The 143,224-nt window shown below is 45.2% G+C and overlaps 4 protein-coding genes, 1 long non-coding RNA gene and 1 other non-coding gene across 14 annotated transcripts; 3 read left to right on the top strand and 3 right to left on the bottom strand.

Annotated features, from left to right (window-relative positions):
• Positions 1 to 7,174: 7,174 nt before the first annotated feature.
• On the bottom strand, positions 7,175 to 39,875 carry LONRF2 (LON peptidase N-terminal domain and ring finger 2). The gene is made up of 12 exons (XM_072951323.1): positions 38,888 to 39,875; positions 31,488 to 31,606; positions 26,517 to 26,639; positions 25,006 to 25,164; positions 24,067 to 24,268; positions 22,962 to 23,061; positions 22,598 to 22,712; positions 19,424 to 19,545; positions 18,112 to 18,270; positions 14,335 to 14,497; positions 12,895 to 13,044; positions 7,175 to 10,337 (listed from the first exon to the last, which is right to left on the bottom strand). The coding sequence occupies exons 1-12, from the start codon at positions 39,561 to 39,563 to the stop codon at positions 10,143 to 10,145; spliced, it is 2,283 nt and encodes a 760-aa protein (XP_072807424.1). The 5' UTR covers positions 39,564 to 39,875; the 3' UTR covers positions 7,175 to 10,142.
• Positions 35,333 to 35,404, bottom strand: TRNAT-AGU (transfer RNA threonine (anticodon AGU)). The gene has a single exon. It is a non-coding gene; the product is annotated as a tRNA-Thr (tRNA).
• Positions 39,876 to 54,951: 15,076 nt separating the features above from the next.
• On the bottom strand, positions 54,952 to 76,749 carry CHST10 (carbohydrate sulfotransferase 10). 8 transcript variants are annotated; one of them, XM_072951316.1, is made up of 9 exons: positions 76,407 to 76,749; positions 74,823 to 74,926; positions 74,172 to 74,239; positions 67,075 to 67,187; positions 66,344 to 66,471; positions 62,503 to 62,594; positions 60,252 to 60,486; positions 58,142 to 58,247; positions 54,952 to 56,791 (listed from the first exon to the last, which is right to left on the bottom strand). In XM_072951316.1, exons 4-9 carry the CDS (start codon positions 67,119 to 67,121, stop codon positions 56,254 to 56,256), a joined length of 1,146 nt encoding a protein of 381 aa, XP_072807417.1. In that variant the 5' UTR covers positions 67,122 to 67,187; positions 74,172 to 74,239; positions 74,823 to 74,926; positions 76,407 to 76,749; the 3' UTR covers positions 54,952 to 56,253. The 8 variants fall into 8 exon arrangements, with proteins under 8 accessions (XP_072807417.1, XP_072807422.1, XP_072807418.1 ...); XM_072951321.1 differs by having other exon boundaries at positions 67,075 to 67,184; XM_072951317.1 differs by lacking the exon at positions 76,407 to 76,749 and adding an exon at positions 75,186 to 76,363.
• Positions 76,750 to 89,091: 12,342 nt separating this feature from the next.
• NMS (neuromedin S) lies at positions 89,092 to 99,477 on the top strand. Its single transcript, XM_006203939.3, has 9 exons — positions 89,092 to 89,167; positions 91,393 to 91,448; positions 91,761 to 91,799; positions 94,816 to 94,839; positions 94,938 to 94,991; positions 96,582 to 96,656; positions 97,670 to 97,705; positions 98,289 to 98,330; positions 99,439 to 99,477. Exons 1-9 carry the CDS (start codon positions 89,092 to 89,094, stop codon positions 99,475 to 99,477), a joined length of 441 nt encoding a protein of 146 aa, XP_006204001.1.
• A 470-nt stretch (positions 99,478 to 99,947) lies between these two features.
• LOC140689963 (uncharacterized) lies at positions 99,948 to 103,062 on the top strand. Of its 2 annotated transcripts, none has more exons than XR_012065104.1 (2): positions 99,948 to 100,039; positions 102,653 to 103,062. It is a non-coding gene; the product is annotated as an uncharacterized lncRNA (long non-coding RNA). The 2 variants fall into 2 exon arrangements; XR_012065105.1 differs by lacking the exon at positions 102,653 to 103,062 and adding an exon at positions 100,264 to 100,423.
• A 9,703-nt stretch (positions 103,063 to 112,765) lies between these two features.
• PDCL3 (phosducin like 3) lies at positions 112,766 to 121,180 on the top strand. Its single transcript, XM_015238849.3, has 6 exons — positions 112,766 to 112,910; positions 115,082 to 115,211; positions 116,706 to 116,796; positions 117,821 to 117,964; positions 118,698 to 118,906; positions 120,806 to 121,180. Exons 1-6 carry the CDS (start codon positions 112,905 to 112,907, stop codon positions 120,946 to 120,948), a joined length of 723 nt encoding a protein of 240 aa, XP_015094335.1. The 5' UTR covers positions 112,766 to 112,904; the 3' UTR covers positions 120,949 to 121,180.
• The last annotated feature ends 22,044 nt before the right edge of the window (positions 121,181 to 143,224 follow it).

The following is a 143,224-nucleotide window of genomic DNA, read 5'->3' as shown; positions in this document are numbered from 1 at the left end:
ATCCTCTGCCAGCATGAAGAGCAATATGTAAACAGAATTTTCTGACCTGCTAACAGGTTTTTATTTTCAGAATTCAGTGCAAAATTCTGTGTATTAGATGGGGGTGGGAGTGGGTAAGCAGTATGAGAGAGAAACCAGTTCAGACCATTCCAGTTAAAGGAGTACAGTGAATCATGAACGTCCCAATGGAATGTTTGAAAATGATCCCTGAAAGTAAGAGGTTACAGACAGGTCACTTTGCAAACTCCATTTTTGTTCTTAAGGGCCACAAATGCCAACTGAGCCTCACGACCTACGCAGACGTCCTTCACATATTCCGCTGTGATCTAGACCTTCCCTTAAAAAGCCATTCTGAAAAAATTTAGAAGGAGAAAGGGGGAAAAGGAATAGATTATGCTACAGTCGGCAGCTGTCTCAGGGAGAGGTTTCTGCTTAAGGCACCAGGCTCCTGCCCCTGCCCCCTCGTCCCTCTAATCAGCCAGAGACAGAAACTAAAAGCCTCACACTTCAAGGGGCTAAAGGCCTGAAACAGAAAAAATAAAAAAATAAATAAAAAATAAAAAAGAGAGAAAGAGAGAAAAAAAAGAAAAAAAATCCCCTGGATAAAGGGGAGAAAATAAAAGGTAACCAAATGGATCTATGTATGTGTGTACACGTATGTGTACAGAGATATATAATTTTAATACAGACATAACATAAAAATATAGTGATAATTTTTAAAAGGAAAACCTCACTAAAATGGAGCAGGGAGACCAGAAGGGCTGTGCTCATGCAGAACCACTCCAACGTCAATCACAGGAAGCATGTCAGTGACAGACCCCAACAGAGGGACGAACAACAGGAAGGAACCGTCGATTACAGGCCCCAAGGGGGAGGATGTTCACTGCATCTCGTGCGGGAAGCAGACTCCTGAGTAAACCTACTTTTGCTGGTCAAGCGACTCTTTTATTTTTAAAGTTACCAGGACACACACTTATATATGACTACACTAAAAAAGACAAAGGTCCACAACTTGACCCAACTAGACATCCAAAATTTATACACTAAAAGTTATAGAACAAATTATGTGATTAGTGGACATTTGGTCCTGTCAAAAAAGTCCATGCTCAGGAAACGTCCTTGGGTTCAAAGAACCTGTAACATTTCTACCCTTGTCTACAGAATTAATACATAAAAATTACTATCACATTTTATTGGTCCAATGACTGTGTTGTGGCTGTATTGCCAATAGTAACCCTTCTTGCCTCGGTAGCCTAGCTGGTAATGGACTGAATGATGGATGATCAAAGGATGAACAGCACCACGGAAGGCTGGCTCACCAAATTCCAAAAGCTGATGGTCATGCATCACCCTGTGGTTTGGAGATTTACTGAAGTTTAAAAGATAAACAGCAAAGCAATGAACAAGTCGCCACCCAGGTTCTTGGTGGTCACACTCGAATACAGCCACCAACTTCATAATGATACCGACAGAGTCAAACTCATATAACTGAAATTACTGACAGATACAACTAATATAAAGCCACATACATGAGAGCAGCCATTCCTCACAAAGACTCAAGAATAACCCCACTGAACTGAACGGCCAGGAAGAACAAGAACGAATGTGAAATCCGCAATTCACCATGAATCACAATAAAAGTAACAACCACAATTTTAACAAAGTCACATCTTTGTATTATTTAACAAACCATGGACCAACTGTCTCAACAGACATTCTGGACAGGACCAAATGTCTGGCAAGGGGTCTTGGTCATTACCACAAAAAGCCAGGACCTTGCAAGAAATAATGCTACAAGCTTAAGCACTCCAGGTAGCTTCAAGCCCTCTAACCAGACTTTCCAGGGCGACGGGACTTGCGAGGAGCTACAGAGACTTTTCCCAGTCCCTCCCCTCAATCGACCTGGAGAAACCACTCCCCAGGCTGGGAATGAATCTCTCTCTGTCCTTCCTGACACCAGAGCTACATCCTCAGTGCTCAGCCTCATCACCACCCACCAGCCCCTGCTTCAGAGTACTAAGAAGTTCTAATAGTGGGGGTTCCTGGCTCCAAAATCCCTTTTTGCTGAGGCCCCCTGAGACCTATCCGCCCCTTTCTCCTTAGCTCCATCCCTTTTATTCACTTATTGGGCCAAGATTTCTTACAAAAATATCATGCTGGAATTTCTCCCAAAAGGGAAAAAATTATTCTAGAATTTGACAGCAGCAACCAAAACTGCCAACTAGGTGAATCGAATGCCCCTTCAACATCTTTTTCTTGCTCCGTCTCCCATGGCACTAGAGCTAATTCCAAGGACACTAGTCACACATCCTTACTGGATCAGCCACCACCCTCCAGTAATGGGCAAAATCCTTACCTGATACTAGCAGAATCCACAGAGCCCTTCCCACTAAGGTCCAAATTCATCCCTCAGCACTTCCCCCCAGAATTAATCAGTTCCCTATAAATAAAGAGGCCCCACAAGGCATTAATCCATTAACACGAGACCACAAGGCCCAGGGCCTCACTACCCCCGACACCGGTCCCTGCAACACTCCTGTGTCACCTGTGAAGAAACCAAATGGCCACGGACGGAGGCTCACCCAGGACCTCTGAGCCACAAACAATACTGGCATCCCTTGTCACACTGCTGTCCCGTCCTCACACTTTATTGGCCTCCAGCCCTGCTGACAGCATTTTTTTTTCTGTGATTGATTTATGCAGTGATCTCTTTAGCATCCCAGGAGACACAGCCAGCCAGTATCTTTCTGCCTTAATTTGGGAAGGACAGCAACACCCCTGAACAATAATGCCCCACACTTTTGCTCAGAGCCCTCTGACTTCTCACAAACTTTAAAGGCCGATCTACGTGGCATCACGTTCCCTGAAAACTTCACTTTAATATGTGGACGACTTACTTCTCTGCTCCCCTTCACGAGCCTCCTCACAAGAAGATACAGTAGCTACTGGCTAAAACTCCTAGCCGAAAAGTAACGAAGTCACTAAGGAAACATGACAACTTGTTCACACTCAAGTTCGATATTTAGGACATTTAATCTCAGAACAGGGACTGCATGTACATCCAAACAGGCTTCATTGCACCCTGAACGTCCCAGAGCTCAAAACCAAACTCCACCTGCAAGGTTCTCCTGGACCGGCAGGCTACTGTCACACCTGGATCCCAAACTTTTCCCTTAAGGCCCAACCTTTACAGGCCTTGCTAAAAACTACGGAATCTAGACGTTCATAGTTCTTCTGGGAAGAGTCACATGACATGACTTTTCAAATCTTAAAGGCAAACGTAATAAAGATTAAATCCCCCCACCCTTGGACATCCCAAGGAAGCCACAATTATCTAACAAGATGGTAAAGTTTTATTAAGTACAACCCAAAATGACAACGGCCATTGTGGGGAACGTTCCAACTAGACAAGACTGTTCGCTTAAGAAATACACTAGAGAAGGGGGCCCTTGAGGGCAGACGGAGGGTCTCTGAGGATAGGAGAGGATTCCGGGGCTTACAGAAACGTGTGGGTGTGTATGTGTGTGAGCATGCTTGTGTAGAAGTTTTGCTTTTAAACAAACGAAGATACAAGACACAGTAGGACCAGGGGTGGAACCCAGGGGAGCAGGCTGGGGGAGGGGGCTGCTCCTTTCCCTCCCTTCCCCACCCCCGCCCCGCCCCCATGGCAGGGCTCCCAGCCCCCACCCCCTGTATATACTTTCTAAAACATTTTTTTTAGCTAATGAAATAGTGAAGTATAAGATTCCTTTTATTTTTCAAACCAACAGGACTGTATCTGATGCTCCCTCCGGTCCCTGGGGTAGGGGGCCAGGGACAGGCTGAATGTGCACGTGCATATGGAGTGTGGGCTTGCGTTTCCAAGGTGGGGTCCCAACCCCCCCACTCTGCCTGGGCTCCTGTGGGTCTGGCCAGCTCCCCCTCACCCCTGATGCGTCCCCCACGGAGCTACACTGGAAGGACATCCCTGGTTTTGGTTAGTTGGCTGAACCCAGTTCCTGGCAGGGCCAAGCCCCACTTCCATCGTTAGCGATTGTTTGCAGGATTTTTTTCTTTTACCATTCCTCTCTTCCTAGCCTCTCCCAGCTCCACGAGTGGTTTTGTTTTTTTGTGTTTTATTTGTGAACTCAAAGGATTCTGTTTCTTACCTCCCCGCCCCTAGCCCCCCAACACACACAGGGCGTCATTTCTTAGCAATTTCACATTTTTGTCTCTGGCCCTTGTCTTCTGTCTCCTCCCTAGTCTGACCAGCCCACTGCTCCCAGCAGCCTCTCTCTCTCTTTCTAGAGGCAGGGGGACTATGGGAGGTGGAGTAGGGGCCAGCTGGACCCTTGAATCTGACTTGGAGGCCTCCCCCCTTACCCAGGAGCCCTCGCCAGCCTGCAGGGAGGGGGTCCTTCCTGACATCTACTTGTTGCAGGGGTGGCGAGTATCACTCTGCTTTCCTGGCCCCGGCACCAAGCCCTCAGCTGGCCCGAGTGTGTGGGGGGAGTGGACACCCCCAGCTAAAGCACAGGCACCTTAGTCGCACCTCCCCTGCCCCTCATCCTGGCCTTGACACCCCACCCCAGCATTGATCCCAAAGCACAATATCCTGGTCACCTGCCAAGCCACCGGGCCAACCGAGGCCCAGGGGTGGGCTGGGGCACCAGCCAGACCCCAAAAGGAAGCAGGAGTCCCCAGGCGCCCCCCTCCTTCCAGGCCTTAGTGGGGCCAGCTCTCTGGGATTGGGGTCTTCTCCCTCCCCACCCCCTTGTCCTGGGCAGGCCCCTGCCCAGCCCCTCCCTGCCTTGTCGTCGGGTGGGGCTCGCCCCTATTCCTTCTCCAAGCTCCTGCAGCACTGGGTTGGGTGGCAGAGCTCTCTCATTTCAGGAACCCCAGGAGGTGCCCCTGGCTCCCGGGACTGTGTGTAGAGGGGTGGGGGCGGTGAGGGGTGGAGAGAGGAGCTGGGCAGGGGTGCAGGGGAGGAAACTCCTCACCAGGAGAGCCAAAGACAGGGCTGTGCCTTACCCCAGGGGCCACCCCTGCGCCCCTCCCACCCTGCCCTCCCTGCTCCTGGGCCGCCTGCTGCTGTTCCTTCCCCCTTCCCCGCCCTGCCCGACCCTGAGCTGCATGGACCCCCGCCCCGGGCAGCCAGGAAGGAGCATGACTGGAGGATCACTGACCAACGCAAAAACGACTGTGGGGGGGGGGAACCTCAGCCTCCCCCGGCCGCCCACTCACCCGCACCTCTTTCACGCAGGACAGATGGCCCGCCCTGTCCCCGTGGAGTGCCAACGCCCTCCCTGCGCTGGGCCGAGCCCCCCCCCCCAGGCCCTAAGTGAGAGAGCGCATTAACTACTGTAAGAAGAGGAGCCGCACTGGGAAACGTGAACCATGAGAATATCAGTGATGCTGATGAGGAGAACAAACTAAACGCCTTTGTAACAAAAAAAAAAAAAAATCAAAAGTTAAAAAAAAAATTGAAAAAAAAAAAAGAAATACACTAGAGAGCGAAGGTCCCCAAACTGGACCGAGAGAATGAGACGCCGATTTTCATCGGCAGCAGGAGCTTACAGAACACTTCAAGATTCCAAAAGAGCTTCATTAAAAGACTTGTTACAAAAGGATAAAGAAAAATTAAAGGCTAAGGACAAAAAAAGGTGCCTAAAATCAATGACAGGACAGACGTGACGAGGGCTGTGACTCTCACTGCCCCACCCCCGACCCCTTTTCACCTGAGCGCTCACATTTGCCTAACGTTCTAAGATGCCTTTCCACTCCAAAGAGACTCTCAGACAAATGGCACTTAACATATAACTACCCAAGGTTGCGGACGGAGCTTCTCAGGTGTCCTTCACCCCTTGGACAAAGACAGAACTAAGAGCGGTAAAAGAATTTTCTAAACCCGAGGAGGAATCCCCAAGGTTGTTTTTTTTGGAAGAACTTAGTCCTTTATCTGGGCCTGTGACCCTGGGCTGCCGGGTCTTCGACAGCTTGTACAAGTGTTGGCAGGACCTGGGGGAGCCCCAAACGGATGCAAGAAACAAATGGCAAAACCCCAAGGATGATATTCCACCAAAGGGCTCACTAAACAGGAACCGACCTTTCCCAAGCCATCCCTAGTCTTCCCTCCCTCACTGATTTCATCTATCGCACAGTCATGTGGACCAAGATGAATCTGTGGTAGACTCTGCAGCCCATTTGGAAGCTCTTCTTACGGTATCTGGGGCTCCATACAATACACGAGGCCAGTCAGCCTGCTCCAGCTGTCCTCTTTGTACATGGATTATCTCGCAAGATTCATGGATTGATAAGAAGGCAGATAACTGGCGAGGAGGCCACAGGCCTGACTACAGCTGAGCACTTTGAAAGGAGCAAGATGGCCAACAGAAACCCAGCGCACAACAGCTTTACAGATACAACAGCTCCAGGGCCAGAGACCCAAAGTAACACCCAGCCCTCCCTGAAGATTTTGGTAACTTCTTTACCAGCGGAGAAGTGAAAGTTAAGGGGAGGAGCTGTAAAGGTGAAAAGACCCTCTCCCAGGCGCCGGATGTCACGGCTCAGGATCAAGCATCAAGGCCTAGTGGAGAAGAGGCAAATTCGGCAACATCAGGGGTTCAATTTTCCCCAGGCGTGCGGCTGGCACAGCTAACTCTACCCACTCAGATCCAGCTTCCCTGGGAATTAGGTTTTGGTGAAACACACAACCAGAACAGGACCTTTTAGAAGAAATGGTGCTAAAGAGAGAGCTTCTTTCTGCAAGCTGCCACTGCTGTCCACACTAAAAGTGGGAGATGGGGACCTCCCCTGCCTACTCCTTAGACGTACTGGGAAAAATTAAACCTTGTGCTTTAAACAGAGAGAAATCATCCCCATTTCTCTTCCTCCTAATGAGCTACTATCTTCTTCCTATCTTTCACATTTAAAAATAAAAATTCTTTGAAAGACAGTATCTAAATTTTAAACAGTGATACTTACTAACATAATTTAAGTGGTGGGAGAAAACACAAAAAAAAGGAAAAAGAAGATACAGATGAATACTTTTAAAAGGCAACTTAGAAATCATAATGATATTATGTAACACAGCCAGGTCAGTCAATGGAGTATTCTGATGGCATCCACTGCCAATTTTTAAATAATTTTATGACAAAATGATAATATCATGGTTCATGGCAATTTTACCACTTGTAACTTTGTTCCTTGACGATCAAGAGTCCCGTGGTAAGACGATGAATGTTAACAGTTGAGATACAACTTATTAAACAGTCTTGGTGTTTTTTGGTTTGGGTGGGAGGGGCGGTTTAAGAGAAGAAAGGACATCTTTGCAGTTTTAAAAATGGGCTAACACTCTAAAACTCTGCACGTGAATTAGTTAAAAACATATTGTGGTTGCATGAATAAACCTTAAAGTTCTTAATTGTTTTAATTCGGAACTTTAAGAAATATTCTAGCTTTCAATTCGGAAGACAGGAACACCTAGAGGCTGAGGTGCCCTGAAAGAATCTCATGGGTCTTCAGAATGTTGACTGTCAGGATGTCAGCTGCATTTCAAAGACACAGGCAGGGATGGAATTATGAGTCAAGCCACTTAGAAGACTGAATGGAAAAGCACCTAACAGAGTGTACTGCACTTCATGTGCTGAACTTAAAGGAGAAAAATTACCCCCATACTGTTATTACTCTAAGTAGACTCCGGTTTTATTCTGATGTAACTAGAGCATTAGGTCAGAACATTTTCAGTAAAATTAATTTGGAATCCTCTGACTTTGAATGAAAGGTTACATTATTTTCTGAGGAATTCTTAGAAATGACATCTCTATCCCAGGCAAGACAGGGGGAGGGAACTGTTCTAGTTTGGCTAGATTTGTAGCAAACTAGAGTTTGGATTTCTTTCTTTTTTTAAGTTTATAAAAGTAAACCGCCTTCATAACATGACTTGAGATATTATGCCCTTGGTTCAAGCGCCAAGCTACTCCTGTTTTGCCCCACATGGAGGCGTGATGCTGGACACAGTCAATCCCCTTTGGTGTCAGAAGATAATAATAAAAACTTATGTTGCTCTAATCTGCAGCGTTCCTGCTGAACAGCCTTTTACATGAGAACACTCAGAAGGAGAAGGTGACTCAGAAAGCAGCGGGCAGAATCAAGAAGAGACACTTAATGGTCCTGGTTAAAGAACTATGCACATGATGACATTGAAGGAGTGAGGCAGAGAGAGCAACACCCTCCGATCGTTGTGGGGAAGCCCTAACCCTCTGAGCACAGGCATAATTTCAGGAAGGCTCCCAGAGAAATTCTGATCGCACTGTGGGTATCTGGACACCCCCATGTGGTAACAGCACTGATACGGTTTTAAGATAGAAAAAGATCTTGCAAAAGAGAAAGAGCACAGTCTGTGCACACCCGCTGCCACGAACCATTTCTAACAAAGGTCTCGGGCACACTGGATGCAGGCTGGCTCTCTTTTAGGTGATCAGGTTAGGATACAACGCCTAAAAATGGTGAATACTACCCTTAGTGCGTGAATTAACAAAGCGTTTTAGAAACCACACGGCCAAACTGCCTTTAGACCTTGTTCAAGATGAGATGTGAGATTCACCGTCTGTGAGGTGCTGGAAGCATCTGATTGGAAAATACTTTCACATTTTCTGTTTATGACTAAGTTAGACAAGAACATTGTTTGCTCACACCCATGACGGTACTGAGTTCAGCTGCTGAAAACTCCTACGATGAAAAACAAGTGCGATGATAAAGTCTTTCTAATTAAATGCTTGATGGGCTGAGAAACCACCAACATCTGGTATCATTAAATACAGCTCTTAAACCTCAAACATCACACACCTGGAATGAATGGAGCAAAACTCGAAGCTGTGATTCATTCTCTAGGCTGGTTCTCACCATCTCTTGGTTAAGAACATCCGTCTCACAGACCAAGCAGCCAACTAAATGCACCAGCTGGTTAGGTTAGGCCACCTTGAACGGCTTACTACCTCGGGTTCCAATGGTTTTCCCAATTAATACCACCAATATGCCCCACAGGGACCAGTGCACACACTGGTTTTTTAATAGATAACTCCCGGTCTGATCATCATAAAACTCCTTTTCAAAACAAAAACAAAGATAATCTTTAGGTTGAGGTTGGAGAAAAGCTGGTTAAACACTTACATCCCATCCCCGTCTCCTTCTCCCTGAATATTCTCCCAGTATGTTTTCCTGGCATAAACAGATAACCCACTTCAAGCAGCTTTTCAATGTCTTCATGTATCAGTGGCTGGACGGTGACCTCAAATTTACTGATGGGCCTAATTTCTAATGCGCGTCTGTGTAGAAAGACGACTATTTCCTAAATGCTTCACATCCACTGAATTAATGAGACAGGGTTACACTTTCAAGGGATCCTTTGCACTATTCTGGCTGCGTTCTTAACACCTCAACGCACATACAGGCTTAGCTCCCTTTGTCGATTCTTCACTGCGTGTGTGTAAATATATACCCTCCAGTTAACTAAACCGTCTTCAGAATTTTCTATATCCAAGATACACCTTCTTGTATTTGATATTCATTTGATTACAACATGCAATTTACATCTGAGCTACTGCAGGACACAAAACACAGCTCTGTCCGGTTCCATGCTACGCTCGGGGAAGGACTGACAACTTCACAGACAACGTCACAGTGACACACAAAACCCAAGCACGTTTTCGATTAGCCTATCCTCTGAGAAATATGCTTTCAGATAAAAATGTGACTTCCCTCTTACCGTCCACCCACCGAAGCATGCTGTCCCCATCCGGAGCCGCAAGACACTTTACTAGGAACGAGTCTTCTTCCGTGCAAAACCTAAAGCACTTGTCTCCCATCCAGGTTGTCCCCTGTTGTCAGTGAACTGCACACCAGAAGCATCTGTTTCAAAGGGATTTTCTTGGGTTGTCGGCCAACCACAGGCTCCCTTCAAACTTCAGGCTAACCTTGTACAGAGTCAGAGTCCAGCAGGCACAGGCTTTGACCTTTTGAGTAGGAGTCAGTGTCTGCTAAGTGTTCCATTCTGTGAGCCTAACCATGTGCATTTTACAGAGCAGGACGGATGGAGGCTACTCCTCCCTGCCTGGCACTCCTCATAAAAATGCAACGGCTTCCAGAAACCCTCACAGAGAAAGTCAGTTATTTCTCTCCCTGCTGGTAACCAGCTCCTGCCGACTATTCATCTTACGCGTGATGATGACTAATATTCGCCGAATGGCGAGCAGACGGTCCTTGAGCGAGACCATGCCCAGGATGGCCAGCTGAGCCTTCCGCTCCAGCGGCAGCACCGCCAGGATCCACCAGGACCAAGCAGGACCACTAGGATTGCTCTGCAAAAGAACGGAGAGGAAAGCACAGCGTGATCACCTAACACACAGGCCTGTTCCCCCAACAGCCTTTTGTTCCACCGACCGACACATGAGCAAGAATTAAATGCCACCTTTTATTTCAGGTCTGATTCATTCAGCCCTCAGAACTCAAAAGTTCACTCTCATGCCCCACATTTACAGGTAGGGAAATGCAGAAAAGGAAGAATTTGCAAAGAGAAGCATCTTTCAGAGGGAGACTCGATGAATTCGTCACTCCTGTCCTGTCCTCTCAAAGCTCTGGTTCAGAGTATATGACCAGCCAGAGGAGGGGACCGCGATTTTTACCTCTTTTCCAATGTTCTGTTACTTTTTTTTTTAAGTTTTAGGTATGGTATATAAAGCATAATATTTATAAAACCAAAGTAGTATGTATACAAGTTTGAGTGTTACAAGATAAATCTTTTCTTTTGTGGGGGGAGGTAATTAGGTTTATTCATTTATTCTTTGAGGAGGTACTGGGGATTGAACCCAGGACCTCATGCACGCTAAGCATGTGCTCTACCATTTGAGCTATACCCTCCCCACAAGATAAATCTTATAATAAAGTCAGTGTGACAAACTTACTTATATATGAAACATCTATGTATATGAGGCATTGCTAAACATATATAAGGAGTTATTATTATGTGTGTATACACATACACACACACACACACACAATTATGCTACCTGACAGTCTTTATCTCACATAACCAAATGCTTCTGGATTGAGCTCTAAGCCAAAGTTGTTCTCAATATGCCTGGCACTGGAACCAACACATCCAGGCCTCCTTGCTTCCTCTGTCTTGGCTTCTCCTCCATCCCCACTCCAAAAGTATGCAGAATCCAAACTGGGAACTAGGGAGGGTGGCTCTGGAGTCAGCTTAGGGTGCAGTGGATTCTACCGAAAGACTAGGACTGACACTGAAGACCATGCCCGGGGCAGCCCCGGTCCCTGTGAGGGAGGCACCGTGTTGGACAAAAGGGCCTTCTCTATAGTTCACAGCTCCCTTTCCCTCTTCCTCTTACAGACCAGGGAAAACTTGGCAGCATGCTGACTGGGAAGGGCCACTGCATAAAAACACCTCCCACGTGGGACCTAAATCCTCTGTGGTAGGCAGACAAATGGTCCCCCAAAGATGTTCAACCCCAATTCCCAAAACCTGTGACCATCGCAGCTCCCATGGCCAGAGGGACTTTGCAGACGTGACTGAGTGAGGGACCTTGAGATGGAGAGATTATACTGATTGATTTTTCCCCGTGGGCTCAATCTCATCACACAGGTCCTTCAAGAAGAGAGCTTATCCCAGCTGCGGGCAGAGGGAGACTGACTATGAAAGAACAGTCAGAGACACAACGCTGCTGGCCTGGAGGATGGAGTAAAGCCAGCAGCCTCCGAGCTAGAAAGGTGAGGCGGTGGACTGTCCCTCAGACCCCTCAGAAAGGAACCAAGTCTTGCCATCATCTTGACCTCAGCCTGGCGAGACCTGTCAGACTTGTGACCGCCAGAGCTGCACGATGATAAATGTCTGTTGTTTTAAGCCCCTCATTAGTGTGATGTGTTAGAATTGGAGATTTACTTGGGCTAATAAGCAAAAATTCCTAGAAAAAATGATTCATCTCTTAACACAAGTTAGTCTCATTGCCTTGCTTTCTGCATCTGGACCACGAGACAGAGGAGGAAGACGGGTTATAACAGAGTTGGGCGTTAGGAAGGACTCAGAGGCGATTTAAGGCGTAAAGCACTGTCCTGAGTTTGTAAAAGACAGAACTCAAGTAGGGGTAAAAGACAGAAGCCCTCAAGAGACAGAAAAAGAACATAAAAAAACAGATGGAAAAAATACAAAAGACATTTATTTCATCCTACCCTCAACCTGTGAGACCCGGCCCTGCTCCCCACTTTCTCCAAGACAGGTGAGCACGGACAGTAGGAGGAACTGGACACTCTCAGCCACAAGCCCAAACCATCCCTGCCTGGTCCCGTCACCCCAGTGCAGGGAGGGGAGTCACCTGCACTCAGCATCTTCACAGACCTGAAGCCCATGCCTCACTTAAGAATGAGCATCACGGAAAGCACTCCCAGGAGCGTGGAAAGAAGCCCACAGCGATGGGGCAGAGGGCAAGGAAAGCTTCTACTTCAATGAGTTAGAGGATTTTCTCTTCACTGATCCAACACCTGCTCTTCAGGCACAAGGCAATACTATGTGCCAAACACGGAGTGTTCCCACCATTGTAGCATAATCACTATCAAATCCTCCATGTTGGGGAGAGGGGAACAAAAGCTGACAACCGATCAGAATAAACTGATTTCTTATAGAAAAGAAATTACCTTTGTGTAGTATTCACTGGAATTAATTTTGCTCCCAAAGGCACAGGCTACCATGCTAGGTGCTTCTGTGGACTGTTCATCAGTGAACTGGTTCACACACGACCATAACAGAGCCAGCAGCATAGTAGGTACCGCCAAGTTTTCCCTCAGCACAATGAGTCTCCGCACAGGACAGCAGGAGATAACACAAAAGGAAAAAGGACAGTGTACCTGAGGCTCCAATTCCCTGTCTGGCATTAACCCAAAATGGCTTAGAATTTGTTCTTTCATGTGGTCCTGAAGCGAAGTAAACCAGGACACGGACTGCTGATAAATGGAGTCATGCAGCGTGGTGAGTTCTTCATACTCAGAGCCTTCCACCTGGTCAAGGAGGGAGACAGAGAGGACCTTCTCAACAGCTCATCGTTACACACGCGTTCATCACACGGGACCGCGGCCACACCCGCTCCGTGGGCTCCCGGCTTTCAGTACTTGGACAGCTCATTAGTGCTTTATGAACATGACACCCACTCAACCCACAGATCTGCACTCTTTTAACACGGTGGAGACCCACCTACCCTCTCTGTCCACCTGAGACACCCAGATTTTTCTCTTCATTTAAGTACATACACAGTGTGATTATGAATAATTTTCACTGGCCACATGCAATCCAGTATTTGAGATATACCATAATTCATTTCCCTCTCCTGGAAGGATTCCTCCACCCTCTTTCCAGTCAATTACAGCTCCTTCCCTGAAACCACTCTCCAACCTCCATCCCCTGGGACTCATTACGCCCGTCCCTGGAGGTACATAAATTAAGTCACGCAGCATGTGTTTTGTGCTGCTGGCTCAGGAGAGAATGTTTTGGCAATTCATCCAAGTTGTCCTGAGTGTCAGCAGTTCACTTCTTTTCATGGCCAGGTTGTCCCACTGTCTGAATCACTACAACCTGTTTAACCATTCACCTGCTGCTGGACATCTGGCCTGTTCCTGGTTTGGGGCCACTGATGAGTAAGACTGCTTTGAACGTATCTGAGAATCCTTCCAAAACATTTTGTTAATCTGCCAAAATAATACATGTTTTGATGTTTCTACTAGACATGTAAATGATTATTCAGGGGTAAGAGATCCAAACTGTTAATATTTAGCTTTAGGAGGTATTTATAAGCACTGCTGTTTTATATTACGTCTCATCCTGAGCCGATACCAATGTCCAGATCAGGAATGAATGACCACTTTCAAGTCAAACCCCGTTCACTGTATCTGTAACTAGCATTTTATTGGAAACAAACTGTGCCGATTCATTTGCACAGTCTGTGGCTCAGACAGAGCCGCAGAGCTGAGGGGCTATGACAGAGACCACATGACCTGGGAAGCTGAAGTGTCTACTGCCCTTTACGGACATCTGCCAAGCCCTGGGGACAGAACATCACAACAGTGACTCATAAACACATTCTGCAAAGTGCAGAAGTAATTTTTTTCAGAAAAGGATTTTTCCACCAGCTCTAATTCAGGTAAAAATCCAGCGAGATAATAAATAACTTACATGCTGAATTAAGGGGGAAATAAGCAATACTGTCAGTAACAATCGGACCAAGTGTTCCCATAATGCAGAGGGAGACAGGTGGCGGACCTCGACGGCACAGACACCGGTGAAATAAACCTCACCTTCTCATCCTCAAGATACTCAATGTCTGCTGTGTTGTAGCCATCTCTGTGACGGTGGCTTAAAACTCGGAACCGGCTAATCCCAACGGCATCCACGACCGAACTCCCGTCAGGAAACGTTCTGACATCCTTAATCTCCAGCATACAACCGTACTCCGAAATCCTGGCGGGACAGTCGGGAGAAATAACCGTGATTTCCTCAAAAAACTAAAAACAGACTTACCAAAGGATCCAGCAATCCCACTCCTGGGCATGTATCCAGAGGGAACTCAAATTTGAAAAGACACATGCATGCCAATGTTCATAGCAGCACTATTTACAATAGCCAAGACATGGAAACAATCTAAATGTCCATCGATAGATGACTGGATAAAGTTTTGGTACATTTATACAATGGAATACTACTCCGATAAAAGAGAATAAAATAATGCCATTTGCAGCACCATGGATGGAACTTGAGATCATCATTCTAAGTGAAGTAAGCCAAAAAGAGAAAGAAAAATACCATATGACATCACTCATATGTGGAATCTAAAAAATAAAAATTAGAAAAAAGAGGACACTAATGAACTCATCTACAAAACAAACAGATTCACAGACACAGTAAACAGTCTATGGTTACTGTGGGAAAAAGGGTGGGAAGTGCTAAATTTCACAGTTTGAGATTTGCAAATGTTAACCACTATACAAAAAAACAGATAAAAAACAAATTTCTTCTGTCTAACATAGGGACCCATATTCAATATCTTATAATAACCTCTAATGAAAATGAATATTTTCATTCATTTATTCATTGTATATACATGCAAAACAGGGACATTATGCTGTACACCAGAAACTGACACATTGTAACTGACTATACTGCAGAAACATGCAAAACATAAAATAAAATAAAATAAAATAAAATAAAATAAAATAAAATAAAATAAAATAAAAATGCAGGAAGGCCTTCCTTTTCCCCTAGATGAAAGCCTGGATCTTCAAGGAATAGAGAGCCAGACAAAACAAACAGCATCTCCATACTGGAGCAGCAGGGTTATTTTCTCCAAGAGACACCAGCAGCTGATTCCTCCTTAAACATGAAACCTACTGGTGTGGGACAGCGGAAGAGGAAGGGCCGGCAGGGAAAGGGCACGTTCAAACCAACAGGGGTGGGGAGAGATGGACCATAAATGTGGCTCCTCAGCCCCCCAGCCAGGGCACCATGCCCAAGAGCACAAAGCCTGCTGTCCCTGGACCACTCAGACTCTGCTCCCCACAAACCTTGCTTCCACCAATCCTAGCCGAGGCTGCCCACACAGTGTGCTGCTATGGAAAGTGGTCCACAGCCACTGTCTTCACTCCCTGTCTCCCCTTCCCACTGTTTCACTGACACCACCCCAAGTGCAGTCACAAATGACGCTGGCAGACCCTGCTGACCTGTCGCTGACCCAACACCATCTCCGGCTCCCTGTCGCCCTCCCTGACCCGTCCCCACCTTCACAGCGTGCTTCCTCCATGGGTCCCAGACACACTGGGGGCCCCAGGCTGGCACCCTGGACCACTTGTACCTTCACCCCGAAGCTCTCCCATGTGATCTCACCCGCAATCACGGCGTTAACTGACCCCCATATCTGGACATGCCAACTATGTGCCCAGTATCACAGAGAGCAAGTTACCACGTGTACTCAAGCAAGCCTCACAAAAACACAGAGGCTTGCAAAAATTAAACAGCTTACCTAAGGGCACAGTAAGCGTCAGATCTGAGATCTGAACCCAAGGCTCTGACTCTAAAGTGAACGAACAACCTCACCACACAGCTTCAAACTAATTAATGATGAGTGACAGCTCCCAAGTTACACGCCTGCGAGGAGCTGCAACACCTCTGCCTAGATGGCCGATAAAATGCGCTCTTCCTGCCTATCTAAGGGGACTCTCTTATCCACAGCGTGGCAGGGATGTCCCCTTCGAAGGAGGACTTGTTGGCCCAGGTCCCAGCAGACGGCCTGCAAAGGTCAGCTCCCCTGAGGTCTGTCTCAGCCGCAGAGCCTGTGCCTGGCGTGAGCATCTCGTCTGGTCTGCAGACAGGCACCTGTGAGCGGCTGCAAACTGCAGCTCCCAGGGGCTCTAGGCTCTGTTTGTCCACGAAGCCATCAGAAATTTGTCACACACAAAAAAAATCGGCTGAATCCTCCCTCACACCTTCTGTCTCCTCTGCTGGGCTCTTGTCTACTCTCTCCCTGCGGGACCAGTCTTTCCTCAGTTACCCTGAGCAACCTCTGCCTTGACGGGTTCAAGAAACTTACATTCGGTAGTTTATCTGCAGTAAACGTCTTAGAAGTGTAACATCCTAAACTTGTTTTTTCACTTGGCTTATGCTGATGGTGATGAATCGAATTTGAATATATTCAAATTCATTCATCTCTTCTTCTCTGCTAGTGTTCTTGGCATCTTGTGTAAGAAAAAAAAATCTTTCACGATTCCTAATTATAAAGATAGTCCCCAATATTGTCTCTTCAATTTTTTTGTATTTTGTTTCCACACTTCGCAACGGGAATGTGAGTGTACTGTTTTATGCACACAGTGGAAGGCAGAGAAGAAATTTTCTTTCCCATCTGGACGACCCACTGTGTGAGCACCTTTATTGCGTAGTTTTGCCTTTTCTCATAAAATTATAGGTAAGTTTGGAGTCCACAGTTCTTATCACTAGAGTCTGTTTCAACAGTGTTCTCACTTGGACGGGGAAGTTTACTGCAGAAATGCTCTCTCCTCTTGTTCAGCTGGTTTCTTTAAAACTATCACGGTCTTGGTCTCCTGCTTTCACACAGTGGTTCTAAAAGCAGCTTGAGCAATTCCATGAAAAGTCTTCTTGGGATGTTGACCAGAACTACTTTGGATTTATAGACCAATCGTGGTAAAGTGAGTCTCTCTCCACGACATGGAGTCTGTGCACCCACGAACATGGTATTTCTGTCCATTCCTGAATATCTTTCAATAAAGTTGTGCAATTTTCTCTATAAATGTTCTACATACGGCTTTAAGAAGACCTGTTTCTAGGTGTATAAGGTGGAAACTAATGGGCCCTAGGAGTCCACTGTCCCTTCTTCCTGGGCAGGTGGGTGGACTACATTTCCCCGCCTCCTTCACAGCAGGCGTGAGAAGGAGGGACTGACGTGGGCTCCTTTCCTCCAGAACCCCCTTAAGCACAGGGGGCCCTTCCACCAGCCAGACCTTGGATGCAGTGACCCCATCACGACCCCACAGTAACAACAAAGCCGTAGGGGATTAGGAAGCCAAGGGGTGGGAAGGACCCGAGGTCCCCAAGGCAGCCCTTAGAGGGGAGCTGCCTGTTGATCTGGAACATCTTCCCGAGACCAGAGATGTAAAACAAAGAGATAAAAACCAAGCACCGTGGGTTGTTGTAAGACTAACGTTCTTCTGGCCGTGTGGACAGAAAAGGTTTCACGGAGGCCCAAGGATCCCCTTAGAGCTTACAAGCTGGACCAGATCTGTCTGCACAACGATGAGCTGGAAGAGAACCACAGGCAGAGGGGGAAGCGTGAACTGCACTCAAAGAAGGGCAAACAACACGGCGGTGGACTAGCAGGGATGATGTTCGAGGGGCAGGATCAGGAGCTCAGGCTCTGTCACACCACGGACGGCCGTGAATTTATCCTCTGTCACATCACAGGAGCCACTAGAGAGATTCAACATCCTCTTAAACTCTTCTTCAAGAAAAGTGGCAAATTATGCATTTGATTAGGACGCCGTCTTTGAACGCTGATAACTCTTACTCACCCCGCGTGCTCAGCAGACAAGCACATGCCGAACCGCCTGGTGCCGGTTTCCATGCACCTTCTTATCATAAGCCGGTAGCGGGGCTCAAAGACGTGCAGGGGGCAGGGGACGGTGGGGAAGGCCATGGCGCACACGAAGATGGGGACGTCTCTGGTCAGACTGCAGGGGAGGAGAAATGTGAGCTCGGGAGCTGTCAGCACAGAAGGACGTGCTAGCTACTGAGAAGCAGCAGAGCTGGACAACCTCAATGCTCTCCTTTACCGTCTCGGGTGGGAAAAGGAAGAAGCCAAGGAACACAGCATGAGAAAGTTCTCAACTGACCAGCTTTCCGGCCAGGTCCTCTTACTTAATTTGATGAGAGAGAATACGCTTGTGACCACTGTAAAGGAATTCTGATGACCTTCAGGGCACAGTGCTAAGCGAAGTAAGTCAGACAGAGAAAGATAAACACCACGTGACCTCACTTACATACGACCTCACAGATACAGAGAACAGTCCGGGTCGTGGGAGGACGTGGCAGGTAAAATGGGTGAAGGGGGTCAAAGGGGACGGACTTCCAGTTATAAAATAAGCAAGTCCTGGGGATGTCACATACAGCACGGTGACTACAGTTAATAATTCTGTACTGCACATTTGAAAGTTGCTAACAGAGTTGATCTCAAAAGTTCTTATCACAGGAAAAACTATCTTGTAACTATGCCTGCAGACAGCAGTTAACTAGATTGATTGTGACCATTTCACAATATACACAAGGGTCAGCTCATGCTGGTGTACCCCTGAAACTAACAGAATGTCACAGGTCAGTTATCTCAGTAAAAATAAACACACAAGAAGAAATTCTGATGAAAGCCAAAAACTACACAGCAGTCAAAAGTCATGGGTTCTAGATAAAAAAAAGTGTGGAAGACTGATAAGGTCCCCACACTTCCAGGTGACTCCAACACAAAATTTTAACCATTTTAAAAGAGGAAAAAAAAATGTCAAGCCAATTTTGAGCAGTAACCCTGCCTTCCCTTGGTTTCTACATACCGTGCTTTTTCAATTCTGATCAATTTAATATTGTTTGTTTAGATGTAAAAAGTAATCACACAGTTTTGTCAAAACACACTTTTGAAATATTTCTTACAACCTTGTTCCATTAAATTTCCATAAACTCTCCTCTCTGCAATTAATATCTTTTTTCTTTTTTGAGGCTAATTTCTCTGCCCGGGGGGAGGGGGGTGCGGGGGTGGGAACTGAAGCTGTGAGGTTAGCAAGGATTTTCTTCTTTAACCTGAACTCAGGGCCAAGCACCTAGAGCAGGAGGACTTACTTCGACAGCTCCGTCATCTCCTCGTCATAGATTCTCTTCCTGTCAGACAGTTCATCTGACAAATACCGAACTATTAATTCTTCGGCCAGGATAGTTACATTAAAATTTCTGCTGGCCAACAACTGTAAGGAGAGAAAATGTTAAATACTAACATATGGTTATTAAATCTAAAACACAAAGAGCTCTCTTCCTAGACAAGTCAATAAGGAAGTAGGGGGTGGAGCCTCAGAAGACAGGGACTGATGGGGGGAGTGTGAGGAGGGCACACCCCAGGAGAGAGGCACACAGGAGGAGGAGGAGGCAGCTCCCGTGTGCTGGTGTCCACATGCCCCATGCAGTATCATAACCTCAGGGAGGGGAAGAGGAAGGGAGTAGGAGGTGATGGGGGAGAAGGAAGACACAAAACAGTCACCATGGAGGATGAAACGCTGAAGCTCCCAGGGAAGCAGAGTAAGACAGAGGAATGACGTTTTGTGTCTCAGGTTTAGGACTGTGAATTTAGAGTGAAACCAATCTCCCCAGCCTTGTGGGTTTTCTTTAGTTTTGCTGTTACTTATAGGGACACGCAAAAGGCAAAGAGCTGACTTTATTTGGATTGAGGAAGCGGGGTGAGGGGGCCAAGGAATTAAAGCTGGACGTGAAGGGGACGTAGGCGGAGACTGGATAAAAAGTGCGAGGGGCAGCGAGCAGAAGGGTCAGACGAGGCTGGAGCACTGTTACTCTGTGTCTGTGTGCGCCTGCTCACACACGCCACACTGATTTTATCTCACGCATATGAATTTGCAAGTAATAGCTCTTTTTCACCAATATCCTGGTGTACCTCAAGCGCCACCTGCGGCCGCTTCCCGTAAGTTAGGCCTTAAAACAGCACTATCCCATAGGTACTGTCTACACTGCAAGGTACTGTCTACATCGCACTAACAAAGAAGCCGGGTCTCAGAGGGTAAGGGCGCAGAACAGAGCCACCATGCCACAGCCGGGACCCCAGATCTGGTAGGTTTCTGGCAACTTGCTGCATCTCCAGGCTTGGGCTGGCTCAATGCATTTCTAACACCCTTAGGTCCAGGTGAGTCCCAGACATACTGCCAAGCTCCCCTTTAGTTGTGCAAACAAGCCACATGGATCGCTATATTGACTGAGACCGAGGAGTTCAACCTCCAGAAACCACTGCACTTGAGAACCTCAGTAGCAGACTAACTAGCAGAAGCAAGTATTGCGCAGTTCACAGTACGACCCCACGATGTTCATTACTAACGACACGGGTATTCCGTACGCCGTCAGTGTATGGCAGCCTCTCCTTGAAGAGTGAACACATTCAGCTTTGCTCTACTTGCCATCATGGTAACCAAGACTCCTGCAGACACATAGATAAGGGATGGCTGACGTTTATAACCGCACAGGTGAGGGAAGCTCGCACAGTGAGCTCTGCATTGAAGAAAGACCAAATTATGATTTTGGATTTTAGCTTATCATATTCTAATTTCTGGAACACTGGCGATCTTTGCGTCCCTTGCATGTAATTACTCATTCATTCAACAAAGACTTCCTGCACCTCTAGCAGGTGTTTGGGTTCCTAGACACGGAGTGCAAACAAGACAGATGTCATCTCTGTCCCTAAAGAGCTTATAATCCAGAGCCAACCTCCAGGCCCTACTTCACCGCACAGCCCCTTACTATGCAGCATTGAGCACGGAAGTGAAGGAGGGGTTTGTGTTACAAAGAGTGGTCACAAAGCCACGCATTTCACTCTCTGAGAACAGGCGAGCCATCTCCAGGCCCACTGGCCCAGACAAGCTTGGGTACCGCGAGCAGCAGGCCAGATGCCGTGTCCCTGTTACCAAGAAGAGACAGCAAACACCCCGGAGCAGAACTGCACAGGGTCCACCAGCGTGGACGCTATTGGACTCAGAAAGCCTCCACCGTGACGACACATGGTAATTGCATAGGGACTGACACGCATCATGAGAATTCCAGGTAACTCAGTCTCAGTATGACTGCAATTTAACAAAGCGAGTGTGTACACAGAAGATCTCAGAGAGGTTTTAATTACAGTCACTTATTTTAGCAAGTTGAATCAGTCAATTTAAAAGTTAAAATTATTGGAGGGGAGGGTATAGCAGTGGCAAAGCACATGCGCAGCACACATGAGGTCCGGGTTCAGTCCCCAGTACCTCCATTAAAAATCAATCAATCAATCAATCAGATTACCCCCCACCAACAAAATAGTTAATTTTTTTTAAGTTTTTAAAGTTACAATTATTTAAAAAGTCACTTAAGCATAATATCTCCTCTTAACTATGTCAAATTTTAAAAATGAACTCTACTGTACATTTGTTTTAAAAATATTTATCCTACTTAAGATGCATTAAATGAGCTTAATCTGTAGGAGGTCACTAAGGCAACAGTATCATTTTACGGATGGGAGTAGGGGGGGAGATCCTCTCCCTGCTGAAGCTAAGTAACTTGCTTTGTGGAAAGTCAGTGGCACCAACAGGGCCAGAGCCTGATACAGCTGATACAGATGCACTATTTGAGAAACTGATCAGAAAGCTGATGTGTTTTAAATGGTGTTTATTGTATTTATTACACCTAAGAGATGGATTTAGTGGTTTATATTTGGCTTAGACCCAGTTAAATAGCTTCCTGCTGGAAATTAAGTTTTACCAGTTTTGATTTCAGACAAAGTACACTTAGCAACTGATGGGGCACCACAGGGACGTCCTAACAGTCTGAAATGGCCGGGTCTTCAATCCCGTGCAGAACAAGCACCATAATATGACTCCACCTTGAGATGCGGTAAAGGGAATCCCTGGCTCACGTTAAGGGCACCACAATGTTATCTGCACCTTTTATGATTAACACACGGTGAGGACACAGCGATGGTATCTCCACTCTTTACAGTTAACACAGAGTAAGAGCTCTGAAAACATTAGCTATTTCCAGTGAAGCTCAACTGTAATTCATGCCTGAAAGTCTCCTTGAAGTTCGGCTGTTCCTACATCTAAACTTCCCCTGTGTATTTTTTAAGAAATCAGAGAGATGGAAAAAAAATCTCTGATTGCGGAAATCCAACCTCTTTAACAAATGGGGTAGAAGCTACGCCCACCCATGAAACGAGCATCTACAGAGGGGACACAAGCAGGGCTGCACTGTATTTTCCCAAGAAATACTCACTTCTGAGAGCTTTTCTTTGCACAAAGGACAGTGGGGGGCGTGGTCCAGGCAGCGCTCAAGGCATTTCAGGCAGAACGTGTGTCCACATGGTGTCGTGACAGGCTCAAAGAGCAACCTAGAAAATAATTGGGGTTTTCAGCCAGAAATGTCCACAAGAGACTTTCAAATAATCTATTTATTTTACAGTATGAATTTTAGAAATCACTTATGTCCATTTTCCACTTGTTCCTTCCTTAGCAAATTTTTAGATAATAAATTGTTATTGAGGTATACTGGAATTTCTCTGCTAATAAAAAGCCCATTACGTTTTGGATGTTAACACTCAGCTGAATCTTCCAGCTGCACGGATTCCTTGTCTTCCTACCTCATGCACAGGGCACACTCGAAGTCAGCCGCCTCTATGGGGAGCTCTGCGCTCTCCCCCATGTCAGAGCTCACGTTCCTCTGAGGGGAGGACTCTGCCTCTGAAACGATTTAAACGCTACGATCAACACTTGCACACCTGGATAACAGCACGTGATGACTGTTTTTCCTGTGGATAAAATGGGTTACAGCAAGGCAACAAATCACGCCGGGCAGGATTAACAGTACAATGGTTCCCCGGCATCTCTGGGGGACTGGTTCCAGGACCCCCATGGTTACCACAATCTCTGATGCCAGAGGCCCTGACATAAAACGCAGAGTATTTGCATATAACCTAAACACACACTCCCACATACAGGCACAGCTCAGTGATGTCGCAGGTTGGGTTCCAGACCACTGCAATGCAGCAAGCATTGCAATAAAGCAAGTCATGTGACTTTTTTGGTTTCTCAGTGCATATAAAAGTTATGCTCACACTATACTGCGGTCCATTAACTGCGTGACAGCACTGTGTCTAAAAGAACAATGTTGGTATGCCGATTAAAAATACTTTATTGCTAAAAAGTGCTAACCATCTTATTACACAGGTTTGCCACAAACCTTCAATTTACAAAAAAACACACAGGATCTGCAATAAAACCTAATACATGTAAATACTATGTAAATAATTGTAAACACGATGCAAATGATATGTAAATAGTTGTAAACATAATGTAAATGACATGTAAATAGTTGCTGGCAGGCAGCAAAATCAAGTTTTGCTTTTTTGGCACTTTCTAGAATTTTTTCCTTCTGAGTATTTTTGATCCGTGTTTGAATTCATGGATGCAGAACCCACAGACACTGAGGGCTGACTGAATATAGCCATAATTTACCTGCACATTAAGCATGAATAAGTTAAAGTTATACCTAAATTTTCTCGGCTATTTTTGACTACAAAGTCCTTGTAGGATTAACCATTTAAGCTGTCCTATAATCTTAAAGGTGATATATTCACTTTGTCATTAATTTTAAACTACCTGTATAATTTTAAAAAATAGATTGACTATTAGCCAACATTCTACCACTCCAGGGTCACACACTCCATGACAAAATTGCTTACTGACCTGTCCTGGGAACTTTTCCAGGGGCAGTCAGGTCATGTGAATCCTCCAAGTCATTCGGAAACTGTCTCTTTAAACCAGTGCTGGGCGCACCTGGAAGGATGCTTTCTAGCACTGCCTTATCCTCTTCGCAGTGCAGACCCAATACAAAATATAAAACTGAAGAACTGGTATTTCTAAACACATCAGATTTCTCAGATGGATTCTGGTTAAGTAGGAAAAAAGAATCCTGAATGTTAAAGAAATAATAGCATAAGAGAAAACATGTATGCAATATCCTTTCTTTTTTTTCACATTTTTATTGATTTATAATTATTTTACCATGTTGTGTCAAATTCCAGTGTACAGCACAATTTTTCAGTTATACATGAACATATATATATTTATTGTCACATTTTCTTCTCTGTGAGCTACCATAAGATCTTGTATGTATTTCCCTGTGCTATACAGTATAATCTTGTTTATCTGTTCTGCAATTTTGAAATTGCAATATCCTTTCTCAGAAATCTTGGGGGGAAAAGGCAGCTGATACTCTTCCTTCATAACTGGTTTTATCTATTAACGTCTACGATGAACTTTACACTTTTCATGGCAAAATACAGGGTAATTTCTTCCTGAGTCAGATCAACTGAACACCACTCTTCAGAGATTCAAGTTATCTCTCTGCTTTCTTTCCTCCAAGCCAAAGTAATTTCAAGTCTCCTGATGTCTGAGGTTGTTTGGAGATGTTCTAAAAGTTTCTTTCCATCCTCAATGATTTTCATTACTTCCACTAGCTTCCTTTAAAAGCTTCAATTCTTAGGTTGAGAAGCTAGACCTGGTCTTGAGATGTACTTCCAAGCTAACCTAACGCCACTGTCTGAATAACTTTTAAATGTTCAAAATTAAGGAATTACCTAAAGCTTAATTAAAATAATACTGACAAACATGTGCACTTCCTACCTGAGAACTCCCTGCATTACCACCTTCCTCCAGAGGAGACTGGGTGACATGGCTGTGACACGGAGCCTTTAACCTGGCGTTCAACATTCTGCTTTGGATGGAAGATGTTAAATTTTGAGGCACGTTTTCTGAAGCTGGGAAAAACACCTCACACATTACCTATAAAATTGCCAAGAAGAAAAATACATATGTCTTAAAACTCTTTTGAAAAACATACAGTATGCCTTCAAGATTCAGGGAGGAAACTCAGAGGCCAAATAGACCTAAGACACTGAACAATTCCCATATTCCAACTGCCAATGTTTTAAAATTCAAATGTTTCCCAAAACATATGATATGACTCTTATGAAATCTGCAGGGGTTACAAAGCAGGCAGGAATAGTTAAAATAGCCGACTCAAGATTCAATACTATTTTAACAAGTTCAAACAATGGCCAAAACCAGTGAGTGACAATTTAACAGAATTAACAAAGACCAGTAAACTGCACAAGGATAAAAATACCGCTAGAAAGTTCTCACTTAAAAAAAAAATATCTGTTTCAGCTAACTACAGTTCTAATAGAAGCCAGCAGTGTGATGGTATCAGGTTAAATATAAGTCAACTCCCTGGGAACACAAGGGAAGGTCAAGGTTCACCACCTGCAGCCACTGGATGTGGGCGCTGAGATTCGGGTATACTAGAAGGCACCTGGAGGAGGAAACCTTACAACCCTATTCCATGGGGAAAGGATGTCTGGTACAAAGAATGACTTAAAGCAAAGATAAAAGCTGTCCTCAAATATCTAAGGTGGTTTAAAAGGAAGAAGGAAGACCTACTTCATTTTTCTCTTGCTCCAAAGACTGAATCTAGACTGCAGAGTGGAAATTACAGGGTCAATATATGGTACAAGGTGGCAACGAAACAGTGTTAGAACACGGAAACACTGACGTATAAACAAGAACTCCTGGTCACGGGAAATGCTGAGGCTGTGTAACTATCATATAAGCTTTTTTTATAGGGTAGATTCCTACACCAAGTGTGACCCGATGACCTGTAGTAAGACTGGCTTAAATACCTGCACAAGAGAGCGGGTATTTCTGCAGCGTGTTGGGTGAAACTTGGCTGAAAATTTCAAGTCAACCTATGGAGCTGGATTGATACATTTTGCATATATCACAATGTCTTTTCCAGGGCTCGCACCCAAACGTCAATACTTGAATTACAAACTCTAGGTAGGATAAATTACTTTGCCTCCCCAGCCTCATACATCAACCTGGCCTCACTAATATATGTCATTATTTCAGCAGAACTGAGATATGTGGACACCGTCTCATAAAACACTCTGCATCATCCGTGGATGAAAGTTTATCGAATGCATGAACTCACCATTATCACTGTGTGTTTTAAATCACACTGCCATGAATATTCAGAATTACATTCCTGGTTTATTTTACCTGCAGGAGCTACTCAGCATGGACACAAAGGCTGTAAATAAGACTTCAAGAAAAAAGTCATTGAAAGGAAATCATACCTTTTGTGCTTCTTTCTTCACTGGGTTACTCTCTGGATTTAAAGCGAGGCAGTAGAGAAATTCCTTCAAAACTTCCTTACATCTTCCCAGCCCAGAAAGAGCCAGAGCTTTCACATGATGTCCCTGCATTCATCCAAAGACAAGACAGACATTCAAAAACAAAAAATAAAAGTCTAATTGTATACTTGTACACACACAGTCCTGAAAAAGTTCTTTAAAACTGTTTCATTTTCATGTCAAGTAGAATAAACACAGCCCAGAGAAGTTGGCTCCAGCTCTACCACCTTGGAAACTGGGCAAACCTGAATGTCCCGTAAGTGCAACCTACGATCAGAACACGAGAATCCATACCTGGAACGGGAGCCCAAAGCATTTCCAAGGGACATGCTAAGACAGAACCAGCTGTCTACCACCTTTAACTCCCTCAGCGATCACACATCACTACCATGGTCTTAGTCTTCAAGGAGCAAAGACTCTTGTGGGTGAAGATAAACTTGACCAGAAATAACCGTAACACAAAGTGTAATATACAGAGTCCCACACAGAAATGAACAAAATGAATGTGGATCATTATTTTCCAACAGCGCTCTGTTTTTGTTTCACGGATGCGATATTTTCTCAAATCATGGTCGAGACTGTGGTTTGTTTGTTTTACTAGTTCAACTCTTATGTTTCCACTGGGGTCAGTTGTTCTGATCGTTTATTTCGGTCTTTCTCTTCTGTGCTGCTGAATTTCTTTCCTAATGACTAATGACGTGGACCATTTTTTCACATCTTTGATACTCACATGCCTTCCGTGGCCACCTACGTTCAAACCTTTCCCATTATTTAACTGAACTGTTTGAACTGCTGAGTCAGTGAAGGTTCTTTATACACGCTAAATACAGATGTATGCCTTGCAAATATTTTTCTCCCATCCTGCGTTTGCCTTCTTGTTTTTATAGCAGTTATCTTTTGAAGAGCAGAAGTTTTTTTAAATTCTGGTGAAGATTTATTTACAAACATTTTCTTTTATGATTTCTGCTTTCGTCCTAGATAATAAATCTTTGCTTAATCCAAGGCAACAAAGACTTTTGTTTGTTTTGTATTGTTCTAGACGCTTTGTAACTGTAGATTATATATTTAAGCCTATGATCAATTTTGAATTAATTTTTATATATGATGTATGGAAAGGCTGAGGTCCACTTTGATTTTTTTTTTTTTTTTGCAAATGGATATCCTGAGTACAAACTGCTAAACAGACAACCCTTTCCCTATTGAATCACCTCAGCCCTACTGCAAAAAGCTAATTTGCTGCATTGTCTGGGCCTATTTCCAAACCGTCTTCTGTTACAGTCACCTTATGTCTAGTGTCACTCGTGTGATAGTGTCCAAGTCACTGTCACAGAGCTAAGCATGCACTCTATCACTGAGCTACTGCCTCCCCCCAGTCACTCTCTTTTAAGAGTCATTTTCTCTCTGGTCTCCCCCAGCTCTTCTGCAGTGCCTTCTGCGCCTGTCACAAACATGCACAATTTAGCTGTGAGTCAGGGATTTGGACAACCTGGGTTCTGAATTTATGTCTCATTCCAACAGTTTTTGTGCTGCTCGGTCCTCCTCTTTACGTTTCCAGATGCTTTACTGTCCTTGAACTCAGAACTCTGGTACCCTTAGCTGGGAATGCTGAGGGTGTCCCACCGTGGTTTTCCGCAGCTTCAGCTCTGGGGATGGACAAAACTCTTGGGACAAAAAAGCCAAAAAATCACAATTCTTACCCCTTTCATGTGGAGTTTTCCAAGACTGAACTCTCCCCCAGCTTCTGCCTGTTATGGATGTTTTACAGTGTCTATTTTTACTCCAGTTTTTATAACTGTCATCTCTTCAAGGTTCACATGACTGCTTCACTCCTTTGGAGGCAGAAGTAACCCCCGTCTCAAACTGTCATTTTAACTGAATCCCTTGGTAGGGAAAACAATAATGCATGCTCTCCAGTTGTTGCCTCTTAATCTTTCCTGTCCTACCTCTGTATTAAAACTGCTCCAAGGCACTGGTGACCACAAACGAGCAAATGTGAATGCCTATTTCAAGACCTTATCTGATCTTTTCTGTTTTTCAAATACCATGAATGTGCTGATGGTGACCAGCACCAACCACCTCCTAACCTTTGCTAACTGTCTGTCCGCTGCATCACTTGCCCTCCAGCTCTCTGGGGGAGCAGCCATCTCAAAGTACGTACCAAACTTTCTGGGCAAACAGCTCACCGGCTTTATCCTTCAGCTCCCAGAAAAGCTTCAGATGTACTTCAAGCAATCAGCGATTCATCTAGGGAGCTCTTTCAGTTTGGGGCAAACATTTAAAATTTTTACTAATTTCTTATTCTCCCTTTCAGAGTGGATCCAGCTTTCGTGTCTCCTGAAGATGACACAATTTGGAATGTCCTCTTCAAAGGGAAGAATAAAGTTCCTAACGTGAAGTGACTAGGGCCCTTTTCAGGCCCGGTGCAAGGAAGGGCCCTCCCCTCTCAAGGGTCAGCAGCTTCTAAATCTGCTCTGTCTGCTTGTCAACAGTTCTAAGGGGATAACATTGTCCTGTGTACACAAAGCACTTCGGCTGGAAGTTTCCCAAACAGGTACACATAACAGTAACCAATATTTGCATTTTTGACGGTGTATCAATAAATGTTTATTTACTGAATGAATAACATTTAAATAGTTGTAAGTCTTACAGGTTCCCTGATTGGGTAAGACCAACTTAATCACTTGCCAATTTATATTTCTGCATATGGGCAAATTGTCTGCTAGCACCGGCTTGTCTCTGTTTGCATCAAACGCTTGGAATCGATACCAGCATGACTGGCTTCTTGAAAGGGCAGTTCTGCCTGCATAAAACACCTGCCGTAGTTGCCCCACTGGAATCTTGAGGCGGTTCTACAAGTGCTTCCATCTCATCTCAACTACAGTCGGCCAACTTCATCCTCCCCTCAGTCCTTTCCAGTTACCTTCCAACAGCACTTCTTCCCTAACCCCTTAGTTGTAACAGTAACCTGGAAATAAATCCCCAAGCTTTACTATCTTACCGTATTCACTTCTAGTGATTGGTCTGCTCAAATCCCCTATTTCTTCTTGACTCAGTTTTGGTGGACTGTTACACTTCTAGAAACTTCGTTGATTTCTTCTAGGTTGTCTAATTTGTTGGCATATAATTGTTCATAATATTCTCTTATGGTTTTTTTGTATTTCTGCAGTATCAGTTGTAATTTCTCCTCTTTCATGTCTTATTTTCCTCTCTCTTTTCTTCTAGGTGTGCCCAGCCAGACAGTTTGTCGATTACTACCTTCAAGTGATTTATCAGGGTGCATTTCTGCTGAAGTTATTCTTCACTAGATATTTATCAAGAAATGAGATCCACAGATTTGCAATAAACCCTAAAGATATAACCAAAATTCCAAAGGCTAAAGATGCATTTTCTGCCTCCCTGACAGTTACAATTAGCCATATAAGTTTGTAGGAATTAAGTCAGCGATACACTGCTGGGATTTTAGCTCAAAGATCAATACAGTGGAGAAGAATCTAGCTTCAGAGGGCAACGTAGGTCTACGGTCAGTCAGAAATGCTAGACTTGTAATCGGCAACTATTCAGGCATGATGACTCCTGACAGAAATTACTTCAGAAGAAGAATAGCTCAAGGGATCGGAGAAAAGGCATCAGAAACACAACAGGAAATGTTTTTAGAGAAGCAAATAAGCAACAAACGTGGTCCAACAGACATCTGCTTCTCATTCTTAGGCTCATCCCCAAGTCCAGCTTGACACTCAGTCTAATGTGAAAACATTTTATTTTAAAGGATGGATGGTTAGATGGAAGGAAGGAAGGAAAGATGGATGGATGGATGGAAGTAAGGAAAGATGGATGGATGGAAGGAAGGAAAGATGGATGGATGGAAGGAAGGAAAGATGGACGGATGGAAGGAAGGAAAGATGGAAGGAAGGAAGGAAAGATGGACAGATGGACGGAAGGAAGGAAGGAAAGATGGATGGAAGGAAGGAAGGAAAGATGGAAGGAAGGAAGGAAAGATGGACAGATGGACAGAAGGAAGGAAGGAAAGATGGATGGATGGAAGGAAGGAAGGAAAGATGGATGGAAGGAAGGATAGATGGACGGATGGATGGAAGGAAGGAAGAAATAAAGGGAGGGCAGGCTACATCCATCTTGTCTATTAACCTTGGTTAATATCTCTTCAGTGTTTCTTAAACAAAGATGATTTAAAAGTAATATAGCAGGAGAAAAATATTTTTAATTATTAGATAATAGAGAATGCTATAGGTGTTACTCTCATCACAGCTTCTTTAAAACCTTAAAATCTCTTAAGGGGTTTAAAATTCCAAGATTCATGAAATGAGCTACAACTTCTATTCTCTGGCTTCCTACTCTTCATCAAGGACAACTTAACAGACCATTATTAGGTTAGCAAACCTTATTTGGGGTCACCAGAGAGAAAAATATTAGACCTTTCCAACCGAGACACAGAGACTAAAATTATTTCAAAATAAAATTACTCCAAAATACAAAGTATTTGTCCTTTTACTAACACCATTCATATGCATCGCGCATATTACAGCCTGCTAATCACGATTGTTATGTGATCTTCCTATTTAAACTATAATCTTAAACATTTCCTCTTCATTCACAAACCTATAAAATTCTATTACTTTGTTTATATATTTGTTCAGTGCATAAGGCATATTATTCAGCTAAGCATCTACAAACAGTCATCTAAATTAGTGTCTCTTTTCTAGATCCAGCTGGAAACTTGGTCATTTAAACTGAGCTGGTTTATTATGAAGTGAACTGCTACATTTAGACTACCTGTAACTGGAGGGAGGGACATGGACACTGTCTGTTGGTACCTAATCACAATGCTCTTACTTTAGCCTTAAGAAAATCCCCATAAATTTACATTTATTGTTTCCAAAGCCAATCAATGACAAATACCTTAGGCAGGAGAGGTTCATTCTGACAAACAGCACTGGCGTCCTGCAGAGCCTGCTCATAGTTCCTCACGGTTAAATATAACTCTGCTCGCAGCAGCAACAAAGAATTATCACCAGGTGCTGAAAGACATGAGGAATGGAAGTAAATAAAAATGACTGCATTTTTTAAAAAATGATCTTTAAGTCATTAAAAATATTAAATTAGAAAACAAACATGAAGGTAAAATAAATAACGCCTCCTCTAATCATATGTACAGCCCACTTATTTGATAGGTATGCTGTACATCGCTTCTCTCAGGAAGTCAGAAAGAGGATGAAGAAGACTTCAAAATGCACCAAGAAAAACAGACTGCTACACACACACTAGCCACAACATAATCTCCAATAATGAACTTGAGTAGACACTGAAGCATCTTAATGTTATAACTGTGTATTTAAAAAGAAAAGACTTAGAGTCATTTCTTTGAAAGTACACAGGGAAACTCATGCTTAAAAACAGGAAAGTAAAACATAATTTGTTTTCCATACAGCTGTGTAGATGCAGATTTATGAGCATAACTGTACCTACAGTATGTTCTCTTAAGTGGGAAAAGAAGAAAATAAAGAGCCTTCTTTTTCCCTAGGTTCCTGAAAACAGAAGCGATCTGGAGAATTACTCATACGCTACTGAGGACACAGAAACCAAGACTGACTCTCACTTCACACTGACAATAGTATGTGAAGTGAGTGACGAGGCAGGGTACCATGGAGACGTGACACAGTCAGAGCTCACGAGAGCAGGACCATCACAGCCATCTTTTCATACTGCTGGACATGGTTCACTCAACCCATATTCTTTGTAGGCTCTATGAAATAGGACTGAAATGTTTTGATCAATAAATATTCTGAGCATCTAAGATGTGTTCTCATCTCTCTGCTTAATACGTATCTTCAGCGTGCTCCAAATCCTCCATCCTGACTCTTTCTCGAAGTAAAGGCTTGGTACCTTCCAAACGCTACTCTGCATCTCCTCTTAGTTTACACAGGCAACTGAGCAAATGTGTCTAAAAGAACTCATGCAAAAAGATATTACATCAAGGCATGGTGAGCAGGCACTACTTATAAATGTGTTATTGCTACAAAGGTGTAATAGAGAGGTAGTATGACAGGAAAAAAGGGGGAGGAGGGGAAAGGAACAGCAAGAATGGCGAGCCAAACAAAAGAATGCTGAATTTTTAAAAAAGACACTGACTGGCTAGAGCAGAGATCAACAACTTTTTTTTTTTCTGTAAAAAAAACCCCCGAGATATTAAGTGTTTTAGGCTCCGCTGGGCAAGAAGTAAACTCAAGAATATCATGCAGGTACTTATGTTAACTAGAGGAAGCAAATTTTCACAACTTTTTCATTGGCAAAGTTATTCAATTTATAATAACTTAGTACTTTCTTGTAATATAGGTCTACTAATTAGAAAAGTGGAATTCTTTTGGAGAAGATAACATTTTCCTCAATTCAGGTTCAAAGTTAGTGCTCCCCATCATCAAAGTCAATTGATGCATTTTGAAATACAGAAATCTTCTTTGGAGATTTTTGGAAATCTCTAAAAAGAAAAAAAGTCACTGGAATTCTAGTTTGAGATTGGGAAACACACCCACTGAACTCTGTGTGAGAAAGGAGATTTCCCGTCTGGTTCTCACCCTGCTGAAGCTGATTCCCGAGAATCGTCTGAACCACCATATCACATGCAAACAATCAGCACTGACTCCTGCATCCGAGTATTTGTATGTGTTTCCTTCTACTCTGATATTGCAACAACAGTGGTGATGGTGGACATTCCCCTTTTATTCTTCAATTTTTAAAAAATGTGTGCAATGTTTTAACATGAAGTACGTTTGCTATAGTTTTCTAGGACAGAATATTTGTCAAGTTAGGTAGGTCACCTCTTTTTCCTAGTCTTCTGTGAGGGCATTGTAACAAGTGGGTGTTGAATTTTATAGAATACTCTCTCAGTTATCTGAGCAATTACTTGTAGAATATCTCCTCCCTGTTATGGTGAATCACATTGAAAGATGTAAAGATGTGTCTAATGTTGAATTATCCTTACATTCCTTGGATAAGCCTTCCTTCTTGACCTTTAATTCTTACTATACTGCTGGAGTCCAAAAAACTAAGAAATTTAATGAAGGTTTTGGCATCTATGTACATATGTAAGACTAACCTATAATTTTTTCTTGTGCAAGCTTTACCTGATTGTAGTATCAAGATCATACTAACCCTATAAAATGAGATGAAAATCTTCCCCAATTTTTTTTTACAATCTAAAATAAGACGGAAATTAATCTTCCTTGAAAGTCTGACTGAAAATAGAGTTACCATATGATCCAGCAACCCCACTCCTGGGCATATATACTGAGAAAACTAAAATTCGAAAGGATATATGCACTCCAGTATTCACAGCAGCACCATTTACAACAGCCAAGACATGGAAGCAACCTCAATGTTTAACCAGATGACTGGATAAAGAAGTTGTGGTATATTTATACAATGGAATACTACTTAGTCATGAAAAAGAATGAAATAATGCCATTTATAGCAATATGGATGGACCTAGAGATTATCATGCTATGTGAAGTCAGTCAAAGAAAGAAAGACAAATATCACATGACACTACTGATACGTGGAATCTAAAAAATATATATACACACACAAATGAACTTATTTACAAAATAGAAAAAGACTCACAGACATCGAAAACAAACTTACAATTACCAAAGGGAAAAGATGGGAGGGATAAATTAGGAGTTGGGGATTAGGAGGTACACACTACTGTATCTAAAATAGATAAACAACAAGGTCCTACTGTACGACACAGGTCTTGATCTATCCGTATATGTTAAATTAGTATTTCTGCCACAACCAAGTAATGCACAAGTAATACAACAATTTACCCCTTTATTTACACATCTTAGCTTTGTGCTCCTGCCACGTTTTATTTTTACATGTTGTAAATACCATAAACCATTAATACTGTAGTTTGCAATCATCAAAATTCTCTTACATTTCTTCATGTATTTATTCTGCCTAGTGGTCTTTATTCCTTCCTTCAGTTCCATGCTTAAACTCCCTCATATTTATTTATTTGGATTAAAGCATCTTGATTTTTCTCTTCATTTCTGACAGATATTTATTTCTGGGTAAAGAATTCCAGGTAGGTTTTCTTTCAGCACTTCCAAGATATTATTCCATTGTCTTCTAGTTTTAATAATTTTGTTGAAAAGTCTTATTTTGGTGCCTTTGGAGGAAATGTCAGCTATTAGTCTTTTTAGGGCTCCTCGGAAGTAAATACGTCCAGCCTTCTCTAACTGCCTTTAAATTTCTCTTTATCTTTGATTTTCAGTAACTGGAGTATAAAATACTTAGATACGTTCTGTTTGTTGTGTAAATGTATTTGTTTATCCTGTTGGGCTTACTGAGCTGCTTGGGTCAGTGAGTTAAGGTTTCTCATCAGATCTGGAGAATTTTCAGCCATCTTTTTTCAAATATTTCATTTGCCACTTCTCCTTCTCTCCTCTCCTGGGGCTCAAATTTCATCAACTCTGGAACTTGTGTCTGCTTCCCCTGTATCTCTTATGCACTGTTTTGTTTATTCTTTTCTTCCCCTCTGTGATTCAATTTAGGTATGTTCTACTGACCTATTCTTGACTGTTCTCATCCTGACTTCCGACATGTCCAGCCTGGTTTCCAAACCATCCAATTAATTCTCAACTTCCAATACTGCATTTTCCAGGTCTACACTACCCATTTGGCTCTTTTTTTTTTTTTTTGGTGGGGGGAGGTAATTAGGTTTATTTGTTTATTTATTTCTTTATTGGAGGTACTGGGGATTGAATCCAGGACCTCATGCATACTAGGCATGCACTCTACCACTGAGCTATATCCCCCCACCCCATTTGGTTCTTTTTAGTAGACAGTTATCTACTGAGTTATCTTTTCATACATGTATCTCTATTTTCTTTAACATACAATTATTTTGAATTCCACTCACAATTTAATGGCCAAAATTAGTCACATGGCTCCACCCAACCACAAGCAGGCCAGGAATGCAATCCTACCTTGTTTGGAGAGGATATAGAGAGAGAAATATTTGGGGAATAGCATTAATGCCTACCATATTTGGCTAGGGTCATATAATACATGTCATCCTAGATCTAAACACAAGCATCTCTGATTCCAAATACATGTGACCTTTTTACTATAACAGAACCTCTCTTTGGGGCTAATTTATTGTGAAGTTAAAATTTTTAATAGAATTTTTTTAATTCTCTTCATGGTAAAACAGATGTTTTTATTGATACACATTTTTCAATAAATTTTTAAACTAGGGAAACTTGGCTTTCTTTTCTAATCTTTGACCAGAAATCTTTTCTAATCTTTGAACAGAAAATGAATACTGGATAAAAGTTCTCTTAATGAATTGACTGCAATACTCCTTTTTAAACCTTTTAAATTGAGGTCTAATATGTGCATGGGAAAGTTACAAATCAGGAGTATGTAATACAATGAACTATCACAAAGTGAACACACCTGTGTACCCATCTTCCCGGTCAAAGTGAACATCACCACTACCACTGAGGTCCCTCTCATACTTACAGTAACAGTCCCCTTTTTCTTCCCCAAAGGTACCCACCACCCTTACCTGCTTCTAACACGCCATAGTAATTTTGCCTGTCTGGACTTACAGATAAATATAATCATATATTAAAAGTGCTTTTGAGTCTGGCTTCTTTCATTTAACATTATGTATGTGATTCACCCACACTAGCATATAACTGCAGCTGGCTTATTTTCTTTCTATGCAATATTCCATAAAGACACCATGATATATTTAATTCATTCATTCTGTTCTAATTGGACATGTGGGTTCCACTCCAGGGCTATCTCTAACAACGTATATACTCTCTTGTACACCGTTGTGCATTCTTTCAGTGCACACATGCACACATCTCTTTGCAACTGCTTGGCCAAAGGTATTTAACATTTTCAGATACTGCTAAACAATGTTCCAGTGGTATAATTTGCAGGCCCATCAGCAGCATACAAATAGCTCTCATTTTCTACAACTTCTCCAACAGTTGGTATTGTGAGCTTTCACATTTCCAACAATTGCTCTCTAAATTTAGTTCTAAATTGTTCTCCAACTTGTTTTGTCTAAAACAGTAGCTACTAGACACTGGTGGCTAGTGACAACAGGAGATGGGGCTAGTGCAACAAAGGAACTGAGTTGTTCATTTTTTAAAATTTTAACGAACAGAAATTTTAAACACCAATACTCTTCAGATAGTGGGAAACTTAAGTAATTTGCAACAACTTCGATATGAGAATCTACTTTTTCAATGCTGAATTTTATGAAATCTAAACACCGAGGAAGTATTTTTGAAGAAAATTTCGTGTTTGGATTGGGGTGGAAGTAAATGAAAAATACACAATGAATTTCTAAGATTTAGTTAAAAAGTACAATCTGGATTTTTTTTTTTACATTGAAGATATGCTGAAATAGTATTTTGGTTGCTTAGGGTTAAAAATATTTTAAATGAGTTTCACCTGCTTTCTTTTTACCTTTTTAAAATGAATTAAAAAAATTAAATTTACATATGTGGCTCAGACAATATTTCTACTCTATAGTACTGCTTTATACCATATATATGTAAATAAGATAACTGAAAACTCAAAAATACATAGTATGGATATGATGGTTTCAAAAATGGTACAATTATTTGTTACATAAAGCAATTTATCTGCTCTATTCCAGCAGAGAAGCTCCCAATTTGGATACAGGTGTGCCTTCCAAAAGAAAAAACCTTACCCCTAGTTTAGAGTAAAATGCATATTGACACAGCACACAAGAAGACTTTTAGTAATAAAAGATTAAACCAAGTCTTCTTGAGTAGTGATTTAAAACCATTTCACTTAGAATGATGATCTCTAGGTCCATCCATGTTGCTGCAAATAGCATTATTTTATTCTTCTTTATGGCTGAGTAGTATTCCATTGTATAAATACATCACAATTTCTTTATCCAGTCATTGTCAATGGACATTTAGGTTGCTTCCATGTCTTGGCTATTGTTAACAGTGCTGCTATGAACCCTGGGATGCATACATCTTTTCAAATTAGAGTTCACTCCAGATATATACCCAGAAGCGGGATCATATTGTAAGTCTATTTTTAGTTTTTTGAGGAATCTCCATACTGTTTTCCATAATGGCTGCACCAAACTACATTCCCACCAGCAGTGTAGGAGGGTTCCCTTTGATTGTCATTCTCAGTGAAGACAGAAAGAGAAAGAAAAATACCATATATCACTCACATATGCAATCTTTAAAAGGAAAAAAAGGACACTTTGAACTCATCTACAAAACACAGATTTGCAGACATAGTAAACAATCATGATTACCTCGGAAAGAGTGTGGATAGGGATACATTTGGGAGTTTGATATTTGCAAATGTTAGCCACTATATATAAAAACAGATTTAAAAAACAAGTTTCTTCTGTACAGCACAGGGAACTCTATTCAATATCTTGTAACAATCTTTAATGAAAAAGCATATGAAAACGAATATACGTATGTATATGCAGGACCTGGACATTGTGCTGTGCACCAGAAACTGACACACTGTAACTGACTGGACTTCGATTCAAAAAATGTTTTTTTAAAGTCTGTTTCAAAATCAGCTAACAGAATTCAGAAAGTAAATCACCCTCTACCCACACACAGTTCTCCACCGAAAACAACTGTTAACAGATCACATCCATTCGGAATCAAACACAATGACCGTGACAGAAGTTTGGGCTTCCTTTAAATTACATCCTCTTAACAGGAGGGCGAAGAGAGAGCCTGGTACTGGTCACAGACTTTAGTTTGAAAAAAAAAATAATAACCTTAAAAAATAAACCACACGGGCTAGTCGGTATATAACTACCTAAAAAACTAATGACACCAGAACAACATCAAATCGCCTTGAGAGAGGAAGGAGGTCAGAATCATACAAACAGCAGAGTGAAAGAGCATCCTTCCTGGGTTCACCAGCTGAAACCCGCCCCATGACAAGGCTCTCTGGTCTGCGCTGCTCCCCGAGGGTGTGAGCTCTCTACATTTCGCTGCAGGACGGGTGAAAACCCCTGGCCATCCTCCCACTCCTCTACAGCTGAGATGGGGTGAAAGACGGCCTTGGCCTTAAAGGGCGGCTCAGCAAGGCCGCAGAGGTCCTGGAAAAGATACCCCCCGGGTGCACCTGGCCTCAGCTCCCCGCCTCACAATCTTCAGGAAGCGAAAGATCCCCGGAGCCCGAACAAAGCCGTCCCGCCCCAGCCCTGCCGCTCAACAGGTGCGCAGGTAGGCGGCCCAGCGACCGCGCCTACTTACCCAGGTCCAGGGCCTGGTGGCACCGGAGCAGCGCGGCCTCCGGCTGTTGCTGGCGCTGCAGGCTCCGCGCCTGGCCGGCCAGCCTGCGCGCGCGGCACTCGGCCGGGAAGCACTTCTCCAGCAGGCCGCTCAGCACCACGTTGACCCGGCGCGCGGGCGGCCGCCCCGGCTCCGCGCAGCGCTTGCACACCGTGAGCCCGCACGGCAGCGTCACCGGCTTGTGCAGCAGCCGCTGGCAGCGCGGGCAGCCGAGCAAGTCGCGGGGCGCGGCGGGCGCCGAGGCCGACGGCCCCCGGCTCGGCGCCTCCTCGGGGGCGCGGCCCGCCTTCCCAGCCGGCGGCCGCCGCTCGTGCGGGCCCAGGGCGCGCGCCAGGCCGGCTGCCAGCTCCCCCAGCTCGTCGGGCCGCAGCGCCCCGAGCCGCGCGGCGCCACGGAACGCGCCCAGGGCCTCGGGGAGGCGGCCCGCGCGGGCCAGCGCGTCCCCCAGCCGCAGGCACAGGCCGCGGTCGGGCTGCGCCAGGCCGGCCAGCGCCGAGCGGAAGAGCTCGGCCGCCGTCTCGTACTCGCCCGCGCGGAAGGCCTCGTCGCCCTTCTCCGCCCGCTGGGCGAGCGGCTCCCCGCAGTCGCCGCCGCGACACGGGGGCGGGGGCGGCGGCGGGACCGGCTCGGGGCTCATGGCTGACGAGCCGCGGCGACTAGGCCCGGAGAGAAGAGCGGCGGAGGAAGGATGCTCGCCGCCTTCCCCGGGAGCCGCGCGCGTCTGAGGGTGGCGCGCTGCGAGCCGCGCGACCACCGCCCGGGGCGGGCGCCAGGTGGGGCCACGTCCCCCGCGTGGCGTGGGCGGCCGGGCCCCGCGGGGCCGCAACCCCAGCGGCCGAGCCCCCGCCGCGAGAAGCGCCCAACCCGCTCCACTGGAGAGAGTAGCCCGGCCGCGCGCGGGAACGTGGCGACCCCGCTCCCGCCTCGCCCCGGGCGGCCCCGCGCGCGTCTGCGTGCGCGCTCGTCTCCACGCGCCCTCCATTCGCGCGTTCTCCCCCCGCCTTGGGCCGCACCGCGTCCCCGCCCGCCGCAGCCGCCGCCGCGCCGGTTACAGGTGTCCCGGCCGGTCCCGCCGCCCGTTCCCCTCACCGCGCGGCCAGCCTGGCCCCAGAGGCCTCGCCGAGACCACTTGTGGCTGTGGTTAAAAAGAGAACCGATAAATAAGTACCGAGGGTGTAATATGCAACGTGGTGCCTCTGGTCACACCGCTGTATCACCCACGAGGAAGGTGTTCAGAGAGCAAATCCTGCGCGTTCTCATCTCAAACAGAAAATTGGCTTTTCCTTTCTTCTTTCCTTCCTTTTTATTGTATCTAGATGAAAAGATGGATGTTAGCTGAACCTACTGTAGGCATTTCACAATTAATGTAAATCAAACCATCATGCTGTACGCCTTAAACCTACAGAGTGATGTGTCTCAAGTATTTTTTAATTGAAGGTGCGGGGGCCCACTGACGGAAAGTTTGTTACCCAGCACATCACTGTATCCCTAGCTTTGATTTAGGTTATTGTCTTAAATGACCAGGAAGCTCTTCAGACCTCATCGTCAGCAAGCTTCTCTTAACAGAACTCTAAATTTTGGAGTTCTTTGGGGGCCTCTAATTTAGACAGAGCTCTAATTTTAACAGAGAATGTGCGGAAATACCAAACCAGGTACTGGGAAGGAAAAGAGGTTTGAGAAATGGGTAGTCCTAATGTGTCCTCCATTGGGAAGCAGAAATAGAATTTCTGAAACTGGCAGTGCTACAGAGAGAAGTTGCTGGAAGGAGGGAGTTAAAAGCTACATTGTTGTATAAGGAGGGACTCAGTGTTCCTTCTGCGCTCATTAACCGGTATTTAGAATTCCTCATTATTCAGAGCCTGCACTTCTTGCCCTAGTGTTCAATCATCTGTTTTATTCTATGTATCTGAAAGTAATAAAATGCATTACAGTATTCCAGACCCGTACTGTTTATTATTTCAAGTTGAAACGTCTTTATTCTAAATTTGTGAAGTTTTTATACATTTAAAACTGGCTAAAGAAAATATAAAATACATAACATCAAATCTGGCTTTGAAAAGAGGGAAATGCCTCATTAAGTGAGGTGAGAAAATTTTAGATGAGTTTGTAAAAGGGAAAAGGAGACAAAAGTCCCACAGTAAAGAAAAATGCAGAGCAAATCCCTTACGACCCCCTCCACCTGCCACCTCCACCTACCACCACCCACCCTTTCCATGAATGGTTTTCCTCCTTAGCTTTCTATTTTGACTGACAACAGTTGTAAAACTGGGTTTTGATCTGTTCTTCCTTACTGAATGGTTTGAAACTTTCTTTTTAATCACTCTGTTTTCACCTCCTCTCTTACATAGTAACAATTTGTTTGTATTTGAAAGAGGCTTATCTAACAAATATCCAACAGCCAGGAAGCTGAGTTGGGGTAGGGGGAGCTTCTGAGTAGTTGAAACTGCTGCAACAGACAACACTAAAGATTATGAAAACTTATGATCTCAGATCCTATTTGTTCCTATTTTAGACAAATTTCTAGCAAGAGAACAGAAAGGAGAAGCTTGTCTGAGCTATGCCTGCTGAGAGCAAGAATTGTTTAAAGCAAAATTATCAGTGTATTACGAGGTTTATAACCTGGGGAAACAAAATGTGTGACCAAAATAGCACAAAGTCCAGCAGAGGAGAAACAGGAAGGTCACTACCTAAGGATCTAACACCACATGTGAATGGTGTAATCACTTGAAGGAATATTCTAACAAGCTAAAGATATAAACTTCAAACCCTAAAGCAACCATCTGGATAACACAAATATTCATAGCTAAAAACCCAACAAAGGAGATAAATGAAATTATTTTACAAAAATAAAGTCTATTAATCCAAAAGAATGAAGAAAAGAGAAGGGTAACAAAAAACAGATGAAACAAATTGAAAACAAATAGGTGGCAGATTTAAACTCAACCATATCAAATACAAATATTGAACAAGTATAATTGATGTATGTATACACACACACACACACACATATATAGAACACTCCACCCAGCAATAGCAGAATGCACTTTTTTTAAACAACCATGAATATTCATAAAATAGACCATAACCTGAATAATAAAAAACACTTTGACAAATTTAAAATAAATGCAATCATACAGAGTGTGTTCTCTGATCATAATGGAATCAACCACAAATCAGTAACAGAAAGACAATCCCCAAATTCCTAAACATGTGGAAACCAAACAATACAATTCTAAATGATTTATAGGTCAAAGAAGAAATCGCAAAGAAAATTTCAAATACATACATAGAACTGAAAATGTAAAATACATACAGAGAGCTGGTTATAAATTAAAATACATATTAAAACATGTGGGATGCAATGAAAGCAAGGCTGAAAGGAAAGTACTAAATGCTTACCTTAGGAAAAAGTAAAGATTTCAAATCAGTTATCTAAGTTCTTATCTCAAGAAACTAGGGGAAATAAAATCACATTTGAGTGAATCCCCAATAGGATTAACAGCTGATTTCTCATAAGAGACCATGAAGACTAGAAAACAGTGGTATGATATGTTTAAAGTACTAAAAAATAGACTTTCAACTGAGAATTCTGTATCCAGGTCCTTCAAAAATCAGAGGAGAAACTGACATTCTTAGGTGCATAAAAACTAAGAGATTTTGTTGTTATCAAACCTGCCCTATAATACATAATAAAGTCCTTCAGAGTGAAATGAAAGGACACTAGACAATAACTCAGATCCACATGAATAAATAAAGAGCATTGGGAAAGGTAATATGTAGCTAAATATAAAAACAATGTAAGTGTATTATTTGGTTGTAACTTTTTTCTCCTATGTGAATTAAAAATAACTGCATAAAGCAAAAAAACTATAAATCTGTGTTGATGGGCACACAATGTACAGCCTTCAATTCATACAGTTAACCCTTGAACAGTGCAGGTTTGAACTGTAGGGGTCCACTTCTATGCAGATTTTTTCAGTAGTAAACAACAAAGTACTGCATAGCCAGTGGTTGGTTGAGTCTGTGGATGCAGAGGAATATGGGGGACCGACTACAAGTTATACATGGATTAACCCTCATGTTGTTTAAAGGCCAACTACATTACAAGAGTAGAAAGGCTGGGAGATCAGTGATGTAAGATGTCTTCTCAAGAAACTAGGAGAAAAACAAAAAACAGAGAGAAGTCAATGAAATAGAACGTATTCGTACAATACAGAAAAATCAACAAAGCCAAAACTTGTTTCTCTGTAAAGAATAATAAAATTGATAAACTCCTACAGCAAGATCAATCAAGAAAAAAATAAGAGAATCTAAATTACTATCAAGAGGAATAAAATTACTATCAGGGGCATCACTATAAGTTCCTAAGCCAAAGATAAGAATATAAGAGGATAGTATAGAGGGAGGGTAATAGCTCAGTGTGCTAAGCATGCACGAGGTCCTGGGTTCAGCCCCCAAGTACCTCCACTTAAAAAAAAAAAATACAAAGAATGAGAAAGAGGATACTATAAACAATTTTATGCCAATAAACTAAGCAGCTTAAATGAAATGGAAAAATTCTTTGAAAAAAAATACAACTTAACCAAAAATGACACAAGAGAAAACAGAAAAATATAAGATTCCTATTTCCATCACAGAAATTAAAACCACATATGAAAACCTCCCCAGGAAGAAAACCCCAAGCCCAGATGACTTTACCAAGCAATTCTTCCAAACACTTAAGGTATAAACAACCCAAATGTTATGCAACTTCTTTTAGAAAATATAACAGGAGAGGATGCCTTCAACTATTTATAAAGCCAGCAGGATCTCTACGCTGGAATCTGGCAAGACCTCACAAAAAAAGAAAAATTAAGTTCAATCTCTTTGATGAACATAATACAAAAAAAACCCTAATTAAAATATTAGCAAATCAAATCTAGTGAAGTGTATGTGTAGGTATGAGTCTGTGATTAAGGATTTATTTTATCCGATAATACACCAACACTAAATGGGATTTTATTCCAGGATTACAAGGCAGGTGCAAAATTCAAAACTCAGTCAGGAGTTTGTTCTGCTTTCAGCATGACAGCATGAGGGGTTTCAAGATCCTGCTTCCCAGCAAAACTAATGAAAATCATGGAAAACAACAACTATTTAATGTGTCTGGAAATGGCCTGATGGACAGGCAGCAAATAAAGAAACATTTTTTTTAACGTAATAAAACCCAGAAGGAACCGCAAGCGTCTGTGGTACTTGAATCAATGCCTTCACCCTCTCTTCCTCCCCTCAGCTTATTCAGATGGAAACTCCACCCCAGACTGGTACAGCAAAGACCTCAGAGCAGTTTCTTCCTCCCTCCCCCAGCTCCTAGTCAGAAGGCTCTCTTTCCCGGTGGGGCAGTGCATCAGATTTCTCATTCTGCCTGTAGCTACCTGTTGCTGAGGCCAAGTTCCAGGCTAGTGCAGTGGAGAGGTGGGGACCCCCTTATTCCTTCCAGCCCACATCAAGGGATGGAGTCTCTTCCCTGTGCAAAGCAATACGGAGAATACTGGGGCATCAATTGCCTTTGCTGTGGCTTGTGTGGCAGGGAGTCCATAATGAGAGAGGCAAGCTAAGGAGGCCTGGAACTGATGCACACAAATCCACAGAGAGCTCAGCTCCTAAAGCAAGGATATCACTTAGAGAGAATGCCATTGTCCCCACCTCCCAGCACCAAAACAGTGGTTCAGAGATTTTGCCTGAGGGGATAAGCAAGTTCTATATAGATACGTCCAGAAAAGAACTGAGTTCATTTGCAATAGAGAGTGGAGGTGTTTAAGTCTAACGGCTTTCTCAAAAATGGTGCAAGTTGTGTTGAAATGCAATTGGGAGGAGACTGATACATTCACTGGAGATAAAGGCTCCATTGCAGGCCAGCTATATGCCTGAAGGAAACAGGGAAAGAGAGAGCTGGAAGGAACTCTTTTGGGGTCATAACAAATCCTAAACACTGGCGTAGGAAACTATCCTTTCAAAGCAGACCAAAGTTGATTGGACTAGTCCGTAAAGCAATTTATGTCCCAGGCGCTATTGAAAATAACAGAGCAATGAACCAACAATTAGTGGAATTTAACAGCTGCATGTAGTCAAGGAAACAGACAGCAAAGGAGCCAGTCACCACTGTTATCCCTACAGGCACACCCGAGGCCGTGCTGTCTGAGGAACGTCAGAGGCTTCTCACTCGAAGTGGGCTTGGGGGGTAAACATGGACTTCACAAAAACAACCCAGCCAGTCATCAGACAACTAACCAAGCAAATAACAATAATAACCCCCCAGGGACAGGACTGACCAGTGCCCAGAGTTGTTATAATATGTGGTATAAAATGACCAGATTCCAACAAAATCTGGTGATACATTCAAAGAAACAGGACAGTATAACCCATATGTCAGAAAAAAACAAATAGGAGACAACAGGAATTGGCTATAAAAGTGACTAGATGATGGATTTAACAGACCAAGATTTCAGAGTAGCCATTATAAGCATGTTCAATGCCATAATTAAAGAAATAAAGTATGGTATAATGACAACACTACAGGAAGTATAGGATATCAAAGAAGAGAGAGAAAGTATACGTACTTAAAAAAATGGAAATCCTGGAGTTGAAAAGTACCATACATGAAATGAAACATTCACTACAGGGTGTAAACAGTAGATCTGAACCAGCAGGAGAAAGATTTCGTTATCTTGGAGATCACTCAATAGAGATTATACAATCCAAACGACAAAGAAAAGAAAGAATAAAGAAAAATGAAAAGCATCTCAGAGAACAATGGGACACCACTGAGCGTACACATGTAGCGGAAACACCAAAAGGAGATGACAAAGCAGAAGGAGCAGAAAAAATATTTGAAGAAATAAAGTCTGAGAACTTCCCCAATATGATGAAAACCATTAACCTAAATACCTGGCAAGCTCAATGAATTCCAAGTAGGATAAACTCAAAAATAGCCACAATAGACAAGGAGAAAATTAACCATCTCAACTTCATTCCACCACAGACCTCTGGTGCTTTTAGGTATGCACTGTACGTTCTGGCACTGAAATAGTGAGCCAACTTTCTCAGGTAGATAAAATAGATGGTTACAGCGTATTATTTAAACAAGAGTGATATGAGTAATACTATCACTGCTTGTCCTCAGTAACCCCGCTCTCTGCTGGGTTCACCTTGCTCCCTTGAGGTCTCCTTCTCACTCATATGGAGCATTAAGTGCCCTTGGTCCCTCCTGTGGAAGCAGTCCTTGCACATCCAACCCATCAAGATCCTCAGCTGAATGAGAAGCCCATCCTGAGGTTACTTCCTATACGAGGTTCAACTTCTCCAAAAATATGTTTGCTTAAATTTACATTTTTACCAATTAGTTTGACTTTGGAGAGAGTTCCTATCACTAGATTATGAGCTCTGTGGGTCATATATTGGGCACCCCAGAGTGGTTGTTATCTGATGGTAACAAGGACCAGGATGATGACTATGATCTACTCAGTGCATCCTTCTGTTCCTGACGGGGGCGCTGGGTCAAGCTATTTTGGGAAGTGACGGTGTTTATTTACCAAACTCAGAGTGAAAGATAAAGCCCAAGTATTCTACTTGTTATTAAATTCTATAGCTTTATTATTTACTAAAGCATCTAAGATCTTCTTGAATTTAAGAACATTTTTTAGTCTATATCACCTCCTGGACTCAAAGATTTGAGGACATACCATTAGCTTTTACAGCATAATACCCCAGCTGGGTAGCTGGTATTATTATTCCTACTGAAAAAAAACTAAGGAGCACACAGGGGTGAAGTAATTAATCATATGTCAAGAACCAAAATGAGAGATTTTGGATCTGGAAGCTACCAGATAGACTGATGCTAGCCTCTTATGGGCACTGAGTATGTTTGTTCCTTATTTTCACAATTATACTTAACACCACCGTTACGTTGAGAAAACATGTTGATACTCAAATGAGGAGGACTCCGTGAGCATTAAAGCTAAGCGATGGATGAGGAATTCCTACAGGCTGCTGATGTGAAAGCCGGTCACCGTGGGAACCATCACTGATGACTGTGCTTCCATACTAGTCCTTGGCAGACAGTTTTAAAAATCAGCAGACTGTACAGGATTCAGAGTACAAAAAATAAACGATGGAAAACATTCCACCCGCCTGTGACATAGACGCAGAGTGAGCAGGCGGTGTGAATTTCTGTAGAAAATGACCATCAGTCATTTTACAAGCTCAGAACTTGCTGCCAGCCGCGGAAACAAGCCATCATTAGTGTTAATGGAGTTATTGGCTGAGAGATAATGAGGCTGCTGATCGGACAAAAGCTATAGCTCTGTGGCCTCTCTTTCCCTTGGTACTCCCTGAACCTGAGTGTGTACAGCTTTGCAATGGAAATTCCTCTCAGCAAAGCCTTTCACAATGTCCTGGGAAATCTTCTTCACAAAGCAGTCCTCAAACATAGAACTTGGTTTCTTGTATCATCTAGCTTTTGTTTTCCATGGTCCAGAACCCTCTGGTGAAAAGACAAGCAAGTAGCCAAAAAAGAAATTCAACATAAAATGACCCGACTCATTCTGTGTTGTCTGTATTCACAGCTCTTTCTGGGCCTGGTACCCATTTCTCGGGCAACCTCAGGATACACCTTCCCTGCTCTTTGCTTGTGCAGTAAAGGACTGTCTCCACCAAAGCCTCCCCAGGTGACTGCATTCACATGTGGGTTCCCACCTACATTTTTAGCGCCATCTTCCGCTAATACTTGGAAGGCAGAATCAGCAGGATGCTGTGGCTTCCCTGCACAGGATGATGATCTCAGGCAATAGAGGTTCAAGGTTGTCAGCAAAGTGCATACATGATAATAGGGGAAGCCAAAAACAAATCAATGTACAGAGCACAAAGCTTTTAAGGAAGGAGAATCCTGGGGAGTCACCTGGAAGTAAAGCATATGTTTTTTTATCTGTTTGCCAAGAATGGAAGTTGTAGGCTTTCTGAAATCAACCTAAATTACACATAGATACAGATAAGTGGATATGAATATTGTTTAAAAAAAAAAAGGCCCACAATGGAGTCCCTTGTGTTAAGTCCACATCAGCAAACCAAGACTTAACCCCTAACCTAACTGCAGTTACACCCTCCCCCAGGAATGTCATCATCAGTCAGTCTGGAATTTCTGGTCAGCACCAGTGAGGGACTCCACCAAGTAGCATCCTTCTGTCCCCCATAGGTAGGTTACCCAAGCCTGAAATAACCCACTGCTTTCCTCCTTCTGCTATAAAAGCCTTCCATCCTGTACAGCTCCTCAGAGCCCCTCTCTACTTTCTAGATGGGATGTTGCCCCATTCACGAATCACTTAATAAAGCCAGTGAGATCTTTAAATTTTACTTGTTTAAAACGTTTGTTTTTTTAACAGTATGTGTGTACAGATAGACACACGTGCACGTACACAGGTCTCTGTCACTCCCAAAGCTTCTTCTGCATGTCTTGGGTTTACTATGTTTGCTGAATATTAAGCAGAAGAAACTTTCTACAGAAAGGATAATTAATTTACCTGCAAGTCAGAGCAGTTGTGGAACAGGAAAACTGCTCGTGAATGCTGCCGCCTGATATCAGTCAATGCTGATGAGCGTGCAGTTCTGGGTGGGAATGGGGAAGATTTCTTTTTCTGAAACTCCCACCAAAGCCCTGAGGAGTGTGTTCAGGCTGAGCCCTCAGTGATAGACAGTTGCCTTCTCCAGTAGAGAGTTAGCTGAATTTGCAAGTTCCAGCGAGAGTAACATTGGGTGACACCATACGAAGACCAAAGCAAGGGGTTCCAGTCTTTTACTAAGAATTACCTTCTGGAAGGGAAGACTTCCATTTGTTTTTCGAGTTTATGATTTAATAAAATACACAAAATTTCCATTTCTAAGGCTCAGAGATGTTTGGCAATCTCTCTGTAGGCTTTGATTTCCTATCCTCCACCTGCTCTTCGGCAGAGAAAATCTGACCATGTATGTCCTGGGCTGAATTTTCAGAACAGTAGTGTTTGGTACTACCCTCTTTATAGCTTCTAAGAACACCTTCAGGAGCTTCCCTGTCCACAAGGAAGGAACCTGGGTTTAGCGGGCGCTAGAGCGGGAGACAGCGCCCCCTGGAGGAAGATGGTGTAGTAGGAGAAACTGCTACCACGGGAGAGCTTGTGAGCAAGGGTGGCCCAAGGACCCCCTTGACTTGTGCACCTTTGACGTCCCCAACTGCAGATCGGGTATTCTCACTTCTGTCATCCTGTTCATCTTCTTATGCTTGGAAGTGAAGGTCAGAGGTCCTCCGTACTTCCCTCCTCAGAAACCACTTATGGTTTATCCAAAATTGTATGTGTTTTCATATTTGGCTATTTTTAAGATCAGTGAGAGAGACCATGGATGGGAATGCCGAAATTGTGAAACATCAGGAAGCAAATTAAAATTAATCACGAGGTTTCACGCAGATATTTTGGGGGAGAAGGAAACTGGCTTTCAATCCTTTCTTTCTTTCCAGAAAAAATCCCTGAGGTCCTAGGGTTTCCTAGCCCTCCTGGCCTGGACAGCTGACTATACCTTTCTACGGGTGGTCCCTGGCCCAGAAGTTCACAGGTTTCAATCATAATTCTCTAATATCTAACCAACTGAAGACTAGAGAATACATCACTGCTTTTTTATTACCATTCTTCCAGTTCCCAAACAGTTTCACAGTGTAATTGGCTGATGGCTGACTCTTTATATTCTCTATGTAACATGGAGGTTGGTTCTAGTTTGTTTTTTAACTTTTAGAAACTTCCCTGAAGTTGTAACATTGTTTTTTTTTCTTTTCATTAAAAAATATCTATGAGTCAGCAATTCGATGTTTGGGTATCTACCCAAAAAAAATGAAAACATGTAGGTACACAATATGCAAACATTTGTATCAGCATTATTTATAAGAGCTAAACACTAAAAAAATCCAAATATCCATGAAACAGTGAACAGATTAAAAAAAATGTGGTATTTCCATAGGCTGGAATATCACTCTGCAGTAAAAATGAACTGAACATTGATACATGTGACCATTTGGATGAACCCAAAAGATTACTCTGAGGGAGAGAAATCATACTCAAGAGTTGACGTGATGCAAGGGATTTTTAGGGCAATGAAATTATTCTGCATGACACTATAGTGGTGGCTAAATGTCATTATGCATTTGTCAAAACCCATAGAATGTACAACATCAAGAGTGAACCCTAATGTAAACTATGGATGTTGATTGATAATAATGTGTCCATGTTGGTTTATCGATCTTACTACACTGATGAGGGATGCTGAGGGTAGGGGAGTATATATGTGTGGGTGGGGAGGGCTATGTGTGAACTCTGTATTTTCTGCTCAATTCTGTTGTGAACCTGAAACTTCACTAAAAGAATAAAGTCTATTAAAAAAAAGAGTTGATGTGTTGTATGAGTCCATTTATATGAAATTTCTGGTAAAGGCAGAACTATAGAGACAGAAAGGAGACTGGTGTTTACCTGGGGTTGAAGGTGGGTACACGACTTGACCTCAGATGGGCATGTGGGGACTTTCTTAGGTGGCAGACGTGTTCTAGAACTAGATGATGTAACACAGACAGGGTAGTAGATGCACAACCACATACGTTTGCTAAAAATCAAGCTGTAGAATTAAAATGGGTAAAACTGATGGCTTGTAAATTACATCTCAATTGAGCTAAAAAGCAAAAACTCCCAAATTAAAAATAAAATCACCTCTGGCTCCAAGATGATTTTACCCTTAAAAAATTTTTTTATTTTGACAATTGAACTTCATGGTTATTGAGTTGGCTTATTGACTTCAGGGATTTCTTTTGGCCATGCAAGTTTAAATTGGTCATGCCAAACTTGGGAAGCAAAAGAACACCATTGTTCAGGGTACATCAGACAGGTTTCTGCCCCAAGGGGAGGGAGTGGCAAGAGTGTGGCCGGTGCTACAAAGCTCCCGAGAAGGCAGCAAGGTCTAGAGCGGAGGGTCAGGGCCCAGGAGAGGTGGCTAATGTTGATTCAGCATTTCCATCTGTCACCCAGGAACGGGGGCTAAGAGTAAATCTTCAGGCCTGCGGTTCTGAGAAATGCAGGGTCCCGAGCCCAGATCAGCGTCTGCACAACAAGAAGTCAGGGGCTGAGCCTCAGAGACATGTGAGGCTTGGTTGGAACAGCAAGAAAAGGGAAATTCTTGGCTTACGGTGACTTCGTACCCAACGTCACTGATCCCAGCCTGTTACTGAGGTTTGACTCTACTTATTCTTGCAGCGAGATGGGTCATAGTTATGAACTTAGAAAATGTAACCCCTGTATTGATACAGAACCACAGGGTCTGTGGACCAGATGCTTCAAACCTCTCTTGTATCGGGCATGTAGGAGGAAGGCAAAAGGAATACTCTTTCTCTTGGCGTCCAGATTGTCACAGTTTAGATCTTGAAAGCAATGGTTTTTAAGGGGTATCCTCACCAGCCACACAGCACCACCTGAGGCAGCCTTGAAAACCGGTTGGGACAGGAGATCCTACTTCCTTTCTTCTGCCCCGCTTATGCCCAGCTCTTCCAGTCCACCTCAGAAGTGTGTCTACCGCACTTCCTGAAGCCCCTGCAGGAGCTCATCCGGGCCTCTAGACCCTAAGGTGGAGCAGAGCCAACCCACCCAGCTCGAGAGGAGACGATCATGTCCTTATTTCCAAAGCAGTGTCACCTGGCAGCAGTTGAACCACCAGATGCTCACAGATGAGTTTTGCTATCATGTACAGGAGGCTCTAAAACAGATCTTACACTCAAGTTATTTGAAGAGATGAAAGAAAGTGCACATTCATATTCTTTGTGCAGAGGGCACTTTCCTAAGGAAAAAGGCAGCAAACAGCCCAGAAGAAGAAATTTAGAAACAGGAAGCTTTCTTGTGTGTGGAGACATTCCTCTTTTACCATTCCTGTCCTCAAGTTATGGGATGGGGAGGGCAGGATGTAGAAAAGCTGCTCATGAGTCTCTGGGGTGGGGTGGGGTGGGGTGGGGTAGAGGCAGCTGAGTTCATAACTTACTCCCCAGTGATGCTGGCGGCTATGGAGGAGGGAGGTCCAACATTGCTGCGGTGGTGCCAGGCGTGCAGTCCACGGGGAGCTGAGGGGGTCGGTGAGCGTCCTTGTAAAGAATGTCACACTCAGAATGACTGCACCGAGTCAAGCCAGCATTCTCTGAGCGTGTGTTCGGGCTCAGGAGCTTCAGTAATCAATGCAAACAGTTCCTCCCTTTGAGGGTCACAGGGTCTTAGGTGGGACTAGGGGAGTGAGGAGTGGGGGCAACGGAGAGCAGGAAATAGAGGAGACAGAGCCGTTTAAACAATTCTTTCCTGTAACAGATAACTGGCCTGGGGCTTCCTGGCAGGGTGAGCAGGAGCTAGGTTTATTTAACCCGATACTCGGTTGGCAATCTCAGCAGGCCCCCAAGGACCTGGAGGAGGATGAAGATCTAATTTATCCCCCTTGACTCACCTGTAATAATGTGGGTGACAAAGGGAAAACAAAGACCCCTGAGGAAAGTAAAGGGAATGAGGCAAAATGCTACTGTGCTTCGACCATTCCTCTCTATATTTTCCAAGGAGAGACGGGGCGGGGTGGGGGGACTGGATGGTTGAAATTGGCAAGCACAAATGAAAAGAAAGTCCAGAAGTTTGGGCCCTTGCAGTGTTACAAAAATTGAGAGTTTACAGATTCCAGACGATAGGAAATAAGACTGAAAAGGGCCTTGAGCAAAGGCCCATTAAGACTTAGCAGGTAAGTAAGCGACTCAGGCTTTGAGGACAACACAGATTACGGATGTGACGCTACTGTCCGAGCCTTGTTCTAGGCCGTTGCGAGGTAACTGCTGTTAAATTGACAGGGAGACTGGCTGGGAGGTGAAGAAGCAAAGATATCATTCCCGAATCCTTCCTGTGCACCTGCCACTTCTGTCCCCCCAACCCCTGGAACCCCACAACCCTGGTGCAGGGCTTGGCATGTCCAAGGGGCTTGGAAAATGTACAGTGAAATAGAATATACATTTTATAGCAATACAAGAAAAATTTAAATATAAAAAAACTTCTCTGCCCTTTAGCCTCCTCTCTCCCCACATTGTGCATCACGTACCTGCACTAGGCATCCACCAACCACCCCCCCTCACCAGCAGGAGCACCTGCTCCACCGTAAGGAGCAACATCCTTCTAGCATTAACAAGACAGCTCCTTAAAAGATAGCATTCCTTCTTGATCTTGTGAGGAGTCATGATGACCCACCGCTCTGTACCTGCAGATCTGATTGTGGAAACTGTCAACATTACATCCAGCCCTCTGTATCAAAAAGCCTCAAAACTTTCAAAACCATGCTTTGACTTCTAATGGGCAGAACAGTTCTCCGATCTTTCTGAGAGGCTGTTCCTGGTTATAATCTTCAATTTGGCTAGAAAAAAACTTTCCCTTTCTTAGATCGACTGGTAATTTTCCGTCGACAGTACCTTGTCGCAGTTTCATCAAATAGGTGGCAAGGCTGCCTTCCTTCCGTTCCCCCGCATCTTGATCATCTTCCCTTCCAGGACAGGTTTCTGCCGCTTCCCGCTGCTGAGATTCCAGCTGAACAGGCCGTGCTGGGGTTTACAGGTGGAGATGTGTGGGTGGGGAAAACATCCCCCAGGAACCCTCTGGGCCCCCGTCCCAGTCAGAGGCTCCTCCTCCCAGGACCCCTTGAGGTAGAGCTGCGGGGGCCCCCTGCGCATGGTGACCGGCCATCTCTGTGCACAGTCAGCCACAAAGAAAACCCAAGCCTCTGGGCATTTTGCTGTATGGGCTCCTATCATAAGACCAACAAAACTAAAATGCATGAGAAGAGAAATCCAGTAAGAGAAAAGTGACCTAAGACTCAAGCCTATTAAGTCAGCCTGACATTATTAAACTTCCAAAGTGAGGAGTCGCCCTTCCTGCCTTAAGACCACTTCTTGGAGGCAGAGTCGCTTCCCATGTTTCTTTCAAATCCAAGCTTGATGCTACTTCCGAGTTCTCACCTAGACCTTTCCCGCGGGGTCCCCCTGTCTGGGGGACGGACATCCCCTCCTTCCCTGCAGATGCCTCCTGGGAATGACCTCTGCCCCGCCCAGCGGAGACACTCCTAGCCACGCCCCCAATCCTGGCGCCCCGCCCAGGCGGTGGCACAGCCCAGACCCCACCCCACACTGGGGCCCCGCCCTGCGAGCCCTAAAGGTTCCCCCAACCCGCACAAGGAGCTGCGTGGGGCACGGGCTGATCCGGCTGCCCAGGTCAAGGGAGACAAGGACCAGCCGCTGGGTTCATCCAGGTGGCGTCTGTAACGCTCCCTCTGGGCAGCAGCGTAGGGAAAACCTGCCCCAAGTGACAGGGCAACAGGCACCTGTTCTTAGGGCCCTGGAGGCAGGAAGCGGGTTTTGGAGATGGAAGGAAGTTGGCCACCCCAGTGGAGGGGAGGGGCCCAGCTGGCAGGGTCAGGGGCCGCAGGGGGTTGGGGTGAGAGTGCCTGCTTCCAGCCGAGAAACGTCCAGACCTTCTGCTGGCCCTTTCTACTTGCTTTGCAAAATGTTAGGAAAATGCCTCAAATCTCATTTCCAGAGTCCTGAGGTGGAGGGCACCCAGGTGTCCAACCTTTTTTTTCTGAGAGAAAAGGATATTTTCAATTGGGACTAACTTTAAGGCCTTAAATTCACATCTATCATTCAGACTGTGAACACTTCCAATAGGAAAGAGGTAATCAATTAATTCATCCGGTGTGAAATGTGTTTAACAGGACTTTGCTCAAATTCCACAGGGAAATAACTGGTGCTACATCCCGTGCGGGTCAGCTGCGGACGAAAGGCCACCAGGCAGACATTCGTCAGCGTCACAGGCGGTCACACTGGAGCTTTGCTTCCCTTCCGCCATCCGGTCACCAACAGCCACCACATGGGCTTCAGGGACCATCGCGTCCACACAGCATCTCCCCCAGAACTGCAGCCCGTGTCGGGTTTGGCACATATTTTTTATTTTAATTTTCACATTTACAAACTCAGGAGGCCGACCTGAGAAAGGGAAGGAGACGGCTGCCTGGAGGAAAGCTGGGCCCACGGGCCCGGTGCAGGCCGGGCACTTGGGACTCTTCACAGGGAAACCGCCCCGTCTCTCAAAGGGCCTCGCTGTCAGACAGCATCTGAACTGTTGGCCCTGGCTTGCTCCTCGGCACCCAGAAGATGCATCACTGGGGCTGCCTCCGCCCAGGATTTTATTGCTGGTGAACTTAATTATGGAACTTACAGTCCAGGATGATGGCATCATCAGACATGGGTCCAGGGGTGCACATTTGGCTGAGATGAAAGGAAACTGAAATGTGTAAACTGCATGGATTTGGCGATGCTGGCATGTTGCCTGCACTTGCCTTAGGCCCCTGGGAAAGCCCTGGTCCTGGAGGAGGCGGGGGGAGAAACCCCTTGCCCATCCACACGGGACCATCAAAGACAAGAGGTGGACAGTCATCAGGATGGAGGCGCCCAGGCCCACTGCAGCCTGAGCTCCAGCTCCCCACTAGCCCTTCCTCTTCCACGTTCCCCTTAAGACCCCCGGAAAAGTTCCCTTTTTTAGGTGGGAAGAATCTACACCCCCTCACTTTCCAAAATATGTCTCTCGAGCTGAATGAGATGATCACGTGGCAGGCAGAGGCTTGGAAATCAGGACTAGCAGCACACTGGTGTGTATTCTGAAAAGACAGATCCCCTGAAAAGTGCCCTGGGGTCATCCCTGCATTTCTCAGGAACAGAACAGTCGTGGAAAGAATGATTTGCCTCTGTGATTACCGTGGAGCCAAGATGAAAGCCAGAGGTGTAATGTTGTGACTCAGATTTGATCCTGTACCAGCCCCCATGGTTTTTGCAGACCACCAGCTTCTCCATCTCTCCTGCGAGTGCGGGATGCCATTCCTGCAACCCGCTGGGGGCCCACAGGCCCGCCCCCGCCTCCAGGGAGCTGCGAGTGTGTCGGAGAGGGAGGAGTCTAGGCTTTGTGGGATTTTTTCCTCCTGTCTGTTAGACTGCAGATGTTTGACCTTTTTCCCTCTGGGGAGAGCAAATGCCTGACGGCACTGGTGCGGATAGGGGGCGAGGGCCCTCATCGTAACGGTCAGGGTCCAGCTTCACCAGTCGAGGAGCACACGGGTCCGTGGGAGCCATGGAGTCTTCAGAAGGCGTGTCATGGAGGAAGGGTCATTTCTGTGCCCAGATCTCCACCTGGTTAGCCTCTGGTCTAAGATATTTGAACTCACAGTCCTACATGTTAGTTCAGCAAAAATTCTGGCTTCTGATACCCAAAGAGCTTGAAGTCCCCCTCGAAACGTGCGTATAGGCGCCGGATGTCACGCTTGCTGACGCCCAAGAAGTAGCGCTCCACCTTGGTTCTGTTGTACACGGTGATGCCCGGGGGGATGGTGGGGTAGGACACCAGGTGGTCGATGCCAGCTTCTCTCAAGATGTATGGGGCATCATCCTCCAGGGTCTCATGGTGACCAATGACGCTGTACTTGATCTCGCAGGGTGCGCACAGCTCCACATACGTCACCCAGTGAATGATGTGGTCCCCGAACTGCAGGTCCAGCCACCTGTGGTTCGGGTCACCCAGGTAGCGCACAAAGTCTTCAAACTGGATGCCCCTGGTCTCTGTCCGGTTCCTCCTGTACTTCCTGATGATGCCAGGGGCAATCTCATGCCTGTACCAAGGCTCAAAGCGGGGGTTGTGAACAAACTTGTCCTTAAACGCAGAAATCAGTCTTTCAAAGGGATCTCTTACAATAAAAAATTTGAAGTATGTTTTCAAGCTAAGGAAGAAAATGAAGATAAAGAAGAAGTTAACCTGATGCTACTGGCGGTGGTGGTGGTGGTGGGTTGTGAGTGGGGAGAGAGAAGAGTAACAGCTGGAGCAGCAGCAGCCACCGGGAGCCCTGGGACCAGTGCATCCCATGTGGCTCTCGCTTCATCCACACTTGGGGGCAGATCCTGCCATCAGCCCATTTCCAGGTGAGGAACTGGAGCCTCGGAAACGTTAACTGTCTAAGACCACAGTACTCACTGCCCTCAGGGGCCACTGTGAGGACCCCTGTTTAACTCATGTGTTGTTTAATTTGAACAACTCAAAACTTTAGGAATGTTTAAACGTTTTGTTCTTGAGCAGGAAACTGAAAGGGCAGGAACCTTAATTGAGCCAGAGAAAGTTACTTTAAGGGTATGTCTTCAAAAACTCAATTCAAAATTGCCAGGAAGGAAAAATGGGGGTGGGGGTAGGAAGAAGGGGGGTGGGACTTCAGAATCCAGCTGAGGGGAAGGGGTCTCGGGAGCTTTCGGTGGTGGCAGTACCTGCATAGAGGGCCTGTAGTGACAGTGACAAAATGACGACACTGCTGCCATTCCGTGTCCTCATCCAGGCTGGGGACACTCTCAGAGCTGCACGGCTCAGCCCCTTACCCTCACAAAAGCCCCGAGCCTGGTGCTGGGGGGCGGGGGGGGGATGGGTTCGATCTGGCCTCTGACATCTGCGTTCCGAGGCAGTACTGGTTAGGAACGCCCAGCTCCAGAAGCCGCTGAGCAGCGGGGGTTGGGGGGGTCAAAGATCACTCGGTGACGTTTATTTGCTGCTTATGCATCTACTCCTTTGAAACCTCGTTCTATGGGGCCAATTCAGAGCCACCAAGAGAACTGTTCAGTCAGCTGCAGGATTCTTCCGAGGCCCGCCTCCATCCCTGCAGTGGCCGGAGAGGCCTTCTCTCTGCCTGTGCGGGGGTCCAGCCCCCACACCGCGCCTCAGGGCGGCTGCCGCAGGAGCAGGCATAACACCTCTGGAGAAAATGAAAAACGAAGTGGGGTTCCCTGCAATCCAAACCCCTTTCTTATGAAATAAAGGGCATATTCAGTAAGAAATCCAAAAAGCTTAACAAAACCAAAGCAGAACAGTAACACGACAATTATGAAATGTTCCTTTTCATGGACTGCAAGAAGGTCAGGGGTGGAGAAGACATTCTGAAACCCTCATAAAGAGAATTTAAATGCGCTGAACACTGGTTATGTGCCCAGCGGTCTCTCACCAGCACAAACCAGCAGCCCTCAGAGCAATTTGGGGAACAGCGCGAGGACAGAACTGAGCCTGGGGCCCCATCCAAACCCGCTGCTCCTACCGCTTCTGAATTTCCACATCGCTGAAGGAAGAGAGGCGCGGGAGGCCGTTCTTCTCGTGGTCGTGAACCACGTTTTCGGGGATCTCTTCGATGGAGGGGAAGGCTCCTGGGAAGCAAACAGGGAGAGGGAGTGTTGGCTGCCGTCGGGGCCCTGCCCTGTCTCTAAATCAGGCCTGTGCTCCCCACAAGCCATCCCCACTAGCCACGTTGTAGCCTTTGAACTTCACCTGCTTCTGCGGGTAGGTTGAGGGTGAAGCAAAGCTTTGGGCGATCCAGAAGCAACTAGAGGAAACAGACGAGTTAGGAGGAGGAAGGGGAGGAGCAAGGGGCACACGTCCAAGCACCTAAAATGGGTTCAATCTGCTGTGACAGGAGGATCACTGCCTGCCCACAGAAGTCCAAGACCAGCCATCCTTATTCTCCTGGGAAACGGGGAGAAAAGCCAGAGGAGCAGGACGTGGCACGCACACTGCCCATCGCTCCCAGCGCAGCATCCCCGGGCCTCAGGGGTTCCTAGGTAACCTCCCAGCACCCCAGCCCGGCAAGTGGAAAGGATGCTTGGTGCTGGAAAAGCCAGGCGAATGCTGAGGGAGTGACGTGACGTATCTGAAGCAGGACTCGGGGGGACAGGGAAGGTCTGAGGAGAAGGCAGGGTAGGACCAAGAGCCACAACACCATGTCCTGCTGCCAAATGGAACCTGGGGCCCATCCCAGGGTTAGGCGCTGGGCAGGTGTCTCACTCCTTTCTCTACTCAGACAAATGGAAATGTGGTGTCATCGTGCTGGGGGGGCCAGCAGGCCTCGGCAACCCTTCATGTCCATCTGTGTTAATTCTGCTGCCTTCAAGTCCTGCAGAGAAGGGTCTCTCGGGCTGTCTGAGCAGAGGCCACAGCCGTCCCAGAATATCTAAGCCTCGATCCAGAACCCCGTGCTAAGTACTGCGGGTGGAACACCAGCCCGGCGCACGTCTGCTCTCAAGGGGCCGACCAAAGAGCCAGCTCTGGCACCTGTCCCCCGGCAGGTGACAGCAGCCCCAGAATTGTCCTTTGCCAGTCACAGGGCCCTGTTTTCACCCTGCCCTTGTAAACAGGTTCTTCTTCCTTAAAGTCTGACGCTTCATACTGTGGTGGCCAGTGGGTAAGACTGTGGTACATTTGATCTGTAACCTCATTCTCTGATGTCAACAATCCAACATGAGGTCAGATTACTCACGCACATTAATAATGTACCAGAAGATGAGGCCAGTGTTTCTCTTTCCCTCCCCAAACACTGACAGCCAACTCTGACCACCAGCTCTGAGAGCAGCGGCAGGCCTGGGGGTCTGGGGACCCCTCGGGGCTCTGAGGTCTGCTTCCTGACCCGGGACCCACACTGCTGTCCACTGGAACTATGTTCCTTTCGAAGCTGAGTTTAACACACAGAGCCCTAATTATCTTGCGTCAGTTCAGCGTAATTGGAGTTTAAACAGACAAACATGGCGTCTGAAAAGATTCGTGAGTAATCAGAACCTGCAGTGTGTCAGGGTGCTTCTCAGTGATCTAATTTGTTTCCAAGTAAACATCAGACTTCCTGAAGCAAGTTGATTAAATCCTCTGAATACGGATGCTGGGTGTCAGACGGGGCCGACTTCTCTCTGCCCAAGAGGCTGCGGGCGGGAGGCCCCAGACACACTGGCTGGGCTGCCCTCCCTGGCACTGGGTATAGAGTGGGCCCTTCGCAGCACAGCAGGGCCACCAGGAGGGCAGCTGCCTGGTGGCTCAGTGAGTGTGGGGCCTTGACCTCCCAGGACAGAGCTAATCACTCAGGAGAATCAATGCAGTGACCAAAGAAAAGAAGAAAAGGGGTCCCCCTAGTGGGCAGTCTGAGAAGGGGAAGGCAGCGGGTCCTGATTGTAGGTGTGGCCTTTTGAAAACAGCAGGGTCTGGGTGAAGTCCCTCTAAAACCTAACGCACAACACGAACAGAACACCAGAGAGCTGTCTGTAAGTGACCAGCCTCCCCGGGCTCCCCTCTGCCGCCTTCCCCCACCTCCCCTGCCAAGGCCACGGTGAGACCCTCCGCATGGACCACGAGGGCCAGCCAGGATGGGCATCACCGGGCACTGCACGCACCGTTCAACACAATGAGGACTTTCTTCCACTGGGTGTTGCCCACTTTGGGAGTCTGGCAGAAGAGGATCTTGTGCTTGTCGCAGACGAATATTCGGTCCAGGACAAACTTGGAGACCGCGGTGTGTGAGAGGTTCCGCAGGGCCTCCTCCCCGCACACGTTCCTGATGAGCTCCAGGCGCTGCACGTAGACCAGGGGCTGGACAAGCCGGCTGCCTGACACCATCTTCCCGGTCGGCTGCAGGTCATGGAGGCAAAACAGACACAAGAGCTTTATCAGCAGACACGGGAGAGGACCCTGCCCTCACCTTGTGCTGGACGTTGTTAACTCGAGGAGGTAAGAGCCTGGGAGCTGCCCCTATGGACACAGCAGGACAGCGGGGGCCCAGGGTGCAGGCTGCTTGGATGTGCATCTGACACTCTGTCTCTTCATCCTCGGCTTGGACAAGCCGAGGTGATGGGGCTGTGCCTGTCAGTGTGCTGGGGGTGCTAAGGCCCAGGGTGTCCTGGAAACAGCGGGATACTCTTCATTAAGGGACTCAGTGAAGGCCACTTTCTGCCCCCTCGCTCTCCCGAGCATCTCCCTGAGTGGACGCATGAGGACTGCACCTGAGGACCTGCTGTCCACACCTACGGTGGCTGTTCTGAAGATAATCTAATATTAGATAACCTAGTGTTATCTCATGGTCTTTATACACTTTTGGGCAAATGTACGCAGAGTTTAACATCTAATGACTCTTGGTCTCAGAGAATCACATCTAATCACCATTCCCCATCTCCGTCACGTTGCAACTGAGCTGGAGGAGAACTGGGGCTGGGCAGGAAGAGACGAGGACTGAGCCAGGCCACCATGCCCCGTCCTGACACACGGGCCAGCTCCCCGAGCATCACATCTCCCATGTGCAAGACGAGAAAAAACACCTGCACCTCCGAGGGCTGCTAGTGAGAACCAGTAAGACTAACCCCCAGGGAAGTACTCTGTGCACTGTGAAGCACGTCAGGTGCAGTATTTCCCCCCACAGCGAGTCCTGCAAACCAGCAGTCTCTCAGGAAGACCCCCCGCATCCCCTAGTGACCGCTGGGCGACACGCTCTCCCTCACGGCTGTGGCACCCCGGGCGCTCCTGTCTCAAAGACTGCATTCCTCTTGCAAAACTCTTACACTGCCTTTGGTCATTCTTGATACGAGTAACTACACACTAACTTCCTTAACTCTTTCTACTAAAGCCAGCCTCCTGTTTTCTACAGTTTGGGGAATTGGGTTGGTTTGGTTTTTTATCTCTGTAGTCTGTTCCTGCTCGTCCCTTGCCCTGGAATGCTATGATCCAGGACCATCTCAGAGGTCCTGCAGACCTGCTCTCTGTCTGTCCTTCCGACATCCTGTGAGAAGTGAACTCTGACAGCACTTGACTCCGAGCAGTCTGCCCTCTGCTGGGTTCTGTCTGTTGTCCGCTCACTGCAGACCACGGGCAGGACTGTCCCTCCTCTGGGCTTAATTCTGTCTGACAACCACCTGTAGAACTTGCTCTACTCATTTCATCTCCTCGGGTTGGACTGCAACCTAAACCTTCCAGGCCCAGCACAGGGGTCAGCAAGGGGGGGGGTGTCTCAGGAGTGTGCCCTTCATCCTGGCTGGGGGATGGTGAGGAATTTATGTGCCAAGGGAGCCTGAGGGGACAGCCTTGGAAGCAGAGTGTCAAGGGAGGTGAGCTCCGGGTGACAATCAGCAGCGGGCTCTGCTGCTAATGCCCCAGTGACTTTGGACAATCAGCCTTTTCCCCTAAACTCAGATTTCTCATCCTCACCTCCTGAAGGTTGGATGAGCTGCCCTTCTAACTCTCAAGTCCCAGGATTCCCAGGATGCAGGGTTGGAGATCCTCTCCATCCCCGGTTTTCTCCCCACCCTGCCCAGCACCCCCAATCCCTTCCCCACGAGGCTCATTCTCAGCTCGACCAGCCTGACATCTGATGGCGCACCCACGGTGCACGAGGCACCGTGAGGCTTAGAAAACAGGTGGGACCCTGCCCCTCCCGTGAGACACTAAAAAGTGAGCAGAAACGGGCAGAAGTGACAACCACCGAGCAGAGGATGACGGTAACCAGGTGATGAGGGCCCGGGGAGAGGGCAGCCACTTCCCCGGGATGGGGACCCGCTGGGGCCGGGGGTGGGGGGCGGGCAGGCACACATGGGAAGGGGCAGCCCCGCTCCCCTGCGCGCGGGTCAGAGGTCAGCGCCGCTGCCTGGCTGTGCGCACCTTCAGCTCCTCTGGAAAGCGCTTCTCTCCCGGGGACCTCCCGGCGTCCGGCACGGCTGTCAGGAACAGGAACTCCTGCCTGGCGCTGTAGGCTGGGAGACAGAGAGGCTGAAACGTCTTCTCAGCAGCAGCAGACGCACGGAGCAGTGCCACAGCACAGAGGCCCAGGAAGGGACCCACACAAACGCACCCAGGGGACGGCTGCCCACGTGCAAAGCGCCAACAGTCCTTCCAGCAAGCGGCGCCCGAGCAGCCGACGGGGCGCCGCTCACAGATGGAAAGGGAGCCTCTCCCTCAACTCCACACTCCTTCCAAGAACAAGCTCCAAGTGGACCAGCTCTTACGTGTAAAACATAAAACTTGGGGGAAAAAAATAGGAGAAAACCTTTGGAAAAATCAATAAACTGAATCCCATCAAAACTGAAAACTTTTCTCTGCACAAGACCCCATGCAGAGGGTGGGAGATGAGTTACAGACTGAGACTGGGAGGAAGTGTCTGTAAGCCATGGAGCTGGCCAAGGACGGGTATCTAGAATATGTAAAGAGCTCTCAAATCTCAACAGTAAAAAATGCAAACAATCTGAGCAGAAAATGGGCGAAGCAGGAACAGACATTCCACCAAAGAAGGTCTATGGATGGCAAGTAAACACGTGAAAGGGTGCCCTGCCTTGTCGGCCATCAGGCCGATGCAAATTAAAACCACAGTCAGACAGCACTACCCACCCAACGTGGCAAAAACTAACAACAGTGCAAACTCCAAATGCTAGTGAGGATGCAGAGACACTAGTCACTCATACCTTGCTGGTGGGGATGTAAACCGGTACAGCAACTCCAGAAAACTCCAGAAGCAGCAGTTTCTTTAAACACTAAGCATTCAACTTCCATATGATCCAGGGTATGCATTCCTGGGCATTTATCCCAGAGAAATGAAAATTTATGTCCCAGAAACCTACACACGAATGCTCACAGCAGCTCTATGTCTAACAGCCCCAAACTGACACAACTGAGCTGTCCTTCAACAGATGAGTGGTGAACCAGTCAGAGGTACACCATACAATGGAATACTACTCAGCACTAAAAAGGAACAATGATACCCACAATAAATTGGATGACTCTCCAGGGAATTACTGAATTAATGGAAAAAAAAAAGCCAGTCCCCAAAGGTCACATACTGTATATAACATTCTTTTTTTTTCGGTGGGGGGGGTTAGGTTTGTGTGTTTATGTACGTATGCATGTATGTATGTATGTAACGGAGGTCCTGGGGATTGAACCCAGGACCTTGTGCATGCTAAGCACACACTCTGCCACTGAGCTACACCCTCCCCTCTGTATATAACATTCCTGACATGACAAAATTATGGAGAGGAGAATAGATTAGTGGTTGTCAAGCGGGGGAGGGAGCAGGGTGGGAGATGGGGAGAGGGAGGTGGGCAACTCCAGGGGCCCCGGTGATGGAGAGGCCCTGCATCCTGACCGTGTCCTTGTCAGCACCCCACTTGTGACTTCGCACTGTAGTTTTGCAACACATTACACTGGGGTAACAGAGTAAAGGGTACACAGAAATCTCTGTGTTCTTTCTTACAGCTGCAGTGATCTACATGTACAACGATCTCAAAATTAAAGGCTTAATTGGAAGAAAAGCCAAGTCAGCCGTCAAGCTAGCAACTGCACATTATTTTCAAACTTCGCAGGAAGTGAGATCAGACTGGAGGACCCTCACAAAATGCTAGACCAGAGTCATAATTTGTAACAAACAGATTTGGGGCAAAGCTCTGGGTAGAATTTGAAGATAATTTTCAGATCTCTACAATCAAAGAAACATTTACTTTCAAAATTTTGCAAAGCTTAAATACACAATTAGAAAGAAAAAGTAGTCATTGAATAAAAGCATAAAATCAGCATAACAAAGCAGAGGCAAAGGCATATTTCACTTTGTTAAAGAAATCAAAACCTATTCGTCTTGGGTCCTTACTACCAACACTCTGCACCCTCTGCTGCAGCCCACCCCCCGCCCCCAAAGCGTCTACACTTTTCCGAAAACATCCAGCATAAAATTTGCCACACCCATGAGAACGACACTTCATTCATCAGATGCCACCAAGAAGTGAGGTGCTCTTTAGAGGCTGTCCTGCCACATATTATGACTCAGAGGCATGTATCGTATTTACTGGAATGTAAAGTGTATTACATGTACCCCTAGCTTTTAAATAAAATAAACCACAAACAATTTAACCTCATGACCTGGCTTTTGAGTCCCCTCCCAGAAGGTGACAGTTAAGGGAATCAAGAATAAAACGTGTGGCCTCTCAGTGACACCACCTCACGTTCTCAGCAGCTGTTTCTCTGGCAATTTCTCAACCACGATCTCATATGTGCTCCTCACCTGGGTCCCCCTCCTAGGGTCCCGTCACCTGGTCTCTGGCTGGGACCCAGCAACGGGAGGTTTACAAAGTTCCCACTTGATTTTAAAGTGCCTTGGGGATGAGACCCACTGCTCTGACTCTTAACAAGGATCTCCTCTGTTGGTGACATTCACGGTGCTGAAGCACCTGGAGGACCAAACAGCCAGGCTGAGAGCATCGTCTCAAATTCTAGCAGCCTTCCAAGCTGGGCCTGTGCTGTCCTGACAGAGGCCCTGGTCCTCAGTGTGACCGCGATTATCCCTGATGCTCTGTGATGCTCCTGGCCACCCAGATGCCTGCAGGTGTAATTCCACCTTCCCGAGGCTGTGAAGCCTCTCAGGTTCTCCCGAGGGCTCTGGCAAGACGAGATGTCGGGGCCCTGAGCAGTAAGGGCCTGTTAACTGTTACTGAGTGGAAACCGGGAGCTGAGAACCTCCCTGGGGGCCAATCTCAGCGCCTCCCTCTTCTGCCTGCAGACTTGCCCTCCAACCTCATTACTCCTCCACAGAGAGGATGGAAGCAGGGGTGGAGGGGGTTACTGGGCAGCCTCGGTGCAGCCGGGGACCCACCTGGAGCTCTGCAGGGCAAGCAGGGCACACAGACAGTGCAGGTGTGCAGCACCCAGGATAGGTCCGGAAACCCTGGTGTAAGCCTTCTCACTCCCCTGCCCCACAGGCCCCACTGCAGGTGGAGACGCAAAGCCGCTGCAGAATAAAGATGCTGGGTGCTCCCTCTCTACCAGGCAGGCATCCCCGGGCCATCCAGGGCTGCTCTCCAGTCCTTTCGACACCCTCCTGGCACCCTCCTCACTCTGCCACTGAAGAGGTGGCCCCAGGGCCCCTCACAGGTGACTCACAGGGCCTCATGCAGGCTCGGAGCCATCAGAGCAGGGAGCACGTCCATTTCATAAACAAAATACTAAGGCCCCAGGAAGCAAAGGATAAGTGCATGAAGCAGGCACGGCTCTTCTGAGGCTGGGCTGGGTGCTCATTCTACGTCCTCATCTGAATGCCACGTCAGGTCATGGGGAGTTAAGGCATCCTTGAGGACATTTAGACCACCTTCATTCCTGGGCGCTGAAGGTGACCTTCAAACACACGTGGCGGCCAGCAGGCAGCAACAGTAAACACACATCTCACAACAACACAAAGCAGGGCTGGTCCCCAAGCCCAGAGCCTGCGAGGAGGACACCAAAGAAGCCCCCAAGGAAAGCGTGTTCCGCTGGCGCCCAGGGAAGGTGATGGGGGACCCCTCCACCCTGTCCACCTTCCCTCTCAAACCTCTGCAGCACCAAGGATTTGGACACCCTGGCCTGCGGGTCCCTCCTGGCATGAGTCCTTTGATCCTGTGCCAAAGTTCATCTGAGACAGACTAGGAACCACCGTGCAGCGAGGTCTGAATTCACCAAAATCCACTCCAGGAGGAGGCACACCTACCGTCGGGGTCTTTAAAGGTCAGTGTGATGAACTTGCTGGCCACCATGAACATGAAAATCACCCAAAAGCATGCGGCCAACAGAAGCCACTGGTGGTGCATGTTGTCAAATATCAGCCATTCAGCGATTCTTCCTGGAAAACACAAGCAATACGGCCCGGCTGCTTACAAATAAATCAATGAAACAAAAAGTAATAAAAAAAAAACAGGCAATTTCAGTTAATAGCATCAATACAAACACTGTTTAAATTTGCTATCAATACAATGAGTGTTTTGACTTAGTATTTCATTTAATGTTACATTTTAAATTAGCAACAACCTGCCAGTTTGATAATTAAATCCGATTTAAAACACCTTAATGGAAAGGAGGAGGAAGCAGGGACTTAGGGCAGCCTTGGCACAGCAGGGGACAGACCCATTTCTATTTGGTTTTGGGTCACGTGACAAGATTTTGCTTTTGCAGGTTGGCCTGTTGACTCCTTTCTGACTCAGGCTAGTGTGTCCCCAGTACCCAGCACCTGCCAGGGCCTGGAAGCCGGGGCAGGAAGGGGCTGGGTACAGGCTGGGCCTTGGCTGCAGGTAATTCTCAGAGGGCAGAGGCCGTCTGGAGGCCATTACAAGCAGGCTGTGTTTAAAATTCTGACTTGTTGATAAGACCTATCCATACTTACAGAGATGCAGAGACTCTGAAATGGTAGAACCCTCCCCACCCTGAGCTTCTGTCTAAGTGCACTTGCCTGCCGGGGCCTGCGCAGAACCCTGGGGGTGGGCGTTTCTCATGCTCTCACAGCCCAGGGGGGACGAAGGGCACCTGGGTCCTCAGGGGGTCACAGAAGTCGCACTCTGCTGCAGGGGACACAGAAGAATCAAGAAGTTGCACTCAATTCTAGGCAAGAGAGATAAAAAGTATTTCATGTCACCTTTAACACAGTGGCTTCCTGAAGCCAAACCACGCCATTTGAAAAGACCATGCTGGGCTGGGCTGGTTTCCACCAGTGGATGGGTGGGTGGGGAGTCCACCACCCCCGGGCAGCAGGGAGAGAGCTGGTTTGCTCCACAGGTGCAGACGGCAGGTGACTTCAGAGAGTGCACGCTGGGGGGACGGAGCTTAGTGGGGGCCCAGGGAGTCAACACTCCCCCTGTCTCAACAGTGTTTATTTGCTGGGATCTCACTGCAACCCGAATTCCCTCCAGCAAGGGGTTTTCCGGCCTCCACTTAAATACACCCTGCTATGGGGAGCTCACCCGTTGGGCATCCAGCACCTGGACTTTCCTTGGCAGGTCCCCACACAGCAGGAAGAACCCCAGTGTTCCTCCTGGGGTCCCTGCCAGATTAGACAAATAAAACCCCAGGATGCCTTGTCAAGGTTGAGTTTCAGATAAACAATTAATGACTTTATAGTAATTTATATTTTAAAAAGCTTTTTGTTGTTTCTCTGAATTTTGGATTTAACTGGGTGTCCTGCATTTTATCTGGCAACACTACCCAACAAGGGGACCACTGCCTCCTCTCTAAGTGCCTGAAACAGCCGGCCTGTCCCCGAGTCTCCTCTCCTCCTCTGCCACTCCTCCTTGGGGCAGTGCGGTACAGAGCAGAGCCCTGGACCGTGTCACTACTCACTAGCTCCGTCACTTCCCTTCTCTGAGCTCTGGCTTCCCATCTCTGAGACAAGGCCCTCCTCCTCCAGGATGGTCACGAGGCTTAAACCAGAGGACGCACCAAAAGGACCCACTTGGCCTGCAGCAGACCCTCCATAAACATAAATTGGCCAGTGCCTCGGCACCCTTTGTGACTTTTCTATTTTATTTACACATACCCAGAAATGAGTGCGACAGTGTGGTCTGCCCCAGGAAGAGAGGAAAGGCTAGACTCTCATCCAGGAGACCTGAGCTACTGAGCTCTCCCTTCTAGAGACAAGTGAGGCACAAACGGTGACCACAGGGCACAGGGCCCCTCGGTGCTGAGTCCACTGAACTGGTCCCTCTGAGACAGTGACACTCGGGGGGGGGGCCCTCTCCACCAGTCACAGTGGTGCCCCACTGAGGAAGCCCGGCGTTAGGCCTTTTCTAACAGAGGGGCAGAGGGGCCAGTGTGGGCTGGGGGGCGAGTAAAGAGAGAGGAGACAAGCACCCAGGGGGCTGCACAGAGGCACCTGTGTCTTGCACTAACTCTCAGGCAGACTGAGGCCGAGGAAAGGGCCCGGGTGCTGAGCGGCCCGAGGCTTGCAAGTCTCACTTTGCCACGGGAAGTGCTGTGGACAAGCGAGCACAGACAAGGGGAGCCCACCGCCCCACCACCCTCAGGTCCTGGATCTGCTCAGACCCGCGCCTCCCCAACATCACGCGGGAGGTTTTAGGGTTTAAGGATCTACTTTGCCAGTGGGAACCAGTCTTCTGAAGGGATCATTTGAGTCCACACACGAGCTAGCTCACCTCCAGATAAAAGTAGGAAGATACTGAATAAATGGCCTCACGTGAAAACGAGGCTCCCAGCATCTGTCCTCTGGGGGGGCCCGGTGGCCGAGAGGCAGGCCTTCTACCTCCCAGCCAACTGAAAACTGAGTCTCCAAGCCACGCCTGCCTTCCTAATCCTGGGTTTTCATCTTAAGTCACTGGACAGCTCTCTGGGCCCCAATGGTCTCGTCTGTGAGGACAGACGAGCCACCAGCACGCTGGGAGGCCCCCGTGAGACAGAATGTGCCAAACCACGTCTTCCACAACTTAGAATATAGGATCCAACAACTCCTTCCAGATGGCAACTTTATTTCAGAAAGTTCTGCTTCTAAAGAGACTTCTGCTAAACTCCTACTGAACTAAAATATCCAGAGAGCCCGTTTCCCGTCCAAGCCCGGCTGCTGTGTCGGATTGGGAGAAGGGAGGTCTGCAAGGCCCCCACCTTCAGCTCACCCTCTCCACGGCCCGCCTGGACTGGGCAGGGACGGCACCCAGGACACGTGGGGGCTGGCTGGGCTGCAGATTTGGATAAACCCTAACCCCTGTCAAAACCTCTTGGGAAGAAGAGGATATGGCCAGAGGCCCTCGCCAGTGTCAGGAGGATGGCCACCCAGACCAGAATGGGCCCTGCCAATGGCCCAGTGCCCTGCTACAGTCCCCACGCAGGTTACATAACCTGAGGGCGGTCACAGTGGAAGGCCGGTACTCAGGTGGGGCGCTCTCCCAGCTACTGGGCCCCCATAAACGCCAGGCAGGCAGGGCCTGCTTCCCTCCCCACGCACATGACAGGCAGGTTCTGTGACCCCACCCTGCTGGCCACCCCAAGTCGCCCTCCAACACCCCACCTAGCCTCACCTCCCGCCCTGCACCCATCACGGCCCAAATCTCCTGCTTTCCCTGGAAGTATGTGGGCTCGGGTGGTGCTGGTGCGCCCCAGGCTAGACCAGCAAGGCCACCTTCGTCATTTGCTGAACGACTGTGTCAACTGAGAAGCTTATCAGGAAGACCCAGGAGAGCAGCGAGGTACCTGAGAAAACGCCTCAGCCCCAGGGTCCAAACTCTTTAGAGGACCCCTTTAATCTCAAAATATTTCTCCAGTTTTTAGTTTTTAAAAAGGATTTACTACTATATTTAAATATCAAGCAGAGAGAATAACACGACAAACACACGTTACAGACACACGGCTCTGAGCATCTGAGCTTTTAAAGGGAGTAAGTGCTACAGACGGGCTGGCGCCTGCCCACCCCACCCCTCCCCCGCGGACCCCCTCCACCGGGTGACGCCTCCCCCACATCAAGCACGGCTCCTGAGAGGGTCTGGGGAGGTGGGTGTCCCTGCCCAGGTGAAGGCCGGACAGACTGGGGAGGGGCCGCGGGGAAACCGCACCACTTACTCCGCTTTTTGGGGGGTGGGGCCCACCCTGGTGAGAGGTGCACTGTTGTTAAGCACTTAACTTTTTTTTCTTATGTTCTATAATAAGAAAATTCACAAATTACACACAGACTCAAGTGAAAAAGCCATGGAAGTAAAAGCTGGTTAAAAATGTAACCAAACCAGGACTTGTTCTCCAAGTCACGTGCTAACCAGAACCAGTGAGACTGGGCCCTCTCCAAACACCCCGCCCCTCAGGGCCAGTATCTCACACTTACAACACCGCGCGCGCGCGCACATACACACACGTGTCGTGTGCTGGTGGAGATGGCAGGCTAACAAGAGATCCACCCACATCAAGGACTCTATCCAAGATGCAGATGAGGCAGCGGACATGGTGAGAGGACAGGACCAGGGCCAGGACAGCACAGTCACGTCTGGGGGTGAAGGGGTGGAGCTCTGGGCACCCAGGCAGCAGAAGAGCATGGCCAGAGGCCCAGGCGCAGGCAGGAGCAAGCCTGGACCCCTGAGCCACCGACAGAAGGCCGTGAGGCCCCCCGCCCCAGCAGAGGTGGTCACACAAGGCTGGGCCCCAGAGCCATCACCACACAACCAGGAAGCCACTGAAAAGAGTTTTCCATGAGAAGAGGGGTGGGGGTGGGGGTGCGGTGAGCCGATCGAAGCCGTGAAACTACTACTCTGGCAGCAAAGTCAGAGATGTCCAGCACCCCCGTCCCGTCCGCTTGGCCATGTCCTGGTCTCAAAAAGGTCATCTCCACAGGGAATAGGCACTATTCTGATCGGGCACAAGCAGAAGGACTAAATACTCAACAACACATCACCCTCAAGGCCTCTGAAAACCTGAGAATGAACCAGGAAGAGCCACAGCATCTGACAGGTTGGGCTTCTACGGATCCCGAAGAGCGGGGTGTCCAGGTGGCCAAGGCCTGTGCTCTGCAATCACATGCATCTGCCCGTGGTGTCTGACCGTATGTCGAGGGCAGCGCTCCGCAACCTGGCTGCGTCCGGGAACCACACAGGGAGCTTTCAACAACTACAGCAACGCCCTGGGCCCAAGGACACCTGAGTCAACACAACACGACCCGTGGAGAAGGGTCTGGGCGAACCTGTGAGGATGGGTCTGGGCGTGTTTGAACAGCTCGGCTCAGGATTCCAAGAGTGGCCAGGGTGAGAGCTGCTGTCCGGCCCCCAGCCCTCCTTACTGCCCACATGATGCCCTGGAGGTCTGGTGAAAATGCAGCTTCTAAGCACTTTAACATGACAGCTGTTCTCCCACCAGGGTAAGAAGGAAAACTGGCAGCAAGGCTTATCTGTCAACTAGTCTACGGGTGACCTGGGTTTCCTGTGCTCTGAATACATAGATTAAAGAGGTTTAACTGGAATAAAGACCTCCGTCACTGGTCCCACTTACTCTCTTTTCCAGCCCCTCCCATCCAAAGGTAACTAGATCTTGTAAAATTAGGATTTGGGCTGACCTTGGAAAATCAGGATAATTTGCCCTATTTTTTTTTTTAAACAAAAAGAAAGTCATTCCAAATTCCCAGAGCCCCAGCTCCTCCCAGCCTGCCCACCGTCTGCACTGTTTCCTTGAATACACAAATTCTCCATGGGTTTGCCTCGGGTCCAAGGGCAATGCCCTGGCTCAGTTTCTGTCTGCATAGTCTGAGGCCTGACACCAACAGTCCTCCCTTCTTGGCTCTGTGAGGGCCACTGCTCTCCCTCCAGCCAGGTGACAAATGGCCTTTTAAAAGCCTGACATTTTCTGTAATTAGCTCTCCTTTGTCCAAGGAGCCAAGACAACTCCCCAAGTGCCTCTTGCAGCTAATGGGGGCGAACCCAAAAGTGTATCAGGTGCTGGCAGGGAGCACAGGAGTGTGCAGAGCATTCCCACTTCTGGTCAGTAGGTGGGATCTGCTCGTGTCAAGATGCCCAGCCCTGAAACCAAGCCAGGAGGCCGGCGCTTTGAAAACCCACAGGCAGCACAGTTGAAGAACTGAAGAGCTTATGTAGGGGCAGGGGCAGGGAAGCAGGGAGATCGTTAAACACACAAGAAATCCTAACCTGTGACCCTGTCTCTAAACTAAATGGAGCATAGCACGTATTTTACACGTTGGTAACGACCGACAATAACTTTCGTGCTGTTACCACCTCTGGGTGCAAATTCTCTGTCACTTGCATTTTCAAAAAGATGCTTTTTGAACTCATCCATTTGGCTTGGCTGCCAGTGGCTTTCCCCCCCGTGTTTGAGTTGTCATCCAAAAGCATTGTCCTTCTGAATTTGTGCTGAAGTTTGACTCCCACCTGCCTAGTTCTAGTCCTACTTTTACTGTGCACATCCACTCATCCTGTGGTAAATAAGCCCATTTAACCCTGTTTAAGACAGAGTTAAACAAATTTTAAAAAGCAATTGGTCTAGACATGGTCTAGGGTGCACACAACACAGATAAATCTCAAAACCGTGGTGCAAAGGGAATACAATAAAAAGAGACTAAGATATATGACAGTGCCATTCATGTAAATTAAAAACACAGGCACAGAAACCAAAAATACACATTCTACAAAAGCACAGAGAAAGGAAAGGATGACTTTTCCAGGGATTTCGTGCGGGAGCAGGAAGAGGAATGAGATTGAAGACAGGGCATTGGAAAGGACTCTGCAAGTGAATAAAACAAGACAGGGGTCCTGCAGATGTCAGTGATGGTAGCCAGGACTAATGTCCATCCAACAACTTGAATGTGAAGGAGATAGAGGGACAAGAAACTAGACAGAGACGTGAGATGAGATTAAAAAAACCAAAGACCAAAACCCAGCTTCTTCCCAAATGTCATGCACACATTCAGCAGTGTTTACTAAGGGCTTACTCTGAGCCAGGAGCTGCTCCCGGACCTGGGGACACAGCAACACCCTCCTCCCACCATGGTGCTTGATTTTGATAGAGGCAGACAGGCCATAAACAAACACACGATGCTAACTGACACAGATAATAATGAAGAAGGGTGAATGGAGGAAGGGGGACCTCTCGGAGGAGACAATGTTGAGAACAAGCTCAATGGATAGAACTCAGCCACCCAGCAAAGAGCTGGGTCCGGGGCCCAGAATCCCAGAAGCAGCAAGGAGGCCGGTGCCCCAGGTGCGGAGTGAGCAGGAGGGCAAGGGGATGGCCTGGATGAAGGGCCCTGACAAAGGCCCTTTACTGACATGGAAACTCCTGGGTCCTCACCCCCATCACACACGTAACCAGTGTTGTAACACATTTACTCAAAACGTACCCAGATACTAAAGGAAGCTTCAGGAAAAAAATATGGCCATGCACCAGGACCTGGGAACCCTGGGAGGACTAACCTGGAAAAGGGAAACTGGCCTGCAGAGGGCTGGAGCACTGAGGACCCTCTACAACCAGCGCTTTCACACCTTCCCATTCTGAACTGCACTGTGTTACCTAATCAACAAAGGTATTAAACCACAACTAAGAAAATAAAATACTGGGCATGAATTTATGATATATATAAAGTCCTACAACAATCACTGTGAATTTTAAATTCAAAGGAAGGGTTTCTCCCCATCCAAGTTCAGAAATTCCCTTTGTCTCCTTGGCCATTGTCATTACAATGTACTGTGTACAAGGGCTCCTCAGTTACCAGCGTGAAAACGCACTCCTCACCCTGGGCAGCTGGAGAGGGACGGCAAGGTGAAGACAGAGGCTCACAAGTGATAATAACCAAGGGCAAACACCCCTGCAGGGGTCCTGGCAGGTCAGGTACTGCTCTGGGCAGGTACTGAAGTCACCTAATCCCCTGCCTGAAGGGGAGCTCCTACTGTTATTATGGCTAAGAAAACATTTCCAAGAGTATGTGTATTATGGCTAAGGAAACATTTCCAAGAATATGAATAAGCTTCCTAAAATCTCCATAGGTACAAGACAGGAGGCAGTGAGAACGCTGGGGACACAGATCTCAGATAACGCTCACCATCTCCTCCCCGTACCTTCTGAGGCCTGATCCACATTTCCTTGCAGTAGCTGCTTCGTCCGAGGTTCTTGGCTCCTCCTGTCACTGTTTGGGACAATTGAAAATCAACAACAACAAATAAGTAAAGAGACCCACAGACACAGAAAACAAATTCATGGTTACCGAAGGGCAAAAAGGGGAAGGAATAAATTAGGAGTTTGGGACTGACAGATACACACTACTATAAAAAAAATAGATAAACGACTAGGTCCTACTGTATAACACAGGGAACTACCTTCCTATGTAAGCTCTAAGAACCTACAATGAAAAAGAACCCAAAAATGAATATACATACATGTATAGCTGAATCACTATGCTGTACACCAGAAACAAAACACTGTAAATCAACTTTCTTCAATTAAAAAAAAATAAACACCATTAAAGGTTATAAGATCTATTTACTGACTACAACTTGCTTTATACTCAGGAAACAGTTAACCACTTTGATTATTTAAGTATGTTTTGCACAACAGGTCTCTTATACAGGGGGTCATCTTTAGATGGCTTGGTAAATGAATAAATATTCTAAATGTACCAAAAAAGCTAACTGTTTAAAAGATTCTTTCCTGCAACTTGGTATGAAAAATGACTTCTTTTTTCTAGACAAAATAATCAAATCCTATTATACCTGTTTTATATGTTTGATTTGGGTAAAGGATTCCTGTATGAGATGATCAAATCTTTCAACACAAGATGTTCGCTGGGTTTTGTATTTCTTCAAGCCGTAACACCCTGGCAAAATTTTAACCAAATTATCATGAATGAATAACTGGAAACAAGCCAAACTCATGGAATTAGAGAGATTACAGATTTAATAGAGATAGCTGGTAAACTAAACATTCAGTTCATTTAAAACACAATACAGCCCAAACTGCCTGGGAGGCAGAGAGCACAGTCTAGTTATGTTTCTCTTTACTCTTATGAATTCAATATTAAAATTAAAAGCCATTTCATGTCACGAAGATGAAAAGATGAAGCTTTATGTACTCACATGCAGATTCCTCCAGACTTGTATCAGGAGAAAACGCTCTCTTGGCTTCTGTGATTTCGAAGGTCCTGCACTCACCTCTCTCCCCCATCTCTAATCTACTGCATAAGCTCAAGCATTTGAAAAATGATCTGACTATAACTGCAAACTGCTCCAGATATTAACTAATTCTTCCCTCTCCTTGTCCAGTTTTGCAAGAACTCCAGTTTTCATTCCAGGGAAGGAAAGAATTTTTCTCTCAAGTATTTCTTCGAGATTCTATTCTTAAGGTCAAGAGCAAGGATGGAAAGACCTTTCTTTCCATCTTGAAATTTCCGTTTTGACCCAAGATTGACTAAGCCCTAGTTATAATTGGGGGAAAGGGAGAAAACTGTTTCTTTCTTTGTGTCTGCTCTTTTCAGCCCAGTCAATGAAAAGAGTAAGGCCGGAGCTAAACAGGGCTGCCTGGTTTTTAAGAATGTCTGAGACATTTCTCACTCTGGCTGTTGAAAATGACCAACAGCCAGCTCTTCATGGCCCAAAGCCCTAGACTTTGGGTGTTTCAGACAAAAAAGCCCTTATGACAGTACTCCTGCTCAGCTAACCAGAACCTGGCTGCGCAGCTTTCTGCTCGGTGCCCGGCCCTTTCCTGCTTCGAGTGGACTCGGGAAAAAACAACGCAGCTTTTGGAAGACCTGCTTCGTCTTCCCAGCCAGAAGTGCAGAAATTTATGCTTCAACCTCCAATTTCTGACAGGCCTCTCTTGTCAAAATCAGAGCTGAGGGCACCCTGGAGTCTACCTGGCAGGAAACTCGCATTTCCAACCATCCCTTCCCCTCCCACCCGCCAAAGACGGGCTTAACTGTGCCCTTAGGAAGGGCTGCACTTGGTATTTCGTCCCTGCCCTCTCTCTCTCTTTGCACGCTCCGTGCACCGGAGTGGAACATTTTCTTCTTTCCGCCCCCAATTACTAATGCAAACACTCAGCCAAAGATGAAGGGAATCAACTACGGATCACAGCATCCCCAGCAAGGACACCGCTTCGTTGCATAATTAACGTGATGAAGGCTCTACCCTTGAACCCTCCCGAACTAGGGAGGTCCCCCAGTCGCCAAAGAGCACTGGGGTGTTGCTGGCATAGACAAGCCGGTTCCCCTCGTTTCCCCGTCCACCCGGGGTGGGGTCGGGGTCGGGGTCCGGGAGTCTGGCAAGCCCACCCACCCAACTGCCCGTCCCCGAGCTCACCCTGCGTGGAGCCGAAGCTCGCCGGGGTCCTCGGGCCCTTCTGCGCCCGGGGACGAAGCTCGGCGCGGGCCTCGCGGGCCTCGCGGGCCTGGGGGCGAGGCGCGCGGGGTCCCGGAGTCCGGGGAGCGCGGGAGGCCTGCCCGCCTGCCCGCCTGCCCGCCCGGAGGCCTCGGCGCCGCCACCGGCGGCCTCCGCGCCGCGGCCCGCGCGCCCGGCCGGGGATGTGGCGGCGGCGGCGGCGGCGGCGGAAGAAGGAAGGCGGGCGCGCGAGGCTCTCTCGTGGGGGAGAGGCCTCCGCCGCCGCCCCACGCGGCCCCCGCCGCCCGTCCGTGCGCGCCGCCTGCCCAGCTGTGCGCGCCCCCGCCGCGCGCGCCCCCGCCGCCCCCTCCTTTCCCCGCCCCGCCCCCGCGCCGCCGGGACCGAGGGGAGGCGCAGGGAGATGCGGCCAAGGGACCTCTGGCGGCCTATCCCCACCTAGTCCTTGCGCCTCTCCCCACCCCGAAAAAATCCCAACCGAGATTATGTCCCAGGAAATGACAGGGAGACGTGCGGCCAAACCTAGTCCCGCCAGGTCTCCACCCAGAAAACAGGTTGAGTGTGTGACAATGAAGGGGAAATCCCACGCTTGAGAACATTTTTTAAAAAATCCAAACTTGGAAAAAGGCCAAATTGCTTGAGCGTAGGGTACCTCCCAGCATTTCTTAAATTAGCTTACCTTGTGAAAGAGGGCCTTCCTTCGCCGGGGCCTTTTACAGAAACCGCTCCCCCTCCCCACTCCTTGGCTGACAGACTGGGGGATGTAACTTCGTTGTCAAGGGATAGTGGGTTAATAAAGGATAGAAGTCGGGGCAGTTCATAGCCCTGTAGAGTTGTAACTTTTAACCTGCAGAAGTGGATAAGGTTTAGGAGTTTAGAACCTGGTGGAGAGGCCAATCCCAATGGTGTTAGGGGTTTTATTGCCCTAGAAAACGTGAACTACATTTTGTTCTGACCTCACCTACACGTTTATTAACTACTTAACTATTTATCTATTTGGCAAACAGGTTCATATACATGTGTGTGTACATATAACATTTTTTGTCAGCTTTCAAGGAAATTTTTTTTTTCTATACAGCTGGTTCCCTCCTGGATGACTTAAATGCAATATTGATTGGGCTCAGCATTTCAGAATTTCACTTTTAACGTGATTACTAACCACCATGACTTAAAGATAGAACGGCAGTTTACTCGGTCTTTTGGTCGCACATTCAGACATTTATTAAGCCCTTTCTTGGGGCACTATGATTGACAAGAGACATTTGCTTTTTCTTTGAAGACTGAGTGGACACACATACATGGAGTAAATTTGGGGCTTAGATGTGACCTTGAATAATCTGCAGGGTTTAAAGGTCCAAGCTCTGGGAATTAGACTTTGTGGGTTCAAGTTTTTATTCCACCACGTATAGCTTGTAACCCTGTCAAGTGCTTTTATCTCTCTGTGCTCCAGTTTCCTCATCTCTAAAATGTGGATATTATACAGTATTTACCCCAGAGTTTGATACTAAAGAGTAATGGAGGCAATGCTTTAAAGTACCTAGCACTGTTCTCCCCCAGCAGGAAACATTACAATTGTGAATGAAAAATGTTGCTTGCCATATCAGTAAACAAGGATGTTACAGCCATAAAGTCACTACAAGCCACTTAAGATGGAGACAAACAGGCTGCCCACTGCCCAGCCCTCAGCCCCTGCAGCCACCCTCAACAGCACACTCAGAGGGCACTCAAGATAGGAAAAAACAGGCCACTGGCCCTAGAGAGCTAAGGTGCACATCAAAGGAGTGATTTCAGTGAGCCCAGGCTCTTGCATCTTCCCATATATAGAAAAGCGCTAAATTCCTTAACTTGAGATGTCTGTTGTTTTTTTTTTTAATAACAGTAATCTTTTGATGTTTTTGTTGCCAAAACGCCCATGTATCCCAGCTCCTCCCCTTACCTCTTCAGAGCAGTCGCTTAGAGCTGTCTGAGGGGATGTCTCTGGGCTTGAAGCCCTCAGGAACTCCACCAAATAAAACATAATTCTCAACTTTTAGGTTGTGCATTTTTTTCAGTCAACACAATAAACATAAACTACTTTAATTTTTATTATAATTTATTGTTTACTGCATTCCTAAGATGCTGTTCAAATATTAAAAGACACAGTTCTTTCTAGAGGATCCTGCTTTGGCAACTAAGGTAATTGAATAGTTTCACTGGGGTTTTTTCAAATCATTCTAGTTCTCCTTTTTGTTTCTATAAATGAACTTAAGGAAGTATTAGTGTTCAGTCTTTACAACAACAGCGTAATCTCTAACGTAGCAGTTCTCCAAGTGTCATCTGTGGGCCTTGACCATCACCAAGATCCTTTCAGGGGAGTCTGTGATGTCAAAAGTGTTTCCATGATAATCTGAGGACATTAGTTGTCTTCTCTATTTAGATATTTGCTCTGACGGTGCAAAAGTAATGAAAGCTGATGGCATGAATCCAGGCAGTGGCACAAAATTGAACTGCATTCATCAATCATCACCACCAACCACCATGCACGTGCAGTAAAAACAAACACACAAACAAAAAGTGCCACTGAAGGTTGAAGCAGCCGTACCCTTTGGAATGAGATGGGAAGTGCCCAGAAACCCTCTGGTTGGTGGATATGGAGTATGGGGCTGCCTGGAGCCAAAGCTCTGGGGCCATGGTTTGCAATGGAGAATATCAAGCTGCATTTTTTCATGGAATGCCATTTTTTCCTTAAAGGAAGAACTGACAGACAAACTGCTGTTACACAGTCTTGAGGAGTTGGCAGACATTTTCTCCAAAATGAATTAAGGGAGCCCTTTGCTTCAAAGAAACTGAGAGTATTTGTGGCCAATGATAAAATTCAGGCTTTCAAGTGAAAATTCAAACTTTTGGAAAACCTGTATCTTCTACTATGAGTCTGACAGCATCCCAATATTGAAAGATTTTTCTAATGAAATCAGTGGTAATGCTAACAGCCATTATGATTACTTTTTGGATTGTTTATTGACAGACTGATTGATTGTGGCCCGACAAGAAACATGTATTTGACACAGTTCTTGACACAAAGATCCTAAATCTGCTGGAATGTCCTGCTTGACAGGAGTGTCTTTTGTTGAATGAGGCAACTCTGGGTGGGCCCCTAGGTAGCTTCAGATGGGGACTGAGTCACTACAAAGACCAAACCTTGATTAAAAGCATGAAACTTTCAGCCTTACCTCCCCCAACCTCTGGGGAGAGGAAGGGCGCTGGAAACTGAGTTAATAGTCAATCATGCCTGTGTGATGGAACCCCCAAGTGAACAAGCACGTTGAGGTGCTGGGAGGGTGGTGCATCTGGAGGGGGGGCATGGAGGCTCTAGACACACCACACCCATACCTCGCCCTGTGCATCTCTTCCATGTGGCTGTTCCCCAGCTGTATCCTCTGTGATAAATCAGTCATAGCAAGTAAACTGTCTCCTGAGTTCTGTGAGCTGTTCTAGCAAAACTGAGGACAGGGCGGTTGTGGGAACCCCTGACTTGTAGCCAATCAGCTGGAAGAGTGGGTAATCTGAGGGCCCAATATTTGTAACTGGCATCTGAAGTGGGAGCAGCCTCCTCAAACCTGTGGATTCTGACGGTAACTCCAGGTGGTGTCAGAATAGAATTGTAGGATGTTCAGTTGGTGTCTGGAGACTCAGAGATTTGGTTGTTGGAAAACACCCCAGACCGATGAATTTTAACGTCACAGAGTAAGAAGAAATATTGATAAGGTTTTGGATCCTATGTTGTACTAAACTTTAAGAAATGCTGAATTTGGGTGTAGTAAGAAAGAAGAATATCAAAAATTATCTGGAAAGATTATTGAAATACTTCTTCCTTCTCCACTTACTTGCACAAAGAAGGACTTTCTTTGTTTTCTTTGACAAAAATAACATTGCAACAGATTGAATGCAGAAAAAGTACATGAATCCAGCTGTCTTCTATTAAGCAAGACATAAAAGAGATTTGCAGAAAGGTAAACAATGCTAAATTTTTGTTTTGGAAAACATAGCTATTTTTCCTTAAAATATACATGGTAACATATAATGGGAATATTGTTACTTTCAAATGAATTAATAAATGTTTTAAATTTCTTAGTTTCTGTTATGAATATTGTTGGTATAGACATAATTCAGATTAACAAAAGTTCTTTGCATTCATTGATCATTTTAAAGAGTATAAATGGATCCTCAGACCAAAATGTTTGAGAACTGCTGTTCTTAAAGAAACCCACATTCTTAAACGTAAAAGTGAAAAGTCACGAAATCAATTTAGTCCTTCATGAGCCATCATTTAAAAGAATAGAAGAGAATTGAAATAGCAGAGTGCTTCTTTCCTATTAAAAGTAAGAACTGTCTCATGAAACTTTTACTTTACACCTACACACTCACACATCTGTGTGCACTGGCTCATAATATAAAATGGATTTCCTATTGTTTTGGTCAAAACAATTTTAAAAACACTAATCTAGACATTATTACAAGAAGGACTAATATGCATTTTTTTTCACATTTAAAACTCTTCTCAAACCGATATGTATTTTCCATTACAAGAAAATTTTAGGTCAAAGAAAAAATCCTTGCCCAATCCAATAGCAGGTGAGAGGGGTCCCAAAGTAAGAATTGAAGGCTATCCTTAGGTACCTCCAAAACTGAGCCTCTGGGGCTCCCTTCTAAGACGGGGCTTGACACTTGTGACAAGATGAAAGAAAGAGAAATCCAGACCCAGGTGAGGGAGAGAACAGAGCCAGGAAACAGCAGCAAGCAAGATGCCCTGTTTTGAACAGACACAAAAACCACAGAAAGAGGGCGAATCATGGAGTTAGGAAGGCGCTTCTGAATCCTTTTCTCATTCCTAAAGTTCAGAAAAACTAGTTCCCAATAAAAAGGAGGCATAGGAAAGGATCAAGGTCAAACCCCATACAAAATTATTACAGGAAAAGGAGTATAAAGAGCAATGACATTATTGCAGACAATGAAAGCACGCCATTAAAGATGCACCCACGCAGTAGGTGCATTCCATTATTTGAAAATGAGCCGAAGGCATTAAGACAACGATACAAGAAATAAAAGAAGAACACATCAGAATTAGATAAGCTGGGAAAGAAGGTGACAGAGTTTGGGAAAGAATTAAAAATAAAAATGTCATTTCAGAAATGAAGAGTAAATAAACACAAGTGCAAATAAACAATAAACAGAAAGATAAATCGAAAGTGAAAAAGAAGGGAACTCACACTGGACTGAGTTCAGTGCACTGCAGTTCACCACACTGAAGCTTACACTTTCTCACCTTTGGCCATTTGGTGCCTCCTCCAGCTGACTCCTGCATTCTTTAGATGTGACATTGGCAGTCTTGAAGGCTTCCTTCTATACTGTAAGATGTTCCTTACGTATTTCTCATCATACATATTTCTTGTCCCAGATCTAGAATTCTTTCTCTAAGTAGCTCTGGTTTCTTTTAGTATGGAAGATCACTATTTGGGGTCTAGAGAGGTTCATTGCCATTGGGTTGTTCATTGCCTTTTGGTCATTTCGGCTAAGATAAGAAAAAAATATGTAACATCTAAGAATACTTAAAATATATATGTATATATAGTTCATAAGTTCGCATGGATACCTCAGATTCTAATTTGAGACAAGAACTTTTACTTAATCTTGTATCTGCTGTATCTGAATTTCTTATCTTTCATACTGAGAATCCTGGTTGTCACCTTGAGCTAGGAACTCGAATTTGGGTGAGACAACTCTGAAGAAACAGAGATGTGAGTACCTAAAAAGTCAGGATAGTACTAAATTAAGAGGAGTGAGGAGATTGCAGTTAGGATGGTGCACAGACGGGGTTTCTGGGATGGCTGTCAAAATTCTACTTTTTGACTTGCATGGTGTTTACTTAATAATAATTTATTAAGCTAACATTTGTGTGGTTTTTCTATGTCTGTTTTTCTTTTAGAATAAAAAATTAAAAAAAACAATGCAGCGAATCTAGATATTTTGTTGCGAAAAATGCAAGATACTGAACAGTGTTTATCTGTCTAAAAAACAATGGATTGTGAACATCTCTTGTTTATGTAGAAAATACACCACACACACATATTACAAAACAGTGTATGACTAGCATAGTCCCATTTGTTATTAAACTACAGGAAGATTTAAAAATAATTGAACTTTCGAACTTCTATCACTCAGAGACTAGGTTATCCATGGACATGAGATAGCAGTGAGAATTTCTAAAGATCTTTTGTTTGTACTTTAATTTAGGGAATTGGTTACAAGTGTTGCAAGGAATAGAATGGCTGAAAATTAAAAACATAAACTATACCAAGGGTTGACAAGGACGTGGAACAACTGGAATTCTTAAAATTTATGTAGTTTAAATACATGTAGCATATCTCACCAAAACTGTAAATAGATCATCTTGGGAGGACAGTGGGATTGTAAAATGGTAAAAGGTGACATTACCTGGAGATTAGCACCTGTGGCTCTCGTTGTGGCAGAAACTGGGGAGTGTGAAGTCATGTACTGGTGCTGCAGCCCCAAAGCAGGAAAAAAATGGCCCTCCCTTCCTCTTTCAAACTCCTCCCCACCTCCTCTCCTAAGGACAGAAACTAGCTGGAATCCAGCAGGGAGGAAAGTTTATTCTGCAGGCTTAGCTCTCCACGATCAGAGAGGAATAAGGAAATGTGCTTATACAGCTGAAGGCCAATGAGCAAGTAGCTGGCGCATGGTTTGAAATACTACTCTTGACAAAGGAAAATCTAAAATAGATAAAAGCCTGGTCTGACTTTCGTGGATCTTGTCTGTTAGGACATCCTGGTTCTCCCGAGGTTGTGTGGCTCTCCCATCCCCTGCCACTACTAAATAGACCAGTTTAAAAGCAGATGAAAAGGTCAAGAGAGAACAGGATACAGACACAGAAGGTGGGAGGAAGAGAAAGTGTCTTCAGGTGAGCCAGAACAGTGTGAGCAGATGGGGGAGGCTGGCCTTTTCTGCCTCCAAACAGCATTTTGGAAATTTGACAGGCAGCCTCTAAAATAAACCTATACCTATCTTCTATGAAACCTTGCTTTATCGGTAGATGCCATCAAACAGTAATTCTCATACTTGCATCTCAATTTACTGTAGACTCATAGCATTCTGGAAGGACACTGGGTGCCACTGAAGAACTCAGAAACTTTGAACACAGAAATTTATAATCGATTTTGAAATTCCATTTTTATATCCTACAGATTAAAGTTCAGTTCCTTGAAAGCCTGCTGAGTTTCATTGTAATAACAATTTATGAAGCAGAACCTGATTTAACGTGGGAAGGAGGAGAAATGTTTCATGTAATTCCCTTGCATTTTCTTCAAGAGGTGGGGGATCTCCATACGGTGAGTTCATTTAGTTAAAAAAAATTATATCTCACTAAATTAGCTTGGCACTGACAAATCCACTGGTCACAACCTTTACAATAATGCTTGGCCAATAAAGCACTTTGGAAAAGTAAATGTAATGAAATGAAGAGAGTTGATCTTTCACATATGTAAATCCAGATCTTTAAATATATTAACCCATATACTAATAAAAGTGGGTGGCATTTATTAAATTTTTTAAGCTTAGTTTTTACTCAATAGAAGTAACTCATAGAGTTAATGCAAAAATGCAGAAATAAAGATAGTTTAAAAAGGCTTTTATGAGCCCCTCACAATCCCATTTCTCTAGAATCATTGTTATTTGCAAGTGTGTGTAGAATCCCACCTTTTTTCTTTGCACTTATCTAAGTAAGTACTTTTGGAACTACATGCACAATTTTGAATAAACTTGAACTGAAGTTGAGATTGGTAGATTTCAAAATTGGCCATACAGCTTTTCAGCGCCTCTCATGACAGATGGAGTTAATTTCCCCACCCCTTGAATCTGGCTAGCCATGTGACTTGCTGTGACCAATAATGCAGAAGTCATGTTGTATCAGTTTCAAATCCAGGGCCAAGAGGTCTAGTAGCTTTTATTTTCAATGTCTTAGAGCTCTGAAACCAGCCTGGACTAGTCACCCAGAGAATGAGAGACTACAGGGAAAAATTTCCCAGACACTTCACTCTGTTTACTAGATGAATGCAAATACCTAAATGAGCTCACCTAATGAACTGAGCCCAGCCCAAACCATAACAACTGCCCAGTTAAGCCCAGCCCAAATTACTGTTCTACAAAATTTTGAACTAGATAGATGGTTTTGTTTTAAGCAACTGAGTGGTTTGCTATGTATGAACAGAAGCAAACTGACATTGAACCGTACAGTATGTACTCTTACAACTTGTTTTCTCTCCTCATTATGCTAATAAAGAGTAACTTATCAGTACATATAAACCTCATTCTATTTAATAGTTGCATAAATGTCCATATTATGGATATTCTGCAGTTTATGTAATATTTCCTCTATGATGGACATTTAGGTTGTCTGCTTTCTTTCCTTCTGCTTCCCTCCTTCCCTGTCTCCCTCTCTTTTTTTCTCTCTCTTTTTTGTATCTCTATAGTTACTGAGATATTTACTGACTCTGCCTTTTCCCTGCTAATATTGGTTAAGGTATCTTTTCATGTGGATATTTTAAAAACATAATCAGATTCATCTATCTTTTCCTTAGTGGTGTCCTTATGTTGAGTTTTGCTCGAGAGCAATTTCTAATCAATTATTTACTCTATTTTTTTCAAATACAGCATTTTATATAACTGTATGTGTGTGTTAGGTTTAATTCAATAATCCTCTGGGATTTGTTTCAATTTATAGTGTGAAATAGGGTATTCTTTTCCAGATGGAGAGCCAACTGCCCTAAGCACCATTTATTCAATAGTTCATCGTTTTTGCACTAATTTGAAATACCACCTTTTCTCTATAATAAACCTATCTGCTCCAAGACTCTATTCCTTTCCATTGATACATTTGCCTGTTAGTGGATCAATAACATGATGACTACTACAATTTAACAATTACTATTGCTGTACAGTACATTTTGACATTGACAAAGTGTCATTCTTTTTTTTTTAGAAATTTCTTGAATATTCTTTTTTTTTTACATTTTTATTGATTCATAATCATTTTACAGTGTTGTGTCAAATTCCAGTGTTCAGTACAATTTTTCAGTCATACATGGACATATACACACTCATTGTCACATTTTTTTCTCTGTGATTTATCATAACATTTTGTGTATATTTCCCTGTGCTATACAGTGTAATCTTGTTTATCTGTTCTACAATTTTGAAATCCCAGTCTATCCCTTCCCACCCTCTACCCCGCCACCCCCCCACCGGTAACCACAAGTCTGTATTCTCTGTCCATGAGTCTATTTCTGTCCTGTATTTATGCTTTGTTTTTGTTTCTTTGTTTGTTTTTGTTTTTTAGATTCCACATATGAGCGATCTCATATGGTATTTTTCTTTCTCTTTCTGGCTTACTTCACTTAGAATGACATTCTCTAGGAGCATCCATGTTGCTGCAAATGGCATTATGTTGTCGGTTTTTATGGCTGAGTAGTATTCCATTGTATAAATATACCACATCTTCTTTATCCAGTCACCTGTTGATGGACATTTAGGTTGTTTCCATGTTTTGGCTATTGTAAATAGTGCTGCTATGAACATTGGGGTGCAGGTGTCATCCTGAAGTAGATTTCCTTCTGGGTACAAGCCCAGGAGTGGGATTCCTGGGTCATATGGTAAGTCTATTCCTAGTCTTTTGAGGAATTGCCACACTGTTTTCCATAGTGGCTGCACCAAACTGCATTCCCACCAGCAGTGTAGGAGGGTTCCCCTTTCTCCACAGCCTCTCCAGCATTTGTCATTTTTGGATTTTTGAATGACGGCCATTCTGACTGATGTGAGGTGATACCTCATTGTAGTTTTGATTTGCAGAAATTTCTTGAATATTCTTGAATATTTTCTCCTCCAAATTAATTTCAGAATCAGTCTTAAAATTTTATGAAAAGTCATTTTGGAATTTTAATAAGGATTACATTGACTTTGTAGATTAATTTGCCATCAGTTGAAACTTTAATAACATTGACTGTTGTCAAAGATCATGATACAAATTTTCATTTATTCACGTATTCATTTATGTCCTTTAGTAAAGTTTTGTATTTTTGTTTCTTAGTATATTGCACATTTATTCTTTACTTTAGCCTTCAGTATTTCATAGTGTTTTAAGCTGTTTACATTTTCTAATAAACGTCTTCCAATTTATCTTTGCTTATGTCTAAGAAAATTATTCCTGAAAATAGTTTTCTTTAAATCTGACAATTTAGGTGAACTCTTACTCATTCTGATAATTTGCCAGTTGATTCCTTTGGACTCCTTTGGGTAGATAATCATATCATTTTAAACCATGAGAGTTTCTACCTTTGCCGTTCATTTCATTATTTTATTTTTATTTTTTTGTGTTGAATTGGCTAAATAATCCCTGTGTTTGTGTTAGTCTGCTTGGGCTGCCATAACAAAACTCCACAGAATGAGTGGCTTGAAAAAGAGAAATTAATTTTCTCCCAGTTTGGAGACTGGAAGTCTGAGATCAAGGCTCCAGTAAGCTTGTTTCTGGTGAGACCTCTCCCCTCAGCCTGCAGACAGTGCCTTTTTGCTGTGTCTTCCCCTGGCCTTCCCTCTGTGTATGCCTAGAGAGAGAGAGAGTGCTCGTGTCTCTTCCTCTTCTTATAAAGACACCAGTCCTATTGCATTAGGGCCCCATCTTTATGCCTCATTTAACCTTAAGGACCTCCTTAAAAGCTCTGTCTCCAAATACAGTCACACTGGGGTCAGAACTTCAACACATGAATTGGCGGGGTGTGGGCAGGGGCATAATTCAGTCCATATCAATGATGTTGAATAGTGTCAATGCAGATTTTTTTCTTGTTTTGTCTTTTTCCCTATTTCTGAATTATCATTAAAAACAATATTTTAATTTTTATCCTGAACATATGAAAAGTAATGTGTGCAAAATATGCAAAGGAAACAAAATTAATTTGATACAAATCAGTTATCCTATAGGTTTATTTGAAAAATGCATGTTTGTGTACAGAGCACCTAGTTCACTGGTAGACACAGACCAGATGTTCAAAAAGCACTTGTTGATTGACACTGTGTAGAACTGCCACAGATCTTTGCTTTCACATGTGTGTTTTGTGTCTAAAATGTCCATAAGTCGTTGCATTTAATACCACATAGGTAGATTTCAAAAATATTCAAACAGAAATCACTCAATTGTTCATTCATTCAGTAGACTTGCCATTAGGCATTGGGTGGATTTTAACACAAAAGATTTTAACACATCTCCAACTGGTGTTTAAAGACCTTGGTTATTCTTCTTGAACCAAAGTGGTAAAAACTGTAATAAACAGAAATCTTTATTTCTTGCTGGCTCAAGGAAATAGACAAAATACAATGACTAGAAAGTAGTTTATAATTCTTACTCTGTTATGAATTAGACTTTTTTTGGCAAAATACTGTATTTTAAATCATAAATAAACAGTCCATTCTGAGCAACTTCCACCCAAAGTTATTTTCCTAATCCTTAAAAAAGCAAAAAGTAAAGATATGCATGATGAAAAAACCTAAAGATGTTTTGTATGTGCCATACGTTACCCTTTTTGCAAGGGAGCAGATTTCATTCTTTTTCCTGCTTTCTATCTCATATCCAACCTTCAAGGAGGCTCTTTTCAGGGGAAAAAAAATGACATATCAGCTAAAATTCTACACTGTTACCGACATGACCCTTGGGTCCAAATCCCTGCTCTGTATCCTTGATGGCAAGTTCCTTAATTTCTGCCCACTTCAATTTCCCCATTCATAAAATTAGGATTATAATACATTCCTTGTGGGTGTTCTGTGAGATTACATGAAATAATCTGTGTGAAATCCTAAACAGGAGCTCAATAGATGGAGTCATTTTGTTGTTGTTGTTGTTGTTATTTATTATTATTATTATTAAACACTGCCATTTAATTTGATTTAATTAAATCAGATTGGATTGAAGACTGATTTAATTTGAAATATTTAACTTGTTCCTAGAAATGAATCTGGAGAAACCTTAAGAACTCTAACTTCCCGTCATAATTTTTTTTTAAAAAAAGCAACTCTAATTGAACTTTTGAGGTTCTTGCAGTATTATGTCCAGGACCCCAAATTTTGTTCTCAGATGCACCAAAGACTACAAAGCATCCTTTGCTAATGGTGGAAAATAAACAGCTTCTTATAAAACAAGGCTTCATCATCCAAGAGTTTATAGATTTATGTCCAGTGCTTTGATTAAAAAAGAGAAAAAGCCTTTTCTGAGTCAGAAATGTTTCTCAAACCACTACAGAATAACAATTATGACTCTCCACTTTTTATTTTTATTGCTGGGTTGAAAAAGATGACTCTACAATGCCTACACCAGGAGGATATTATTCTACAAATAAGGGCCCAGCGTGACATTTATGAGAAAGCTGAGTCCTCCTGTGCAAAGCTGATTGGTGCTCAGCCAATGGGCTCCAGGGTGTTGAGAATAAAGTCAGCTTCTCCACTGGGTCAGACGCAGGGCCGAGGGTTGCCCCCGCCTGCAGAACTTCGGGAAATGCTCAGTTCCTGTCCTAGCAGAACACATCTGTGGCCAGCAGGGAGAAACCAGACTTTGAAGATGAAACGTCTTCTTGCCCATTTCCCAACCATCTTGGCCATCTATTGTTTCTGCATGCTACAGATTCCCTCCTCAGGTAAGGGGACCCCTTCTTCAGGTCCCAGCTGGCCTGAGCTCTAAGGAAGACTGCAACAGACTTTGATCCTTCAGGGTGGTTCTAGAGGGAGTCTATCTTGTTCCCCTCACCTATCCTCATTTCAACCCTCTCGAAATGGCTTCCATTTGCTTCTAACCTTCAGAGAGGTTGGACAGAGCTGGATGCTGCCGCCTGTTAACAAAGGGGGCTACTTTCTCCTCTAAACAGCTCCTGGTGCAGGACTGTCCCCAGGACGTGCTGCTGAAATTGTGAAGGATATGAGCTAGGGGACGACTCCAACGTCTTAGCTATTTTGTGCTTTCAAAAATTCTGAAGAGAGGAGAAAACAGAGAGGGTAAAGTTGAATTTACAGTCCCAAAGACTGAGGATTGAGGGACGGTTGGAAGTGGGTGGCGCAGGAGCGCGCACAGAAGGGCATCTTCTCATAGCCTTTCCTGCGGGCCCTGGGAGGCAGGGTCCCAGGGATCGCTGCTAAAGCCCCGAGACTTCCTGGGCTTGGGTGCTGTCCGAGGTGCTGACCGGACGCAGTGTCGCTTCATTAATTTCGGAGAACCAGTGTGTTTGTAAGGAACCATGGGGTGGGGTATGGGGTCTGCAGTAGGAATTCGTTACGCATCTCTAGGTAATTCACCATATTATGCAGGATGTGCTGGAAGCTCTGATTGGAAACACAAACTATTTCAAAATTTTACATTTTTTCATTAGAATTTTTATTTAAGGGAGTGGAAAAATCTTTGAAAATATATTCAAACAGAAAACATATTTCAAATAGCATGTTTGTTTTGCTGTGTAGTAAAATCACAAAACCTAGGCATTGCAAGGAACCGTGGAAGTCATCTAGATTAACTTCTTGAGATAGCAAGGATCGTCTCTATGATTTCCCTATTTAATTACTTACAGAGACAAGCAACTCACTACCAACCTAAGTCAGCCAGTAGCTGCCTTTCCAGGTTTCCAATAGAATCTTGTTTGCATTACACTTTTGGAAGTTTCTTACTACCTTTTATTTATCTGTCTACATATTTATATCCACCTCCCTCTTTTTTCCTATTTAATTTTATGTTCCCGAGGATAAGATCCCTCTGATCTTTATCACTGTATTGTTAACACAGAGCCTCTTAATAAATCCTTACAGGATTGGTTTGAATTACTTTGCATTTTTGAATAGCTCCAATCATCAAAAACTTTTTTTTACACTAAACTGAATTCTGATCACATGTAATTTCTAACCATTAGCTCTAGACGTGCTCTTTGGGGATATACAGAATACTATATCTATATATATTTGTATATATTTATATATCTGTATATATTTGGGGATATACAGATAATAATATCTTTTATGACAGTTCTCAAAATAGTTGAAGGCAGTTAACACACACTTTCTAATTTTTCTCTTTGCCAAAGAAAACTACATTCAGTTCCTTTAATTCATCACATATCTTATCATTTCAAGTAGGGCTATTACCTTTCAAGGTTGGGACACTAATATTTGAATATAGCACAAGATTGCCTTAGCTTATGAGCCTGCAGTGAGCAATGTATCACTCAGTATTTAAATATATATAGATATTTCCTGTCCCAGATTTTTAAAATCTAAATTCAGGATCTTATATTTCTCTTACTTAATTTTATCTTGTTAGTTTTGACCTATCCGGTTGATTGTTTCAATTGCAGTATTAGCTATTCCTCCAAGTGTTGTATCACATGCAGTAAGATGAAGACTTTATTTAGATCAGATAAAAGTCGACTGGTACAAGATTCAGCTGCATGCTGGAAGCAACTTTCCCCATAACCCTACTCCTAAAGAGTCTGATAAAACCGAGAGATAGGTATCTATATTTCTTAAAAGTTCCAAAAAGTGATTCTGAGGCACATTCTTATTGACACCATTTCCTGATATCCTGTCCTTATACATTCCATCAAAATACAAATAAATTGTCACTTAAGTTTTTTCTCCCCTCTTTCCTGGCTTGCTAACTCTTGTGCTGCTAGCTTTTGGTAAATTTTTAAAAATGCAATTTTAAATTAGTTTTGGTACAAATCTCAGGTTTGCTAGTGGTAGGCAGATGTGTTTTCTTTGTCGATCCTTTTCGCAATTTCGTATTAATAGAATTGCTGTATTTTTTTGGTGGTAAAGATTTAAAAGTTAAGGCTACAACCTCTTTTCTCCTAATCGAGATTTTTATGATTTTTCACAATAGGATTTCCTCGACATTTAGCTGATCCTCCAGGTGGCTTGGATGTTGTGCAGCTTGAGGTACACCATTGTTCAATATATAATGTGAGATTTTTTATTTTAATCTCAGCCTTGAAAATATCATGTGGATAATGTTCACTTAAACTATTTTAAGATCAGATTCTTGGCTGCAGCAGGAACTCACTGTTGTCATTTTCATGGCCTCATTTAAGGCATCCTGGGGCTTGTGTTGAAATTCACTGCCGCTATATGAGAAGATAATGCAAGGTTCATAAATGGGACAATTTTAGAATTTTATGTGTGTGGTAATAAAATTCTATTGATTAAGGAATTTGTACTTATCTTTGATTCATTTTCCTCATTTTTTTTTAGCGGCTGGCATATTGGGCAACTCTTTCTAGACAACCCAAGGTAAAAATAAATAATATACATATGATAATTCTTTTATTTATAACTGTGAATGTGTTTACACCATAATTGATATCTGTAATAAGCACTCTCTTTTGCTGCCTATAGGAGAATTCTGTGTGTATGTGTAAGTGTGTGTGTAAGAATATAGTTTTAGGAGATAAAAGGTGAATACCTTAAATATAAACGACCATAAAATATTGTTAGTTCATCTGCATGCTTACAATTATCATAATCACATATACATATCATATACCTAATGACATAAACACATACAGTTATATTAATTATGTATAATATGATATATCAAGACATACATTATAAATTGATATGCTATGTTCTCCAAAACAATAGATCTCATGTAAAGGAACTAACAGTAACTACAGTAACCACAACAAAAATATTTCAATGAATGCAAAGTAAATGTTGATTCAGTGGAAAGTGCAGGAGGCTGGTATCAGGGTAGTCCATGATTCTTAGCAGAGATTTCTTTTCACCTTGAGATGGTATGCTTTCTATTTCACTATTCTCTACATGCATAAGACCTTATGTCTTTGCAAACACTTCTCCTTAGCCAAAAATGCCTCTGACTCCTTCTAAGGCTGTAGTTAACAACCCAGACTCAAAAACCAAAGTACCTGGCTTCAATAACCCAGATCTACTTAACCTTGGCAAGTTTCTTAATTGCTCTGTGTCTCAGTTTCCCCATCTGTAATATGGGAATAATCGTCATACTAGCCTCATAATGTTATTGTGAGGATTGATTATTTCAGTAGTTGTGAGGTGTTATATCCACAGTGTCCAGAGCATCACAAAGGACATCACTTAAATGCCAACTGTTACCATTGTCTCTTTTTGTAACAAATTTTCATTCTTCGAGATTCAAACATCAGTTTCTCTCCTAAACCTCATAAATAGATCATGCCTATTGATTCTTATTTTCAGTTTACCATTATGCATATCTTTGAAGACAATTGTAATTTCTCATCTTTAGAACTAATCTTTACAGTCTTAGCACTGAGGGCAAAAATTTAAGATGAGACCTCAGAGGTCTCCATCTCCTTGCCTCCTGGCTTCATGTTGAAGGGACTGCCCTGCCCACCATGTGCAGGCTGTGAGGGTGTCTGCATGAGCAGAGAAAGTGGAAGTGTGGCTGTCACATGTGCTACCTGCAGTATGGGGTTGCGTGGTTCCCTAGTGCAAAGGACCTCTTGGAATGAATTTCCTTCCACCTTCTGTATTTTCCCAAAGTGGATCCTGTTCATTGTTTTCAATTGCAGTAAAGCAAGGGATGCTCATTGAACAAAGCTACCCATATTTTACAGTTATTAATAGACTGTGGCTCTTCCTGGTCTTGTCACTGCCTTGAAATGTCATCTTTGGCTTGTCCCTGTCTTCCCTGGGGCTTTGGTTCCCTCTGCCATCCAGTGTCTGGATGAGTTACCTGGGCTCTAATCCACCTCCAGTTCTGGTCTCCAGGTCTATGTCTGCAGGGGACTTTTATTTTGAGACAATTCAGAAAACAGTTTTACCCTACAAATAATGACACCTGCAAACACTCTTCATGTTTTGTGTTTCTGGTCACCACGTGGAATCAGGAGTCTAGATGAGAAAAGAGGCAACAGATTCTTGTGAACACAGCCCTACTATTCATTCATTCAAAAAGGTATTTACTGAGAGCACGTCATGTCTCCAGTTCTGAGGATAGAGTTGTGATCAAAACAGACAAAACTACCTGCTTTTATGGAACTTACATTCTAGTTGGGGAAATAAACAGTATACAAGATAGATAAATAAAAATTTTAAATATTTGTCTCTTAAAAAACAAGGAAGGTGCATATGAAATCTTGAGAGTGATGTTCAGCACCTGGAAAAGCATCTTCAAATTTCTTGGTTTTTTTTTTTCTGGTTTGAAAAGTAACGGTATAAAGTTGGTGAACATGGTAAAAAAAATATATATAGATAGATAGATAGATATTGTTTGCCCAGTAGTGTCCAGAACACACACACACACAGACACACACACACATACGGAAGCTGACAAAGAGACCGGGAGCTGTAAAAATAGTAAATATTTTCTGATGATTTAGAAATAGTGATAATTAGGAAATAGAGAGTCAATTTCCACTGAGCGTCTGCTATGAGTAATTTTGGTTAATTATTGTGTGTGTCTCTGTGTGTGCCTTATGCACGTCTGTACGTGCACGTGCATAACAGAGAGAGAAAGAGAGAATACGTAATTATTGGTTACCGCCAAAATTCTCCACGAAGTTTGTAGGAAGACATACTCACAGCAACAAAAATTAGAAGAGTTACTAACAGCTTTCATTTGTCTTGATTGAAGTTTGGGCTGATTCAAGAATGTTTAAATGTGAATGAAATGAGATCAATCGTAACCAGATCAGCCTATTTGTAAGATCACACACAGCACATCCTTGAGTAGGTTTGAGTAGGTTTGAGCACCCAAAAGCTGCTGTCACGGCTTTTTCCCAGCTATCCTCCGTGCAGACAGGGCAGGGTGGTGTTCTAACAAGGATTTGGACATTAAAAGCTTGGCTTTCTGCAAGAAAAACGAAGATTCATGTAGAAAGCATTTGGGGGGAAAATTTGACAAATAGGAACCAACCCTGAAAAAGCTAAATTCTAGGTGACACCCGGCAGCTAGTTAAACATTGCAGTCATTATTTTATTCCACCTCTGAGTCAGAAGGCTCTCTGGGACTTGATTAGGGTATAGTTTCAATTCGTCATAGAGTATGTTATTCCCTTGAAGATTGAAAAGGTAAAATAAGATTAACTTTTAAAATAATGACATTGCTGGCAAGTTTCTTCTTTTTAAGATCCTGCATTAATTGTAGTCTTATTAAGTTTCTATAACAGATTTCTTTTTAGATTGCCAATTTACCTCATAATATTCGGGTAAATCAGTAAGGTCCCTCGTGTAACTTCTACTGGAAACCTCATCAGTCTCCTGCCCCAGTAAAATTCCCTGTGATTCAGCCTCACAATTCTCTTTCCAGGATGATCAAGACATCTGCAAAAGGGTGAGTCCCGCCCAGTCCCGCCACAAACACATGCTCCTTTCACCTTTACAGTGAGTGACACTTAATCCTAAAATCAACCTTCTTTTTCTCTTACTTAGTTTCTATTTCACTACTCCAGAAACCAGGAGCCGACACATCCAGTTAAAACTGGGGTCAGTATTTTATTCTAATCATCTTTCTGTAAAAGTCATTCTCCTCTGTGTGCCTTTGTCCTTTCTCAGTTCATATCTGCAGAGAGGTAGAAATACTCTTCTGGACACTGTGTAATAGCTTCCTACATGCTTTTTCCTGGGACTGCAAGGATTCTCTCTCTCCTTCTCCATGGAAGGGGTTGGGGGAGGCTGACAGACCTGAAAAGCTAGAGAATAAATTACCAAAAAGGAAAAATTTAGCAAGAAATAACTTTTTTTTATTATGCACTTAGATGTACAAGAAGAGCCTGGTAAACACTGAGCTCTATTTTTCATTGTTCCATATTCTGTTTTTTAAAATTTTGAAAGATTTGTGAAGTGTAAGTATCCACACCCCTGTAGTGATGCATGGATGTGTGTTTTGTGTCTTGGTGAGTGTATGCTCTGGGAATAAAAAGCATCACCCTTAAGTTTCTTATTACAAATTTGAGTTACCCTCAGGAACAGGTGGTTTAAGTGATTTCTGCAGGGTATGATTTGGAGACTTTTGGGAAGGTCATAGAAAATAATTTTTTAATTCAAGTTACCTAGTCACAGCAATTAAAATTCTACTATTATAAAGTCACTTATTTATCTAATCAAGGCTTTCCAAGTCTTCAGGAAGATCCTTAAAAAATCAGAACCAGACTCACAGACATAGAAAACAAACTTATGTTTACGGGGGGTGGGGGATAAATTGGGAGTTCGAGATTCGCAGGTACTAACTACTATATATAAAATAGATAAACAACAAGTTTCTACTGTATAGTGCAGGGAACTATACTCAATACCTTGTAGTAACCTATAATGAAAAAGGATGTAAAACAAGTATTTGTATGACTGAAACACTCTGCTGTACACCAGAAATTGATGCAACATTGTAAACTGACTATACTTAAAAAAAAAAAAAAGCAAATACAAGCAAAAATACTGGTTTTTCCCTATGAGGCCAAGAATAGTACTGGGTTAGTGATGGGGATCTGGTAAGGATGGCGATATCATCAAGGAGGGCTCTGGGCCCTGCAAATGAGAAAGGGCAAAAATGGAAAGGAAAAGATAAACTCTGGGTCCGTGACACGAATTAACTTTTACTCTGAGCCTCTCAGGGAGGCTTCACAGGACAGATAAGACAGGGGATGGAAGTCTGAGTGTTTGCGGGCAGTCAGAGGAGATGTACAGGGAAATAAATGCATCAGGGAGGGGGTCATGGATGCTGCCCTTCCCCAATCCCTTAGATTGGGAGAGCACACCTGGGGGGCCAGAGAGGATCTTCACGAGATGCTTCTTTGGGATGATGCATGCAACACTAGGAGGACGGAATGCTTGGGGTTAATGCAGATACGAGGCTGACTTACCCTAAGGGAATAGTCTTAAGGGATGTGTTGGAATGAAACCTGCTAGCAAGGCAAGTGGTTCTTTATTGAAATCATAAAATTTCAAGCTTGGGCTGGGAAATGGGACTTTCCTCTGAAAATTACACCCATTTGTAAGGGAGGGAGCAGACAGGAAAGCGCATAGCCTGGGCCCCGGCACAGCGCTGTGCAGCCTGACTCTCATGCCTCTTTGCTGCAGTTTCGTCCTGTGCACCCTCTAATGCGTCTGGCTGCGAAGCTCACGAACCGCAGGATGAAAAGATTTCGCCAGCGCGTATGTGCGTTTTCCTTCCACCATATTTTTCTGCCACTGAAAGTGCACATCACCGTGGTAAATGCGTGTCGCTGCCTTGGGGCTCACTTGCACTTTCTCCCTGCACAAGTGTCTTAACCTCCCCAGCCTCAGTCTCTCCACGGCAGCCCCTCATGTTGGCTGCGTGATGTCTTCCGTGATGTTCTCTCCTCGTCTGCGCCCTTCATCCATTTCCGGTTTCGTGTTCGTGTTGTTTTTTTCATTTTCCTCGTGTCTTCTGCTTCCTCCTCGTGACATAGACACTTGGCTTGGTCCTTTACTCTGCTTCCCATTGTCCCATCTGCCCGTTCATTCCTATCTCAGAGCTTTTTTTCTTTAAAATAAAAGATTTTTTTTAAATTAAAAAAAGTTAAGTTTAGAATGACTAGTTGCATTAATAGCTAAACTTGTTCAAAACGTTTATCAAGGTTTTCTTGCATGGTAGCAAAACAAAGAAAAATTTTTGGACCCTGTGAGCCCTAGCAGGGTGACCAACTCATCTGAGTTTGCCCAGGACATTCCTGGTTTCAGCTCTGAAAACACCAAGACCCCAGAGAACTGCTCACTTCCTGAGAAATTGGTTGGTGGTCCGAAGTACAGGCATCAGGTTGTCTGCTCTGATGTTGACCGCAGGCTTCCAGGTTGAACCTGCCTCCATTGTCAGGCCAGACCCACAGGGAAAGAGGAGCCAAAGAAGCTGAAATGGCTTATCCTTGAAAATTTGCTAAGCTAGGGGTCAAATTCAAGTCAAGGCTGTTGGGAATAGCAAGCAAATTTAACATCGTCCTGGACCCAGAGGGTAACTCCAACAAGAAAACGAGCTTCCTTCTGGAACAGGAAATTGTATTTGACTCAATGATTAGCTGCTTCCTTGAAGGGCTTTTTTGCACCTGACTTCTGGCTACCTTGGAAAGCAAGCAGGGTCACAGTATAACCCCTGCAAGCCTCGGGGATGTGGTTCCTGTTAAATTAACCTGTACTTCACTCCTTTGCAGGATTCGGGGGCTGCTGCAGCAGATTTTACCAAGAAGGTATGCAAACTCATTAGACAACCCCACTGCCCAAGAAAGATCTAGAAGCAGGTCAGGGAAGTGCTGCAGCCCGGCCACCCTGCAGCCCCTTTAGAACATTTCTGGAAAGAACTAGCCTCACAGTAGCTCCCGGAAAATCTCTGAGGCTGAGCATTTGATTTCAGGTTTCCCTGGGCTTGCCCTGAGGCAGAAAGCGATCATGGGGCGATGCCTGTGGGTGTTACTATTTCGTCTCCTTTGTTGCGGACGAGTCACCTGGGGTATCTTGTTTTCTGGCTCAGGGGCCCACAGGCCAGTTGAACGAGCTTGGGGGGAGGCGCTGCAGGTGGCGTGAACCCCACAGACCAGTGCTTCTCCAAGCTTCTGTGCACCACAGACACCTGGGAGCCTTGTTAAAATTCAGATGGCTGGGCCCCAACTCCAGAGATTCAGTAGGGGCCTGAGAATTTGCATTTCTAACAAGTTCTCAGGTGTTGATGTTTTGGGTCTGGGAACCCCACTATGAAAACCACTGTCGTAGACATCTTTGAAAGACCTCTGGCACAGCGTGGTTTCATAATGGCTTTGTGTTTTTGTGTTGCAGGATCACACTGCCACGTTGGGAAGACCGTTTTTCCTTTTCAGGGTATAGTATGTTTCCTCTTCTCTGTTTTTAACCCGATTCCCTCCTGCCATCCCCATCATGGAGTCACTGCAGGATGAGCACATCCAGGGCCCCACGGTGAATTGGTGAATAATTGTGGGAACTTTGTCACCCATTATTTAGGGAGTGACTCGATGCTTGGAAAGGAAAGGGTCCAGCAGGTCACAGGCTGAGGGCACCAGAGCTCTGGGAGGAGCTCAGGAGCAGGAGGCAGGAGTCCTGCTGAGGGACAGACACAGGGGCCAGCCAGAGTCAGTCTGTGTTCCTAAGCCTGAAGGTCCAGAACACCCGGCCCAAAATACCCTGTAAAGAGGAATCTAAACATCATTTTTCCCCAGGAGACTCGGAGCTTCTTGCAGAGATCACACAGTCACAGGCTGTCTCTTGGTTCCTGGTGTACCTCTCACCAGCTGTGTTTCACTCCCTAGAACTTCTGTGTTTGCCTCAGAAAAATGTGTGAATCAGACTAGACGTGTGGCCCTCAAACTGCATTCTGTGGGTCACTGGTGCTAAGAGATGCTCTCAAAGTTCAAATACGATGGGAAACACTGCACCTGACACTCTCAGAGGCTGACAGTGCACATCACCATGTCCTGCAGGAAACAACAACCTGTTTAACTTGGCTCAATCATGCCTTTCCCAAACCTGCTGGACCCCAGAAATGCTCCCCACCCCCCACAAAGCCCCATGTACACCTTTTAAATCTGCGTGACCTGAGAGTGGTTGTTCTCTAGAGAGTACGTGGAGAAACTGCGGGTCTCCATGACATCTTTAGGGTGGGAAGTCCTGTGTAAGTGGTCCGAGGATCATCCCATCACATAAACGGAGGCTAAGGGGTGGAGTGGTGGGGTGGGGGACAGTACCAGGGCCGTAGGAGCAGCAGGGGTCCTGGAGAACTGTCCCAAAGGGCCCACAGTCTAGTAGAGCCTGGGGCTTCCCAGGTGAGCCTCCAAGGAGGCTGCTCACATCCCAGTTAGGAGAACAGGGCCTCAGGGCCCAGTAGAGGAAGGATCTGAAACCAAGAAACAGGTTCCAGGCAGTTTTGTCTCAGTTTCTGTAAACTGCTCCATCTTTTTTTTTTTTTTCCCAGCCAAGGAATGGAAGAAACCTTGACATTAACATCTGGTAGGACAGGCGAAGGTCAGCCTCACTGCGGCAAGTCTCCTCCAAGAGAATGTTATGTGTCTGATGTGGGGGAGTGAGAAGGGTGACAGTTTCAAGAAATGGGGACCATGTGGAACCCCTGGGGACCTCTGCCCCTCCCTTTCCTGCCCTCAGCACCACCAAGAACCCCCACCCACAGCCTGGCATTGCCCCAAACAATCAGCCTTCCCTTTCGCGCTGGCTCCTTTTCAGGTGTGCTGTCCCCAGCAGCAGCTGTGAGGGGACAAAGGCTCCACAGCTTGTGTGACTTCTCACCTGGCTCTTTTGAGGAGGAAACTCCACACTGGCATGCTTGGGGCGAGGGGTTCTCTGTAGTAGAAACACTTCCCAGTACAGCCAGGCAAGGCCCCTCCCTCCATTCAATGATGCTCTGACCCAGAGGTTAAATCTGGGGAGATTGTTGGCCTTCTGGCCATTGGCGGTGGATGTCCCTGCTCATGGGCAGCTCTGGGACTCCTGTCACTCATGGTGATGTAGTCCCAAGGACATGAGGCCGCTGTCCCCAACCAGGGCCCTGGCAGATCAAGGTACGTGAGAAACTGTCTACAGAAGCACAGCCGCTCAGGCCAAGCCAGGGAAGATATTCCCTGGGACCACAGGTCTCACACTGACTGGATGGCCTGGCCTGATACGGCAACAACAAATCTTATAAGTACTGACTATGGGCGTTTATGACATGTCAAATTGAGGTACAATTTAAAATACATTATATAATAACATGCCCCTGTACATTTTTCCTTTTTGTCTGCAGAATTCAGTGGCAAAGGGCGTCTGGATCAGATGAGGCGATCGATCAATTATTTTGAACAAATGTCAAATTTTTTTCCGTGAACAATATTTAAAGAGAATTCTCCTGCTCTCTATTTACTAGACTATTCCATTGTGTGAAAAATAAAGTGGCATTGACACAATGTTTTCATTTCTTGCTGGAAAGTCTTGGGGGAGGAATTGAGTATATTTATAAAGTAATGGGACATATATTTTTAAAATGTGCCGGTTTTGGTATCGTTTTAGCATGTCCCCGCTGTCTTGTTAGTACCGAGTGAAGACAGCAGCGGCTCAGGATAGACTGGCTGGCTTCAGATCCTGACTCTGCTTTTTAGCTGGGGTTCTTAGGTTGGTCATTTCCGTGGTAGAGTGAGGCTGGTAATAATAGCACCCTCACGTCCAAGTCCTGAGGCTTGGTCCACGTGAGGGGTTTAGCACGGTGGTACCCAGTGAGCACTCACTGAGTGTTGGCTCTAATTACACTTCAAAGATGAGTTTTGTTCCACAAGTGGTACCAAAGGGACCTGCCCTAATGAGAGCTGCTTCTATATTGTTGACCTGGGGCTCGAAGTTACATAACATCTCCAGGCTCCCCAAGAAACACTGAGGCTCAGGCCTTTACCTCCTCAGGTGCCTCCTCTGTAAGTGGCATTTGAAGGGTGTGGGATGCACGGAGGAGCCCCGATGATACATGCAATTAACCTAAACCGCACTGAACCTTCTTCCTTTGAAAGCTCTCCAGCTTCTCATCAAATTTGAGAGCCTTCCTTTTAAAATGTCATTTAGACATCACAGCCCTAGGATTAGGTTTTTATTTTCACCTTTAGAAGCCTTTGTAGTAAGTCTCAAGCCTATTTTCTCAAATAGAGTATTTTAAGATCCCTTCGTAGACCCTGCCCGCGAGATGAGATGGTCATGTGGCGTTTGGGCGCGCACAGGTGCAGTCAGAGGGCTGGAGGTGCTGGCCAGGCAGGCGGCAGGCGGCAGGCAGTGGGGACAGGGCGGTCTTGACCTGCAGGTGCGTCCCTGGTCCAGGAGCTCAGGTAGCGCTGACTCCGCCTCAGGCCTCTGTGAGTGGCAGGCAGAGCTCAGCGTTAGTGTGAAGGGCTGCCAATACCAGGCTTCAGAAACAATCTCAAGATTTGGGGGTGACCAAGGAGGATGGCTATTTCCACCCCAAACCGTGCCCCCAGAATACTCTTTGCTAAATAGTGCCTATATCTCATAAGTACTTTATCAGAATTCGTTGTTTATCTTCTTTGTTGTTACTACAGCGTGAACCAAGGGTCTCCTACCTCAGGGACAGTCTGACACCTAACCTACTATGAGCAAAGTGGCCCTGACTGGGCTCTGAAATCTCTCTCTCCTGCATCAAATTAGTGATTAGTATTTGTGACTTGATAGATTTCTCCTCTCTGAATTTTAAAAATAACAACGGCCAAGAGCTCTGTCACTGATGGCTAGATGTCTCCCCACCCTCTCTGTTAAGTGAGTGGATGGGGAGAGATTTGGGGCTATCGGGAGGGAGGAGTTTTATGGGCCAGGCCATTCCCCTTATTAGAACTCAGTTATATGACCATACCTGATTGGAAAGGAGGCTGGAAAATGACCTAGCTATGTGGACTGGAAGAAGCAGGTTTGGTGAGCCTCTGCTGTAACAGAAGTATTATCTCCGGAACATGAGAAAACTGACACTCATAGAAATTAAATACTTGCTTAAAGTCTTTCACTAAGTGGCAGAGTCAGAATTCAAACCCAGGTTTACACGGCTGCCCACCCTCGCAGGCTCTCTCCCGGGGACACAGGATTAGAACCTTGGCCAGGGTCAAGAGTGAGATGGGAAGAGGGTACAAGGTTGAGTTGTACACGAAGTTACAAAGCTACAAATCCTGCCACTTCAGGCCTTGCCTCGTTAGGTTGCGGTGAGCAGAGTGAAGCGGGAGCTCACCATGGCCAAGGAATGCGGGGCCATATATGATTTGGGGCCAAGCAGGGATCTGGATGAATTGGGGGAGGCTAAGCAGGGACCCAATCCCACCTTTATTGGAGTTTCAGATTCTTTTCCAATTCACCATGCTTAGACTCTCTGGCTTTCTCAGTCTTTATGAATGTATATATCTTGTGTATCACTATATCAGAAAGAAAAACATTTCCCTGGCCCAAACAAACCCCATTCAGAGAGTTAGAAAAATTCCACTTCTGGAAAAATTTGTTTTTCACTCAATTCTATGATCTCTTTGCTGACTCCTGGTATTTCAGTTTCATATTAAAACCATCAATTTGTTTTGAGAGATTAAGTCACAATCAATAGAAACCCCGAAGGAGAGGCAGTAGGACCTATTTAATTTATATCCTCAGTCTTTGTCTTCCAGACATTGGTGAAATGGAACTTAAAGAATTGGTGTAATAAAGCAGAGCGCCGGGGAAGAGGCCTTCACTGCATGGCAGCTGCCAGGATGCCAGGGTGCTGGGCAGCCGAGTGGTGGACCACCTGAAACTGGAGGTTGAGGAAAAGAGGTGGGATCCTGTGGACTGGACTGCCCAGAAGAGGAAAGAGGGAGGGCCTCAAGGGGAGGGACCCAGGGCCTGCAGGAAGGGCGGATATGTGGGGCCACCCCGGACAGCGGAAGTGAAGACCCACACCTGCTGAAGAGACACTGGGTGAGAAGACAAGGTAAGCGGTGGAGACTCCATTCCTGAACATTCCTGTGAATATTCTCTGAAAGGATAAGAAGGAGTGACTGGAACATGAAACAAAGAGCTGCTTTGAGATCCTTCTGGCTCATGAGTGTGCGAGTGACTTATTTAAGGATGGGCTGGTCCGCTTCCTCCTCCCTGGGGCTCAGGATTCTGTGGGGCTACACTTCTCTAATCCAGGTCAGTGAGCAGGTTTTCATCAGGGACTCTGTTGACCACACAAATTTCCCCTGACATTCCCCTCTGGTATCCCCTCTGGTATCCTGTACTCTACCCTGTATCTCCATACTCTTATCATTCCCAATTTGATGTCTGTCTTCTCTCGCAGACATTAAAGCACTGTCAGGACATGAGGGCTCGAGGCAGGATCCCAACCGTCCTGGTCAATGCTACGCATACGGTTCTTAACACATGCCCAACACAGAGTAGGTACTCAATTAATTCTGTAAATTGAATTTCTGGGAGGCCCACTGACTTGTGAAGATGCTTATGGAGAGACTGAGATCTAACGCAGTTGAGATCCTGCCCAGGTCGTCCAGAACATTCCATGGGGTTCAGAGCCTTCTCTGGCCTCTGCCTGCTTCTCCCTCCTCCAACACCACCCCTCCCTCTGGGCTCTGTGGACCTTTGCATCGGGATAAAGATCCCTCTTTATCCACAGTCTCTCCCTGAATGCTGAACCTCCAACTGCTTTCTCTTCCCTGAGGACCAGGGAAAGGGTAGGGGTAGGGGCTGCTCAGTGCCCAGCACACCGGCCATCCCCCTCCACTTCACTCCAGTAAGTGTCCCGGCTGACTGTCCTCCATCCTTCCCCAAAATGCCACAATTCTTGGTGGCTCGTTTCTTCTGGCTAAGCCATCCTGCCCCGCCTCAATCCTGTCATCCACAGACCTCCCTGCTGCCACTCCCCCATGCCCCCGCTTCCCTCACATCCCTCGACGGATGGGGCAGTTTGTTCATGGTCCTCCCCTCCACCTCTTGTCCTGTCCTCCAGATCAGCCTCAAAGAGTTCTTGACCTTCACATCAACATCCATTGTCGCCCCACCTCAGAGCAAGCTTCCTGAAGATGGGGTGGGGGCAATGGGGGTACTCAATACCATGTAATAGCCTATAATGAGGAGGAATATGGAAAATACATATATATAGACACACACACATATAAGTGTGTGTGTGTGGGATTGAATCACTATGCTGTACGCTAGAAATCGACAAAATGTTATAAACCGACTATATTTCAAAAAAAAAAGACCCTATGTCCAAATACAGCCACATTCCGAAGCACTAAGGTTTAGGACTCGAACATATGAATTGAATATCTTCCTTTATTCAGCGCAGGGGTGAGGAGGGCCCCTGGGGAAGGGGGGAAGGTGGCCTACTTCTGGAATATCACCTCTTCCTCTTTAACAACACCTCACTCCTTGGGCACTGGGTCCGGGAATGACACTGGAGGAGAGGCGGTAAACATCCTTCTGCCTAAGGACCAGCAGCTGGTGTCCTCTGCTGCTCCTCCTGCCAGGATTTCCTGGTCTGGGGCTCTTCAGGAAAGGGTACCCGCATGAGCAACTCAGACGTCTGTCCTGAGCAGCCTTCCTGCACAGCTACCTGCGAGCTGGTCTCTCCACCTCAGCAGAAGCCTCAGTGTCTCTTAAGTGCCAAGACCCCTCAGCAGACACCTAGCCCTCTTTGAGTGTATCAGGCATGGGGATTTGAGCCTGGCTATTTCTAGACTCCCGGAGAACTTGTGTTTCCTTGGCAACCAACTGATGGCTAGGCAGTCTGCTCCAATTCCTGCTCAGGGGGCACAGGGGCAAACTTGCTCATCTACTGTGTCAGCAGACATCTAACTAGTCAATAAAATGCAGAGGCAGGTAGCCCACATCTTAGACAGTCCAGGGGAGGTGTATGATCCCAACTGACCAGCTGTTCAGAACCACAGGGGTTTAGTTCCCTCTGGCCTCTGTCTGGGCTTCAAGCACCAGTTGCTAGACAGCAGGAAAAGTCCCACTCTCTTCCCACCAAAACGCTCACTGCCAGGGAGAAGTCAGGGTCCAGCATTGCTTGTTCATCCCGTAAGGACTATGATCCTGGGGAGTCTAGAGAAGCCGATTAATAAGAGATCAATGCCAGGGATGAGGAGCTGAATATGGGAAAATCCGAACCACATTTGAAGACCGGCTACAGTAGCAATTTTTGAATCTCCCCCTTCTCTCCCTGCATCCTTCCATGACTCATCTTGATATCTGAAGTCACTCATTTCCCAGGGCTCCGTAATGGACTTGTAAGTACTAGTGAGGCTTCAAAAGTCATGAGACACGACAAAGGAGGCTGTGTTCACTATTATAAAATGGGCTCTAGTTTCAAAAAAGACAAAAAAGAAAGAAAGAAAGAAAGAAAGAAAGAAAGAAAGAAAGAAAGAAAGAAAGAAAGAAAGAAAGAAAGAAAGAAAGGAAGGAAGAAAGAAAGGAAGAAAGAAAGGAAGGAAGAAAGGAAGAAAGAAAGAAAGAAAGAAAACAGACAAGCTCTGTCTCTTTTCTGATGTAAATTTGAGCCAATAACAAATTTCACGGAGAACTTCGGTGATAGAACAACATGGTAGGAACAGCCCTGGACTTGGTTTCAGAAGACTTTGACGTTGTGTTCCTCCCAACCCTCCATCTTCTGTCCTCCAGTGGGAGACGTTGAGCAGTAACCCAATAAAAGGAACGTATCTGCTGTTTCACCTGGTTGCTGTGATTAGACATCATGTTATATTTATTATGTGTTTGAAAAAGCTTTAAAAGCCACGTTCCATACAAAATTAAAAAATGGCGGCACATCCTGTAACAGACAGTGGTAGTGGTGATGATCGACGCATTGACAGCAAGCAGGATATTATCATCTCCTGAGGTTTCAGAGGCCAAGTCCGGGTGGCCTTTGATGTACAACTCCCTCTCAGCGGCCTCCTCTAGAGGGACACATGGTTAACAGCCAACATTACCCCAGTTTGAATAACCAGCACCAAAAGTCACGGCTTGTTAGGGCAAGATGTCCTTATACTCTTGGTCCTGCATGATCTTTCTGTTCTGAAAGGAATGCAAAATTCAAGCAAGAGAACTTCCTGTTTATTATCTCATAGGATGTGCCTAACAAGTAACCACTTAGGTTAAATCCAAACACATTTGTAAGGATAATCCATTCTCAAAGGTAGTGATGCTGACCTATAATATCTTACACACTCTAAGCTGAGACAGGGGCTGTGTGTCACTGATGGCCAAGAGTGTGATCACCCCCAAATCAGAACTCCTAGGTCCAGACCTTCGGTTTTTCCACCAGTTTGTCGAGAATGTGCTCTGGAAGGAGGTAGGGAGGACACCGTCCTGGTGATGGACATGAAGGAACACATCCCATGATCTCCTCATTGCTGTGCACAGCCAGCTGGATGGGACTGGACTTGATCTTGGCCATTGTCACTGTGCTCTTGGTTTGCAGAGCCGTCTTTCCATCCAACTCCAGCACCAGGACCAAGGGGCAGGGTAGTTTGGCGGCCACATAGCCAGGCACCTCCATGTTCACTCTGGGTATCCTGCCCCCTTCCAGGTAGCTGTGGATGCGGCCGTGGGGGTATACTGCTCTGCTTGGGAGGGTCTGCTCCTCTTGGCTTCTGGCTCTTTCTAGACACAAGGGGACATGACTCGTAGAAAAATGACTAGAGGTAAGGAGTCGATGAGGTCAGGCAAGAGTCCTTCAAAAACATTCGAGCCACCTGAGGACACAATGATAAACAGTCTCGTCATCAGGGAACCCAAGGAGTCCAGCCCAGAGAGGTCCCATCACGTGATGCTGCAGGTGACAGATGGAGGTGTGCAAATGTATCCACTGGACCTGAACCAGGTCCCCACAAGACACAGGTGGAGGTGGTTCTTGTGCCCCACAGCCTTCCCCTGCACGTCCTCAGTCACGGGCTTCACTGCTTCTCCCTGAGCTGAGTGATTCAGGTCGCAGCCAACTGCAGGGCTTTCAGAAGTACCTGCACTGCCAGCAGTTTGTGGCAAACCAGGTCTCCTGCTCAGCTGATTATATTCCTCCGTCTGTCGAGGGACATAGAGCAAATGTTGGTAGCCCTCCCCAGCAAACAGGCACTTCCGAATTCCCTCCCATCTGCTGCCCCTACCAACGGAGCAAAGGCAAGAGAGGCTCCTGGGGCCATCGAGAGTCTCTGTCGCCTCTTAGATGCTACTGGACACAGCATTTTGCATTCATCACTTCCCCTCCATCAGAATCTCAACAGACTTCAGGATCTCTGGTCCCCTTACTCCAGGGTAAGTGACAAGCATGCAGCATTATTAGAAGACACCAAGCAGACTTTAGTCTCTTTGGTCAGGAGTCTTTTCACATTCATGGGAGCTGAGGGGCTTCAGAGCATAGAGCAGGTGCCCACTGATGAGCCCACCCTGTCAGCTGCGGGGACAGGGCATTGGGGGTTGGCAGGTGGGATGGGTGTACCTGCAGGGAGAAGCGAGGACATGGGTTTTATCAAACACTATTCTAAAGGAAGTGCAGCAGAAGGTGCCAGAGCAGCAGTATTTGGCCACTTTGATTCCAGTTCTTGGCAAAATCCAGTCACCACTCATAGCTTTGGGAGTTGACTTAGCTAGGGGGTTCTCAAGTATGTTGTCCTGATGCTTCTAGAAGAAATCTGGGCGAGCATGAGAGGATGTTATAGGGAAGGCAACCTCCAGGCACTGAGTTCACAGAGCAGAGACCTTTCTTGCGCTTGGGGGTCCCTGATGCGCCACCACTAACATCCCTCCTACTGGCATCTTTAACTTGTCATGAGCCACTTCTCACTGTCAGAATGGTACTTGTTCATGACATGAAACTTACACAGTGCAGAAACGTAAACAGAAGTCTCCTGTTTCCTACCACCCAAAGAAAACTGTTAATATTTTCATGCATTGCTTCAAAATCTTTTCACTATTTTTAATTTTCAGACTAATGTTTGTGCCAACAATAAGCATATCTGTTACCAGAACTAAAGAACCCATAGACTTGTCTCCCAGCGGAAAACATCTTAATCAGGACACAGTTTCATCACCCGGAGACTCCTGCTTGAATTGACTGAGTGAAAAGCAATTTGTGTTCACTGAAACCCAGTAGGGCTGCTCCAGGCAAAGATTTTCATTTCTAAACCCTAGGCACATTGCCTTCCTTCTTATATCCTCTAGGATGCCGCAGGAAGTTAAGATGACATACCTGGGTATGAGTTAGCATCCTCTTGACATATACATACGCCACATTCAATCAGCATCTCATGTGGATGATGCCAGGGTCCTGGGACTTTGGCCATAAATGGCACTTAGGTAAGATAATGGGGAGGAATCCTTCCCAGACCATAACCAGTGATGGCAACACCACAAAAGGGTGTAGGAGCCTTCCTAACAAGATGAAGAATGTTAACAAGGTTTGAATCCAAATTCAATCATTTTTTCAAAGATCAAAAAGGCTGTGCACCAGGGCCCTTGGCTTCAGTCAGTTGCTAACTGTGTAGCTGGATTAAGTTACTTAAACTCTAGGAATCCCAGTTTTTCATTTGGAAAACTGGAGCTAATAATATCTGTCCTACTGGGTTGCTTTAAAGATCAAATAAGAAATGAAGTAAAAATGTCTGCCGTATAGTAACCACTCAAATGCTAGTTTTGTTTTTTCTAAGTATCATCACATAGCCAGGCTGAGCCCTGGAAAAGACAGCCGTACATGTAGAGAGATTTTAGCAGGCAAATAAGTGACCGTCCCCAGTCACCTCCCCACCACTGATTAACACATGGAATGGCTTGGCCAGAAATTTGTTCTAGTGACTTCAGTCATGGTTCTGCCTTCAAATCAGAGCTGTATTTAAATCTGTGCTTCTGAAATGTGCTCAGACATCAAAACCATGTTCAATACCCTTAACTGGCAGGTAATAAAATATGAGGTCAAAATATTCAGTAAGGATGTGGGCAAATTTGAAAGCATGATGAAATCAATTTTATTATGTCAAGGATGTGTATGTGTTGTGGAGAATTTCTAACTCAAACCTACAAATTAAGAAAGAAAAAATAGTTGCAGGGCAGGGTAGAGGTTAAGCACATGGGCTGTGGAGCCAGACTGGTGGGGTTTAAATCCCAGCTGGGCTACTTGCTAGCTGTGCGACCTTCAGCAAGCTACTGAATAGCTCTGAGCCTCAGTTTTCTTGTCTGTAGAATGGGCTAATGGAGCCTTTATAGATTATTGTAAGGAATAAATAAATCAGGGCATGGAAAGCACGCACAGTGCCTTGAACTCAGTAAGCATCAGCTGTTGTTATCAAAGGCTGATGCTTCTGGGGAAGCGGTGATTGATCTGTTTCCAATTTAGAGAAAGTTCTTTGAGATCTTTTCCTGAATTTAGGTTTGAAGGGAGTGAAAGTTAGGACCCGGGGCATACGATGTCTCTGAAGCAGTGGTTCTCACCCTGGTGTCCATCAGAAACCCCTGGGAGGAGGGCTTGTTAAAGTGCAGTTTCTGATTCTGTGGGCCTGGGGCGGAGCCTGAGAATCTGCATGTCTAACGAATTCCCAGATGGCTCCGATGCTGCTGGTCAGGACCAGGCTCATTTCCTCACAGGATGGGGGGTAGACGGGTGGGAGCTGCGTGGACTTTGCTGGGAAGGAATCTTAAGTCCCGAGACAAACCCAACCCGCAAAGAAAGATCTAGAAGGGAATGACACAGAAGTGCTTGGGGCCTGGCCCTGCAGCCCCTCTAGACCACTTCTGGAAAGAACTGGTCTCTTCTGGAAAGGACTAGTCTCTCCACATGACCTTGAACAATCTCCTCAGAGGCTGAACATTCAATTTTGGGTTTCCCTGAGAGCCGCAGGGAGCTGCCTCTCGCTGTTACTATTTCGCAAGTGAGCTGCCTGGGGCCAGCTGCTGCTGGAGAACTTGCTTTCTTTGGCTCAGGGACCCACCAGGCCAGTTGTACAAATCTGGGGAGACGTACAGCAAATAGCACAAACCCCACAGACCAGAGCTTCTCCAAGTTGACCACACACCACAAACACCTGGGGACTGTGTCGGAATTCAGATCACTGAGCACTCCCAGGACTTTGAATTCAGCAAGTCTGGTGTGGGACCCAAGAACGTGCATTTCCAGCGAGCTCTCAAGGGCTGCTGCTGCTGCTAGTTTTGAGAAGCACTGCTCCCGGTAAGGAAAGGACACCTGGGACAACTTGTTGGGGGCGGTGGTGGCAGCAAACTCCTTTCACCGCCCTGCTGAGGGCCTGCCCGGGCAGCAGCACCACCTTAGACAGGCATGGCCTTTCCGGGCTTACAAAGTGCTTAACTTATCACGGACGTTTTACCATGAAGCAGCTGGAACCCAGTAAGTAGTGCAAGTCTCTGACTTGTGGCCCAGCCTCCTTTCCGTCCCACAGCACATCCAGGTATGAATAAGCACGTGTTCAGTCAATCACACCAAAACAGGAGCACTTTTTTTGTTTTTATTTTGCATGACACTAATATATGTTCCTTTGTACTGGGTTCCTCTGTTGCTGATCTACCTGAGAGAAGGCTTGGATTCCAGAAACAGGTTCCCACACCCTCTGCTGTGAGTCTTTCCAAACAGTATGATTAGGGCAGAGAGTCCTGTTTTACTAGAAAAGGTTGGTACTCTGAGACAGGGGCTCTCAACCCAGGAGCTGGCAGTGAGGTCAGAGAATTGGTTCAGCAGCGGGGCAGGGGAGCCAAGCAAAGGGCGGGCTTCATGAAGGAGGAAGTGAGCAACCGAGTCCAGTCAGCCAAGGGCAGAGGATGAAGCGCACAGGGAATGAGCTATTGGATTTCCCCGATGTGGGGGTCCAGGGAGACCTCCACAAGAGCCTATTGAACGGGTGAACCAAAGCCTGACTGAAGTGGGCTGAAGAGGGTGGGGCGGGTGTGGGTGGAGACATTGAGCACAGTCCTCTGGAAGCTGTGCTGGAAAGCAGCTGTGGAGAATGCCTGTGGTTGGAAGGGAATGTGGGGTCATGGAAAGGTTTTTTGCCTTTGACACTGGAAATATTTCAGCACGTTGTGTGTTGAGGAGAATGACCCAGCTAAAGCTGGGAATGAGGAAAGGATTTTAACAGCACCCACTCTAGTCAGTGGAGAATGCAAAGCTTAGCATTGGGTCAAACACACTTCAGACTTACGATTTCTGCGGTGAGACCAGGGAAAATTCATTTAGTTTGCTGCAGGATAAGTAAATAAACAAATGTTTTAAGAGACCTATAACTCTGTGGGAAGGAGTTAATCTTAGGAATCCTTGTAAATAATTAAATCAAAGCTCCTTGCCTTCAAGGAATCCTTTGATTCATTTTATATCGATGGTTGTGTACATTAGCAATACCTGAGGCTCTTTAAGAAAATATCAATTCCAGCTCCCATCTCCCGAGATTAAATTTGGGGATGGAGCCCCAAGGTAGCTGCAGTTTTTGAAGGCTCCCAGGTGGTTCTAATGCATAGTCAAAGTTGGGAGTCCTTCACATATCTTAGAGATGTGTAGGTCTGTATTATCTGTGTCTGCTTGGTTGCCAGAAGGTGGCAACCTAGCTCAGGTGTCCAGGGAGGAAGACTGCTTTCTTTTCTTTTCTATTGGCGTATAGTCTGTCACAATGTGTCGATTTCTGTGCACAGCATAATGTCCCAGCCATGCATATAGGTAATATATTGATTTTCATATTCTTTTCCATTAAATATTATTACAAGATATTGAATATAGTTCCCTGGGTTACACAGAAGAAATTTGTTTATCTATTTTTATATATAGTGATCAACAGTTGCAAATCTCAAACTACCAAATTTATCCCTTTTCACCCCTTTCCCCCCCTAACCAAGATTGTTTACTATGTCTGCGAGTCTGTTTCTGTTTTGTAGATGAGTTCATTAGTGTCCTCTTGTCTTTTTTCTTTTTCTTTTTTATTCCACATATGAGTGATATCATATGGTATATTTCTTTCTTTCTGGCTTATTTAGAATATCTCCAGGTTCATCTATGTTGCTGCAAATGGCATTATTTTATTCTTTATCATCTCTTAGTAGTATTCCATTATATAAATATACCACAGCTTCTTTATCCAGTCACCTGTCTATGGACATTTAGGTTCCATGCCTTGGCTACTGTTTTTCCAGACTGACCGAGACTGCTTTCTTAACTCAAATTCAGAGTGCTGCGTAGGCAGAAGACTGGGGCCCAGCACTTGTATTTATATTTTACAATTCAGATTGCTGATTTCTACTCAGTACCTCCTGTGTACACTTTTGCAAGTATGGATCCCTGAGGCTGAACCAGGTGAAAAGTACTTTTCCCCTTGCTTCTGTCTGTTGTGATCACTGCTATAACCGCAGAGCTTAGAATAGTACCTGATACGTAATAGGCTCTCAATAAACGTAAGTCTTAGGAATGAACTGCCTTATACGACACTGAAAGGGTAAGTGAATTCCAGGTAACCCTGTATCATTTTTTATGGTAACACTGGATCACTGAAACGCATTTCTATTTCTGACTTCTTGGGCAGAAACCTCTTGGACAAGATCAGGTCTGCGGCTGGAAGCGACTCGCCACGAGCTACCTCCTCCACCCGCGCCCCGGCTCGGAAGCCGAACACCTACCCTAATAAGGTAGCGCCGGGGCTTGGCTGAGCGGCACACGAACGCAGCATGGGCGTGCCCCACTTCGCGCACGCGCACAGTTTCGGCGCCGGTTTCCAGAGAAGCGGGCGCAGACTCAGAGAACGCACCGCCCCCTGGCTCCGCCCAGCTCGCTTCTTGGGGGCGGGGTCAAGGCCGGGCCGGGGAAGAGGTGGGGCGGCGGCTGCGCGCGTGCGCGGAAGACAGCTGAGGGACGCGGGCACTGGGGCCGGCCCTGCTTGAGGGAGCTAAGAGAAAAAGAAAATGCAGGTGAGCGAGTTCAGGGCGGTGTAGGGGGCGCGACGCCTGGAGGCGGCGGCCGCTTGTCTGCGCCGCTGGGTCCGCGCCGACGTCGGCCTGTCCCGGCAAGCACCCCGCGCCACGGGGACGCCGGAGGCCGCACGAGGCGAGGCCGGCGCAGGCGCAGTGCGGGAGGGCGGGCGTGGTCCCGCGGGTCCCCCGGGCTGGGCGTCCCCGCCCCGTGTGTCCCACCCCCCGAATCTCGTCCCTGGGGCTACCTTTCCCTGAGGTCGGCTCCCCTGGGGCCTGTGAAGGACTCGCCAGACCCCACCTGACGCAGTTGCTTCCTGCTTGTTAACTCCCTTAGAGAGCACCTGCGCAGGTGTGTTGGGGCCCCTTGTACGGATGTGGAAGCAGAGGCTCGGACGAGGGAGGGTCCCGCCTGGGGGTCCCAGACCTAACACAGTAGTGGAACTCGTGTCCCCGACTCCACCTGGAGCTAGGTGAGGGGTCACCACACCCTCCCCTCAACTTTGGTGTTAGGTTGAGGTGCGTTCCCTTTGGACTCCTGGCTTCCAGAGCTCAGCCTGAAGGTTTCTCTGCCCAGTTACGTTCTGTCTTAAAGTGGAAAAAACCCAAATCCCCCGGTTGTATCAGGAATTTACTAGTGGAATTTGACTAAAACCCAAGGAAAAGAAAAAATGAATGAAGACACCCTGGAAGTAGATGCTTTTATGAGAAAATCTGTGACAACTAAATTTTGTCACTGTTGAGGGACCCTCCTCCAGGGTCATTTTGCTGCCTCCCAGATCTCACTGTGGCCGAGAATTCTGGTAAGTGGTCTCTGGCTCAGTGGCAGAAAGGAAATGGAGTTAGTGTGGGTTTGGTTGGGGGCTGGAGAGCATGAGCATCTCCAAATACAGCCTATCTGCCACCAGCCGGACACTCTGAAATGGTGAGAGGAAACTCCAGGGCTGCCCTGGCCTCCTTTGCATTCTCTGTTCTTCAGGTCCCTGCTTAAATTGTCACCTCCTCAGAGGCCTTCCCTGCCCACCCTGTGGAAAGGGTTCTGTTGGTTTTCTTTTGCAATATCTCAGAAAGACCCAGGATGAGGAGCTGGGGCAGGAGCCTGGTTATCCCAGTGTCCTTTCATGTTCCAGACCAGGTCCATTAGCAGTGTTCCACCCAAGCCACGCAAAGCCAGTGTTTGGGCAGCTGGATTCTGGAGCCAAGAGCCCAGTTTGACATTTATCCTGACATGTTTGATCCTAGTGTGTTTGGCTTGTTCCAGCCTGGCAGTGTCTTCCTAAACTTCATGGCTCTCTGAGGCTTGTGAGGATTAACTAAGTAGATCCAGGTAAAGGGCTTAGAAGAGTGCCCAGCACCTGGTACTCAAAACGCGTTAGCTGTTGTGAGCTCTTCTATGGGGTCTCAGTGCTTCCTCTTAGGTTTGGCCATGAGAGAGTCAGCCAGGCTCTCTTCCCTCTGATTCTTCTGTGGCCACTCAGAACTTTGGGATGCTTGACATGTCAGCACTTGGTTGGACCCCTTTGCACATGCTGGCCCCTCTGCCTGGAACGTAATTTCCTAAGTTCTCCCTCTTCTGTCTGGTTCCTTCTCACCCTCCCGTGATGATTAAACATCATCTCTTCTGAGAGAACGTCCCTGCCCATCCTGTGGAATGCAGGCTCCCGGTAACACTCTAGCTTGGCAGCCCATTGGTCATTGCACTTGCCACAATTTGTAATACATGTCTGTATTTTCAATCGTTCACTGCCTGTCTCTTCCTCTCAACTGTAAAATAGACGACGGTAGCATTCACCGGGCTTCCCTACCATCTAGTACAATCATTTGCATGTAGTAGGTGCTTAATAAAGATCTGTTGAATGAATCACTCCAAGTCATTAGTGAAGATACTGAACAGAAGCCAGGTCAGAGCCCTGGTATCAGCATTGATGCCAACCTGCACATCATGTCCTGAGTTTTACCCCAAGACAAGCCCCTAGGTATGGGGTGGCTGAGTGGAGGACAGGAAGATGGAAATAGGGGCTGTGGGTCTTTTAAGATTCTCAGAAATAGGCCATAGAATACTTTGGTTTGAAGTCCTCTCCCCACCGCCTTTCCCATTTGGCTCCTTGCCCAACATGGCGCCCTCCATAGTGGGTTTGGCACTCATGGTGTCCTTGGTCCACCTACCCTAGGACCCCAATGCAGACACCGAGTGGAATGACATCTTACGCAAAAAGGGCATCTTGCCCTCAAAGGAAAGTCTGAAAGAGTTGGAGAAGGAGGCGGAAGAGGAGGAGCAGCGGGTCCTTCAGCAGTCCATTGGTGAGCTCGCTTGTCTTCTTTATCCCGTGGCCGTCTGCTGAGGAAACCACTTGCTCAGCCTCTAACTGCTTTGGTAGAAGGATCCTCTGAGCAAGAGTCGGGAGCCGGGGCTTGAAGTACAGGAGTGGACGCTGTCTCTGGGACCTCAGGCGAGTCACAGGGTGTCTCTGGCTTCACCTTCCAGGGCCATAGAATTAGGGGGACCTCAGAGGCTCCCTCTGTTCCCACAGTTCCTTGTCTGTGTCAGATGAGCACATGATGATCCTGAAGAATGTAATTCTGAGTGTTGACTTCCTGGCCTGTGAGTCTCTTTGGATAACGTCATGGACATCTGCTCAGAGTTTTTAGTGTTTAGTTTAGTGTTCTCCTGAGCTTATACTGCATTATCTTTGTGGTTGGATTGAGAATATTAAAATAGTTTAATTGGGGGAAGCATACGGTTTGTGTGGTGTATGGGGTCTGAGGGAGGGATTTTCTTACACATAGCTGTGTCAGCTGACTCAGAAGCCCTTGGGGTATTTGTTTAAAAAAATAAAATTCCCTACCAAATCAGGATCTCTTCGGGGATAAGTCCCAGGAATCTGCATTTTAAACCAGTGCTTCAAAGGGTTTCTGATTCACACCAAAGTTTGAGAACCGTTGATCACAGGGGCTGGAACTGTCGTCCCCTGTTGACATATTAGAGCTAATTTAGGGGAGGATTTATTATGAAGCATTTATCCAGCAAGTGTTTATTGAATGATTGCTGTGTGCCAGGCATCACACAGCACAAAGGAGGGGTAGGCATAGAGGGAGGGAAGGAGGCCAGAGGAAGCAGGGCTTTCAGAGAGGAGGCAGTGATGAGTTGGGTCAGATGTGCTCCTGAGTTGAGAACACAGAGGTCATTATTGCCCTTGATTAGAGCACTTTTGGTAGTGACGGGGTAGGGGTCAGGGGACCAAAACCTAATTTGATGTCAAGAAGCAGGACTGTTTATGGCAATAACAACAAAATACAGGCTTTATAGCAGTTGATTTAGAAAAAAAAGCTGCCTACCACTCACAAGAAAAGACCCAGAAATGGATGATAATCTCTTTAACTCTAGGAAGGGTATGCTGAGGAAGACACCATTGGGTATCCTCTTGTCCCCTTGGAGGTCTGAGACCTGTTAAGCACCTGTCCATGAGTGTGCTTGGAAATCAGGCCAGGTGAGCTCAGGCAAATAACAGCTCTCTTTTTTTAAATTGGGAAACTTCCTGTTCATATGCTTATTATTGTGGACATACTTAAGGGAGCTGAGCCTGCAGGTGTCAACACATTCTATCTTCTTGAAGCACCTTCAACTTCTTATTACCTAATATAACACCTTAAATACTTTTGATTTTGGTTTTAGTAGGCTGGGGGAGTCTTTTGGTGTTGTGTGCACTTTAGGAGAAAAGTAAAGAGAAGAAAAACAAAATACATGGTTGTTCATCCTTTACACTTTTGGTTTTTTGCCAATTCAACTACATTCAGTGAAAACGTATGAAGATATGACTTTGGAAGAACTGGAGGATAATGAAGATGAATTTAATGAGGAAGATGAACGTGTTATTGAAATGTACAGGTTAGTGCCACCCAGAGGGAGTGCTTACTTTTTAATGTGGCACTAAAATGTGTGTCCTTTGAACCCTCCTACACCGTAGGTGGGAATGTAAATTGGTGCAGCCACTATGGAGAACAGTATGGAAGTTCCTTAAAAAACTAAAAGTACTACTCCCCCCACAAAAACAAAAAACAAACAAAACAAAACAAAAAACTAGAAGTAGACTGACTTACCACATAATTCAGCAATCCCACTCTTGAATGGATATCCAGAAAAGAGGAAAACTCTAATTCAGAAAGACACATGCACCCCAATGTTCATAGCAGCACTATTTATAACAGCCAAGGCATGGAGACAGCCTAAATGTCCATCAACTGATGACTGGATAAAGAAGGTGTTTTATTTATATATATATACATATACACATAAATAAATAAATGAAGGAAGAAAGACTACTCAGCCATAAAAAAGAATGAAATAATGCCATTTGCAACAACATGAATGGATCTAGAGATCATATACCAAGTGAGTAAGTCAGACAGAAAGACAAATACCATATGATATCACTTATATGTGGAATCTAAAAAAATTGTACAAATGAACTTATTTTTAAAACAGAAACAGACTCTCAGACAGAAAACAAACTTATGGTTACCAGAGGGGAGGAGGGAGGGGGGATAAGTTAGGAGTTTGGGATTAACAGATACACACCACCATATATAAAATAGATAAACAGTAGCGTCCTACTGTATAGCACAGGGAACTACATTCAATATCTTGTAATACCCTGTAATGGAAAATAATATAGAAAAGAATGTGTATATGTATAACAGTCACTTTGCTGTACATTTGGAACTAGCACAACATTGTTAATCAACTATACTTCAGTTGAAAAAAGATGTCCTTTGAAAAATTAATACACCTGGTAAATAAATAAACCTAGAGGTTTATAAAGATATCTCTATGAAAGGGAGGGTATGTGTGTGTGTGTGTGTATGTGTGTGTATATGTATGTATAAGATGTCTCTCTCCTTCTGTTGTGCAGGCAGCAAAGACTGGCTGAGTGGAAAGCAACCCAACTGAAGAATAAATTTGGAGAAGTTTTGGAGATCTCTGGAAAGGACTATGTTCAGGAAGTTACCAAAGCGGGTGAAGGCTTGTGGGTAATCTTGCACCTTTACAAACAAGGGTGAGCCGATCTTATGACTGTCTTTAAATGTTAATTTGAATTTACATCTGAACATCTCAGGCTTAATCCACATCGAAGTGTTTGTGTGTTTTTTAACTAGTGTTTTATTTTGTTGCTGATTTGCGCAAACCTTATTGCCTAATTTTTGCCTTAAGACTTAAATTAACATTTGTGACTAATACGAATGCCTTTGTTACAGTACATGTAGCAGGGAAGACTTTTTTCTTTTTAATTGTAAATGTGTTCCTCAGTCATTTATCCCTCTAGAGAAACTCTGGTATTTCAAAATTCCACATAATGAATCAGTCTTGTAGGAGGCAAGGGTGACCTTTAGGATAATTGTCCATTGCGAGTGATGCAGTGGACCCCCAGTGTTTCTCACCTCCACTTTTATTCTGATATTGTGGAGTCTAGTGCTTGTGTGGGAGTTGCTTCAAGCAGAAAATGCTTTCTGAGTCACGCGTTCTAAATCTTGAATGTTCTCTCAGATGGAAGAGCAAGACAATTATCTTTTACCTTGGAGCTGTTTTTCTGACTTACTGTTTGGTCAGATTAAATTGGACTTTGGATTTTGCCTGAACATATTAGAAAGTTTTTTTTTTAAATGTTAGTGCATCTTGGCTGGAGCAGCAGAATTGCTTGTGAAGTCGTTATAAGGTTTTACATGGGGCAGATGGTTGAGCTTTATTCTATACAAATTCAGGATATTGTTGCTTCTGTTTCTTTTTTATAGGATTCCCCTCTGTGCCCTGATAAATCAGCACCTCAGTGGACTTGCTAGGAAGTTTCCTGACGTCAAATTTATCAAAGCCATTTCAACAACCTGCATACCTAATTATCCTGATAGGAATCTGCCCACAGTATTTGTTTACCTTGAAGGTGATATCAAGGCTCAGTTTATTGGACCTCTGGTGTTTGGTGGCATGAACCTGACCATGGATGGTAAGGGGCTCTGTGAGATCACGTGAGAGATGGTGCGGGGACGCTTCTGCTGACAGGGGTGCCTGTTTCCCAGACGCGGGGTAGGGTGGTTCGTCACATTCACCTTTGCCCCCGTGTGAGATTGTGAAAAGGAAAGAAGCGCATTTAATCTCATCTTGGACGAGTCATTGGGGTCGTTTACAACTGGGCTGTAGTAATTCTCAGTTAAAACAGGGGACAATGGACTTTAAAATGTATATGTTAATATTAATGTCTGATATGTTTTACTTTTCCCTGCAGTTGAATATGTTTTCAGCTGTAGCTCAAGTTCGCATCTTTCATTTCTTATTTAGTTCACGTGAACATATTAGTGAGATGCTTATATGTGTCTATGGACATATGTGAATCTCTATAGAAATGTTTTCTCCATTGAATAATAGCTTTTAAATTAAAAGTTTATTTAATTCTGCCTCTTAACTCCTGAAAGATATGTTTTTATTTTTTTCTACCTGTTACACAAGGAGGTGTCAAAATACATACGCACACGTAACATGAAAGAGAGCCCCTGAGGCCCGAGGGCTTCCTGCTAAGTCCAGTCCTTTGTCTCTTTAGTGCAATAATATGTCCAACTATGCTTTGTTAGTAGTCTTTAAAAACATATCTTAAAATATGACTTTATATAACTCTTTATGTAAGATACTCAGCTGGGAAAAGTATAAACATATACATACACACACACATAAGTTACATTAGTATGCATTAATCCAGTGTTCAAAGGCATATGGCATTTCAAACTAAATATATGTTTGCCTTTTAGTCTTTTTGAACAATACCATGAGGGGAGAGAGATCGGTGTACAGTAACAACTATAGTCTTTATTTCTAGAAATCTCATTTGAAGATTAGTGAACTTCTAAAATAATGACTACTGCATATAAATAAACAATGGCATTAAATACATACACTTACGTATATATGTGTAAATCTGAATATATTCTGAAGAATCAGAAATGTTAAGAAAAAATTTTTTTAAGGAATTTGTTAAAATTTTATAATAATTGAGCCGGGACCCCTAGAGCTGAAAATACTGATGTTACTCATCTCCATGGATGAAGAATTAATATGACTTCAGCAAAGTTAGTTTTCAGGTTTTAACAGAAGTTTCCTTAATAGGAGAGCATCACTTTTAAAACAGGCTCTTTGTCGTAAGGGCTCTTGTACAGTTCCTTAGTTCTGCCTAGGGTCTTCTCTGCAGTGGAAAAATATAGCCCTTGATTTTGCTTCTCAAGGTCTCCCATCCATGTAGAGTCTGACTGATTATAAGAGTGTCAAATGTAGGAACTGAGCCTTTAGTCACTGATTATTTTCTGGCACTTTTTAAAATGATTATTACTTGGAACAAATGTATCAGTGCTAGGATGTCATCATGCACTGAGCCTTTGACTCTAATAGATTGAGATATTGGACATAAGGTTTAAGAATTTCCTTTTGTTAACTAAAATTAGATTTAATGATTAGATTGCCAGCAGGTCTGTGAAAAGTATTTCCTTTACACGTTTCACGCTGAGTTCTTTCCTGGGAAGTTGTACAAGCTGAGAAAGTGGTCGTTAGAGGGTAGGTTTAGTCTTTGTTTTGTGTGGTTTCTTTTGTTTGTTTTTTTAGTTATCATACAGGGGTTCAGATGTATGTAATGTCTCATTTGATCTCATCTTCTGAAAAAGTGAAGATATTTTTGTTTTCCTGCTTAAGGGCCTGATTTTTCCCTTTCTTCCAGGCGCCTTATAATTATGTCTCTAAAATTAAATTGTCGTCAAATGATGATTGTAGTTTCTGCTTAGAAAAACACTGGCCTGACAGACCTGAGGAGGAGGGCCCCACGCAGACTGTGTCTTAGGCAATTTGCTTTTTCTTTATCGCACAGAGTTGGAGTGGAAATTGTCAGAGTCTGGAGCGATCAAGACAAACCTGGAGGAAAACCCCAAGAAGCCCATTGAAGACGTGCTGCTTTCCTCGGTGCGGCGCTCCGTCCCCGCCAGGAAGGGCAGTGATTCGGAGGATGACTGAGGCTGCCGCCCGGGTAACCTGCTGAACTTTCTTGATGGGATAAATCCTCTGAATTTTTTTAAGAAGGAAAAAGTAGGAATATATTTGGGGTTTTAGCCTTTTAATTATGTTTTAAGTTTTAAATCTCATAGATCTCAGAAATAATCATTGCTGGGAATCCTATTAAATGTCTTTGAACTCTCTTTTTAAATTAATAACATTTTCTTAAAAAAATAAAAGCCAGCCATTGGTATGGCAAATGTCCGTGTTTTCCTCACTTATATTTTAAGTAAGCCGTAAAATTATTGACTCTTTATTCACATAAAAATATAAAAAAATGTGGAGGGTTTTTAAAAAATAATGTGAATAGATTATACAGTGGAAAAATAGCAAACTAAGTTTTGCATTTATATTATAATTTATTTTTATTCTTTTATAAAGGTAGCAACAGGATTATTAAATAAAATCAAAAAAAATGATTGAAAGGAAAAAAATCTTACTATCCTATTTGGAAGAAATAGGCAATAATTTTTGTGAAACAAACATTGTCTTAGCAATAACAAAAAGATTAATCCCATTTTGGGTAAAATATTTCTTCTGGTTAAAATTTTTTGTCTCGGACTGTTGAGATGTCAGCTAATTTCAATTACTATAAAAGGCCACGTTAAATTCTTTTTTGGAAATAAATAGATGTAAGCATACAAATAGATCAGCTGTGTCTCAGTCAGTCAGTAAAAAACAGAGCAAGATGTTTTATGAACCAGAATCCTCTGAACATTTATCACTTCTTGTCAAATTGACCAGAGCAGAAGAATTAGGGAAACTGTCATTCCCTAGCATTTTGTTGAATGATGTCGTCCTCAGTGCTGGTTTGCATCTTAAAAATATGAGTCAGAGAGGGCGCTGAGTTCCTTCTGATTATTGCGATTTATTTTTGCTGTAATTCAAAGAACAACAGGTGGCTGTGACCCATTTTATCTGTCAGAAGTGTCCGTGTCAGTGACATGTGTTTGTCTACACACGAGGGCCAACACTGATGATAAAACAGACTCTGTGTCACAATCTTCCTTGAAGGGTTTTTCATGGAATTCTTACTGCAGGGTTAAGTTTGGATGGTTCTGTCACTCGTCTGCGGGTCCCTTGGGTTTTGTGGGAGAGCCGCCTTCGTTGGTTTTCTGTTGTCAGCTGTCGTCAGAGTGAAGTGCTGTGGTGAAGGCTTGGGTGCGCCTATATACGCCTGTTCTCTTTGTACACTTTGATCTTCGTTCCTTTGGAGTCTTGTCCCCGTGTCAGGCTAAGGCACTCAGTTTGAACTCAGAAGCTCATGTGTCCATGGACTGGGTGAGTCCTGTCTGGCCACACGGCTCCCAGGCTGCGGGACGCTCTGTGCTCATGCTGACTGGGCTTGATTTAAGGAGGGAGAGGGTGGCATCTCCGTCCTGAGATCAGTATTGTGATTTCGAACTTCATCTGCAAATCTCTACAGCTTGGTTAATTCTGGGAGACTTCCCTACAGCACTTACCATTAATCTCCTTATGTTTCATTTAGAGCATTTGTGATGTGATAGAGGTGATACAACTTGGCTCTTAAGCATTGAGTTCATCTCAGTCCAGAACAGAAACACATAGTGACCGGGAAGACAGGCAAGCGAGGTGCTGAGTCCGTCTTCCGGTGTTCGGAGGACGGGGTTACGGGGAAGGGCGTTAAGCAAGTACTAGGTAACCCTTTCTTTAGTGATTGGTGAGAAATGGTTCCAGAAAGTAGGGCTAAAACGTGACTGGGAGAAGTGAAGTGGGTAAGACTATAGAATTGTCCCTCGGTATCCGTGGGGGTTAATTCCAGGAGCCCCGTGGGGCATCCGTGGGTGCTCAGGTCCCTTGTGGCTGGCTCTTCAGGTCCGCAGAGTGGCTTTACCCCATGGTTGGTTGAATCTGCAGATATGGAGGGCTGACTGTGTGATCAAATAACAATTGATTCTTGCTGATTTTCCTTATTTTGTGGAGGAGAAAAAGGGTATAGTTAGGTCACACAGACCTGCCTCACGCACACCTGAATCCACACTCTCACGTGCTGTGGTTGCAGACAGTGGCTCCCCAGGGGGTCTCCTTCCCCAGGTACCTCAGAGAAGTTGACCTGATGCAAAGGCCCTTTATGAGAGATGTGAAAGGGGTGCTGAGAAGGGGGTCCTCTGTCACTGATGCCTCAACCTTTTGTCATTTATCACCTCCAGCTTTTCAGTTCAGTTTTCTTCTGTAACAATCTCAAATTTTGACAGTTTTCAGGTGTGACAGGCCAAATGTGTTGTGAGTGTGTTGCCTACTTTAGAAACATGTTCCTCTGACAGCGATTTTGTCCTGCTTACGGGAACCAGTTGTTACAAATAAATACAGCCTTTTTGACAGGTGGCTTTCGACACGCGTTCTTGGTGTTTGTGTTCACACAGCCAGGGTGCAGGCTTTCTGCCCTCTGTTCACTGCCCCCACTCGGTGACTCCACGGGGACCTGTCCCTTGTGTGCTGTGAGGAGTTCCCTGGGTCCAGCCCCCACCTCCCGCCGCTGCAGCCTCGTCTTCTCTTCTCTGCGTTCAGTCTCCAGTGAGGACGTGTCTAAGCCATCCCTCTGCATGTTTGACCCCGTTCTCTCCCACACTCTTTAGGACTTTGTTCCAGTAAATCATCATCTTGTCTCCGTCTCTCCCTTGATGTGAGGCCTCAGGCAGTAAGTGTTCTGATTGGGTGGCGGAGACTGTTCCCTGCCACAGACTGAGGTTCTCCAGCTCTGCTCAAGCAGCAGTGGGACCAGCTAAGAGTAAACCCCCAGCCTCCCTGCAGGCTCTGACTGCCAGAGGGTGGTGGCCAGAAGTTGGCTGGGAGTTCTGGACAAGCTTCTTAAGAGGGACAGACACGTGGCATGTACCCTTTTTGAGCTTAACCCCCTCTGCCCTCTGATTGAGGTGTAGATGTGATTGCAGCCCACCTGGGCCACAGGTGTGCTTACAGAGCCAGAGTTGGGGGATGATATCCCTGACGACACTGGAGCCCCTGTAGGCCAGCTCTTGACTGGCCTCTTTGGACCTCTGTTACTGGGAAAGAAATAACTTCCATCTTGGTTTCTCTTAGAAGTAGCTGAAGCATCTCCCGTTAAAGCCCCTGCCCATCATCAGTCAGAACTACAACCGTGCTTGCTTTCCACTCCCTGCTTTCAAATTGCTCCACAGAACAGAGCAGTGCAGAGTCCCTTCCTCCACTTCATCCTCATTGCCTTTCAGTGACTTCATGGATCAGACTGTGAAAAGACTAGGTACTCTGAACGGCCCACCTGATGATAACTCAACATGTTGGATGAAACTTTTTTTTTAATGTTCTTAAATGTGCCACTGAGTCGTCAGGAAAAGAATTCATCCTCTGAGGCCAAAAACAAAGTGAAAGCTGAACTGCGGAAAGGTCAGCGAGCCTTCAGCTCGTTTACTCCCAGGGGCATGTGCCAGATCTTGGTGACACTGAGCTTCTGTGAGAATGGACTTGTGGGGGACAGGTGGCAGGAGGTAAGCCTGGGGAACCCTGCAGGAGGATCCTCTTGCAAACAGCTGGAATCCCAGAGGGCTGCCTTCAGTCTCGGGGGGGGACTGGCACTAGTTGGAAAGGAGAGGAACACAAGTAGGGATCCCTAAGAAGTCACTGACATGCCTTCTCCCACGTGGGTTTGAATTCCCAGGGTACACATGGTCTAAACATTTCTCATGCCAAGTTCTTACAGAGGTCCTAAGTTGGTAACACCCTTGGGCTCAGGGCCAAAGCAGCTGCATATCCGCATGAGAAGAGCAACTTTAATTTAGCCGCAGACACTCTCCATAGGACATGAACTCAGAGTCATAAATCAGAAACCCACAAGTCACACTATGCCTCAAATAAGGCATCCTGAATGAAAGCCAGCAAAAAACAGTGCAATCAGACTGCAAAGATTTAGAGAAGTAGAGTTTTCAAGACAAAAAAAAAGTGAGTACATTTAATATGTTTAAAGAAAAGAGTAAAGAAGAGTTGCTCATATAAATGCCTTATAAAAATATCCAGTGGAAGAAAGAACTAATAAACTGGAAAGCAGAGCCAAATGATCACCCTGTGGGTAACACACAGAGACAAACAGGAGGAAACGTTAAGAGGCTGAGAGATGCGGAGGAGAGCCTGAGAAGGTCTAACATATCTCTTAGAATTTTAAAAGGAGAATATTGGATATAGGCAATATTTGGGAAGATGAAGGTAGATTCTTCCAGAATTGATGAAGGACATCAACCCTCAGACTCAGAAAGCTGTATAAATGTCAAGTAAGTGAGGAATCTGCAGCATATATATAGCGAAACTGCAGAACGTCAAAGAACTTTGTAAACGCAGTCAGAAAATTCGGATTACCTACAACACAATAACAGGCCCACTGCCTTCTCAGCAGCAGCAGTGAAAGCCAGAACACTGGAACAGTGTGATCTATGGGCCAAGAAGAGACAACAAGACAAAAACTAATCAGGAATTGTTTTCTCTGGCTTAAATTGTCACAGTGTTCTCCTAGGTCAGTCTACCAAGGAAATGGAAAAAAATAAATGGGACCTAGTTAAACTTACAGTATTTACACAGCAAAGGAAACCATAAACAAAACAAAAATACAACCTACGGAATGGGAGAAAATATTTGCAAACGATGCAACAGACAAAGGTTTTATCTCCAGAATGTACAAACAGCTCATACAACTCAATAACAAAAACACAAATGAACAAATCAAAAGATGGGCAGAAAACCTAAACAGATTTATCCAGTGAAGACACACAGATGGCCAATAGGAACATGAAAAGATACTCAGTATTGCCAGTTATCAGAGAAATGCAAGTCAAAACCACAATGAGGTATCACCTCATACCAGTCAGAATGGTTATCATTAAGAAGTCCACAAATGATAAATGCTGGAGAGGGTGTGGAGAAAAAGAAACCCTCCTGTACTGTTGGTGGGAATGTAAATTGGTGCAGCCACTATGTAAAACAGTATGGAGATTTCTTAAAAAACTAAAAATAGACTTACCATAAGATCCAGCAATCCCACTCCTGGGCACGTATCTCGGGAGAACTAATCTGAAAAGATATGTGCACCCCAATGTTCATAGCAGCACTATTTACAACAGCCAAGACATGGGAACAACCTAAATATCCATTGTTAGATGACTGGATAAAGAAGTTGTGGTATATCTATACAGTGGAATACTACTCAGCCATAAAAAGTAATCAAATAATGCCATTTGCAGCAACATGGATGGACCTAGAGATGATCATACTAAATGAAGTAAGCCAGACAGAGACAAATACCAGGATTTCACTTATATGTGGACTCTAAAAAAATGGCACAAATGAACTTATTTACAAAACAGAAACAGACAGACACAGAAAACAAACATGGTTACCTGGGGGCAGGGAAAGAGGGATAAAGTAGGAGTTTGGGATTTGCAGATACATACTACTATATATAAAATAGATAAACAGTGAACACTCACTGTTTAGCACAGGGAACTGTATTCAGTATCTTGTAATAACCTATAATGATAAAGAATATGGAAAAGAATATATATGTATAACTGAATCACTATGCTGTACACCAGAAATTTACACAACATTGTAAATCAACTATGCTTCAATTTAAAAAATCGTTAATACCCAGTGTAGCTATATCTTAGGAATGAGGTTGAAATGGGTATTTCAGACATAGGGCGAGTACATTTATCATCAGTAGACTGACTAGAGGAAATGTAGAGGATTTACTTTTGCAGGACAATGAACTAATGAAAGCTCAGACTCGAGAAAGCATAGTGACCAAAAGATGGGTAAATCTGAATGAGCATTGACTTCACAAAACAATATGAATAATATGATATTAAGACAAAATAGAACTGAAAAACAGGACAAAATAACACAAATTGAAGAGGGCTTAATTGGGGCTTAAATGTTCTTAGACACTTATAAAGTAGTAAAGAGGTATGCATGCTAAAATATTCAAGTAGCAGTGAAAGAAAAAAGTATATAACTTAAAGTAGTATATGTATGTGTGTGAGACTAGATTGAAGAATAAAAAGAAACAGAAAAGGCAGAATCATAGAAAGCCCAAAAGAGGATGCTAGAAATAAACCTAAAACAGTAAGCACAGTACGTATGAATGGATAATAAATACTCTTCATAGTCTTACTATATGATCCAGGAGTCATGCCCCTAGGTGTTTACCCAACTTATTTGAAACTTACGTCCACACAAAAATCTGCACACAAATGTTTATAGCAGCTTTGTTCATAATGACCAAAACCCAAACAACCAGAATGTCTATCAGTAGATAAGTATCTAAACAAATTATAATTTGATACAATGGAAGGTAATTCAGTGGTAAAAAGAAATGAGCTACCAAGCCACAAAGAGCATCAATGCTGAGTGAAGTAAGAGTCTGAAAAGACTGTCTGTGGTGTGATTCTAATTATTTGATGTTCTGGAGAAGGCAAAGCTGTGGAGATGTTAAAAAGATCAGGGGCTTGGGGGAGTGTGGTAGGGTTGAATAGGTAAATCATGAAGGATTTTTAGGACAGCGAAACTATTCTGAATGATACAATGATGGTGGAGGTACGACATTTTGCATTTGTCAAAACCCATAGAACTTAACAGCACAAAGAGTGAATCTTAATGTATGCAAATTAAAAAAATCTCTAAGGGAGTCCGGGGCTACATGGATGGAATACAGAATGTAGTAAAACAATTAACTCTCTTACAAGTGTTTGAAACAACCTCATGGAAGGGGTTAGGGGAAAGGTGCTGACCCAGGTAACCTTGGAGATGAGTGGAGTCTGTAAGATGAAAGACAAAAGAAATGTGTACTTAAATATTGTACTCCAGCTGATAAAGTTATTTCTCACATTGGCACATGTTAACAGTTCTGATACTGCTGTCATATACCAGGTTTAAACAAGTGGACAGCAGCTGATGGGAGCCAGGTTTCTCACTTTTGGATCATGAAGTTACAGATAAGCTGGAGGAGGAGGCTGGAGTGATCCAAGTGTAATGGATTAGAGTTGAAGCCATCAGTGTGAACTCCTGTCTAATTTAATACAGGCACAGGTGGTAGCATATGTAGATCGTGTGTATACACAGATTAGTAAACACATTTCCTTGCTCTCAGTTGCAGGGACTGAAAAGCAATGACACCCCAGTAGTAAAGACCACACCTATCACTCAGATACTAATTTCTAATATTGCCAAAAAAAGGAACCAGAGCTCCAGAGCTCTTTACAGAAGTGGCTGAATCTAAAACCAGAGCAGCCACTGTGGAAAACAGTATGGAGATTCCTCAAAAGACTAGGACTAAAAAAAAAAAAAAAAAAAAAAAAGACTAGGACTAGACTTACCATATGACCCAGGAATCCTGCTCCTTGGCATATATCCAGAAGGAACCCTACTTCAAAAAGACACCTGCACCCCAATGTTCATAGCAGCACTATTTACAATAGCCAAGACAGGAAACAGCCTAAATGTCCATCAGCAGATGAGTGAATAAAGAAGATGTGGTATATTTTTACAATGGAATACTATTCAGCCATAAAAACCGACAACACAACGTCATTTGCAGCAACATGGATGTCCCTGGAGAATGTCATTCTAAGTGAAGTAAGCCAGAAAGAGAAAGAAAAATACCATATGAGATCGCTCATATATGTGGAATCTAAAAAAAAAAAAATACAAAACAGAAACAGACTCATAGACATAGAATACAAACTTGTGGGAAGGGATAGACTGGGATTTCAAAATTTGTAGATACTGACAGGCATACATAGAATAGATAAACAAGATTATACTGTATAGCACAGGGAAATATATACAAGATCTTGTGGTAGCTCACAGTGAAAATAAATGTGACAATATATGTATGTTCATGTGTAACTGAAAAATTGTGCTTTACACTGGAATTTGACACAACGTTGTAAAATGACTATAACTCAATAAAAAATGTTAAAAAAAAAAAAACCAGCAGGAAATAGATTAGCCTGGATCACCTGGTAGTGCCAGAAAGTAGAGAAGTGCTCAAAACAAAACGAAAAACCACAATGATAGAACTGTGTCAAAGGGATGCAGGAGGTGGCTGAAGGATCTCATGGCTAAACATTTTGAGCAACAAAATACCGGATTATAATCCAGAGTATAAAGTAAATATCCAACTGATTGAATAGATAAACATGTTGGGGAGAAGAAATCACCCCCCATGCAGAATTCTGAATAATTTATGCAGATACTCTGCACGTAAGCTGTTCCATTCTTCAAGCATGAGCTGCACAAAGTGACTTCCTTCCAAAGTGTACAGTTTGGAAAGGGTTGGGGAGAGTGGCTTGGCAGTGCAGAAAGCTGGCAAGTTCTAGCTCAGCCAGGTGACCAAGGTCAAGGTCACTGGCGATAAGGCATGTTGTTAGTATGGACCCTGGATATGATAGGATGAAGATAATACAAGGTAAACTCTTCGGTCTTTCTCCCTCTAAAATTCGTAACTGTGCACAAACATCTGACGAATCCCAATTGAGGAACGTTCTGTAAAACAGCTGACAAAATTCAAAATGGTCAAGGTCATCAAAAACAAGGGAAATCTGAGAAACTGTGACCTCTCAAGAGGCGCTGAAGGAGATGTGACTACTTAATGTGGTGTCCTGATGAGATTCTAGAACAGAAGAATGAAAGAATTCTAAGTAAAGTATGGACTTGATTGAATAATTACCAATATTGATTCAATAACTGTAACAAATGTCCCATATTAATGTAAGATGTAATAACAGAGGATTTGGGTGCAGGGTGTATGGGAACTCTCTCTACTATCTGATTAATTTTTCCGTAAAGCTAACACTATACTAAAAAATAAAGTTGACTTTAAACAATGTGGTGGTTCATCAATCACATCAAACCAGAAGTTGTAACTAACGTAAGAAAGGTGGTGCTCCGTTCTTGATTGTCATCTGTCTGTGGTCAAGTGCCAGAATTAAATTAAAGGGCTCAAGTCTGCCCACATGTGGAGCCTGAGCCAAGATTTGGGGTGCAGAGTAAGAGGAGACCCAGGAGGCAGGGGAGGGGACAGGCCAGCATGAGGGTGAGAATCTGCGGTCAGTGCTGTCAGCAGTGGGAAGTCCATCCCTCAGGGTCTTCCAAGAGGCACACAGAGTTGTCCACCCACAGGGAGGAGGCTGGGTCACTTGCCTCCCAATCTGTTGGCAGTGCTCCCAGGGGAGCTGACGCCTGTTCACTTTTGGGCTGCACCTGCACAAAGGCTGAGCAAGTGTTGGTGTCCGAGGAAAGGACCTGGACAGACAGACACAGCGTGAGCCTTTTAGGTGGGATGCTGGTGGTGTAATGTCAGGATGAGCTTGCCTGGAAGGTCATTCTATTTTATACGTTTAAAGAGCTTGCTTGCTTACACATATTCAGACATCGATTTTTGTCATATATCACTCTTGTGCAGACATACAAAGGAAAACAGAAGCAAAATAAACTGGTTAAGACAGTCCTAAAATGTTCTTTCATTCAGAGTCCAGCTCTGACACCCTGTCCTGCTAGTTTGGATGCTGGCACTTCCTTGATCCTACCAGAAGATGGCAGGCAAAACAACTTGACCCCCACAGCTGCCTGGGCAGCAGTCACTGCAGACGCACCCTGACCTCAGAAATGTGGGGAAAGGTGCTTGGAATTGATGAAATGAGTAGGTTTCATCCCCCGGTAGATGTGGGAGATGCATTAGGCTATTTTAACTTAACCATTCTAGCTTTTAATTTTAAAAGCAGATCATTAACTCTGAACCCATTCATTGACATTTAAAATGTTGAAAATACCAGCTTCCTACTAGGAAAAAAATGCTGCTACTATTCTTTGTATACCTATTAAAGCAAATACAGTGTTTTTTAAAATTAAAAACCAATACTTCTTTTTTGTAGATAACTTTCTCTGAGCTGGTGATTTTAAAAATTTTAAAGAAACATTTCAAAATATATCTATAAAAAGTTGTAGTTAGTAAAAAGTTGAATAATTAACAAATCAGTCCTTTGCCTTTTTGCAAATGTTATAGAAAAGAAGAAACAACTTGCAACTGTTTGTTCTGTCCCTTCGATTTGAGATACAAATGAAGTAGAGTCATAAACACAAACACACACACATACACACACACCCACAAGCAAGTTGAACTGGACTGGACTACATTCTAAGTGCAGTAACTAAATCAGAGTCGGGGGTAGATCCGTTAGCTCCTTGTTACCACTCCTTACTGACTTTGAGTCCCAAAGATTTTCTGATTCTGTTTTGGTTTCCCAATGCTACTGAAAAGAAAATGTGAGAATTTCCTGTACACTTGGCAGTTATGTTTCTTACAGTAAATTAACGCAGTTCCCAAACTCTGTGCTAAATTACCCCAGATTCCGACAAGTTAATGGAAACAGGATAGTCTGCGTTGTCAAGGGAAACAGCAATACTGCACATTTATCCAACACTGCGGGAGCTACTAGCTCCAAGGAGTTCACAGCTTCCTCATCAGCTTGTGCTGCCTCTCGTTTGATGATGTCATCTTTCCAAAGCTGGGTTTTCGGCGGTTGCTGAGCTAAAAGCAGGTACAGCTGAAAAATCAACATGGAGCAGGAAATGAGGGTGGCAGTGTCAAATTCCAAGGTGGAGGAAGTGTACCGTGGCCAGCAGGCACGCACATCACGTTAATAAGTCATAAATGTATTTTTCTTTCAGTTTATATATGTATATTCAAAAAGCTAAAAGTTTTTAGGGCATAAGTGCTTATTAAGTTGTTTGGCCTTAACTACTGAATAAAAGAAATTTATGTATTTCTTTCGGCTTAGGGGCACAGTGAAAAAGTTTCTGAGCTGTGAACCAATGGAAGTTTAGGAACCTCTCGTAAATTTGTGTCCTGGTTTATAATTAAATCTGAATTATAGTGGTTGGTACAGATCCATCCCTGAGACTTGATAATCTCTAAATTAAAGGATAACCTTGAATATCTCAGGCTGAGGACTACACCCTGAAACCTGGAGTGATTCCAGTTTACCCCCAAGGACCAACCTTCGTGAGTGGAGCACACAGCTTCATCTCTTTATCACCACCCACAGCAGAACTGGTCGCTTCTCATGGTGCCATTATAGTGTGTTTAACCTCCCTGTGCCTCAGTTTTCTCATCTGTAAAAAGGATCCAACCCAGACGGTTATTGTGAGGATTAAATGAGCTAAGATTTGTGACGTGCTAAGAACAGCCTGCTGATGCCTTAGTGTCTTTGATGTTGTAATAACAGTAATCACCATCGACAGCAGCAGCAGCCTATGTTTTGAAAGCCCAGAGGCTTTGGCATCGTGGTAGATTTGCTCATTTGAGGTTAATTGCCTGGTCCTGGTACTTGTGATTATAAATTGGGCCTCACATGACCCAGAAACTCTTACAGTAAGTTTGTCCATACGATTTAGGAAGAATCTTAAATTACATCTCTTAACGTTCTTATTTGGGGAACTTCATGTAGTTTTCTTCCCTTTATATATTTCCACCATAACGTAATTCTTCTCTGTATTCTATTTTTTCTCTGCTCTTTTACATTTTGCTTAGGATGTTAGGAAATACCCATCCCTCTCTAAATTATCCTTTACTTTCTTGGTGTCCTAGTGAGTAAAATTTCTCTGCAAAAAGCATATGAGACTTTTATGTTCTCACAGAATCTCATTTATCACTTTCCAGGACAAGTCTCCTCCACTTGGATTAAATGCTGGGATATTTTTGCATTGATTTTTCTCTCTTTGAAGTCTCTACTGCATAACAGTTGATCGTGTTATCTCAGTGTTATCTTAATGGATGCACCCTCTCAGTTACAGGACCGGCCTCAACGAGGAAGGAGGACCAGGTGCAGGGCTGTGAGGCGTCTGGGCTGTTGCTCTTCTCTTCCGGGACCCGAGCTGGGAATTCTTCCAGAATGACGTCCAGCTCACAGAGGCCTGTGACCACGTGCAGACACAGGAGAAGGAGGATCGCTGGGCTCGAAGGCATGTTTTCCATTTTCCATTGTGTTAGAGCAAGTCAGAGAGAGAAGCAGCAACAGCCGGCAGGTCACGAAGCAGATGGAAGTCCCCTGAACTTGGGAACTCCCTCCAGGGCTTCTTGTGCACTCTCCCCTCACTTCCCTCAGCAGACCCTCCCGCCTCTCTTCAGCCAAACATATTCTTGGCAGTGGGAGGTCTTGGGAGAATGAACTTTCAGTGTTAGTGGACACATTTTATGCTTCCATCAGTAAATAATGGATTGGGTGGGGGTGGCAAATTTCTTCAAAATGAAGTCTGAGTCACATATGATCTGCCGTTCTAGTGATTTTGCCACACAGTATGATTTATGGTAGATGCCATTCCACCCAGCACTCTCCCAGCACCCGCTTGTGTTTGTGACCTTCCATAGTTCTTACCCTAAACCTGATAAGCACATCCGTTTAAAGAAAGAAAAAAGGAAGGAAGGAAGAGAGGGAAAGAAGGATGGAAAGGCAGAGGGAGGGAAGAATCAGTGTTGTTTGGAGGCCCTGTGTTGGTGACTATTTTTAAGTTAATAAGTTTGTTCTTTTGCAAATAGGACAGTAGGTGGGTAAGACGCTTTGCCAGTTTTGTTCGGTGCTTTTACTTGTTTGGACAGGAAAGGTTTTGATAATTTTCGGTTGGTGCCTAGTGTACAGGAGACTTCTGCACGGGATTTTTGCATGATCTAATGGCACCACGATCAGGGTTTGTGTCCACGTAGATTTAGGAAAAACCTTTAAATGGCAGAAGTAGAGTTTAAGGAAGAAAGTTGCTGCTGAAAGTCCACAAAGATTATCCTTTATTTATCAGGATTTGCTCATGTGTGCGTGTCAGTGTTCGCAGAAGCAGAGAAATGTAACACGTAAGAGCTCGTGAAGGCTCTCCAAGGCCACCGCCACACGGTGTCCTCTTTCAGAGACAGCAGGCCTGCTGAGTAAATGCACAAGAACTCAGGAACTCAACAGGCACCCAAATAAAACGGCTGCTGAGCAGGGGCTTACAGCTCAAGAAGCAATCTCTGGTTGCATGTGTGGCTGCAGCAAAGTAAATTAGCTCCTGCCTGGGGCATGCAAAAAAAAATCAGGTCAGGACCAGGAGCCACTGAGAGGCTGGTCTGAACGGTGCATAATGACCTTGCCCTCTCCTAGGGAGAAAGTGTCTTCTTGGTAGATTTTCCTCGAGGTGTGCAGAATAGGTCGGTTTCCCTAGAGCATCTGATCACAGCTTAGCGAAGCAAGGCAGGAAGAAACAAAGGAGACTGAGTGGATTCCGGGGTCTGTAGGTAGAGCTGATACATAAAGTTCAGACTACAAAGATCTGGGCAGAACCCGAGGACCTACCAAGTGGTTTAAGGGCGTGTGTTCCAGAGCAGGATTACCCCAGTTTGAAAGCTACCTTTGCTGTTTGGTGGCTGTGTGATGTTGGACAAGTTACTTAACCTTTCTGGGCTTCAGTTTCCTCCACTGTAAAAAATATAGATGGTAATAGCATGGACCTCACAGGGCTGTTGTAAAGATTAATATTATAATTATGATAGAAACTCCTGTTTGTGTCTTGCTCAGTACTGGGCCTCGCTCTACTAGGTACTAGGTAAGTATTTATTTTATGAATTCATTCATCAGACCTGGAGTTCCAGCCACTATTACTGCCCACAACCCACCACAAACATAGTGGCATAAGCAACCACCCTTTTGCTATGTTCACAGATTCTGTGGATCAGGACCTAGTAGGCGTGGCTTTCCTTTGCTCCACTATGTTGGGGCCCTCGACCAGGAAGACTCGTGCTGGGAGTAAGTCGGGTGGCCAGGGCCATGACATACCAAGGCTCCTTCATGCACATGTGTGGGGCCAGGTCGGGCTGGCTTGAAGACTGGGATCACTGGGACCATCAGCCAGAACCTCCTTGTGCCTGGGTCATGGCCTTGGCTTTGCCCATCCTGGATGCTCGGTTCTGAGAGGAAGTGTCCCAGGGGCTGTGGAGAGAGCCAGAAGGAAGCTGATAGCCTGTCGTGACTGAACCCCAGACGTCACAAGAGGTCACTCCCACCACATTCTACTGGTGGAAGCTGCCATCTGCAGGCTGAGATTCAAGGGATGGGTATTTGATTGGACAGGAGAGCCTCACCAGCCCCAGCCGCTCTGGAAGTCCCCTGGGCATTGCTTGAGTGGGCAGAACTGGCACCCCAGATTCTTTAGAGGAGCCAAAGCCCCTGGTTGACTTTGGTCCACCCCCCTGGGTGGGCCTGACCAAAAGGAACCTCAGAATCACTGCCCTTTTTCATAGGGACTGAGTGCAGGTCCTTGGAGTGGCTCGCAAGGCCACAGAGCCAGGATCAGAGACTTGTCTCCCATCTCCTGCCTTCCAGCACCACGGCTGATGGTCACGCTACCTGAAGTCAGCGCCGAGTCGCTATTCTTATCCTGTGAGGTTGCCTCTGCGCCATCGTTTTAATTACAGGCTGTTATTCCATTTAAAAAATCAGCACTGGGATTAAGTAAAGGTGCTGTCATTTTAAAAGCCAGACTCATGGCCTAAAAACTCATCAGTGAATCAGAGGACAAATGTTTCCATTGTGCTGGTTAAAAATAGGAGCCCTGGGAAAAGTGACAGAATGAGATGAATGCCATTAAAGTGTAATTACATTTACTGTAAATGTGAGCCTGGGGAAGCGTCTATTCTAGGCAGAGATGCTCTAGCAGAGCCTGTGACACGGAAAACCCAGAGCTTCGGCTGATGGCGGCTTTTATGTTCTGAATCATTATAGTGCATGTTACCGTGCATCGTTCCTCGTGTCCATTAGCCTCATTAGGGATGCTTGAAAGAGCCATCACTCCAGTGGGAAGGAAGGACCATGCAGTTCCCCTTGCACCTCAGAATGTGACTTTTCTGTTCTCAGAAGGCAGTGTTTCCATACATCTGTCTTCTGTATGTCCATAAATCTGTGTGCATGTCTCTGGATCTCCTACCTCAGCAGTCAAGTGTAGTAGCTGGACTGGACATACTTGAAAGGCAGAGCTAAATTGTTTTTCATGAAATAGCTTGTGTTTTTCTGATTTTAAAACAATGCCTTCTTGCCATATAAAGATTTGAAAAAAAATATGAAGAAAATAGACTATCCTAAATCCAGCCACACACAGTTAAAGCACTGTTAACATTTTGATGAACATCCTTCCAAATCAGAATCTCTTTGTGGATTTAGAGACGGTCCTGACATTTCTGTTGCTGTTGTTAAAGCTCAGTAATATATTCTGGTCCTATTTTTATGATAATCTAAAAGGACGTCATCATGTCTAGTGGCTTATAGGACAGGGTGCTATGGGATCAGTGTACCATCATTTACTTACTTAATAATGACACTCAGTGTCATAATGAGCCAAATAAAATTTTGATTCAGAGTTAAAAATCATTCTTTTCCATTATTGAAAGACAAATGACTTCAAGTTTAAAAATATATGTATACTGTGCTTTGATGAACATGTTGCATAGACATCTTTACACAGTTGGCCAATTATTTTCTTATGTATTCCTAGAAGTGGGATTGCTAGATAAAAGATATGCACATTTACTATTTTGATATCTCTTTTACCAAATTTGCCTCTGGATATGTGCCAGTTTACACTCCCACAAACACCTTTGTCAGTGTTAGGTGTTATAAATCCTACCAATCAAGAAAACAATTTTTAAAAATTTGTATATAATTGGCCATTTGTATGTCTTTGAAAAATTACCTGTTCTTTACCCATTTTTACTGAGGTATTCTTTTTCATTGATTTGCAACTGCTCTTTGCATATTAAAGACACTAGCACTTTGTCATGTGTTTGCTCTCATTTTTTCTCAGTTTATCTTTGTTTTGAAACTGTTTATTTTTGTTTTGTTTTAGTTCATTTTTGCCATATAGAAGTGTTACAGTGTTAAGCACTTTCTTGTTTTCCTTTATGACTTTTGAGAGCACAAAACTTGTCTGAGTCCAGATAAAAGTGGCACCTATGTTTGTTTCTGGTATTTTAATGTTTTCATTTTGTTTTGTTTGATATAATTTTAGTATAAGAAACCCACCTCTATTTTTGCTTCCCAGAGGGTTATCTAATTAGGATTTTTGTTTTTAAAGCTTTGTTGGAGAGGTAGAGGCCAAAGAGACCAGAGAAAATAGAGGCTGAAAAGCAGGACTGGGTTCTTTTTCTGACTTCTGTCCTCAGCATCCTTTCCCCCATAGACGGAGGACTAAGGGAAGTCAGAGTAGCTTTTAGTGTTGACTTTCCAGGAATGTTGGCTGAAGCCAGGAATAAAATTGGGACAGTTCCCTGAAACTTGGCATGCAAGTTAGCTTTAAAGGGAATGATAAACAGGACGATGTTAAGAGGTAGCTCATGTAATAGAAAGGGTTTCCACTTTTCCCGGAGGCTACCTTCTCCACGCTGAGTCCACGACTATTAGAGACTTGGTGTCCTTCACCTCTCCTCACAGTGGTGTGATGCTAACACCAGCGCTGGCTCTCTGGTGACCAGCCATCAGTGCTTCTGGCCGAAAACCCCTTGAGGATAGGTGCTGACAACTCACCCACATGTCCCCTGCAGTCACATGGCCCCTGGCGCACAGCTGGCACTCGGAGGGCCTTTCCAACACGAGAGGAAAGGCACTGGGGTAGTTCCCCTGATCTTGCAGGGTCCACAGTGGGGATCAGTCTCCACCAGGTGTCATGATGAGTCAAGCAAAATTTGGGCTTATAGCTAAAAATTATGCATTTGTTGTATTCATTTCATTTTTCATGTTCACTTTTGCAGCAGGCGTTGTTGAGTGTCTGCTGCATGCCAGGAAAGTGCTGGGTGCTGGGAGCCTGCCCTCGCCATGCTCCCAGATGCGGTGGGGAGAAAGCACTGTGGGTGCGGAGAGAAGAGGTGACGCCCGAGAACGCCCACAGCCTGGGCTTTGCTGTGCCCGGTGAGGTGGGAGCGGCGTCTGAGGGCGGTGGCTTCCGGGATGAGTCCTGAAGGATACGGACAGGTAAGACATTCTATTCATTAAAAACACTTTCTCCCAGGAAATCCAGGGCAAAAGGGCAGCCTGCAAGCAGGCCCAGGTTTTGTTCTTGTTAAGGGTGAGCCCTTAAACCTGCCAGGAAGCTTAGGCAGAGGTTTGTTTCAAGTTTCTTTATCATCCGGACGTCTGTCGCAGTCCAAAGTCTAGATTTCTGCGTCTGCATACTGTGCATCAGACTACACTGACATGGACCTCGCGGGCCCTGAGCACAATTAGGACACAGTGGCAGCCGGCTCAGCTGGAGGGAACCGCGCAGTCGGCCTGCTCAGGCTGGGGCCTGGACGCTGGCACTAGGCTGGGCTGGGCAGAATCCTGGTGGTCTTGTCCCCACCGGGTGATGGGGAACCACAGCTTCCTCTGTCCTGGACATTTGTCTCGTATTTCTGCAAAATTTATGTTCATTTGGCAAGCACCCTGGTGTGGTCTGGTTCCTACTGCGCTGTATCCATTCAGATTTTCAGGCCTTTTAAGCAGGAGCTGGTGTTGGCTGGAACAGGTAACTCCCCGACTCACTTACACTATCTGATTCCTTTTACTGTATTGTGATATTTAACACAGACGCAGGTACCAATGTAAGAGACGTTACATTTGTGTAAATTATGAGGTTCAGTAACCAAATGGATGCTTGTGAACTTGCTGTCAGTACCACAACTGGAATGTTACCAGTATGTCTGAAACCACCCTGCCCCTCCCATCCCTCCCCCGTCTCTCCCCCGGAGGTAACCAGTCTCTGATATATTGGTTTTTCATTATCTTGCTCATTTACAAGTAGCATCACCATATAAGTATGTATGGGTAAACAATAGACCATGTCTTTTTGCTTGATGTCAAGTTTGGTAAGTATGTTGCCTTCTGAGACTTCTTTTCTCACTCAGCTTAGGTTTCCAAGACTCAGCCATGTGTTTGCGCGTGGCTGGAATTCCCTCCCTTTTCCCCGCAGCATGCTATTCCTCTGTGCGCCTCTACCACGTGGTGTCTGATTCTCCCTTTTTATAGATGAGCATTTGGGTTATTTCCAATTTGGGGGCCGTTGCAAGCACTGCTGCAGCCAGAGAACCAGGTATTGCTCCTCGACTCCAGATCCACGCTTTTCTGCCCTGCTTTGAGATGCTGGAGCTGGGCCTTTAAACATGTTTCTTTCACCAGATTTGTCACAAAAAGTTTCTAGACAGACATTGTGGAAGGAAGGAGCTTCTCTTCCTGGTTCAGAGCGCTGTCCCTTCTGGTTCTGTGGCGTGGTTGCAAGTGGTGTATCTGACACCAGGGGCTCCACTGACACCTGGAGGGAGGTGTCCTGCTCTCCAGCCTGGGCTCTGCCTCTGGACCAGAGGTGGGCCCCCAAACCCTGTGAACACCCTTTCCATGAGGTCGGAGTCCCAGCCAAGTCCGCTCCTTCCCTGGACTGCTCCCTGAGTCCTCGGTGTTCTTCAGAGCTCTTATTCCTTCCCAGTGTGAGGCCTTGTCACTAGTCAGCACACTTTTATGTTACATTTTCCTTGTTCCATTTACTTGTCTGGCTTTTGTCTCCTGTCTGCACCCCAGCCAATGTAATCCACACCCAGGTCCTCTGGAGCCCTGTGGACCAGGCAGGGCTGAGCGAGGTGGCGGGTGCAGTGGCCTCGGTGCACGGGGTGTCAGGCTGGCTCCTCTCCCTGGCCCTGGCGGCCAGCACCCTCAGGCTGGCTCTGAGCTCCTCACTCTCTAGACCTACTTATTTACTGTTGCACTTTAACCTCGATCGATACTGCAAAAACTTAATCGTTCCTGTGATCGGTTTTGAGTTTCCAGTTTTTAAAAAATACCTTCACTTGTAGCTAGTATCTGCGATTCACAATTCACTGGGTTTAGATCCATTGATAACTCGAGGCTGAATTCTGGAAACATCAGCAGGGGTAATGCGACCACGCCCAGCTTCCAGCATCCTCTGAAAGATGTCTTACTCCTTCCCACTCTCTGCCGTGGTGGGTGGGGACAGGATTTCTAAAAAACTCCTCTCTCAGGAAAGCCAGGGAGGTGCTCTTCTGAACAGAAATCCCCCCCTTGTTTTGCTTGGAATAGTCGAGGAGTTTGAAATCCTCGTTCATCCAGAGTTTTTTTCCTTGTCAGTGCAAGCACCTGGACATCTTTCGTGTAGCCCAGCATCATTTTAGAAGTAATCTGTAGGGCCCAGGCCCTGCTGTCTGACAGGCCTGAATTTGCACCCAACCTGCCGTTTATACCTGAACAGGTCATGTTAGTCTCTGAGCCCCCCACCTCCCCAGAGCAGGGATGGCAGTGGGATGAGCCTCCTGGGTGACTGAGCACACGAGACCTTGGAGAGGGTCAAGGACTTGGGGAGTCTGGGCCTGACTCAGCACCAGCTTGATTCTGGGGGCCGGTGTGAGGGCCCAGTGTCCAGCATCAAGGGACAAAATTTGACCAGTTGTGAAATTCTGCCTACAGGTGTACCTCTATTTGTGAATTCCTTTTACATGAAAATTTTCATTGAAAAAAGGGAAAGGAAGGAGGGAAGAAAGAAGGCTCGCTGTGTGCTATTAACAGTCACAAAAATGTTTTAAGTTGTTTCTAGGTGGTGGGCTATGTGGTAATTTTAACTTTTCTATTTTGTGTTTTTCCATTTTTTGAATAGTTTTACAGAAATAACGTTAAATTCTGTAAACAGAGAGAACTAGAAATAAAAAGGCCTTTTCCTCATGGAAGTCAAGCTGGCTGGGGCAGCAGAGTTTGGAGGACAGTGGGGCCCGGGGTCAGTGGGAGGAGCGGGATGGGGAGTCTCCTGGCGGGCCCGAGACGGACGCGGCAGGCAGCGGGCGGGCCGCCTCTGTGCCCTTGCGCTGACCGCGGGCCCCGCGGGCGGAGCTGTCATGCGGGAGGCGGCCGCGCGAGGGCGCGGTCCACCCGGAAACCGCGCCTGGTCCTCGGCGCCACGTTTCCTCCGCAGCCGCTGGCCCGCCGGATTGAAGAAGGGCGGTGGGGATCGCGGGGAAGCTTGCGGGGCGCCGGGAGCCGGAGCATCGCCGCGGGAGCCCGTTCCGGGCGTCCTCTCTCGCACTTGTTGCTGTACTGGCCGTGCCTCACGCAGATTGCCCAGAACTGTTACTGACCCGTGAACCCACCTGATGTCCCTACCTCACGCGGGGCCCTCGGGGCTGTGCCACATTTATCTCAAGGTCCCATGGCCCTGTCCCTAAACCCCATCTTGCAAGGAAGGGAATTGTTTCAGAGATGGAGCCTCCAGGGCAGTCTTAGCAGCCGAAGCGTCTGGAACATAAACTACCTGACGACTCAAACAAATGGCCAAATGTTTCTCGTGTTGAATTTCATTCTTTAAACCTTTTCTTTGCTCTGTTCCCTTTGCTTGGGGTACTCCCCTCTCATCTGGGCCCTCAGTTCTGCCTGTCAGACCCCCTCCCCACACACACCCTTAGGCCAGTCTCTCATCTCCCATCCCTCTTGGGGTTAGAAATCTGGTGAGCTGCTTGTGAGTCTGAGTTCTGCCCCTTTACTGTGTGCGTTCTAACCTCTCCCAACTTCCCCTTTTCTCTCTGAGTCCTTACGGTTGAACTTGGAACCGAGGCCACAATAAAGCCTGTTTGGGAGTCAAAGAGCCTTTCTTCCCTCCCATGTGCTGTTGGAGCAGAATGCAGCTGGGTGTGTCCAGTGCCCCCGCCAGCCTTGGAAGTTCAACTTCTGTCTGAATGCTGACGATTCTTCCAGTGCAGGCTGCTCTGCTGGTCCCCCTTTACCATGGCAACGTCTCTGCGGCCGTCTCTGGCATGGGAGGACTTCGTTTCTCCTGATTGCCACGGTGGCTCTGAGCCTTGTTACCCTGGCAAGTGGAGGGAGGCAGGCATCCACCCCTGCTTGTAGCACCCCTGTGCCCAGAGGAGGACCCAGGCTGGGGCTCACACCACCAAGGCTTGGGTCTTGCTTAGAAAGTACTGCCAGCCCTTGAGCTCTGGACAGAGGGTCTGGGGGATGCTTGTCTCAGGTCCTCAGAGGCTCCTGGAAGACAAACAACACTTGATGGGCAAGGGAAGGTGACAGAGGGGAGGGTTCTGCTCCCTGTCCTCAACGCTGGCATCTGGAGGCCCCGGGCTCAGCCTCTGCAGGGGCTCTACAGGGAAGGAGTGATAGGGTAGGAGCCGGGCTGCCCCACTTGCCCAGGGAGGGTCTGGCTGAAGCCAGGACCAGTTGAGGCCGCTTTCTGCTTGGTACTAGCTGCTCAGGAAAGTGCTAAGGGCATTGGAGAAACTTTCACCCCACAGCTGGAAGCTGGGGTCACACCACGCTGGGGAGCCTGGCATAAGGTACGCAGACATGGGTGTGAGAGCCAGTGAGCACCCACCGCCCCGCTTTCTGGATCCCATGAGCTCCCGGACTCGCAGTGTAATTAGGAAGTCAGGGCAACAACCTTCCCTCTGTTGGCTGAGGACAGAGGCTCAAAGAGGTGCAATGACTTGCCTGCAGTCACACAGGCTTAGCTAGAAATCAGGTCTCCTTGGGCTCCCATCCCCTCCTCTTTCTCCCACAGCTCACTGCCCACTCACCCCTCCCGCCTCCTCCCCGCCCTCATGTACCTCTCCCTCTGTGGGCACCAGGGCTCAGCACTTTTCAGCCTGGGAACAGATGGCCGCCTGAGAGCAGGCGGTGGACGTGGGGCTGGGGCCTGTGGATCTGGGGCCAGGCGGCAGCCAGGCAGGTGGTGGGACCCCTCTCCCCTGGGCAGCAGCCTGTGGCTGTCTCCAGTGGTGCTTAGAATCAGAGCTGCCCTGTGAAGGGGCCCAGGAACGCCTTCTGTGCAAACTCCCCCAGCGACCCGGAGTCTGAGCCTCCCCACCGCTCTGGCAAGAGCTCTCACCTCTTCAGCATCTCTGATGTTTGCTGGGCCCCTCTGCATCCCCGCACCCCAGATCCACTCAGACTATGTCCTTCTTTCCTGGTTTATTGCCATTTCCCAAATTGCTTTCCTGCGTCCACTTTTGTCCCTTTGCTGTGGACTCCCCACAGGCCACAGAGTGAGTCCTAAAATACACCAAAATACACTCCAGCCCTTCACACCTTTCACATGGGGCTCCAGGGACTTCTCCCTGGAAACTGGTCCTACCTCTGTCTCCCGCTCACCTGGTGAAGGCATCCCTCACCCTCACCGTGTTTTGCTGCTTTGTCGTTGC

This window comes from Vicugna pacos, chromosome 28 (assembly GCF_048564905.1).
Source record: "Vicugna pacos chromosome 28, VicPac4, whole genome shotgun sequence".
Lineage (NCBI taxonomy): Eukaryota > Metazoa > Chordata > Mammalia > Artiodactyla > Camelidae > Vicugna > Vicugna pacos.
Note: the sequence above shows the minus strand (reverse complement) of the source record. Positions and strands in the feature narration are given on the sequence as shown.

Coding starts and splice junctions, on each gene's coding strand:
- PDCL3 (XM_015238849.3), top strand. Junction 116,797..117,820: donor CGTGTTATTGAAATGTACAG/GTTAGTGCCACC, acceptor TCTGTTGTGCAG/GCAGCAAAGACTGGCTGAGT. Junction 117,965..118,697: donor TTGCACCTTTACAAACAAGG/GTGAGCCGATCT, acceptor TCTTTTTTATAG/GATTCCCCTCTGTGCCCTGA.
- LONRF2 (XM_072951323.1), bottom strand. CDS start 39,563: ATGAGCCCCGAGCCGGTCCCGCCGCCGCCCCCGCCCCCGTGTCGCGGC. Junction 26,640..31,487: donor ATGAACCTCTCCTGCCTAAG/GTATTTGTCATT, acceptor GGATGAATGCAG/GGACATCATGTGAAAGCTCT. Junction 10,338..12,894: donor ACAGGGAATTGGAGCCTCAG/GTACACTGTCCT, acceptor GTTCTTTTGCAG/AGCAATCCTAGTGGTCCTGC.
- NMS (XM_006203939.3), top strand. CDS start 89,092: ATGAAACGTCTTCTTGCCCATTTCCCAACCATCTTGGCCATCTATTGT. Junction 94,992..96,581: donor CACATCCAGTTAAAACTGGG/GTCAGTATTTTA, acceptor TCTTTGCTGCAG/TTTCGTCCTGTGCACCCTCT. Junction 97,706..98,288: donor CAGCAGATTTTACCAAGAAG/GTATGCAAACTC, acceptor TTTGTGTTGCAG/GATCACACTGCCACGTTGGG.
- CHST10 (XM_072951316.1), bottom strand. CDS start 67,121: ATGAGAAACGCCCACCCCCAGGGTTCTGCGCAGGCCCCGGCAGGCAA. Junction 58,248..60,251: donor AGTCCTCATTGTGTTGAACG/GTGCGTGCAGTG, acceptor TTTGCTTCCCAG/GAGCCTTCCCCTCCATCGAA. Junction 56,792..58,141: donor GATGTGGAAATTCAGAAGCG/GTAGGAGCAGCG, acceptor TTTCTTCCTTAG/CTTGAAAACATACTTCAAAT.